At 41.6% G+C, this 144179-nt stretch overlaps 6 protein-coding genes across 9 annotated transcripts in view; 5 read left to right on the top strand and 1 right to left on the bottom strand.

Annotated features, from left to right (window-relative positions):
* The first annotated feature begins 7921 nt into the window (after positions 1-7921).
* Positions 7922-26890, top strand: tm4sf18 (transmembrane 4 L six family member 18). Its single transcript, XM_082139765.1, has 4 exons — positions 7922-8198; positions 9781-9852; positions 19600-19742; positions 26343-26890. Exons 1-4 carry the CDS (start codon positions 8022-8024, stop codon positions 26539-26541), a joined length of 591 nt encoding a protein of 196 aa, XP_081995891.1. The 5' UTR covers positions 7922-8021; the 3' UTR covers positions 26542-26890.
* An 8289-nt stretch (positions 26891-35179) lies between these two features.
* On the top strand, positions 35180-47718 carry cp (ceruloplasmin). Its single transcript, XM_082139712.1, has 20 exons — positions 35180-35371; positions 36231-36475; positions 36570-36782; positions 37713-37886; positions 38099-38353; positions 38443-38608; positions 38700-38839; positions 39020-39160; positions 39239-39283; positions 40174-40388; positions 40573-40723; positions 40830-41042; positions 42072-42279; positions 43739-43878; positions 43984-44112; positions 44215-44321; positions 45370-45589; positions 45874-46013; positions 47086-47248; positions 47481-47718. Exons 1-20 carry the CDS (start codon positions 35214-35216, stop codon positions 47516-47518), a joined length of 3261 nt encoding a protein of 1086 aa, XP_081995838.1. The 5' UTR covers positions 35180-35213; the 3' UTR covers positions 47519-47718.
* Positions 47719-47968: 250 nt separating this feature from the next.
* On the bottom strand, positions 47969-79152 carry hps3 (HPS3 biogenesis of lysosomal organelles complex 2 subunit 1). 2 transcript variants are annotated; one of them, XM_082139715.1, is made up of 19 exons: positions 78828-79152; positions 71878-72099; positions 67772-68065; positions 66024-66201; positions 65852-65934; positions 65373-65559; positions 64292-64373; positions 62476-62630; positions 62211-62312; positions 60495-60603; positions 57655-57851; positions 57410-57587; positions 55888-56121; positions 54557-54742; positions 54289-54483; positions 51574-51681; positions 49714-49920; positions 48557-48647; positions 47969-48476 (listed from the first exon to the last, which is right to left on the bottom strand). In XM_082139715.1, the coding sequence occupies exons 1-19, from the start codon at positions 79054-79056 to the stop codon at positions 48364-48366; spliced, it is 3150 nt and encodes a 1049-aa protein (XP_081995841.1). In that variant the 5' UTR covers positions 79057-79152; the 3' UTR covers positions 47969-48363. The 2 variants fall into 2 exon arrangements, with proteins under 2 accessions (XP_081995841.1, XP_081995842.1); XM_082139716.1 differs by lacking the exon at positions 62211-62312 and having other exon boundaries at positions 78828-79151.
* Positions 79153-80568: 1416 nt separating this feature from the next.
* Positions 80569-83562, top strand: LOC309476613 (uncharacterized protein). The gene is made up of 2 exons (XM_082139729.1): positions 80569-83222; positions 83266-83562. Exons 1-2 carry the CDS (start codon positions 81573-81575, stop codon positions 83425-83427), a joined length of 1812 nt encoding a protein of 603 aa, XP_081995855.1. The 5' UTR covers positions 80569-81572; the 3' UTR covers positions 83428-83562.
* Positions 83563-95108: 11546 nt separating this feature from the next.
* Positions 95109-120502, top strand: LOC309476622 (serine/threonine-protein kinase pim-2-like). 2 transcript variants are annotated; one of them, XM_082139751.1, is made up of 7 exons: positions 95109-95716; positions 98912-99103; positions 99347-99441; positions 99542-99592; positions 101141-101522; positions 101600-101776; positions 120448-120502. In XM_082139751.1, exons 1-7 carry the CDS (start codon positions 95557-95559, stop codon positions 120450-120452), a joined length of 1062 nt encoding a protein of 353 aa, XP_081995877.1. In that variant the 5' UTR covers positions 95109-95556; the 3' UTR covers positions 120453-120502. The 2 variants fall into 2 exon arrangements, with proteins under 2 accessions (XP_081995877.1, XP_081995876.1); XM_082139750.1 differs by lacking the exon at positions 120448-120502 and having other exon boundaries at positions 101600-102361.
* Positions 120503-139264: 18762 nt separating this feature from the next.
* LOC309476631 (fetuin-B) overlaps positions 139265-144179 on the top strand; it is a 7999-nt gene continuing 3084 nt past the window's right edge. Inside the window, exons 1-6 of one of the 2 annotated variants that reach the window (XM_082139764.1) lie at positions 139265-139581; positions 141456-141569; positions 141723-141765; positions 142536-142702; positions 142785-142898; positions 143052-143147. In XM_082139764.1, the coding sequence (XP_081995890.1) occupies positions 139381-139581; positions 141456-141569; positions 141723-141765; positions 142536-142702; positions 142785-142898; positions 143052-143147 (735 nt within the window). In that variant the 5' untranslated portion in view covers positions 139265-139380. Of the gene's footprint in view, positions 139582-141455; positions 141570-141686; positions 141766-142535; positions 142703-142784; positions 142899-143051; positions 143148-144179 lie in introns of both variants that reach the window. The other variant, XM_082139763.1, reaches the window with a different exon arrangement.

Here is a 144179-nt window from a genome sequence, read left to right as displayed (position 1 = left end):
TCCATCGACTTCAGGATCTCACTGGAAGAAGTAGATCATCCGGAGACTTTTTGTCTACTGTGTATTCGGACATACTACTCTGTTGGCGTAGTGTTTTTCACCTACTGTAGATACTGTAGTAGGGAAGCACTCGATTTTCTACCTATCTTAGAAGAAGAAAAGGTTCTATATGGAACCTTAAAGGGTTCCGTCAGGCTCTTCATATATAGAACCTTTAGGGGTTCCATCAGGGGATAATTTTATGGAATATGGATGTAGTTTTAATTGATTAAAAATTAATTAATTTTTAATCTGAATTAAATGTTATGAATTAAACCGCTCGTACACTCGGGGGAAAAAACTGAAATAACCACTGAAAATGAACGTATTTTGCCATAATAAAGGCAAAGAGGTTATTTTTAAATTGAGTCAGCCCTAGGGTTTTATATATAACTGCACTGTACCTTTTTTTCCAAGAGTGCAGGAAAGATGGGCAGGAGAAATCTCATATAAACTGAACTCAGACTCAATCTGACTTGACCCTAAACTTTCAGCACAAGCCATATAGCTAAAGAGTAAACAGCGTGGAGTGGAAAAGTGTGCATTTGAGAAGAGAAGCGCTGTAAACCTCTGCTCACCCCAGATTTACTGTGTTTATAAACCTTCAGAAGGGCCTGAAAATAGTTAACCTCTTACCCAAACAAAACTCAGTCATATCTTGCAGTGCACGTTGCTTTAAAACTGCTAAAAATTAACCGTTAAGACTCTTATCGGGGGCTGATGTGCACACTTCAGAGTATATGACTGTATATTACCTGTATCTAATGATAGTACGCTCACGTCAGATATTACTCAACAAGCTAGTTAAGAATGAATTCCAGACGTGTGTTTGGACAGACGCAGTTATACTTCCAGTAACAGATATGAACACAGATATAGGGGGAGTCACTAAGTATGAATTGTGCGTCATTATAAAAAAAAGAAAAACAAAGAAAAAAAAAAGATAAGGTTATCAGACAATTGGACAAATATGAACACAAAATCTGCCCTTTTTGTACTTTTTACAGATCTATAAACAGTCAAGCAAACAGGGATTGTATTTAAATGTTTAATAGGTACGTAACTTTGTAACTTTTTTGCTCAAAATGAACAAAATTTTGTCAATACATCATCAATCCTTCTTCCAAAATGTGTTTTTGTCTTACCCTGATTCACAATAGCAGCCCTATTATAAGTGTTTATATTTTAAACCTAGTTTTCCCAGGAAATTGTGTTCATACGTCACTCACCTGTGCGTGTCTCGTCTGTTATACAGAAAAGTTGCTCCGGCTGCTTTGCCGCTTGTCTGGTGTGTGAGTGGCAGAGGTTAGTTGTCACAACGAGTGAGAAAGGTTGACATGGAGCCGCTAAATCTCCAAACTCCGGAGAATCACCCGTTTAAACCATAGACTGTAAACAAATATGGACGTAGTGTCAGTGACGTCTGCCGTAGTGTTTCTGAAGGGCATTTTTGAAGCCCAAAGTGGGCGGAGCCGGCCGTCGCCATCTTGGCAGCGTCACTCACGGATAAACGTAAATGTGCAGCGAGGAGGATTAGCTGAGGTGACGTGACGCTAACAGACAGCAGACAAACGGCTAGTAGTGAAGCAGCGGCAATCCACCTGTCACTCAAGTGGCCACACCCTTAATTATGCAGAACTTTAAGGCTTAATATAATTTAAACGCATGAGTTATAAAAATATTCACCCCCCTCACAGTCGTCATTAAGGGCAAAATTAGATATGTAGACCAAAACCACTTTTTGTACCAGGCTGTAAACATATATTTTTCTGCTGTAAAGTTGGCCATTTTAACATGGGAGTCTATGGGATTGACTCTCTTTTGCAGCCGGTCTCTAGTGGCCAGTCGATGAACTGCAGTTTAAGTCACTTCAGTGTTGGATTCAAGAGAGAGACGGTTGCCGCTTGGTTTAAACAAACGTCGAACAGAGGAGAGTCGGCTGGCAAAAAGAGAAAGCGATAGAGCTCGTAATAAAACAAGAATCAACATCGACTTGGCTTTAGGAGATAGCGAGAACTGAGGGATTTGAAATGTAAAAGCGACTCTGCCTTTTTATTTCTCAACAGGTCAAGCATTAAAAAGCATTATCTATTGTGAAGGCTCATCTCATTATGGTTGTTGCAGCGCTGAGCTTGAATCTATTTGTTATGAAGTAGCGTGTCTATTAATGGGTAAAGCTACAGTAACGTCTTCAGCTTTACTGGTTACAGTATATCTCTAAAGTCTAGCAGTGAATGTTTTATGAGCAGGAGGATAATCTCTCGTTTTGTAGATATGAGAAAGAACCATATTCATCCGCAGTCACGCTGGGCCGAAGCACAACCAAAACAATGTTCTTCTCCAAAATGCATGCAGTTTTGATTTTTAACCGCTAGAGGGCCAAAGGTTACACAGTGTACCTTTACAGCATGAATTACCCATAAACATGTTATCATAACACACAACATTCATTTTACTTTTATTATAACTTATTATTTTATGGCCCCTGTTGCAATTCTTCATTTATAATTTACTCACTTAAACAATCAATGGATTCCAATTTTATGGACAATATTTATTTTTTATATATTTAATGACAATATATTTTTTATAAAGTTTTTTTAAGGCATTATAAGATAAACATGTGTGCTCACATGAGAAAAATGTTTTCTATATACCAGGGCATGAATAGGAATAGAAATTCTAAATTAATGATTTTTTATTTATTTACATGGTCCCACTTTAATACGGTCTCTTTATCTACTTTGCAGTTACATTACAGAATTGCGAAAATTATTATTATTATTATTATTATTAAATTACAATTGTGTACACTCTTAGAAAAATGTTTTTCAATTGAGTTCTTTATAGAACCCAAGAGTTCTTAACTCAATTTGAAAGAACCCTTCATACCAAAAATATACTTTCATCTTTAACTGGTTATTAATTATTATTATTTTCTAGTGATACAGTGTTTCATTCATCAAAATGTTATCAAAATAAAAACAACATTAATTCAAACTAAATCCATAAAATGATCCCATGATGGAACCCTAAAATGAAGCGCCTGACGTTCCATATAGAATCTTTTCTTCTTAGAGTACACACATGTTGTTCTGCAAAACTCTTGCCAGATTCAGCATTTTGCCGCTCCGCAATGACAGCTGAATGTGTCGACTGGGAATGTCCTCTATAACACCAGTGGTGAACTGGCCAATACATGAGCAGGAATGCACAGCGCAGGCAGAAGGAGGGGCGGGCCGTGACTGTGAATGTGTGGTGGGACCGGCCGGCTGTAGGAGGGTCACACAGCAGGAGTGGTGTGTGTGTGTGTGTGTGTGTGTGTGTGTGTGTGTGTGTGTGTGTGTGTGTGTGTGTGTGTGTGTGTGTGTGTGTGTGTGTGTGTGTGTGTGTGTGTGTGTGTGTGTGTGTGTGTGTGTGTGTGTGTGTGTCGCAGTCTTCAGGCCAAGTGTGTCTTTAAATTAGGACTTTAGTGAACTCAGATGCTTCAATAACAATTTAGACTATGTCGGACATATGGATTAACTGCATGGCATGTCTTGCTGTGAAAGCAACTGCACTGCTGAGTTTAGTGTGCTACTATTTGCTGAGTTTTAATTTAAACTATTCAATGAATCAACAAAGTACAAAAGGTCATTGTATATGTGCTGTGCAGACACTTCATCTCTGAGATATTCAGCCCTGAGTGGCTTATTACTTCATTAATTTTTTTTTATTATTATTATTAAATGTTTTATTATATTTATTTTATTATTATTATATTTTTAATTATATATAATAGTGTAATATTATATTATATAATATATTTTTTATATTATTATAATAGTACTGCCAGCAACGGGTTGAATATAAACGGCTGGATCTGTTCGCAAGCAGTTTAAATGAAAACAAAACTCAGAAAATACTTCTCATGAAACAAAAACACGGTTAACAGAACAACTGCTATACTTTGACGAGATCTGAGAGAGAATACACAAACACAGGGCTATAATACAGAGGGACTAAACGAGATCATTAACAAGACACAGGTGGAGGGCAAATCAAAAACCATGGCAACCAATGAATTAGAGGCTGTTTACATGACACCGTTTTCAACAAAAAACGTAATACTTTTTAATGCGTTTTGGCCGTTCATCTACACGACAACAGTGTTTTGGGCGCCTGAAAACACAAACTTTTGAAAACGGGTCTCCGTATAAACAAGAAAAACGCGAATCTCTGAAGACGATGACGTCATGAACATACGTATTACGTGTTCAGTCTATAGTGTTATACTGGCCTGGCAGCAGAATACAGTGTTTTTAGTTGTTTCCGCGGATCCGTGTGAACTGGGATCGTTTTGACAACGGAGTCGTCTGTGCACGGAAAACTCAAAGGAAAAACTTCTCCATTTTAAGCATATCGTTGTCATGTAAACGTACAAGATCATTAACAAGACACAGGTGGGCAAATCAAAAACCATGGCAACTAATGAACTAAGACAAAGAAAACATGAGCAGGAAACCGTGTAAATTCACTCAAAAACTCAAACCCAGAACAGTCTTGACAAGTACACAGACGGAATCAAATGTTGGTTCAAATGTCGACATATCTTACTAAGATGTGATTTTATGGATAGCTTATTAAGTTCAAAAAGTGGACCACACCCTAACCCTAACTCATCTAGACAGGTTTTGAACCCTGCTTTGGTTTTGAGATAGTTGAATGTAACTTTCAACAAGAACAATCCTCCTTAGGCTAGACTGTCCCATTTAACAACGCTCAGTCTGGCCTTCACATCTTCCAAACCGATGAATAGATAGATAGTTCTAACTCAGTTTTTTCTGCTCTCTCATGTCAGTGGGCATTAAAGTCTAATAAGTTCACCGCTCACACTTGTCCAGTGGTCATGTGACGCCACAGCATACGGCTGATGTAAGGATGTATTAGTATGGGTGAGATCACAGCAGAAAAGCTCTCGACGTGTGTCAGGACGCTGGAATCTGCTCCCATTCATTCTCCACAGAGGAAATCAGGGCTGGAGGGTCTTCAGGAAACATGGCTGACAAACTATAAGAATAAACTCGCTACATTTATCAGGAAGTCAAGTCATTGCACTTCCGTTGTTTTCATCTCCATTAGTCTGATTAATATGCACTCATAAAAGGGAAGTTTATAAGGTCAAAAAATGTCCTGCCAGAGGACTGTGAGAAAGAAACATTTCAATCAGTTTTATTAAATGTAAAGTTAAGACTGGAAACTCTGAGTGAATGAGCCATGTTTGAAGGGAAGGCATTTATATGATCGATACGTTATGAAAGCATATGTTTTTACACTCTTCAAAATAAGTTTTTATGTCATACAAGATTTTGTTTCTCATTTTTTTAACTCATTTGAACTCGGTTTAATGTAATTTAAGTTGAAATGACTTAAACAATCCAAGTTGATTGTACTTAAAAATTTGAGGCAGTAACTTTTTTACAGTGATAATTTACTCAATTATTCATTAAATCAAGTAATACAGTTGTTGATTTAATGAATAATTGATTACTAGTAGTAAGCTTATGTATTAATTGAACATTGTTGTGTTTTGTTATGTCTCTGTTACCGCTGTTTAGCAATAGAGTTACAGTGATTTTCACACGCTTTTAAGCACTGCTTCACAACATATTCATAACAGATTGTTTTATTACAGAGGGTCATGCATCTCTGTGGTAAAAGAAAGAAGTGTGATTAATCATTTTGAACTTGCACTTGCAGTGTACTTCAAAAAAAGTAAGAAAGAAATAAAAGGTCATTTAAGTGCATGACTTTTATGACTGTTTCAACACACTTAAGTGCACTTAAAATGCAAATAAAAGGCTTTACTTTTGAAGTACATGTTAAATCATTGTTTTTTTTAATAAAGTTTTGCCATGCTTTAAAGAAGTAATTATTTTGGTGTGTTGACTAACATACTAAAGCACAGTAAAGTACTGAATTATAATTCGTTTTTCAACATTACATTAAAGTACATTTTAAATGAACTAAATTGCAACTTTATCATTACAAATGTGTAATTTTACGTTTAAAAACACTTTAGTTTAGGATCCAAATGTCACTATTTGCTTATTATAATGCACATTTTCTAGGATATTGGCTGTTTATTAGTACTTATAAAGCACATATTAATGCCTTATTCTGCATGATCATATTCTACATCCCTTAATCACCCGATACCTAAACTTAACAACAACTACCTTACTAACTATTAATAAGCAGTAATTAGGAGTTTATTGAGGAAACAGTCTTTGTTAATAGTTAGTTAATAGTGAGAATTAGACCCTAAAGTGTGACCAAAAACATGATATACAAGTTTAGAAATGACATAAAGGTATTTTAGTTTACCATAAATGCTTGTCAGTACATTCAGCAGTAACTTTAACCATATTTCAAAGACAAAAGAAGTCATTATAAAATTATATATAAAGTCTTAAGTTGTTCAAAAAGGCACTAAGTTCAGCTAATTGCATTTGATGGTAACACTTTAGTAGGGGAACAATTCTCACTTTTATAGTTATAGCACTTATAAAACACATATTAATGTCTTATTCTGCATGACCATATTCTACGTCCCTTAATCCACCCGATACCTAAACTTAACAACAATATTAATAAACAGTAAATTAGGATCTTATTGAGGCAGAAGTCATGGTTAATAGTGAATATGTGTTTCCCATACTAAAGTGTTACCCATTTAATTAGACTCGAATGCAATTTAGTGTCTAAAAACATTACATTCAGTTCACACTTAAGTATGTTCTTTTAAAGTATATTACATCTGCAATAAGTACTTATTACAGGGTTTAAAGTATGCTGTAGTTTACTTATTTTTGACAAAGAAGTTATGAGCAGAAGTTATTCACCTCTTATTAACACACATGCATAGAAATGAAAATGTTTTACTAATGGTTTTAATAAAGTTTTAATAAACCACCATGACATGAATGGTATACTAAACTTCTCAAGTATTAAATCTGTATTATTAGACCAGTATCAAAGGAACAAGAAGTTCATCAAGACGGTCTACAACATTCATTTTTGTCGCACTACAGATGCTTGAGAACAGTTTATTTTTGTTCTCAGAGCCCCTGGAAGCACAGCTCAACACAACACTGGGCGTCTGTATCCTCTGTGGAAAACTGATGAGTTACGTAATGCAGAGTAATACAGAGTTATAACAGGCTGCTTTATTCATAAAGCCTGATTACCAGCGTCTAATCCTGAATCACAAGAAAGACCTGTGTTACCTCATGTTGGTCTGGCTTAATAAAGATTTTACACCATTACCAAATGTGTAGCAGATGATCCCCATCTAAATATCAATGTTGTCTCAGACGTTCACAGGAGATTTCAGGTGTGAAACATAAAATATTTTTGATAAATGTAAAAAAATAAAAAAAAAATAAAAAGCTCTTACTTTTGAACAGTGGTGTACATTACAATTACAATGAATACCTTACACCAACTTTTACTATCTGTTAATAAAGACACTTTTTCACTTAGTCATCACTGAGAAACTTCAACTCTCCATCAATGTCGTGAGCCTTGTTGTAAGAAACTGATACTTGTAGAAATACATTAGATTCTCTTTCTAAGAAGTACCTTGTAGTTTCACGACCTTGAGCACAAGGTTAAACTTGCAAACCTAGATCTCAACATGATTTAAACCTTGTCAGTTTAGGTTGAGATGTGATAGAATCTCTGAATATCTACATAATCACAAGTCTTGTGGGAAAACAAAGTCCCCCACAGTATCCGGGTCATATGGTCTGTCAGAGAGTTTGCGGTCACACTGTATAATGTCAGGCTGTTTCCTGTCTCCTCCTCCTCCTCGGGACAGCGGCTCATGGGGGACGAGGAGGAGGAGGGTGGGGGGGTCTCTTAAAATCCCTCCACTCCTCCGTCCACCACCCCAGTTCCCTGTCCCGGATTACAGTCTCCTTCCCTCGCTGCGTGTGAAGATGTGTTCCCTGGGCTTTGCCAGGTCTCTGGGATTCGCCCTCATTCCTCTCGCCACTTGCTGCATCGTGGCAAACATCCTGCTCTTCTTTCCCGACGGAAAGATGATATACATTCAGGAGGATCATGTGACCAGATATGTCTGGTACTTTATGGGGATCGGAGGAGGTGGTTTTCTGGTGAGTGTCAGATTTGTGTTGGTGTAAATGTTGTCTTGTGTGGGAAAGTGTTGGTGGATTGAGGTGTCTGGAGACACACTCTCTTCCCATGAGCAAAAAAACTGAATAAACACTACATATTGTCTTAGTTAAAATATAAAAATGGTAAATGTTAGTGTGTGGTTGAGAGGTTAAGATCGAGTTAGGCTAATGAAAAATCACTGCAATGAGGCAATAAATATATAATAACTGTAAGGTTTGGTTTAGGGGTTAGGATGTAGTAAATTAGCATAATAATAAAACAGTAAAAGTCAAAGGGAATATTCTTGGTCAAAAGCGCTGCAGCTGAGTGTATGGGATGAGCAACACACTCTCAAGACAGTTTTAAAGTATTTTATGATTTGGCAAATTGGTGATGAATTCACACAATCACTTATTCATAATGAAATTCAGCTTTTCCTGCTCACACCCCCTTGCAGGACAGACTCAGAGTGGGTTTAGGGGTGGACCCGATGACCTGTTACCCATTTTTCATATTTTTCGCACGGGTCAGATTGTGTTAATTTGGGCGACTCATACAAAACGTACAAATTCTCCTAAGATTGGGTTGGAATGAATGTTATAAAGTAAGCTTCTGGGCATTTCTTGGTTGAAAACACCTTAAACGAGAAAATAATGAGTTAACACTTAAATAAATGGATAAAGCGCCCTTATTACTCAAGACATAAGCTACATCTGAGGAAACAATGAAACACCTAAGCAATAAGACCTTACTTGTAATGGAATTAAGCTTCAGATAACCGATATGTTTGTCAATATATCAATCGCATTAGGGGTGTAACGGTACCCTCATACCACGATTCGATACATATCACGATACTGAACTCACGATACGATATTATTTCGATACTCCAAGACATATGATAAAAAGTTAACAAAATGTTTTATGTTGATTGAAATTGCATTATTATACATAAAACTCTTACGACAAACATGTCTTCTAATATCTTCATTTGTTGCGTATACCGATCTGCAGCGGACACGTTATTGTTGCACTTTTGTATTGCGATATAATGTGACACGCTATATTGTTACAAACCAACCTGATCTCACAGCAATTCGTACGTATTTTACGAGGTGGCTAATTTGTAATTTACGAGGATTTTGTGATTTACGAGGCCAATCTAATTTGGTGGCAAAAGTACGAATTCATACTATTTTTAATAAATCGCACATATTTTTACGAGTTGACCAATTGGTATGAATTCGTACGAATGACCTAGCCCTGACCCCACCCTAATCCTACCCATCACTGGGGTTTAGACTAATCGTACAAATTTGTATGAATTTGTTCGTGGGATAGCGTTGTACAACCCTTGTTCCTTGTCGCCGATATCTTCATAATCTTTCATCAAAATGCCAGATTGCTCCACATCCAACACAATTTTCCTTTTTCCCTGACATTACCAAACCACTTTTCACAGTCCATGGATAAAATGTTCAATTTTTGTTGAATTGGTGTCAGAAGTAAAATGCAGTAATTGAGGTTCAATTACTCAAGTAGCCGTTTGAACTGTATTGAAAACTGCTTGTCCACATTCAGGTGCTGATCCCGGCCTGCGTGTTTCTGGGAATGGGGAAGTGTGTGGATTCCTGTGGGACAGAGAATTGTGCGGTGAGTGTTGGGAAGGGGGTCGTGGCCCTGATTTGAGCTGTAACTCAAGGACATAATGTACAGGGGTGTGTTTCCCGAAACCATCACTAGCCAACTATGGTCGGTGTTTCCTGAAGCCATCGTTCTAACGAACATTCGCAAACAGCATCGCATCTCGACCTGTGGTTAGAAGCAGAGTTTCTTGTTTGCATGACGTGTGGACTCAATAAATCCTTATCTTGAGCAATATAAGCAAGCTGACATTCAGTACAATCTATATCTTTTATTTAGAATACATACAAATGTAATTTATGTTTAAATCGTCATTTTTGAAGAGTGTGTGAACGTGCTCTAGTGTGTAAGAACGAGCCTATGACTGAATCTGGAAATAAAGCAAAATATCTGAGAAAAATGAGAATTAGTCGTCAGATGCCACATCTGTAATTTATAGTAAAACATCTAGGGCCCTATTTTAACGATCTGAAACGCAAGTGTCAAGCGCAAAGCGCAAGTATCTTTGTGGGTGGGTCTCGGCGCTGTTGCTATTTTCCCGGCGGGATAAATGACTCTTGCGCCAGGCGCAAATCTAAAATGGGTTGGTCTGAAGTAGCTTCATTATTCATAGGTGTGGTTTGGGTGTAACGTGAAATAAACCAATCAGAGCGTCATCTCACATTCCCTTTAAGAGCAGACGCGCTTTTTCCATAGCGGATTGCTATTGTAATGGCGGATTTGCCAGGCGCGCGCCAGGAGCGGTTCACAGCCAAGGAGAGCAACGCTCTCGTCACGGCCGTAAAAGAGAGAAGTTACATTGAAATGGAGAAACCCACCCAAATTAACTTCGGTTAAACAGGCGTATGATAATTTGGGTAAATGTGTAAGCTAGATGTATGCTTTTATAATAAATTGTCTATCTATCTATCTTTCTATCTATCTATCTATCTATCTATCTATCTATCTATCTATCTATCTATCTATCTATCTATCTATCGATCGTAATAATGTATGATTTGCAAAAATGAAAACTGCTGCTTCTGTGTAGATGAGAGAATCAAAGTGTATGCGTGTTGTGCACACGCTACATTGATTATTTATGGCCAAGCATGCACCCTTAAAATAGCATATGAATAACATGCGTAACGCGCCTTAGTGGCGCAATTGTTTTCTAAACCTGCAAAATAGCATGAAGGAACGTTTGCGCCGGAACACGCCTCTTCTTTGCGCTGTATTTCCTAACTTACCGACGTGCGTCTGTGGAGGGAAAAGTCCGCTTTGCGCGGGTGCAAAATAGGAATGATACATGCGTCGGTGTACAAAGTCACTTGCGCTGGGTGCAAGATAGGGCCCCTAGCGTTAATTCGATCTCAAACAGATTAATTAAAAGTACAGATTCGGGAAACAGTCGTGACGAACTAGTTGATTAAACAATCAATCTACAGTAGTGAAGCAGTACAGGAAACACACCTCTGGTCAGCCAGATTCATCAGTTTCACACTGTGTGTGTGTGTGTGTGTGTGTGTGTGTGTGTGTGTGTGTGTGTGTGTGTGTGTGTGTGTGTGTGTGTGTGTGTGTGTGTGTGTGTGTGTGTGTGTGTGTGTGTGTGTGTGTGTGTGTGTGTGTGTGTGTGTGTGTGTGTGTGTGTGTGTGTGTGTGTGTGTGTGTGAGATCTTTCAATCTGCTGTGTTTGCTGCAACATTCAATAAAGCTTCTCAACAAGTTCACTTTGTGTCTGACAACATCATTCAACTAACAGATGAAGATGCAGGTGCTTTTCAGAAGGTTGATGTAGCAGTAAATGTCAAATAAAGCTCTTGGGGTTTGAACATGGTCTCTGGAGACAGAGCTGCTCTATTCTGAGAGGATCACAATCACTCCACCCTGACAATGCAAATGGGGTTTTCAGTCTCACTCTTTGATTGGTTACATGATCTGGACTGGAACACTTTCACTTCTGCAAAAGAAGGTGATGGTATTTAAAATATACAAATATAATAAAAATCATTTTAAAAACATGATCATAAATCAAGAATCAGCCGTTGTGACAGTAATTGTGTAAGAATGTAAAAGTTTGTGTGTCTCAAATGGAAAGCATCACGTCCAGACAGCAGAAGTGACTGAATGCAGTCTGTTCAGTTTGATTGACAGGATAATATATTACACCTAAAACATGATGATCATATTGAAACACTGACTCATTCTCTTCATAAACACAAGAGTGATGTTGATTGTAATGATATAGTGTTATTAGTGTTTGGATCAGTGGCAGAGGTTTGACAGTTGATGCTGGAAGGCCAAGAGAGCATTACAATAGTCCAGTCTGGAGAGAACAAGAGTTGTGTAGCTCTGATAGGAAGGGCCTGATCCTCCTAATGTTGTATAAGGCAGATCTGCAGGACCGGGCAGTTCTAGAAATGTGCTCTGTGAAGTTTAACTGATCGTCAATCACAACTAATACTTACTATACTAATACTATACAGTCTACTAATACTTTAATGAGAGTTAGTGGACATTGTTGTATAGTCACGTAAATCAAGAGATCACATTCAGGTAACTCACATGTCTCTTTGCTAGCATTGCATGTACAAAAACAACTTTCTCTCCCTCTTACATGCATACCAGTTCCCCACATAATACAACAACTCAACAACTCAAGACTAAAGCCGGGCGCACACTGTGCCATTTATAATAGTCCTTTACGATTGTTGCTACGAACATGATCCTCGCTGTAAGCCATGTCACACTCTAAGATCTCAGTCGTCATTAATGTCAGACTGTACGACAGTCAAGACGCGTTAAAAGCGGACGCACGCTAGAAAACTTGTCCAGTCACCGTAGGTTTTCCACAGTCTGCTCGGGAACCGATGCTCTCGGGACAGATATAGTTATTTCAGTGAGTAAACGGCTCGACGGCAGGAAGGAATAAACCAAACAATTTTTTACGTTTTTTTCAATAATAAAAGGTAGTGTGTCGATTCAATTAAAAATCCACATATCACATATTTTAAAATATTACATAATTCATTGAAGCCTGTTTGTCATGTATAATACACCGACCAATCGTCATCTGGCACAACAAGTTAAAATTTCATTGGACAATGTGAAGTGGAGCGGTAATTTTCCAGTCATTCATAAATCGTTTGAAAATTAGATGGACAGACGAATTTACATTTATGAAGCGATCTGAATCTGCGTCGTTTAAACAATGGATGCTAATTGACTACAGAGCACTGCACAAAACCAGCAGCAAAAGTCGCATTAATGGTAAGAAGTATTAAAGTCACTTTTTATTTAGTCTATCTGATCAAACTATCATAGTTGGTTAAATGAAGCCCAGGCCTACAGAACTATTATGTGAAGTGTAGGCGGACAACAACACGCCAAATGGTGACGTGAAAGGACTTCAACATTTTTGATAATTATGCAACAATAGTATAATAGTACAGTACTACTGGTCAAACATTTGCACACATGACTATTTTTATGTTTTTAAAGAAGTCCCTTATTGCGCATCAAGCCTGCATTTATTTGATCAAAAATACAGAAAAATATCATCACAATTTAAAATAATGGTTCTCTTACGAGAGGTTCTCTCGTATTGCGTAAGTTGCTTACGCTATGGGTAAAGTTGTCTTTTCTCGAGATCTGAAGCCAAAAAATTATCCTTAATTTTGTATTTATTGTCAACGCAGTGCGGCAGACAGCAGACCATGGCAGGGTGTATGAGCGTGCTCATTGGCTGTCCTGCGGCAACTACAGCAGCCTACCAGTGAGCCCTGCGTGACGTCACGCCCAATGAGGGCGCTTCGCGCCCTCCACGCGCCTGGCCCGCCAGAATGGGTGTGGCTAGCGTGTTTAAAAGAGGGGCTCACAGGCTGGAATTCTGATTTTCATGTCTTCAGCGAAGCGCTTCGCATCTCTGGATCTTGAGAGCCGCCGCCGTTGAAACAAGCGACCAGCAAGCCAGGAAGCGTCTGAGGAAGCCGGCCGTCTTCGCCGCCTTCAGCCTCCGTGCCTGCTACGCCATCCGGCGACATATCCTTTCTATGCTGTGTGTGTTCGCCTTGCGTCACACACTTTCTCTCTCCTAAAAGAGCACGAGGCGTTTTTCTAAAATACCTCGTCTTTCCTGCGGCTCGTGCCGCTCAGCAACAGAGACCGCCATGTCATCTGCGCTCTCTGCCTGGGCCGCTAGCACGCCGCCACCGCACTCCCCGAGTGCGAAGAGCTCTCAATGTCGCAAGCTGTCACTCCGCCTGTCCCTGCGGAGCCGCGCAGAAATAAGCGCCGCCCCCAGAGACCACTGGAGGTCGTTGCGGCAACGAGAAGCTCGCCGTATCCGTTCCCTCGAGCTTCTCTCTCCCCCCCTCCCGGCCGCGCAGCCGCCGGCACTCGCCCGAGCCGCCGCCACTTCAGGGGATGAGGCAGAGGAGCTGGACGAGGACGCCGCCGCTGAAAGCTCCCCTCTGTTCGAGCCGCGCAAACGGCGCCGCTCACAAGGGATATGTCAGAAAGCAGGCGGTCATGGGATAGCTTCCTTTACGTTACAAGAAAGCTACTCCGCGTCCCGTTCGTGCGCGTCACTCTGGTAACATCAATATTGCAGTAAACGAGCCTGTTATAAATACATGCACGCCTGCAAACAAACGCCGTCACGACGAGCAATGTTCAGCACCCCGCGTGCCTCACTCACCGGCGAAAGGAGAAAGAGAGAGTGTTCTGAGTCCCGCTGAGGCCGGACCAACCTCCAATTCTCGCACATTTCTCAGTCTCCTCTAAGTTCAGGTTACTGGAAATACGAATATTGCAGTGAACGAGCCTGTTTTAATACACGCGTGCCTGCAAAACGAACGCCAACACAAATCGTGACGCTCTTTATGCTCACGCTTACCGAAAGTTTATTTGTTTTCCCCCTGTGGCACAGTGGTAGAACCCTAGGCTTTTGCGCCAGAGACCCGTGTTCGAATCCGGGCCTTGGCAGCTGATAAAAATTATGCTGTTCGCTCCGAGCTCGCGGCCAGCTTTCTTACTTCAGAAAGCGAACCCGCCTCTAAAATGCCTCACTCACCGGCGAAAGGAGTAAGAGAGAGTGTTTTGAGTCCCGCTGAGGCTGGACCAACCTCCAATCCTCACACATTTCTCAGCCCCCTCTAAGTTCAGGTGGCTGGAAATACTAATATTGCAGTAAACGAGCCTGTTTTGATACACGCACGCCTGCAAACGATCGCCGACACAAAACGTGACGCTCTTTTATATCGTCACGCTTACTGAAAGCCTATGTGTTCGCCTCGCCCCCTGTGGCACAGTGGTAGAACACTAGGTTTCCGTGCCAGAGACCTGTGTTCGAATCCGGGCTCTGACAGCAAATAAAAATTATGTTTTTGTGAAGCATGTGAGCCCCTAAAAGGCGACTGCAGATGCGTATTTTGCACATCTAATGCCCTGAGAGGTCAGGGTATGCGAATTTTGAACTATCTGGATGATTGGCTGATTCTAGCACAGTCAGAGGAAGAACTGATCTCCCACAGAACTGTGCTTCTCAGCCACCTGGAAAGCTTGGGTCTCACGGTCAACTGGACCAAGAGCTCATTACTGCCCAGTCAGTCAACCCCTTTTCTGGGCTTGGAACTGGACTCTGTGGCAATGACGGCCCGGCTGTCGATATAGCGCGCGCGCCGTATCTAGCGCCTGGCCGCGTCTTTCCAGCTGGACAGCGCCGCACCCCTGAAAACGTTTCAGAGGATGCTGGTTTATATGGCGTCAGCTGCAGCAGTGCTTCAGCTGGGTCTATTACATATGCGCCCCCTACAACGCTGGTTGAACGCCCGTATGCCTCGCCGAGCCTGGGCGGCCGGTGGCATACGAATTAGAGTGACTCAGAGCTGCGTTTCAGCGCTGAGACCCTGGTTAGCGGCCGATTGGTACCAGCAGGGAGTGATAATGGGAGCCGTTTCACGCCGCAAGTTATCTCGACGGATGCATCCAACTTAGGTTGGGGCGCTCTGTTCGAGGGCAAACCGGTCTTTGGCCTGTGGTCAGACCAGGAAAAATGCCTCCATATAAACTGTTTGGAGATGATAGCGGTCGAAAACGCGCTCAAGCATTTCCTCCCACATATACGGGATCCCCACGTACTAGTCCGTTCGGACAACATGTCTGTGGTGTCCTATGTGAACCGACAGGGCGGTCAGGGCGGTCAGATCCAGAAATCTCTGCAATCTGACGAAGCGCCTTCTAGTGTGGGCTCACCACTCGTTGCGCTCGCTGAGAGCCGCGCACGTGCCTGGCCACCTGAATGTCGGTCCAGACAGACTGTCCAGGTACAACATTCCCCCGGGAGAATGGTCCCTGCACCCTCAGACAGTCCAGCTGCTGTGGCACCTGTTCGGCAGGGCGGAAGTCGACCTATTTGCGTCAAAAGACAACGCTCATTGCCCGAGGTTTTTCTCAAAAAGCGAGGATGCGTTGGCCCAAACCTGGCCCAGCCGCCCGCTGTATGCTTTCCCTCCGATCTCTCTGTTACCACAGGTAATAAAGAGGGTCAGGGAAAACACGCCACTCAGTGCTCCTCATAGCCCCGCGATGGGGGAACCAAATTGGTACCCAGAGCTAGTGAGGCTGTCGCACTCACCCCCCTGGCCGATCCCGGTCAAGAGAGATCTCCTCTCTCAAGCCGGTGGATCGATATGGCATCCCCACCCAGAGCGCTGGTCTCTGCAAGCGTGGGTAATCAACGGATACCCGTTGAATTGTCAGAAGGGGTCATAAACACGATCACGCAGTCTAGAGCCCCTTCCACAAGAAGACTCTTCGCGTCGAAATGGTCAGTGTTCACTAAATGGTGCGCCACTAGGAGCCTGGATCCACGCACATGCGGGGTTTCGCGGGTGCTCTCCTTCCTACAAGAGCTGTTGGACAAGGGCAGGTCCCCCTCCACGCTCAAAGTATATGTTGCGGCTATCGCAGCGTTCGCTGAGACGACGCGCAGCCATGCAATAGGAAGAAATTAGCTCATTATCCGCTTCCTTAGGGGAGCCAGGAGGATGAACCCCCCGCGGGGTTAATATTTAATTTATAAAGGAGATTTAAAGACTCAGTTATCTTCTAAACAGAAAAAGGAAACAAACACACACAGTGATAGAGAACATAGAAATATTAACAGCCTTTAAATCTCCTTTATAAATGTTTTACAAGGCATAACTAGTCCTCACTTTAGATGAGCTCATAAAAACTCGTTTTCAAAAGCTTGCATTGTCAGGCCCCCAAAATGGCATTTTCGTTGAAATGAACGGCCAAAACGTTTTCAGTTTTCAGTTGAAAATGATGTCGTGTAAACAGACCCTAAAGCGTGTATTATTTATTATTTATTATTTATTGCCCCCGACTGAGCCTGGGTTCTCCCAAGGTTTTTTTTTTTCTCCATTAGGTCACCTGATGGAGTTTTAGGACACCATTAGGTCACTTGATGAAGTTTTTCGGTTCCTTGCCACTGTTGCCTTTGGCTTGCTCAGTTGGGGATATTTTGGGGATATTTAATTTAATTTTATCAATCAATAAATTCCTCTTGAAACAAACTTTGTTGTATTATTTTAATTTAATACTGTGAAGCTGCTTTGATACAATCTGTATTGTGAAAAGCGCTATACAAATAAACTTGACTTGACTTGACTTGACTTGCACAATTTTGTTAATTGTTCATTTCAGTTGGCCTATTTATTATATATACAGTAATATATACAGTTTTATTCTGGTTTACTGTGTTCACAGAAGCACTGCGGGTGCTTGATGTGTGAATCCTCATGTTCTGTTGTTTATGCTGCTATTTGCACATGTAAATCTACATTTTTGAAGTATTTGAATCGGTCACAGACTATTATCTATTCTAAGTCCATTTAATTCTAATCTAACCTTCAAATCATGTCAGTTAACTGATGATGACTGGTTAACAAGCATCAGCTTTCAGTCAGAAAACAAAATGTTAAATGAACATCCCTACTTCATATATTTCAACTGAACCAACTAAAAGTGTTCAGTGTAGCAAGTCGACATAACATTTTGAGATTGACCTCCAAAATCTTTACAGTGTGTTTGGGATGGCAAGAAATGTACAAAGCAGCCAAACACGTATCGTTCTTTACCATCCAACTGGGGACGCGAAGTTCATTTTGATTAATAAAATCATTATTCACTGTATAAAGTATGCTTTACGCTATACTAAATATAGGTCACTATATGACCTGAAATCATTACCTTAAAGAGCTATTTCTGTTTGATTATTCCCATAAACCCTAAAGGGACTGCATAACCAAGCATAGAAAGTATCAATGAAGAGAGAGCGTTAAATAAGAAAAATAATATTATGAATGATAAGAGGATCTTCTCGCCTCTGCTTTTGAACTGTTGCCGTCGGGCCGTCTGTATTTTTTACCCCATTGTAGATTTAAAATGGTCTTTCCTCAAGCAATTCAATTTTTGATAACTGATGATGTTCGTCATTCTTTTTGTTTCTTTTTTTTTTTTACTATGCATATCTCTGATGCCTAGGCCTATATATATATATATATATATATATATATATATATATATATATATATATATATATATATATATATATATATATATTATATATCACACACACACAGTTCCATTGCAGGCTATTGTGAGTCCCCACTTGTTGTATAGGTAGAGATCGTTCAGAGTTGAGATTCAATCTTGGCATGTTTAATTTTTTTTAATTTTTTTTTTTGCATATTTGAAGTTATATTATGAAAAAAGACCTTAAAAGAAAATTTTGTATTTCATTTTTGTTTCTTCAAAATGACCAGATGCAGCAAGTCAACTCAAAAGTTTTGAATTAGATCTTAAAGAAAGGTCCACTGTTGGATGGTAACGACCGACATATGTTTGGTTGCATTTAAATTGAGCAATATTTCAAACACTGACTTTCTCTGTACATCAACATCCTAGAAACAAAGGAAACAGAAAAAAAATGGCATGTCTATTGATTTTATTAGAGTAGAAATTATGTTTTAATTAATAGGCCACAACAGAGAATGAATTTCTTAAAGCAATAACTTTGCTGTAATGTCCACAACATAACGCTTCTGATGTTTTATAGTGCTTTCATTAAAAGTGTGAAAATGAAAGAAAATGAAAAATATCAAATAATATTCTGTATTATTTGTTGGTATGGAACTGCTACTGAGGTACAGACAAAATTATTAAGAAAAGTATTAACAATAAATTGTTAGGGACTGCATAACCAAGCATAGAAAGTATCTATGAAGAGAGAGCGTTAAACAAGAAAAATAATATTATGAATGATAAGAGGATATTCTCGCCTCTGCTTTTGAACTGTTGCCGTCGGGCCGTCTGTATTTTTTACCCCGTTGTAGATTTATATATATATATATATATATATATTTATATATATAGTTACATAATGAAGGCAGAATTCACTGCCAGTTAACTTCACTGTTCACACACACACAGCTCCATTGCAGGCTATCGAGTCCCCACTTGTATAGATAGAGATCGTTCAGAGTTTCAGGTCCCCACTTGGCATGTTTTTTTAAGAATAAAAAAATGCATATTTGAAGTTATATTATGAAAAAAGAGCTTAAAAGAAAATTTTGTATGTCATTTTTGTTTCTTCAAAATGTCAGAAACACTAGTCCCCTCTTGGCCAGTGTAGAGCGATAGTCCCCTGTTAGTAATATAGACGTGTATGTGTGTGTGTGTGTGTGTGTGTGTGTGTGTGTGTGTGTGTAGATGTGTGGTTCGGTGATAGCGGCTCTGGTGGGGCTCGCCGGATCTGGGTTCTGCTTCCTGATCTCCGCTGTGGCGCTCCTGAAGGGGCCGTACTGCTTCACTTCAATGGGATGGGAATCTCCTTTTGAGGCCGACAGGGGACAGTGAGCTCTTTTTCTCTTTCTTTTTAAAATGCATTGATGGTGACTTAATAACTACACAGGAACAAATGAGTAACGAGAGTAACAAGTAACAAGAAACTCTGATTAACACATTAGTAAGTACTAGTGCTGTTTTATGTGGTAGTTCACTATAAGCTAATCAGTAACTACTATTTCTGTCAGGACCACTATCGTCAAATACGATTGACAATTGGCACACAGTTAGGATTGGCCGTATGGTTCTGTTCTGGGCGAGAACTCCCATGAAGCCTAGCATGGCAGCTTAACAATAACCCCCCTCAGGGTAAACAGAACAGAACCAACATGAATGTGTTGCAGATATCATTAATTCAAGATTTTAAAGTACAACATAATTCGAGAATTTATTCTGATTCAAGGGCACTCAGAAGGCCAGATCCTGACTGACGACAGGTGGAGCTGGGGAGGGAGGAGGGTAATTCACTCCTGAGAAACGCGACAGCTCCTGATAATACTGAAGGAGCTTATATATGAATACAGGGATAGGCGTCGTATTCCTATTGGTAGACGTGGATCAGCTGAGAGTCACTGATGCCAGCTTGATTAACGTGACCGGCCAGAACTGACGCTACTCTTGATTTGTTTCATACCTCACTGAGAACTACTATATACAGGTTAATAATTAACATGAATAATGCATAATTTATAATAAAAGGTAACGGTAACCCACTAGTAATGACTCAAGTGTTACTACAGGAACTACTAATTATTTGGATCAGTATTCTAAAGTGAAAAACATGAAAACTACCTAAAATAGCGTTTGAGATTTTTTTAAGATTTTGAACAGTAATTCCTATCGATGGATTTGGCAACACTTTAGTCATTACTAGTGTGTTCCCATGATCTTCACTTTAGAATACTGATCCAAATAACCAGTAGTTCCTTTAACTAGTAACACTTGAGTCATTACTACTGGGTTACCATTATTACCTTTTATTATAAATTATTATAATAAAATTATAAAAATAATTATCCGCTGCACGTCGGACGGTTCATGCCTCGCCGTCGTTCATTAATACCTGACAATGGACACCTCGAAGGGCATTAACCCGCTTATACCATGGTCACTTGCCAAATAACACATTTTTAAAACATTAGTTTATATTTTAATTAGTTTTACAATCGAAATCTAAAGTTCCCTTTCGAAAGGGAACTCTACACTACGTCAGAATGACGCTATGGGGAACGCCTCAGGCGTGACAGGTGTCTGAAATCAAATATCAACTCACGTCAATCATGTTGACCGGCGACAGCCCGTGAATCATCAGCTTGATTGATTAACGCGCGAACTGATGTATAAAGGGGAGCCTTGCACACATGACAACATCTTTTCGTCTTCAGGGACTGTTTGTCTGTTTTGAGAATATCGCTGAAGCGCGCGGGAGGCTCTCTCGAGAGCCTCTTGTGCAAACTGTGAGCGTTTTTCATTTAAAGATGCTCCGCTCTCGTCGGACCCTTTTCTCGAGGGAGGAGGGTTCAGCATCTGAGCCCCTTGGTGCGCGCGATCTGTGAAACAATACTGTTTGGGTACGAGGCGTTCACAGTCAGTTCCTGAGGGTGCTGGCAGTGTTCATTAAGAAATATCTCGGCGCGCGTGAGAAAGAAAAAATCCGTGCGCTGTTGGATGTTTCAACCTCGCACCTGTTGACTTTCTTCTCGAGGGATGAAAGCCAAATATATTTTAACGGCTCGTTTCTCGCGCTTGCCGGGGCAGTGTGTAGATTACGAGAACGTATAAATGTTAAAACAGTATTGTCTGGTGATTATGGCTGCATTTAATTCTTTGAATTAAAATGATGGAATATTATCTGACTTTTAAGAAGTTAGATATTTAGTAATTCAGCCTATCATCCAGATCGCGTTATCCAGTGTTTTTGGCTGCATTTTAATTGAGGAATTAAAATGATGGGCAGTGAACAAAAAGAGCAGGTGTAATTCTGGTCTTTTTGTAAAATATGAAATTAACATATTTCTGTTTCTTTTCAGACCACGTCTCCTTTTTTGGAGTCTGGGGCAAAATGTTGTGGGTAAGAGAGTAAATCTAAAGATTTCTTCGATGGTCAGGTAGTAGGTCTTATCAGGCCTCCTTGACCAGACATTCCCCATTTTGCAACCGGACAGCGCTTGGGCCTCCCTGAGGTGAGCTCCCAGGAATTGACTGTCAAGGAGTAATGTGGTTATCAGGTTATAGGCCTCACTAGGCCTTCCTGAATATGAGCTTCCACATACTATGGTTGAATGAGCTCCCACATATTATGGTTATCAGGTCATAGGCCTCACTAGGCCTTCCTGAATATGAGCTCCCACATACTGTGGTTATCAAGTTATAGGCCTCTCCAGGCCTTCTTGAATATAGCTCCCATATAATGTGGTTATCAGGTCATAGGCCTCACTAGGCCTTCCTGAAAATGAGCTCCCACATACTGTGGTTGAATATGAGCTCCCACATTCTGTGGTTATCAAGTTATAGGCCTCACCAGGCCTTCTTGAATATGAGCTCCCACATACTGTGGTTATCAGGTCATAGGCCTCACTAGGCCTTCCTGAGTATGAGCTCCCACATACTGTGGTTATCAGGTCAGAGGCCTCACCAGGCCTTCCTGAATGTGAGCTTCCACATATTGTGGTTGAATATGAGCTCCCACATTCTGTGGTTATCAGGTCAGAGGCCTCACCAGGCCTTCCTGAATGTGAGCTTCCACATATTGTGGTTGAATATGAGCTCCCACATTCTGTGGTTATCAGGTCATAGGCCTCACTAGGCCTTCCTGAGTATGAGCTCCCACATACTGTGGTTGAATATGAGCTCCCACATACTGTAGTCGCCAGGGTATAGGCCTCACCAGACCTTCCTGGTTATGAGCTTCCACATGTCAGGTTACAGGCCTCACCGGCCTTCCTGAATGTGAGCTCCCACATACTGTGGTCATCAGGTTACAGGCCTCGCCAGGCCTTCCTGGTTATGAGCTCCCACATACTGTGGTCGCCAGGTTACAGGCCTCACCGGCCTTCCTGGTTGATGGGCTTCTACATGTCAGGTTACAGGCCTCACCTGGCCTTCCTGAATGTGAGCTTCCACATACTGTGGCCGCCAGGTTACAGGCCTCACCCGGCCTTCCTGAGTATGAGCTCCCACACACTGTGGTCGCAGGTCTTCCTAGTTATGAGCTTCCTCATGTCAGGTTATAGGCCTCATCCGGCCTTCTTGAATGTGAGTTCCCACTTACTGTGGTCACCAGGTTTCAGGCCTCATAGGCCTTCCTGAGTATGAGCTCCCACATACTGTGGTCGCCAGGTTACAGGCCTCACAGGCCTTCCCGAGTGTTAAGCTCCCACATTCAGTGGTCACCAGGCTTCAGGCTTCCTAAAGGCCTTCCTGGTTATGAGTTTTCACATGTCAGGTTACAGGCCTCTCCAGGCCTTCCTGAATGTGAACTCCCACGCACTGTGGTCGCTAGGGTTTAGGCCTCACTGGTTGTGAGCTTCCACATGTCAGGTTGCAGGCCTCATCAGGCCTTCCTGAATGTGAGCTCCCACGCATTGTGTCCATCAGGTTATAGGCCTCATCTGGCCTTCCTGATCATGGGTTCCCACATGCTGTGATCGCCAGGTTAGAGGCCTCACCAGGCCTTCCTGGATTCGGACTGGCATAAGTACACGCACTTTCGTTTCGTTTACTTTCTAAAAATCCATATTTATGGTAAGGGTTATGCGCTTCCGCTTCATTCCCTTTTTTACGTGGCTCAGACTCCGGTTCTTCACCTCGAGTCCCACTCTAAATGCGTCTTGTTGTCACTATGTTTTACGACAGACGCCTCCCTTTTAAGCTATCTCCCACATTCTGTGGTTACAGGCCTTGTTAGGCCTTTCTGAAGGTAGCCCCACATTGTGTGGCTGTCAGGTTACAGGCCTCTCCGGCCTTCCTGTAAACGAGCTCCCACTTACTGTGGTCGCCAGGTTTTAGGCCTCACAGGCCTTCCTGAGCATGAGCTCCCACATACTGTGGTCGCCAGGTTAGAGGCCTCACCAGGCCTTCCTGGATTCAGACTGGCATAAGTACACGCACTTTCGTTTCATGTACTTTCTTGAATCCATATTTATGGTAAGGGTAATGCGCTTCTGCTTCATTCCCTTTTTTACGTGGCTCAGACTCCGGTTCTTCACCTCGAGTCCCACTCTAAATGCGTCTTGTTGTCACTATGTTTTACGACAGACGCCTCCCTTTTAAGCTATCTCCCACATTCTGTGGTTACAGGCCTTGTTAGGCCTTTCTGAAGGTAGCCCCACGTTTTGTGGCTGTCAGGTTACAGGCCTCTCCGGCCTTCCTGAATACAAGCTCCCACTTACTGTGGTCGCCAGGTTTTAGGCCTCACAGGCCTTCCTGAGTATGAGCTCCCACATACTGTGGTCGCCAGGTTAGAGGCCTCACCAGGCCTTCCTGGATTCAAACTGGCATAAGTACACGCACTTTCGTTTCGTGTACTTTCTTGAATCCATATTTATGGTAAGGGTAATGCGCTTCTGCTTCATTCCCTTTTTTACGTGGCTCAGACTCCGGTTCTCCACCTTGGGTCCCACTCTAGATGCGTCTTACTGTCGAAATGTTTTACGACAGGCGCCTCCCTTTCAAGCTATCTCCCACATTTTGTGGTAACAGGCCTCGTTAGGCCTTTCTGAAGGTAGCCCCACATTGTGTGGCTGTCAGGTTACAGGCCTCTCCGGCCTTCCTGAGTATGAGCTCCCACATATTGTGGTCGCCAGGGTACAGGCCTCTCCCGGCCTTCCTGAGTATGAGCTCCCACATACTGTGGTCGCCAGGTTACAGGCCTCACCGGCCTTCCTGATATGAGCCCTCATGTACTGGAGCTCTCCATATGAGGAGGTCATCAGGTCTTAGGTCTCAGTAGACCTTCCTGGTTTGAACCCTCTCTTACTTCACCAGTGTTCGGAGCGAGCACTGGGTAGACCCGTGGATTGAGTGGACGACTTCCGTCGTTTCTTGAGGTTGAGTCACACTCTCCGGGAGATCCCGTCTCTGTGTTCCGGAACTGAATGGTTTCTGCCAGCTTCGCAGGCCTTTGGTTTCTGGATGCCTTATCCAAGGCAACTTCCAGAGGCTCTGTCTCGGACAGACAGGCTATGGCCAGACTGTGTGTCTTAGTATAGATCACCAGGCCAGCCTGGTGGTATTTCAGGTGGCACGCTCCCCTGAATAGTGACTGGCTGGGGGTCCCTTGGGTCCCCTAGCCACACTCCCTAGAAGTGACCCCTTCTATTGGAAGCTGTGGTCCTAAGCCTTTGAGCTGGCCCAGATATACCCCCCATTAACTGTGTTCTGGCGGTCTCTTGGGTCATTAGCTTGGGCTATGACCGGTAGGGAGTGCTGTCACTGACAGCCCGATGTGACCTAGGGGTGAGTGGTTCCAGTGTTTTCTGAATTACTGGTTCGGACAGTTGTCACTGCCTTTTGGCATGCACTCCCCTCAGCATGGTGGAGTTGGTATATCGTTCCCCATAGCGTCATTCTGACGTAGTGTAGAGTTCCCTTTCGAAAGGGAACGTCTCAGGTTACGACTGTAACCTATGTTCCCTGAGAACAGGGAACGAGACACTACGTCTCCCTGCCATGCCTCGGGGCCTGCCTGCAACAGTCCCTTCAGACGATAGGATGTTGTCATGTGTGCAAGGCTCCCCTTTATACATCAGGTCGCGCGTTAATCAATCAAGCTGATGATTCACGGGCTGTCGCCGGTCAACATGATTGACGTGAGTTGATATTTGATTTCAGACACCTGTCACGCCTGAGGCGTTCCCCATAGCGTCATTCTGACGTAGTGTCTCGTTCCCTGTTCTCAGGGAACATAGGTTACAGTCGTAACCTGAGACGTTTTTACAAACAATAACTTGGTTTCCCTGGTTACGCCTGACGGTTTATTTAGCAACCGGAGATATTGATAGTCCGCTCAGCTCGTAGAACCCTTCAGTTTACTGCCTGTTGCTATGGTTACTCACAGCTGATGTAGCCAGCGCATTTATTTATTCATTTCGAACGGTAAACAGTCAGTTTCACCAGAACTCCTTTACTAGGTGTCCTCTATCACTTTTTAATGGACACCCTGCAGCCAATCAGAATAGAGTATTCACCCAGGCCATGGTATAAGTAAGGGATAATGTAGAGCGAGGCGGGTGTTATAGCGAATACAACCCCGACAGGCTGATCGGGACCCCGACGCGAAGCGGAGCTTGAAGGGGTTGTATTCGCTATAACAACCGCCTCGCTCTACATTATCCCGCTTATTACATGGCTACCTACCAATTAAATCAATAATTTGCCACAAAATATTGATTTAAAAAGAAGTTTATTGATTTAAAAACGATTGTATTGCTTCCTCTAAAGAAAATAGTCTGTTCCGTCTCTACGGTTAGAATCCTGCGTCCATAGCAACGCTCTGTTTTTCATGGCAACGGTGTGTTATCCTTAGCGGCGTCCCTGTGTAGTTATTCATTAATGACGGAACGGTATTCTGAAGTGTTATCCTGAACTCGGTTCCTTGTTTTCTCCAGGTATCTGCTGGCTCGAGAGAGATGGTCAGTCTGCACTCAGCCGGCAAGCGTGGTGGAGTGGAACGTGACGCTGCTGTCGATCCTGCTGGGTCTCAGCGCGCTGGAGTTCCTCATCTGTGTCCTGCAGCTCATCAGCGGCCTGGTGAACGCCGTGTGCCGGCCCTGCTGCTACAAGCAGGAGTACAGCCTGAACGCCTGAGGACCGAGCGCTTCCCCGACCCCGGACTGAGGCAGAAACACAGATCTGACAATCACACACACTAACAGATGTGTTTCTGATGACCACACCACTGCAGTCGAGATTAGCAGCGCATGTTTTCTGTATAGAACAAACATTTGTATTGTATACTAGCTGCATTATGCATTTTTTGCTAAAATATAAAAGTATTTTTGTATGAGTTCTGGTCGTTTTGTACAGGAAGCTGTTTTGTAAATGATTTAAATACTGAGAGTAAAAGAAGAACAGTTGATGAATGTTGTTTTATATACTTATAAACGCTGTAATATGTTTTAAATATTCCCTTCAATAAATACATAGGTTTCGTTTCGTTTTAGAGTACTTTGGTCTGTTTTGTTAAATTTATGGATCATTTCACATTTTTGGGTGTCAGCATTTGCTACATTAATAATGCAAGAAATCCCCTGGGAAGTGTTTGCTGTAAGCCTCATTATCCCCGTTGCAGCAATAATCTCTCAAACTTAAAGCCGTGTCACACTGTACACTTGCACGAAGCATTGTTGGTATGTGTTGGTGTGGTATCCTCTTGGTATGTGTTTTATAGACATGCAGATTTCTCTCCAAACATAAGCAGGCCTGAGTACGTGAGCACGAACTCTTTAGTTTACAGATCTGTGAAAAGGTATTTAGCCCCCATCCTGATTTCATGTGTTTTTGTGTATAAATCATACTAAACAGTTTCAGATTTTCAATCCCACCTACAGTATAGTATTGCCCCATGATCTTAATAACTGGTTGTGCCAACTTTAGCAGCAAAAAGCCGAACCAAATGCGTCGGAGAACCGGAGCTCAGTCTTCCACATCGCTGAGGAGGCACTCTTCCTTTCAGACCAGCTTTAGTTTAGCCTCAATGGAGGTTTATTTCAGCATGAACTGTCTGTAAATCCTGCATCTCAATCAGGTTCAGTCTCGGACTAGATATTCAGAGGCATGTTTACTCCTATGCTTTGGATTATTGAAGTCTCCTGTGAAGACTTCAGATGAAGCAAGCTCTGAATCAGCATGCACCAATGCTAAATGTTTTCTATATATCCTAATCATTTGTTAACAGACATGTATTCATTACTTAAATGAGCTCATTCTTTCTGCCTTAAATTAATACATTGTTTAAATGAATGCATCATTACCTAACTGTGTGATTTGTATTATGTACATTTCTGAAATTCATAACTTGGACACAGTCACCTCTGATAACAGATCACTCTTAACACATGCATTTTCTGTAAAGCTGCTTTGAAACAACATGTATTGTGAAGCACTATACAAATAAATGTGAATTGATTTGGATGATTGCACTTGCGTTTTACAGACTGATGAAATTCTCCTTTTAGTATTTTCTGGTAGAGCGAAATTCATCCATTCATCTTCCAAACAACTTCTTCTATGTGGGGTCACGGGATCCTGGAGCACATCCCAGTGTTTCCCAGCCCTGTTCCTGGAGGAACACCAGCAACACACATTTTGGGATGTCTCCTTTATCTGATGCATTCATTCATGTCTTGGAGTCTCTTCCAATGAGCTGATGAGTTGAGTCAGGTGTGCTTGATTTGGAAGAGTTGTGCATTGCTGGTGTTCCTCCGCACTAACATGGGGAGAACATGCAAACTCCTCACAGAAAAAGCTATTGGCTAAACTTCTTTGAATGATGTCCAGTTTCCCTGGAGCAGTAAATCATCTCCATGCCATTACACTATCGCATGACTGTATGAATGATGTTCTTTTTGTGAAATCCTGGGTTTGTTAGCGCCAGATGTAAACAGATCCACTTTTGAATAGCAGAACATTCTCTCAGAAGTTTTGAAGATCATCAAGGTGTGTTTTTGGCAAGATTCAGACAAGCTTAAATGTTCCTCAGCATTACCACTCTTCCTTGTGTCTTTGTGTACGCTGACCTCTACTGATACGAGAGAATCCTGCAGTTCCTCGGATGCTGTCCTTGGCTCTTGAGACTTGCTGGATGAGTCCTTTATGTACTTTTAGAGGAATGTTGGAAGCTCAGCCAGTTCTGGTCCAAGTTAGGGTTCGGGTTAGGCTTATGGATGTCACTATGGTTAGGGTTAGGTTTAGGGTTAGGGTTGGGATGAGTTAGGGTTAGGATAATGGATGTCACTATGGTTCTGTGGTGTTCCAGAACCCTGGAGATAGCTTTGTAACCCATCCCTGATTGTCAATCATCATCTTCCTCATCAATATTTCTGTAATTTATTATGCCTTCAGCTGAGACCTCATGGAGACTTCATGTTGCTGAAACTGTTTGGTTTTCTAAGTCAAAATTTTTTTTTATTATAATTCTGTACAAAATTAAGGAATAACCCCCAAACGAAAATTCTGTCATTATTTACACACCCACCCTCATGTTATTACAATTTCCAAACCTGTGTGACTTTCTTACGTCTGTAAAGCACAAAAGATACACTTTTTTGATATAATGAGGGACTGTAGCAACTCATAATGTAATAACAAAGCATAATGTAATAATTGCACATAATTTAATAGGTATTACATTATTAATGTAAAACAATTTTTTTATAATGTAATAATTGTCGAAATGTAATAAAATCTTGAGCCCATAATGTAATAACGATTTTCCAATGTAATATTTTTCACATAATATAATAGGTTTTTGTATGAGAACTTTGTTGCATTATGAACTCACTGAAGCAACTTATAATGTAATCACAGTTCATAAGGCAATGCCAGCACATAATGTATGAGTGAAAAAATTATACGTTGGCATTACAATTACAATTATGGCATTGCATCAGATTTTTATTTATCTATCTTTCTTTATTTTTTACATTACAAAACCAAACATGCGTGTAGACTTTATAATAACCACTGCACATGATTGTAAGTTGTACTGTATTCTTCAACATGCCCTCTGATGTTTTGATGTAACTTGTATCAAAGTGAAGAAATGTTTACTTAACTTAGCTCACACACACACACACACACACACACACACACACACACAGAGAGAGAGAGAGAGAGAGGGAGAGAGATTTAACAGATTTAGATTTAACATAATTTAACAGAATGTATACTAGTAGTAGTAGTTAGTAGTAGTAGTAGTAGTAGTAGTAGTAGTAGTTAGTAGTAGTAGTAGTAGTTCCCTATCGTCCGGTCACTACGACGTACGTCGTGGTGAACGACAAATAGGAATCTCGCTAGAGAGGCCAATCTACTTCGAGTGAAACTAAAACAAGCCAATACACATTGGCGTGCAATCATTTGCATCAGCCTCGCAGCGCGGGTATTTAATGAGCAGCTGGTGCGATTGCACTTCAGTTTTCTGCTTCTGAGCCAAGCACTTCGATGCGTCTACACAGAGTGATCAAAGAACAAGCTTTTCTGGACCTCTCCTGGACCGCGGGTGTTACAACACAGCAGCGCGAGCAGTCTTTTTTTTTTTCTTTTTTTTTTCTCTTCTCTTTTTCTCTGTCTTTTTTGTTTTGGTATTGAGCAAACAAAAAAGCTGTTATAACAGCTGGTAAGGTGTGCCATCAGAACACTCAAAAGCTGTTTTTACAGCTGGTAAGACCTGCCAGCGAGAGAGAGAGAGACACATTCCTGTCTGTGTTCGCAGTGACTGTTCCCCTGCGTGTTTCAGCACCAGTGAGAGCAGTCCCTAAAAGAGCTTACACAGATAGAACGCATCTTTTTAAAGATAACTTTCTATCTGTGTGTTTCTGGATGCGGTCGTTACCTGGGTTCACGGAATGGTCACAATCACTGCCTCGTGTGTCTGGGCATTAAACACGCTGAGGCAGATTTTGTGGATGAGTCATGTACCCATTGTGGGAAGATGATCATCGCGGTGTGTACCGGTTGTCTCCTTTGGGGCTCCCCGTGAAGATCAGATGTCGATCGCTGCATCGGAGGGTGGGTCAGACTTCTTCGCGGATGACGACTCAGCACCACTACCTCCTTCGGGTGTGCCAGCGGTGCCTGAGACGGACCCGGAGATGATGGCCATGCTTTCCCGGGCCGCCAACGGGGTCGGGCTCGTGTGGAATCCTCCACCGTGTCCCGAACCCTCGAGGTTGGACGATTGGTATCTCGGGGTGGCACGCGCTGGTTCTCAGCAACCCATCCCAGTGCCTTTCTTCCCGGAAGTGCATGAGGAGCTTACGGGGACGTGGATGGCACCTTTTACTGCCAGAAACCGTTCCGGTGGCTCCTCCTCCCTCACCACCCTTGGTGGCGGGGCGGCTAAGGGATACATCACACCATGGCGTTGCTGCAGGTCCATCAGGCCAAGGCACTGAAGGACCTGCACGAGGGTGGTCACGATCCCCAAGTTCTACAGGAACTTCGCCGGTCCCTCCAGCCGATATGAGGTCAGGGCACCACAGTCCCTACTTCATTGTACCCAAGAAAGGCGGTGGGTTACGACCGATCTTGGACCTCAGAGTTTTGAATCGGAGCCTTCACAAGCTACCGTTCAAAATGCTCACGCAGAAACGCATTTTCGAATGCATCTGTCCCCAAGATTGGTTTGCAGTGATCGACCCGAAGGACGCGTACTTTCATGTCTCGATTCTTCCTCGACACAGGCCGTTTCTGCGCTTTGCATTTGAGGGTCGAACATATCAGTACAAGGTCCTGCCCTTCGGGCTGGCCCTGTCTCCCCGTGTCTTCACGAAAGTCACGGAGGGGGCCCTTGTTCCTATGAGAGAACATGGCGTTCGCATTCTCAACTATCTCGACGACTGGCTCATACTAGCACACTCTTGAGATCAGTTATGCGAACACAGGGACCTTGTGCTCAGGCACCTCAGCCAGCTGGGCCTTCAGGTCAACTGGGAAAAGAGCAAACTCACCCCTGTGTAGAGGATCTCTTTTCTCGGTATGGAGTTGGATTCGGTCCCACAGACAGCGCGCCTCACAGAGCTTCAGTTGGTGCTGAACTGCTTAAACACGTTCAAAGGCAGGACAGCGGTCCCACTGAAATTCTTTCAGAGGCTCCTGGGGCATATGGCAGCGGCAGCAGCGGTAACTCCGCTCGGGCTGCTCCATATGAGACCGCTTCAGCAATGGCTTCATGGCCGAGTCCCGAGATGGGCGTGGCATCATGGCACTCACCGGGTGGCAATCACACCGGAGTGCCGCCAGACCTTCAGTCCGTGGTCAGACCGTACAACGGGCATGCAGTCTCAGGGGTGTGGACGGGCCCCCAACTGAATTGGCACATCAACTGCCTAGAGCTGTTTGCAGTACATCTCGCTCTGAGCCGCTTATAAAGGCAGCTTCAGGGCAGAGACGTGCTGGTCCGTATGGACAACACTGCGACCGTTGCGTACATCAACCGTCAAGGTGGTCTACGCTCCCGTCGCATGTCGCAACTCGTCCGCCATCTCCTCCTCTGGAGTCAGAAGCATCTGAGGTCGCTTCGAGCCATGTATGTCCCCGGTCTGCTCAACCGTGTGGCCGAAGAGCTGTCACGAGCTGTGCTCCCGGGAGAATGGTGACTCCATCCCCAGGCGGTTCAACTGATCTGGAGAGAGTTCGGGGAGGCTCAGGTAGACCTGTTTGCGTCCTCAGAGACCTCCCACTGCCAGCTGTTTTACTACCTGACTGAGGGAACACTCGGCACGGACGCACTGGCACACAACTGGCCCCGGGGGCTTCCGCAAATATGCATTTCCCCCAGTGAGCCTACTTGCACAGACCCTGTGCAAAGTCAGGGAGGATGAGGAGCAGGTCCTTCTGGTGGCTCCCTATTGGCCCACCCGGACTTGGTTCCCAGAACTCATGCTCCTCGTGACAGTCCCTCCCTGGCCCATTCCTCTGAGGAAGGATCTTCTGATTCAGAGACGGGGCACCCTATGGCACCCGCGTCCGGACCTCTGGAAACTCCATGTCTGGTCCCTGGATGGGACGCGGAGGTTCTAGGTGACTTACCCCCAGAGGTACTTAACACCATCACTTCTGCGCGAGCGCCGTCTACGAGACGTTCGTACGCCTTGAAGTGGAACCTGTTCGTCGAGTGGTGTTCCTCTTGTAGAGAGGACCCTCGAAGATGTTCGATAGGGTCAGTGCTTTCCTTCCTGCAGCAAGGGTTGGAGCGAAGGCTGTCTCCCTCCACCCTCAAAGTACATGCTGCCGCTATTTCTGCATATCATGACCTGCATAGATTGCAAAACAGTAGGAAAGCACGACCTGGTCGTCAGGTTCCTTAGGGGGGCGAGACAATTAAATCCTCCTCGCCCCCCCTCCATAGCCTCTTGGGACCTTTCCCTGGTGCTTCAAGCACTTCAGGATGCTCCCTTTGAGCCTTTGCAGTCAGCAGACTTAAAGCTTCTCTCCTTGAAGACTTTGCTGCTGATTGCACTGGCCTCGATCAAGGCTTTGCTCTATCCCATTTGCGCTCTGCGTATGTACGTGGACAGAACTCAAAGCGTCAGGACCTCAGACCAGCTCTTTGTCTGTTACGGAGGCCAGCAGAAGGGAAAGGCTGTCTCCAAGCAGAGGATGGCCCACTGGATAGACATGCCATCGCCTTGGCTTACCAAGCTCAAGGCGTGCCCTGCCTGCTCAGGTTGCATGCAAACTCCACGAGAGGCGTTGCATCCTCCTGGGCGCTGGCACGTGGCTCCTTGCTAACAGATATCTGTAAAGCTGCAGGCTGGGCGACACCTAACGCGTTCGCTAGATTCTATAGACTACGTGTAGAGCTCGTGTCCTCCCGTGTTCTTACCCTAAACGGGTAGAAGCACTGTGAGTACCGGCTCTGTCGGCTTGCTGCATCCTACTGTGCACCCTTATTGCTCCAGAGTCAAAACCTGTTGAGTCCTCCAAACACCCTCAGCCCGGACATGGCGGAGCGTCCGGTGCCAGGCCTTTATCTGCTAAATCCTTGAGAACCGGGTCTAGGTTGGGTCCCATATGTGTATATTTTCCACGGCTGCTCCTAAACGGAAGCCTGTGTCTTTCCCTTGGGTTAAGTCACCCACTATTCATATGCAGTACAACCCTCGGGTTAGTCCATATGTCTATTCCCACATACTGTAACTCTCCTTAAGAATGTGGCTCCCACAGCGTTCCCCTCCCTCAGATCGGGCACGCTTCCCAGTGTTATCCAATAATCTCACTGTATGGGTTATCACAGAACAACAGTGACGGATACTCTCGGTGTAAGCCCTCTCCTATCGTCCTTCCAGGCAAGAAGGTGTGGAGGCTTACATAGGGCGCTGGATGGGGTGCAGCAGCTGTGGCGCTTTGGTAGGGTCGTAGTGCGTCGTAGTGACCGGACGATAGGGAACGTCTCGGTTACATATGATAACCCTCGCTCCCTGAGGGAGGGAACGGAGACGTACATCCCGTCGCCACATCTGCTGCTACCCGCCGGGGCAATGAATTGAAGTGCAATCGCACCAGCTGCTTGTTAAATACCTGCGCTGCGAGGCTGCACAGCTGATGCAAATGATTGCACGCCAATGTGTATTGGCTTGTTTTAGTTTCACTCGAAGTAGATTGGCCTCTCTAGCGAGATTCCTATTCATCGTTCACCACGACGTACGTCTCCGTTCCCTCCCTCAGGGAATGAGGGTTACCATATGTAACCGAGACGTTAGTAGTAGTAGCAGTAGTAGTAGTAGTAGTAGTAGTAGTAGTAGTAGTAGTAGGCAGGGACTGGATTTAGATTTTTTTTAAGGGAAAAAAACCCTTATTACTTTAAGGGAATACTAATATTTTTTATGTTTTAAAAGCTATTACAATTATGACTATATGACAATGTTTTTGGTGAGTTTATAATGTAATACATTTCTCAAGTAAAAATTGTTATTACATTATGAGCTCAAGATTTTATCACGTTTTGAGAAAACTATTATTTTAATAATGATGTATATCAATAATAATGTAATACGTATTACATGATGTGCAGTTTTTACATCATATGCAGTTATCACATTATGAGTATTCATTAAAATTCTTAACTTTTGCCTTATCTCTCCTTGACGGGTTCAGAAGTAGTTTGGTGTGATCTGTCAAATGGTTAGCCTAGTGTAGCATACATTAGCTTGCTTCATTATTTTGAAATGATCTCTCCCAGTGCATTGCAATTGGGTTTCAAGGCATTTTAACTTCTGAGCTGTCAGTTCCCAGCAGATAAACATTTCTTAACTCAACATGAGAAAAGTACCCAGAACCCTATTGATTTTTACGCAATGCAATCACAGTTGGGTTTTTTTGGTCAGCAGTGTCTACCATGCACAAACAAACTTAAGCATTGGGGTGACCACTTTTCTTTACAATTTTTACCCAGTCCATACACCTTCTGTGGTTGGTATGGTATGGAATAAATGGTCTAACCAAGACAACATAATTAATGTCTTAATTCAGAGCCAAATGGGAGATATTAACACACGATTCAGTCCCAACCTTTATCATGGTTGATGACTGCAAAGAAAACTTCTCTGATCGACAGGAGTTTCCTAGAGTCCATCGGGTCACATACTGCCAGTAAATTCCCGGGGTCATGCACAGCCAGACCGCCCAGCTGTGTGTGTGTTAGTCAACTTGCCCTCTTCACGGCTGTTGTGATTGGCTGACCGCGGTCACCTTCTATCATTAAAGAAGATAAGCGAAGCATCTGCTCCATTCTGATAGTCAAATCCCACTGATTCAACATGAAGGGGCTGCAGTGGACTCTGCTCGGGGTTTTGTGTTGTGCTGGAATCGTGTCTTCAATCACAAGGGAATATTTTTTTGCCATTAAGGAGATTCAGTGGGATTATGCTCCTAGTGGTAAAAATCTGATTCAGAACAAAACCATAAAAGAAGATGAGTGAGTACAAACACTTCTGAGTATGTACAGGAGTTATGAGTTCTGTACGCAAGAAATTCGATTTTGATTAACATTTGATTTAACATTTAAACATTAAAAATACACTCTAGTTGAAATTTAGAACATATGATTGTAAATCGTAGCCTTCTTTAGAACTTTAATGACAATTCCACTTGTATATTGCTTCTGCCTATTACTTATTCAACTGTGGTATCACTGTTTCCAATCGCACGACTCCCATTGGAAGTCACTGCACTGCTGCTCATTTGCATAAAGTTGAATTGGCGCTTCATACTGATTATGTTGCTAATTAATGATTTCAACTTTGGAACTGAAGATGATTGAGTTCTGGTAACTTTGTTTCTACAGATAGTTTTCAGTGTGAATGCAGCTTTAGAGTCTGGATCTTCAACAAACCGTTAACTCTAAATCTTATATGAGTTTAGACTTAATATTTTTTAATGGTGGACAATTAAATGAGCAGTAAGAGATAATTTAGCAATGCCCTATTCATGATCTATTAACCACCTAGCAACACTCTAGAAACCCCACAGATACAAGTGTTAAATGGCCTCGTTCTAAAATGTTTATGCGGTGGACATTTTGAGACATTTTGATGGAAATTCTGCACGGGAAAGAACCATTCACGTTTCCTTTAGAAGTTTATACAAAAATAAAATAGTACCTGGGTAGGGGTGTAGGTCACTACCTAGACAGCAACATAGTGTCGGCCCAGATCCGGCCCGGTACGCGTGGATGCCACATGTACTAGATGTGGGCTGGATCTGGGCCACTCGGATCTGAGTGGAGAGAGTGCATGTAAAAGCCACACAGAGAATGATGTGTTGGTGTTTGGCAGAGATGCACGGGTGTTTCTGGAGAGGGGAGAGCAGCGGATCGGGCGGGTGTATAAGAAGGCAGTGTATCAGCAATACACTGACGCCACCTACAGGCAAGAGATAGAGAAACCCAAGTGGCTGGGTTACCTCGGACCCCTCATCAGTGCAGAGGAAGATGACACAGTTGTTGTGCACCTGAAGAACATGGCCACTCGAGCGTACTCCATCCACGCACACGGCCTCAGCTACAACAAGAGCCATGAGGGTGCGTGCACAAATTATGACAAATATGACTCATTTCATCAGTTTAACTTTTTCGCATAAATTGCAAATACGGTGAATATTGGATTTCTCTCCAGGAGCACTATATCCTGATTCATCAGAAAAGGAGGAGAAAAAAGACGATTCAGTGGCCCCTGGGAAGTCGTTCTCCTATATTTGGACTCTACCGTCTTCCCATAGTCCTGGCAAAGACGACACTAGCTGCCTGACCAGAATATACCACTCCCATGTTAGCGCCCCCAAAGACATCGCCTCAGGTCTCATTGGACCTCTCATTATATGTAAAAAAGGTACAAATCTTTCTGTTCACTTCAGTGTTCACATGGTAGGACCCCTCTAATTACAGTAATGTTTTGGGTTCAAATACAAGCTACTTTAAAATGCAAGCAAAAGTAAAGCCACAGTTAGCATGAGGCTAGTTTGAGAGAATCGCTTATAGGCCCTTTTTACACCTATTATTAAAATGTGTTTTGGTCGTTCGGATCACAAGTAGACGAGGGAGACACATTCCCGTTTGTGTTTTAATCCTTTTAAGAGCTTTTGTCCACTTTCAACCACTTCTGTCCTGATTTCTTCAAGGGGAGGGTCTTTTTTTGTTTTTTTCCAACTCATCTCATGACAATGTAAACATGTGAATGCAGTGATTTTAATATGATACATATATAGAATTTAAATCAATGACAAATTCATCCACTTAAAAGTAGTCCCACCTCAAACATGATAATTTAGATATGTTTACAGCTTGAATAGAAACATCTTAAAAGAAGAATTAATGTGCAAAACACATAAAATAGCTATAATATGCGTATATTTACTGAGAGAGGAGTAAAAATGTTATCTGATTTTTGTCATTATAGGTCTGATATTTTATGCATATTAAGTAAAAAGCATTTTTAAACAGTCTTTTCACTCAGGGTTTCAGGAAGCACCCAGTTAGAATACAAGTTTGTTAGTGTATTTCTAAAACAGAGAGTAGATTTATAGATCACAAATAGCCTATGTAACAAATAACTATGTTTTGTTTAAAAAAGTTTCGAAGACAAGTTTGAACATCTGGCTAACTCAAAGTCAACAGATTATGACTATGTACTGAAAATTACAGACACAAATTCATATAAAAAGATGACCACCATAAAAGTCATTGTATAATTCTCACACTTCAAATTCTGATATAGTCCACTAATAATGAATTGTTCTTTTTGTGTGTGTGCAATTCTTAGGCACTCTCGATGTCCATGGCGACAAGTCAGCCGACTATCTTTACGCCCTCATGTTTACGGTGTCTGACGAGAACCTCAGCTGGTATCTGGATGATAATATCAAGACCTACTGCTCAGCAGCAGCCAAAGTCAGCAAGAGTGATGAAGGATTCGTGGAAAGCAACAAAATGCACTGTGAGTCCAGTAATAATGTCCTGCAATAATGACTAAAGATAACATGAACAATAAACAGGCTAACAGGTCAAACCCTGTTCTAGACACATCTATTAACTACCTATAATAGTAGCATACTGTACAGTATATAATATATACTGCCTACTATTTATTAAAAAATAGTATGAATAACTATCCAGGAATTTAAATTTCCCTTGTGAACTTTATTGTAGCTATAAATGGGTACGTCTACGGCAACTTGCCGGACCTCAGCATGTGCATGGGCAATAAGATCCACTGGCACCTGTTTGGGATGGGGAACGAGGTGGACATCCACTCAGCCTTCTTCCATGGACAGATCCTGACGGACAAACGGCACCATGTTGATACTGTCAGTCTGTTCCCGGCTACTTTTGTTAATGTAGAGATGGTTGCGGACAATCCCGGCCAATGGCTCCTCAGCTGTCAAGTCAATGATCATCTTGAAGGTACAGACAGGCCAGATCTGAGTGTAAATGTTGCATCGTTACACCTGTAATGTTGTGTTGAAATTAATTACATTTCTCCCCACTTTTAGCCGGCATGCAAGCCATTTTTGAGATAAAGAAGTGTTTCCCAAATGTGCATAAACCCAGACCGTTTGGAGAAGTGAGACAGTATTTCATTGCTGCTGAGGAAATCATCTGGGATTATGGGCCAACAGAGATAAATCAGTATACAGGGAAGAAACTTGTTGATGACAGGTAACAATGCTGTTTTAAGATCTTCACTGAGAGATATCTTGAAGTCAAAGGGAATATCCTTGAATTTAAGCTTGTCTCTGAATATCCACAGCGTATCTGACACTTTCTTTGATACCCGCAATGATCGCATCGGGGGCAAATACAAGAAGGTCCAATATGTGGAATACACTGATGACACATTCACCAAGCGCAAAGACAGGACCCCTGAGGAGCTGCACCTGGGAATTCTGGGTAGATGTTGTAGACAGAACATTGTATTTAACAAGGAATCTTCCTTTAACTGTGATATTACTATGAGGCTTTGCAGTGATTTGCTTTTAAGTGCAGATATTATTTGTCTTTAATTTATTTCAGTGTTTTGATTTTACTGAGATTAATAGCACAAATTAATGTCTTTGAGTTGTTTTTTAGGTCCAGTCATCAGAGCAGAGGAAGAGGACACAATTAAAGTGACGTTTAGAAATAAAGCAAGCAGGCCCTACAGTATTCAGCCTCACGGAGTGCAGTATAGTATAGAAATGGATGGAACACTCTACCACAACGTCCTGGAAGGTAAAGAAGGAACCTCATCAATTAAATGTATAAAATGTATGACAGTCTTCATTTGTTTCTTTTATTTTTTTTATGCAGAGTCATACACAGCCAAGAAGCTTCGTGAACTCAAAAAAGAAGCAAGTAAGAAAAAGATCTCAATGATATATATAAAAAGATCTGGAAATTAAGGGATAAGCAATCCCAGACTGTTGTCTATTAAGTCAAATGTCGAATCAAGGTCAGGGATCATTGCGCAAGTGTAATTTCCAGTCCTGGCTGGACTCAAACAAATCAGTCCAAATCTATGAGACCAAAGTTCCCTCTTTGAATTATCTGGGGGATTATGAGCGCATGACTGGCTTTTCTGAGAATGAACAGAAAGGAAAATCCAATCAAATTCACCCTATCATCTTCCTTAAGACTTGTTTCTGGTCTAATTGTGAACAATTCAGCAGTTCACATTACTCCATAGAAAAAAATCTGTCTTTATAATACATCCATCCATCCATCTATTCATCCATCCATTTTACCAAGTCGTATGTCCTACATAGAGTTGCAGGGATGCTAGAGCCTTTCCCGTCTTGCTTTCAAAGGTAAACTTGACCTTTAACCTCCCTATTCTAGTCAAAAAGTCCCTCAAAAAGTGGTGTTCTGGGATCCACTATGCCAGGGGTGTCCAAACCTGCTCATGGAGGGCTCCTATCATGCAAAGTGTAGCTCAAATCCTAATTAAACACACCTGAACCAGCTAATAATGGTCTTCAGGATCACTAGAGTCTTCCAGTCAAGTGTGTTGGAGTTAAACTCTGCAGGACATTGACGCTCCAGGGGCAGCACTGGCCAAACTCTTCAACTGCAAACTCATATTCAGCTCTGATTTCATCTTGGTATAGAACACCCACTTTTAACAATTCAATCAATTCCTAATGGATAAAATCAGTTCCCATCTGATATCCCATCTGTGATATTACTTATAAGGCAAGAAAACAATTATGGAATGTAAAAAGTTGTATGTTGTTCATCTCTTTCAGGGGTGATTGAGCCACTTCCTGCTGCACTGGTCCGTCCTGACACCACTTACCAATATGATTGGGTGGTACCTAAGGGTGGAGGACCCACCGAAAAAGATCCAGACTGCATCACCTACTTGTACTACTCAGCGGTAGATCCCATCCGAGACACCAACTCTGGGCTGGTTGGACCTCTTCTGATCTGCAAGCCAAGAACCCTGAAATCAGGAAAGCAGGTGGGAGAGACGGGCGCCGAATGAGCTATGCAGAATTTTTCTTATTTGCTAAATGTTGAGATGAGATTATTACCTGATTGGTGGCTGAAAACAGGGGCAGAGAACTTTGTAATTTCTGAGTTCCAACAATATTGTGTAACAGTTATTTGCTCACAGCTTTGCCAATATTTATTTTCCATTCCAGAAAAACATGGATAAAGAGTTTCACCTTCTTGCGACAGTGTTTGACGAGAACCTGAGCTGGTATTTGGATGACAACATCAAAAGAAGTGTGAAAGATCCCAAATCTATAAAGAAAGATGATGAAGACTTTCAAGAGTCCAATAAAATGCACTGTGAGTGCAAGTCACATTCCTTGATAAAACGTTTATGAATTTCTGTAGCACACAAACCGTATTGCTTGCTCTTTCATCCAAACTAATATTTGTTCACCATTCACAGCGCTCAATGGATTCATGTATGGGAATCTCAAAGGTTTGAGTATGTGTAAAGGTGATAAGGTGTCCTGGCATCTGTCCGGGCTAGGATCAGAGACAGACATCCATGGACTTTACTTTGAGGGCAACAGGTTCCTCTACAAAGACACCAGGAGAGACACCATCAATGTGTTTCCTCATATCTCTCACACCGTCATCATGGAGCCTGACAGCATGGGTACAGTCCATTCTCTTCTTTCTTTGACCTCACTATGTCGAAGAACAATTATGTGCTATATTGAAACTCTTGACAAGTATCCAACCAATGTTGTACCAACCTGCATCCATTTCCTTCTCCTGCAGAACACAAAAGAAGACAATCAATTATAACACAACATAAGAACAACTTAAATAAATTAAATATCCTTACCGAAGATAAAGGAAAAGCACAAAACAAATAACAAATTAAATTAAGGCTTCAAATCTAAGTGCAAGCTTGGTAGCCAAACCAGAAAAGAAAAACAAATAACACTAAACAAAAGAAGCAAAAGGAGACAATTACAAAAATATGAATAAATCAAAAAGAATTCTGAAAAGAATAACAAGTTAAACTAAATAAATCACAAACACCATGATATGAGCTGACGAACAACAAAGCAACAAGAAAACAAAAATAATCAGAAGCCATCAAATACCAAAGCAAAACAGCAGCATCGAGATTAAACCATGTCGCGATCAAACGCCCAATTTACAGACCTAAAATTCACAAGAAACAAAGTTAGATGACATAGTTTTTCTTTATTGTGACCTTTGGAACATGAGTGGGTTTGCATACCGACAAGCGGGACTTCCCGAAAAGTTAATGAACAAATAATATAGATGTCCAACCGTAGCCATGCCAAACAAGCACCTACCTCAAACACAGAGCAGTGGAATACCGGCAACCATCGCGCAATAATGACGCAATAATGACACAATATCTCAATAATCTGGGGATGCCCTTTATATACTCTTTCTAAATACCGCTGAGCTATCTGTGAACAGCACTTCACCACAATCGTTTGGACAAAAACATTTTAAACATTCTTTAAAATAAAGTGTTCTACAGAGGAAAGAAAGCCAAACAGGTTTGGAGTTTCACTGAATGTAGATGTATGTGTATAAGAAGAAAAACAATCATTTATTCCTTACATAATCACATAAATATGCATTTATGATAGTATTACACATTGTGCTGTTCTGATGATTTAACACGCTGCGTCTGCAGGACAATTTGAGGTGAGCTGTAAAACCACAGATCATTATCATGGAGGCATGAGAGCCAACTACACTGTGGAGAAGTGCCACTTCTGGAACCGTCAGTCTGAGACGATGCTACACCAGAAGAAGTATTACATCGCTGCAGTTGAGATGGATTGGGACTATTCACCCACCCGCACCTGGGAGGAACAAATGCTCCATGGTCTGAAAGAAAGGTATTCCACATCCTTTACCAGAACTCCCATTTGCTAACAGTACTTGGCAAATTTCATTTAAAGAGTTTGCCAGCCCATCCAGTCTTAATAGGTAATGGTAAACGATATTGGATTGCTGTCAAGTCCAGACAAGTCAAGTCACAAAAGTTTGTTTCCAGAAGAAAATAGCATCACAGTCCAGCTCAAGTAAGTTCAGTGATGTTATGTTCAGTTCAGCTCAGTTAAGTTCTTGTATAATAGTGTCAGTGCAGGCAGATCAATATTATTGTTGAATTTTAAATTAAATGTTAAATTTAATGTCCCCAACTAAGCAAGCCAAGCCAATGGGCAACAAAGGTGGAAAAAGGCGACAGTGGCAAGAAACCAAAACTCCATCAGGAGGCAGAATGGAGAAAAAAAAAAAACCTTGGGAGAACCCAGACTCAGTCGGGGGCCAGTTCTCCTCTGGCCAATGAATGAACAGTGTATGATTATGATTCAGGCAGCATTACGTCAGAAGTCAGATTGGTTTGGAACTATCAGAATATTATCCAGTTCCATCTGGTTTAAGATCAGAGTCACGCCGGTATGGAGACGGGTTTGTTGAGAATCAGTGCTGATGGCTGTCGTGTCGATGAGGCCTTCGATGAGAGTCTAGTTGACACAATCTCTGCTGACACTTCAGGGATGCGATGTGGTTGTGTCTAGGTGCAGGTCCTCCATCTGATCTGGATACGGCCCAGATCCGGCTGACTTCAGTTAACCTCGGAACCTCGGAGTACATCGGGTGTTATAGGAAGTGTTCCCGGTTCCGGCTGACCTAATCTATGCAGCCTAATAACCATTTAACTGATTTGAATAATAGGAATATATCATTTTCTATGTGTATGCTAGGTTAAAGAGATGTGTTTTTAGTCTAGATTTAAAACTGAGTGTGTCTGCTTCCCGGACAATGTTAGGGAGACTGTTCCAGAGTTTAGGTGCTAAATAGGGAAAGGATCTACCGCCAGCAGTCGATTTTGATATTCTAGGTATTATCAAATGGCCAGAGTTTTGAGGTCGCAATAGACGTGAAGGACTATAATGCGTTAAGAGCTCGCTCAAGTACTGCAGAGCTAAACCATTTAGTGCTTTGGACGCTTGGAACTTTATTTAAGGTATTGAAGAACACCAAAGGTGTTTAGCGTGATTGAAGCCAAACTTGGTTATATACCAAGTTTCAGAAAAAGATAATCAGCAAAAAAACACATCAGTGACAACAAAGCAAATCATTGGTTCTTGAGTAAATTGTGACAGACTGTGATCAACTAAGGTTTAAGTTTTTCATTTTCAATTTTCATTTTCACACGTTTTGGACTAAATTGAATTTACAAAGACTGTTCAGACTATATATTTTTTTAAAAGGAACATGTTTTTAGACTGTACTGTCATTAAAGCATGAATGCAAGTTCTGAATCATATCTATTTTTGATATATTCAGTCCAGGCAACGTGTTCCTCAAGAAAGAAGGGAAATTCATTGGTTCAAAATATAAGAAGGTGTTGTACAGAGAGTACACTGATGAAACCTTCACCAAACCCAAGGCCAGACCTGCAGATATGGAACATTTGGGAATTATGGGTAAGTACTGACAGAATTTGATGTATATTGATGGTTGACTCATTATTTGGTGTAAATGTTTGTAAACATTCAGAATATGCTCAGCTGTGGTATTGCTCACCTCAGGACCCATGATCCATGGTAAAGTAGGAGAAAAAGTGAAGATTGTGTTTAAGAACATGGCTAAGAGACCGTACTCCATACATGCCCATGGAGTTAAAACTGACAGTCCCCATGTAGCCCTGACACGTCCAGGTAAAGGACACGATGATCTGACAGTTATAAATTAGACAAATTTCAAAGTTTATATTGTTCATTAAGTCTAAAGCTCACTCATGCTCATGTTGCTCACTCAAGGAGAAACTCAGACCTATACCTGGTACCTCCCAAAGACTTCTGGGCCGACAGAGGAGCAGGAGGAATGCAGCGTCGGAGCATATTACTCCACCGTAGATGTTATTAAGGTACCTTTCTCAGTTTGGATCTAATCTTTTGTGAAAGTCCAGAATATCTCCTGTCTATCCAAGAAAACAGTTGTGCTATTTCTTAAACCTTAATGAACTTGCTGTTTGCTAACACAGTCTCATGGCAATTCGTTGTCACATAACTTGGTAGAAACTTGCACGACGAGGAATAATTCCAGGAAACAGTCTTTAAATCACAAACACTCAGGAACCAGGAGAAGAAGAAAACAAACAAATACTAACGAGAACAGATGGAGACTAAGGGAGAATGGAGGGTTTAAGTATACAGAGCAAACAAAGGAACTTAATTAGTAAATTAACAGGGCACAGGTGAATGACATAACTAATTAAACAGACTGGGAAAAACTAGGTCACAGGACTAAACCAAAAACACAATGAAACATATGAGACAGACCATACATGTTATAGTCCGCTCCCTCCCAAAAAAGGGGTGCCCTCGCGCCGTAAATAGTCCAACTGAGGAGGCAAGGCCAGATGGAGCCGAAGGTGCAGGCAGGTCGACGGCAGACCAAGGCGTAGCCGGCGGAACGATATGACCGATGGTTTCTGGTGGAGCCGAGGAGCCAGGGTTGAGCCGATGTGTCGACAGGCCGAGATGAAGCGATGGGCACAAAGGCTGGAGGCAGAGACAGGGGATCATCTGTGCTGGATGGAGCTGGTGGCCTAAAGACACTGGGCAGATCTTCACAGCATGTGGGAGCTGAAGAGGGACTTCAGCGGGGCTGAGGAACTGGCTGATTGAGGAGGTGGAGAGGGAGGCTGAGCGGGTATTCTGGAGAGACAGGGGTTGCTGGAGATACAGGGAGACTGGGAATAATCTCTCTTAAAAAAGGACGAACGGCGAATGTGCAGACTTTTATCGCAAACACTCAGGAACCAGGAGAAAACCACACAAACATTAACACTATCACACTCACAGTTGTTTCTGAAAATATTCATTATACTTTTTATATCTATAGAACAATATTATGACCCATGGTGTCTAAAACGTTTTTAATCTATGTAAATCTGATTTCTTCCCGCGCAGGACATGTACAGTGGTTTGATCGGGCCGCTGGTCATCTGCAAGAAGAGCCTGGCACGTTCACTGGGGCTGAAGAAAGAGATTGAGGAGTTTGCTCTGCTCTTCATGGTCTTTGATGAGAATGAATCTTGGTATCTGGATGACAACATCAAAGCTCACGTTAAATCCCCTCCAAAAGAACTGAAGGAGGATGAGGAGTTTATCGAAAGCAACAAAATGCATGGTGAGTTTAATGTGTTCTGGGTTCCATAGATTTGGTCATGGAGGACATGTTACTTCGTAAGGACTTATTAATTCTAAAATAATTGAGTTCTTCTCATGAAATGGTTTAGCATGCTAAAATATAAAGTAACTGTTAGCTCTGTTAGACTCTCCGTGAGAAATCTCTCTTTTAATTAATTTCCTTTAAAGCATCATTGCCTCAGCATTAAAAATCAATGAATGTTCCTGTTATTATTATTAAAAGCTCTAATGTAAAACTAATGGTTATTCCTTTGTTTATTACAGGAATCAATGGTTTAGTCTACGGCAACCTTAAAGGCCTGACCATGAAGGTCGGAGAGAAAGTGTACTGGTATCTGATGGGAATGGGAAACGAGGTGGACATGCACACTGCACACTTCCACGGCCATAGCTTTGACTACAAGGTAAAGCATCCCTCCCTCCCTACCTCCCTACCTCCCTCACTCCACCACTGACTCACTCACTCACACACACACACACACACACACACACACACACACACACACACACACACACACACACACACACACACACACACACACACACACACACACACACACACACACACACACACACAAACTCACCCACCCATCCATCCACTCACTTGCTCGCTCGCTCGCTCACACACACACACACACACACACACACACACACACACACACACACACACACACACACACTCACCCACCCATCCACTCACCCACTCACTCACCCAACCACTCACTCACTCACCCAACCACTCACTCAATTACTCACTCACCCCTCACTCACTCGCTCACTCACCCACTCACCCAAACTCGCTCACTCACCCAACCAACCACTCACTCACTCACTCACTCACTCACTCACTCACTCAACCACTCACTCACCCAATCACTCACTCAACCCACCCACACTCACCCAACCACTCACTCCACCCACCCACACTCACCCAACCACTCACTCACTCTCTCACCCAACCCACCCACACTCACCCAACCACTCACTCACTCTCTCACCCAACCCACCCACACTCACCCAACCACTCACTCACTCACTTCCTCACTCACACTCATTCACTCACTCACTTCCTCACTCATTCACACTCGCACTCATTCACTCACTCCAACCACTCCAACCACTCACTCACTCAACCCACCCACCCTCACTCACTCACTCTCTCTCTCACCCAACCCACCCACACTCACCCAACCACTCTCACTCACTCACTTCCTCACTCACACTCACACTTATTCACTCACTCATTTCCTCACTCATTCATTCACACTCGCACTCATTCACTCACTCACTCCAACCACTCACTCACTCGCTCACTCACTCACTCAACCCACCCACACTCACCCAACCACTCACTCACTCACTCACTTCCTCACTCACACTCGCACTCACACTCATTCACTCACTCACTCACTCTTCAGAAACAGTAAAACTCTTCCAGAGCAGCAGTGTGATGATGACTGTCGTCTTTTACTGCAGATCAGTGGGACACATCGAACAGACGTGTTTGATTTATTCCCCGGGACGTTCCAGACAGTGACCATGCGTCCGCAGTATTCTGGCACATGGCTGCTGCACTGTCACGTCACCGACCACATCCAGGCCGGAATGGAGACCACATACACCGTACTCGAAAAAGACGGTGAGTTTGCATGACATGTGCAGCATGTACAAGTCTGAGATCAGTTTTACAAATTTAGGACAAGAAAGAAACATATTTTACTACCCTGTTATGCAAAGCTAAAGGGCAGAGCGGGTTGTTGACACAAGAACTCAAGAAAAGTCTAATTACACAAATGTTTGTTTTATGATTAAATTGAGCACATTTTAACAGCAACACAAACTGAATGATATAAATTTCTTTCTTTTTTTAGGGAAGAAGAGGTTCCTGGGTTTGTTTGGTAGCGGTTAAAATGTGCTTCTAACAGGAAGTTTGTTTTAATACTTCCCCATGATTTTTCTAAATAAACACTTGTAGTTCTTCATAACTATTTTGTTGTGATTGCAAAAGAGCAGAAAAACATGACATTAAACACTTATTTTACGTAAATGTGACAAATATCTTGTCAGCATTACAATACAATAAAAAATTAGACGGAATTGGAATTAAAACGGGAATAATTGGATGGTAAAAAAAATTCTCTCTAAATAGGCTGTATAAAAGGGGTCAGAGGTCATTATTTTGTCTAAAGGTTATATCGAAAGGGTCGATTTTGTAGGGTCGAAAATATGATTCTGTAAAGGGAAGTCTGGAAGTAGAGTTGTTAGCATTTGAATAATGTTACTGAAGCTTTAAAATATGATTTTGTACATGGAAGAGAATGTTCAAGAGAATGTTTACAAAATGATCTGCACATGAGACTGCATTTGAACAATTTAATAAACAAAAAAGCACACTTTAAAATGTTCATTCTGAAAATCTGATGAAATGAGATGATAGATGCATTGTGGGTAATGTGCACACAAATATTTCAGATACATTAAAAAAAAATCAGTGCAAGCCTAACAAATCATAAAAAAATTAATTAATAAGGGAGAACTTGTTTTGTTTTTTTAAGTAAACTTGTAACATTCCAGACTTTATGAATGATTGTGACGTGTAGTTGACAGCAGTCATAGATCTGAGAGTGGACACATGACAGTTTTTGGTAATCAGCATTCAAAGCAGCAGGACGACCGTAAATCCAGATCCTGTCTTTAAACAGGTTTAGTGTTGATTCACCGATTGTCTAAAATAAATGGCAATGTCATGAGATTTCATTGGCAGCATTCAAGCAGATGTGGCAGGAAAAAATGTGCCGTTCCATCATCCGGCAGCAACTCCAGGAACTCTAACGGGTTCAACTCTCGGGCCGCCACGAGCAGAGTTTCTGTGAAAGAGAAGAGCAGCAGAATTCACTTCAGTTCAGTCGGTTGTGTTGGACATCTAGTGGCTTCAAGCGGCTGCTACCTTTGAGTGCTGAGAGGAGGACGGCGTTGTCGATTCCTGTTTTCCTCATCCGCTCACACACCTCAGGGAAAAGCTTCTGCCACCACAGAGGCTGGAGGGAGAGAGGAGATGAGAGAAGGAGAACTCATAAATAAACAGAAAAACTGACTGACATGAAAGTCACACCTTTTATCGCATCACATCCCTTTGAATATCGTTTTTTTAAAATAGAATTATCATTGGCAGTGTTGCATGAGGGTGAAAGATTTCCCAAGATTTCGCATTATGTTCAAGTTCAGGCGAATTGGAAACAAGCTGTGCTTCATACACACCTATGCTAGTAATGGACAATGGGCACCCTTTTTTTGCCCTGGCAAATCCTGACAAAACTTAGCTGATGTGGCCGTACCTTTAAGGCCTGTTCACATGAAGAACAATAACTATAAAGATAACGCTAACTCTTTACAATAAGGTTCATTAGTTAGCATTAGTTAATGTATCAACTAGCATGATCTAACCATGAGCAATACATTTGTTACTGTATTTGTTAATCTTTGTTAATGTAAGATAATAAAAATACAGATGTTCATTGTTTGCTCATGTTAGTTCACAGTGCATTAACTAATGTTAACAAGATTTTAATAAAGTATTAGTAAATGTTGAAATTAATATTAACAAACATTAATAAATGCTGTTAACTAATGTTGTTAACTAATGTTAACTAATGAACCTTATTGTAAAGTGTTACCAAGATAACTATAACAGTATTAGCATCCACAAGCTTTTTATGCTCGAGCTCTTTAAAGTCAGGTGGATTCTGATTGGCTGTCTATGGTTTTATCGTTCATCAGCTGAAAGTGAATCCTACGATACGTTCCTTTGTGCTGTTGTGGTTGTGGACTTCTGTTCTTTTACATTTAGAAGGATTTTTAAAATGGCATGTTTGTCGTTATCATTTAAGTCTTCGTCCTTCATGTGAACATGCCTTGAAACATGATTTGAATCGATTTCAGTGAAGTTTGGACAGACATTTTAGGAAAGTAGCAGTGAAAAACAGTTTGTGAATCCATTCAAAATGGCAATTTTCATCCATTTTTATGAGAACGCAATGTTCAGTTACGACAAATCAAGACAAGCATGTGTCGAAGTCTTCTCGCTCGAGCTGTTGAGCTTGTTACCAGTTTGTCGTTCTGCAGCTCGTGGTTGGCGTAGGGGATGATGGCTCGTGGGCATCGGTCCAGAAGCTTGTCGATGGAGCTGTGGTGCTGGCCCAGTCTGGTGGCGCAGAGCACATGAACGCTGAGGCCGGTGGCGTCAGACTCCGACAGCTGCTCCAGCAGAGGCAGAATGGAGGACACCTCCAGCGTCGGCCCGCACAGCAGAGACTGAAGGGGAACACATGAGCTAATGCTTTATTTGGGCCCAACTTTATACATTTATCATGAGAGAGAGAGAGAGAGAGAGAGAGAGAGAAAATTCCACAACACTTTAACATTAACACTATAACACTCTCTTTGGTTTTCAATTGCGATGACTAATATGCTCACTGTTGCTTTTTTACACAACGCATTTCCCATAATGAATTATGATACAGCTTGGTTCATTGATCCGTTGGGTTGGATTGCTTTTTCATCACATCTAGAGTTAATTTTCCAATCGGATGAGACCATCTCGTTCAGGTGATCTCGGAACGATGGTGTTTGGTGTGAATCTGAGCGTGATTGCCGTGTTCATACATACCTAAACAAACTGAACTAAGGGAGAAAACATGCCAGAATCTGAAACAAATCTCTGAAACTTGTAGTTTTTGGGTGAATCGTCCCCAAAAATGTAAGAAATTATGGTAACACTTAGTTATTAGTTTTACCTAGAACCTGGAATAAGTTTCATTAGTTAACTACATTAATTAGCATGAACTAATAATGAACTGCACTTATACAGCATTTATTAATCTTTGTTAATGTTAATTTCAACATTTACTAATACATTAATACATACATATCTGACTTCTGACCTGTAATGCTCCTGAATCATAATCATACACTGTTCGCTTGTTGGCCAGAGGAGAACTGAGTGACTGAGTCTGGGTTCTCCCAAGGTTTATTTCTCCATTCTGTCACTGATGGAGTTTTGGTTCCTTGTCATTGTCGCCTTTTTCACCTTTGTTGCCATTGCCATTTTGGCTTGCTTAGTTGGGGACATTACATTTAATATTTAATTTAATATTTAACAATAATATTGATCTGCCTGCATTGACACTACTATATGATGTATATACTGTATATATGAACTAAATTAATAACTTTCACACCAAAATGAACCATCACTGAACTTACTTAAGCTGGACTGTGACGCTATTTTCTTCTGGAAACAAACTTTGTTGTATTATTTTCCTGTTATCTCTGTAAAGCTGCTTTGAAACACTCTGTATTGTTTAAAGCGCTGTATAAATAAATGTGACTTGACTTGACATTATTAAAATTTTGTTAACATTAGTTAATGCACTACTAATGAACTAACATGAACAAACAATGAACAGCTGTATTTGTATAAACTAACATTATCAAAGATGAACTAATACTGTAACAAATGTATTGCTCATGGTTAGATCATGTTAGTTAACACATTAATAACTAAAGTTAACTAATGAACCTTATTGTAAAGTGTTACTGAAATTATTTGTCGAGCTGAGGTTCGTGTACACTGTAAAAAAGATTTTTCAAAGTTGTAAATAAAGATTACTGGATTGTTTTACAAGAAAATACCATTTCTATTTTCTACTTCAAATCCCATTTCTTTCTATACCATGTCTTTATACTTCAAAATTTCCTATTCAATTCAGTGTTACTTATTTCTTTGTAATTATTTGTTAAATTGATTGTTTCAAAGTGAATCCTATAGTAATTTTTTCCAGTGTACACAAGGCCAAACTCCTTTCCTTCAGCTCTTCTGGCTGCACTTCATAGAGCTCCTGGATGTTAATGTGTGTTATTTAATGGTGTTGCTTGCCAAAAAGAGAGACATACATGAGTACACACCTGAAGTTTGTGCAGGTCCTCCTGGTGGTCATGGGTGATGTTGAACTGGACAGGTGTCAGGATGCTCACCCACGGATACAACATCCCATAATGAGAACAGGAGTTTATCTGGATATGAAGAAACATTTGATGAGGAAAATTAAAGTCTTTAAGCTACAGTAATCGTCATTTACGCAGGCTTTTTTAAAGACACATCTGACAGTCTCTTGAGACCTAATGTCACTAATTAGGGGTGTTTGCCAAGCCAACATTTTCTGCACCATTATGCACAATAAAACAAAGAAAATCATCAAAAGAAAGTATAACATACACTATCGGTCAAAGGAATAATTAATTGTTTTAATATTTTTTTAATGAAGTCTATTCAACTCACCAAGGCTGCATTTATTCGATCAAAATACAGTAAAAACTGAAATGTTGTGAATTATTATAATTTAAAAGATCATTTTATTTTATTTTTATATATTGTAAACTGTAATATATTCCTGTGAACAAAGCTGAATTTTCTGCATCATTACTCCAGTCTTCAGTGTCACAAGAAATCATTCTAATATGATGATTTTCTGCTCAATTATTGCTGTTGCTTGACATTACCTTTTTTGCTCACCAGTCACTGTGCTTTTCCAAAATTACTAGGTCACTGGTCACAGTTTTGTTGTTGGGAAATTATGTTTTATTAGGGGTGTGACGATACATGAGACACGAGACGACACGATATTGAGTTCACGAGAACGAGATGAGATTTTAACACTATTGAAAAAAAAATCTTCAATAATGAAATACATGACTGGAAAAATTTTCTTTTATTTGCCTGAAAGTCACAAAATGCAAAACAATGAAGGTGCATTTTGAAATGTTTTAACTAATCAAATCAAGGGCTGTCAGTAACAATTATTTTTGTAATTGAGTAATTTGTCGATTATTTTGACGATTAATTAAGTAATCAGATAAAAAAAAAAAATAATGGTGGTGATAAAAATTGACCTAAGTGCACTTTAAAATGCTTTAAAATGACTTAAAATACATACATAATAATAATAATATTAATAATAATAATAATAATAATAATGCCTGGTGATTGTTGTTGTTACACTACAGCATGATCAAATCCTTGTTTAATATTGGCCAAACAACATTGAATTCAAACGTCCAATTAATCTTTAATATTTTAAAGGCCAATAAATATATTGGCCACTTCTGTACGATAGAAATGCTACAGCCACTGTCATTTCTTGAACAAGAACACATGCACATCAAAACATGCAAACTCAGAACTTTTATTTTGAAATCACAATGAACAGTTTGCATATTTAGAAACATACTGGTGTATTCTCATGTGTTGGTGTAAGTTTATAAATGATTTACCTCACAAATCTGGTGAAATGGCGCACATTGCATAACCAGATGAACATTATAAGCTACCCAAACTACCCAACACCGCGCTGCTGAGACGCTCCACGCATGTACATGATAAACGGAGCCACACTTCGCTATGAAACACAAAGCGTGTCAGACTTTATACGAGTTCCCAAATGCACGCTATTGGAAACCCAAACAAACAGCACATGCAGCACATGTGGGTGTTAATGTCAAGATCTGGTTCTTATTATTACCATTATTGTAAACAGTTTTTTACGGCTCAATATTATTCGGGCGACCGTTATACATTTGTTTCAGAATTTTTTGATGAATAGAAAGTTCAAAGAGTTGGATTGGGCTCATAGATCTGGGAAGCCAAAGGCCCCGATCACACAGAACGCATTTTTTGCAGTGAGATGTGCCCTTTTTAAATAGTTTTCTATTGGCAGTGAGCGTTTTGCGCACGGTTTATGCGCCCCGGGTTTTAACCGGCTGCTGCGCCTCGCGTTTTTGTATGAACACCCTGAGCGCCTGAAGTTTAAAGTCCCCGTGAACCGGAAGTTGCAAACGACTTTTCTCCAGTGTTGTGACGTATTTCCAAGTGAAAGGGAATATTGAACAGAGGGCAGGGTTTAACTTTAGCGCTCCTCCTCTCCATCTCTGCTCATAGCAGACTGACGGTTTGACGGGAGTGGTTAAGCGTTTTCAACCCAAGCCGTCAAACTGACGTCATCAGAGAAGGAACGCCATTCCAGACCGGAAGTAACTTTTCAGATTTTGATTAAAGATTACCACAGCAAAAAAAAAATTTCTGTGTATTAACACAGATTATTTGTTCACCACAATACTAGTAATATGCGCTAACAAAGTAAATAGGGCCAATTTTGATTTCAGATGGACAAAAAAATTAAAAAAAATAAACTCTGAGCAGAAAAGCTTTTTTTTCAATGTCCAATCGAATTTTTCTGAAACCGTACGACAAAGGAAAGAAGGAACTACTCAGCTAGAGAGGGAGGTGGTGCTGGAAAAGCTGTATAAATATGGTTTTCATGATACTAAATACAAATTAAGTTTCCAATAGAAGACAGTTTGTTTGTGTTAAGGGTGTCTATTCTAATAAAGCTAGATTACTCTGTGGTGTTCCCCAGGGGTCTATTCTCGGACCCTTATTATTCCTTATATCTTATGTTTTATTATCTATTTATATGTATGTTTGTAACACTGGTTTTCTCTAAACACTCTTTTGGCCCACTGCGGATCCTTGGACCCCAGTCTGAGCACTCTATTAATAACCTAGAAACGTGTAAACAAAACACCTGCTGTGTTACATTTTGATAGGCAAGTTATCTTGCTCACCAGATCCTCTGCCGTTTTGAGGGCTTTGACGCCGGAGCGATCTCTGCACGTGATGCGGTCGATATAGACAGACGTGAGACGGAAGAGCAGCTCTTGGATGATGGATTCATGAGAGGACGCTACTAACAGAGCCTCCCAGAAGTCCACCAGTAACTGAGGACCGCTCTCAACCTCAACGCCATCCTTACACAGCTCCTGAGAGAGAGATTAACACACACGGCTATGAGAATGACACGGACAGAAACACTCTCTGACTCTCTGTATGTACCTGGAAGAAGAGATCGGCCTCCTCCAGTCGCATCTTGCTGTTCTCGTGCAGCGCTACGACCGCCGCCACCAGCAGCCCCTTGTGTGTGTCGCGCAGGTGCCGGGCCAATGTGGTGGGCATCACCTCCTTCCCTCTGCCGTGGAGCAGTAGTTTGGGCGCTTCGATGAAGCCGTACACCTGTAGCATCTACAGACAGCAGAGAATTAACACGTAAAGTCAGGAAAAACAAACGGAACACCATGGGGTGGGCGATTTGACCAAAATCTTATTTCACGATAAAGGTTTATATGGCGATATAGCCATTTTTGTTATTTAGGGATTTTTTACAATTCAAAATAACAAAGCAGAATTTATTTAACCTGTAGTAAGAAATACTTTAGAAATGTAATATAATCAAGTGTAGAAATAAAACTTAAAGTTAAAAGCAGAGAGTGAGTTTTCTCTGTCTTTTAGAGTGACAAAGGCTTCAATTACAATTACATAAACTATGTGAGATTAACATTTCATTCAACATTTATATTTAACACAATTTAAAATCTAGAAATATGAAATGATGGGAAAACTGTGTTTTTAAACATGAAACTAAAACTGCCGCTAGGTGTCGGCAAGAGTGAGTCATTTAATCATTTGATTTGTTCAAAAGGACTGATTTATTCAAGAACAAAGCCTGTTATTTTATGAATGGGTAATTGAATCATTCGCTCAACTAATTTGTTCAAACGTGGATTCATTCAGGAACCAAACACCACTATTGATGAATTCGGAACAAAGTGTTGTAGTCAAGACCACCTAAACTGAGACCAAGTCAAGACCAAGACCAGAGAGTATTGAGAATGAGACGAGACTTTCAAAAAATGGTCTCGAGACCAGTCTCAAGTACTACACCACTCTCAGAACTGCATACTAGGATACTACTCGAGTACTCCTACTACTTTTAACATGTCTTTCTATGGAAAAAATGTTTGATAAAGTCGTATCGTATGCAGTTCTGAATTTAGCAAACTTGTTCTGATGTGTTTTTTGCGCCCATATCTTGATTTTTGGTGGCAAATTAACCATAAAACCAGACATTTCCAACCTGCTTTCCATTATTGTGAAGTGACAGTAAAGATCCACTCTGCCAGCGTCGCTGTCTGTTTATTCCTTCAGAAAAAAGTGTGCTGTACTTGAGTGTGTTTAGTTTTCAGAGGGATTACGTACAGATTTGGGACAAATAACTAACAATGCTGCATAGTGTCAGCACAATAATTTTAATATAAAAGTTTAGTTTTATGTTTATAGTAAGCTAGTTTTAATGAAACATTATGGGGACGGAATTCCTGCTGAAATACCTCAGCGTGGCGGTCCATCTGCTGGCTGTAAGTGTGCAGGTCCCCCTCCCGCAGGGCCAGGGAGGCGATACACAGGGACAGGGTGATGGACGGGGCCCCGGGGGCCTCCAGCTGTCTCAGGAGGGCAATGGCCCCGTCAGGGTCAGCCTTCAGCATGGACGGGCTGCTCACAACATGAGGAAGCTGAGCAGGTTCAGCCACACTAAAGATCTCCAGGACTTTATCAGCCATGTCCTGCAACACACACAGGATGACTGTTACAACAATGTCATCATTTGATATAACCGTTACATAATAATAATTATACTTAGTTTTAAATGAGGATTTTAAAGTTGTCACAAAGATTTTGTGTAATTTCATTATTCTTAACCAATAAATAAATTCATGAAACTGAATTAAAAGGTAAATAAATACATTCTAATAATAATAATTGCAAAACTGCAAACAATACAGCGGTTAAATTTGTGTGTTCTGTGAGTTCAACCAAGAGGTCAATCTGTGCATTTTAGATCCACTATTGGTCAAATGTGTTTGTGCTATGCAAATCTGCAGGTCATAATGGAGCGGGAAGTTTAATGTGACCGTAAATTATCCCCTAAATTAAATAATTAATTAAATAAATATTCCAGGTGCAGTACAAGTTGAGCAGCATTTGAGGCAGTATTTTGATAACCACAAAACATCTTTCTGACTCATCCCTCTTTTCTTTTATATCAGACTTTTTCAAACGTTTTGATACCCAGAATCCCCAACATGTTGATCCTTTTGTGAGGGACTCACTTATTAAATATAACTGCAGCTGTCCATTTTGTGTATAAAGATATTTATACTATTAGAAAAATCCAAAGTTTGATATTATAAAGACAATTTATTTACTTACTTTTTTAAACAATTATATACACCATTTGTAAAGAAATTTTCCCCCAAATTAAATAATTTTATTCTATATTGTCATTATACTAAAGATAATTAAATGTATCCGTAACCTTTGTATTTAGCTGAAAGTTTATGTTTTTCTACCTTTTGTTAGAATAATGATAGTTGTATATATCGTTATAGTTGTATAAACCTTTAAAATAAAATAAAATAAAATAATAAAATAATGTTTTTAAATGACTGTAAAAAACTTGGTTATAGTTGTATAAACCTTTAAAATAAAATAAAATAAAAATAAAATAATGTTTTTATATGACTGTTAAAAACTTGTTTATCAATAGAATAGAATAAAATGATTGATTTCAGTCCCAGCAGAATAAAACTGTAATCATATCAAATTATATCAAATTCAAACTTTAACAGCCCTAAACATTATATTTTTGAAAACAAAAATTAAAATAAAAAAAAAATGCTTCTCCCTGTTTGAAAGCCCCCATATCAGATGATCTTTAGGCCATTTTTAGATGATTAAATTTCTACATATGCATTTGCGTAACATTGAACAGTGAATTGCGTTTTAGCAAATATTTGATGACCACTATATCAAAAAAGTCCATGTGTGAGACACAGGTGTTTCCTTCAGTACCTTGCTAAGCTCCTCCATGTTCTCCTCGTAGATCGAATGCTTCAGGAAGAAGAGAAATCCTCTACCGTACCCGTTCGAGGAGCCGCTCATGGACATATTCCTCTTAATGACATCAGTCACAGTGAGGCCTGACATCTTATAGTACGGAAGAGCCAGATGATAGTCCTTCTTATCAAACCTGCGAATGAAACATGAGATCAGAGTGTGACACAGATAATGCCTGATCCCATGAGAGCGCAGCTGACCTGCTGAAGCAGTCTCCTAAGTGAGCGCAGCTCTCCTGGAAGGCCTGCTGCAGCTGCGCTCTTGTCTCCGCAGGCTCGGGGTCGGGGTCAGGGTCCAGGAGCAGGGCTGTGCGCAGGAGCAGGTGACCTTCACTCAGCAGGTGAATGCAGCTCTGAGACGACGGGCTCGACTGCTCATATCTCCTGCTGTATTCCACCTGATGGAAACAATGAGGAACGTTTACATGCGGCATGTGGGAAACATGGGCCGTATGAAATTTAGATTCTGGATTCAGTTTTATTTAATAAATACAATTTTACAGATAAAAAGCATATCATGAAACTCATACAATTTAACACCAATTTATTAAAGTACTAAAAATGACATTTTTAGGGCCCTTTGAAATCCGTTTTTTTTTTTTTTTATTCAGCTTATTTCCCCCAAATTTCCTATGTTTTCATTTTTGGGGGGTTTCTGTTTTAATTGTTTAATTAAGTTGGCTTGGAAAAGCCAACATACTGATATTGTACTTAAGCTTATTATTATTATTCTTAGCCAAAATTTCTCCACGCTACTCCTCCGAAACTGTTCAAGCTACAACCACTGAACTCAGACTAAACCTTCAAACTGTTCTGACTCGCGTTGCCTTATCTATTTAGACTGATCTGACTTACTGTTTTCCTAAAATTGCTGAAACAAACTGGGACAAATCCCATAGACTTTCATTGTGGAATGTTCAAATTGAGCCAAGACTATTCAAACTTCAACTGCCTAAATTATAATTTTGACAGTTGGAGAGGCTCATTCGACTCTAATATTTCTAAACTGAAATTGAAAACCTTCAAACTTCATGCTTTTAAAACTTCTCCAAACTTTGGTACAAACTATCTTTCTTTCTGTCTTTCACTCTTTCTTTCTTTCTAACTTATCTATGTATCTATCTATCTATATCTGCCTGTCTGTCTTTTTAAATAATCATTCTCTTTCTTTCTTTCTTTTTAAATTATCTTCCTTTCTAACTTATCTATGTATCTATCTATACAATACTTTAAACCATGGGCGTCGGAAGAAGGAAAAAAGTGGGTGGGTCTGTGTTAAATGTTACTGGATTAAATACCATTTCATGTATTCTGGTGCCTTTTAATTAAAACAAGTAAACTAAACTCCACTTCACGTCGGGCGGTTCTTTGCCTCCACGTCATGCATTAAATGCACAGCTATCCGTGGATTATCCCGCGAATACCATGGTCATTTGCCAGCAATGACAACTTAAAGCTGTTATTGATGTTTGCAACGCAATATTTGACTGGAAGGGTACAACGGGCGGTTACTTTCGTCAGCTGCGGCTCGTTGAGAAATATAATGTAGCGATTCAGCGGAAATGGAGTTTAATTTATCAGGGCATTCCTCAAGTGGAATGGATTTGACTGACGGCGGCTCTGAAAAGTGAACAGACAAATGCGCTGAATTAGAGACGGTAAAAGTAAGTGGGTCCAATAGCATTGGTCTTAAAAAGTGGGTGGGTCTTGTCCCACCCATATACAATGGTTCCGACGCCCATGCTTTAAACTTCAAGATTTTAAAACTTTCTTTCTTTCTTTCTCTCTTTCTTTAATCCATCCAAACTAATTTTCCATTCTATCTAATATTTCTAATTTATCTCTCTCATAACAACCACCCAGAACACAATTGCAACCACCTAGCAACCACCCAGAACAATTATATGATAATTTGATCGTTTTTCATGTGACGGCAACACAATATTTTTTTGTTATAAAAGGGTAGAGAAAGATCAAATCAAGTAATAATGTAATACTTCAAACTACTTTAAACTTCTCGCTCAAACTTTTCCAAGCCAACTTAAAGTTTGTCTCGACGCACTTTCGCATCTAGTTTAATGTTAATAATCAAAAAACATGTCTAATGTATGGAATTCATAAAACTTTAACAATTTAGTAAAAATTTTACAATAATAGGGCCCTTAATTGTTTTCAGAAATTCTGTCGTCTTTTAAACATTTTCTGGATTTAACATAAACCATAAAATATTAACACTTTAATCTTTTAAAATATAAACCAAATGAACATTTAACGATTTCTTTTATTTTTTGGCAAACACAGTTGATGCCCAACATTTACTGTTAGAATATGAAATTACTTAAATTATTATGAGTCTTATTATTATTATTTACTTATTTAATTATTTATTTAATCAGCAGTGGGGGCCTGTCCACTCATGATGGGGGAGGAGAGAGAGTAACCCAATCAGCAGTATTGGCTGATGTGTTTGTTTGGGTTGATTTCAAATATCAAGTGTTCAGCAACGATTTAAAAAAAAATTATCACATACTGCACCTTTAATTTGGTTTGATGTAAGCAAATTAGCCTTAATAAAGGATTTTCTGCATGTGAGTGAAGTGAAGTGAAGTATGGTAACCCACACTCAGAATTTGTCCTCTGCATTTAACCCATCCAAGTTAGTGCACACACATTAGGAGTAGAGTAGTGAGTAGTGAACACACACACACTGCAAACCGTGACACACACACCCGGAGCAGCCTTTAAGCTGTGGCGCCCGGGGAGAGATTGGGGGTTAGGTGCCTTGCTCAAGGGTAAACCTCTGGGTTACCAGTCCGACTCGCAAACCTTTAGCCCACGACTGACACATGTGCCCATGTGTAATTTCTGTGCCATTAGTGGCAGTAAACGATTAGCATAATCGATTTCAGATATGCCCATTCATAACTGTTGTTGGACGCTTTACACGTCAATCAGAATAAGAATAAGATATAAACATCTCAACAATAGCCTGGCTCTAAAAGAGTTAGTGATAATCGAATCAATATGTGAAGCTCCAGTACTATTTCTCTGTAGAGCTGCAGTGTGGACACAGAAGTGATGACATAGAGGTTCCAGCCATGACCGCTGTCCGTCGGCTCTGTGGGTTTGGAGATGGAGATCTTCCTGGATCTGAGGAACATAGAAGACAATGATAGCAGTCAAAGGTCCTAACTGCACAGTTGCATTTACTGCTTGCGTTTTCTTAAGTTAAGGTGCCGCCACATTCACTGTTGTTTTTGGTCAATAGGAATCAACAACCATCTGGAATTATGTGTAAGGACTACAGATTTTTCTCTGCTCATTTCGCAGTTGGTCATGCAAATGTGACGCATTGACCAACAGAAAGCCGCTTGGTTTAAAAGTGATTTCTGGTAAACTGTGCTTCATACTTTACTAATGACAATAGACAATTGACCAGTTTTGCCCCCAAAAAGTTTAATGAATTTCAATGAAATTTCACTAATGTGACTGCACCTTCTGTCAGTATTCTAGGTCATTAAACAAATAATACCAATAAAACACACTTAAAGGGGTCATGATGCATTTTATTTTATTTATATATATATATATACAGTAACATGTTCCTCAAGCTTCACTTATAATGTTTATACATATATATGCGGAAAAACAATTCTTTTCAATCTTCATTCTGAGCCTCTGTCTGAAATGATCAGTTTTTAAGGCGCGGCTCCTTTAAGGCTAGTCAGTAAACGGCCACTGTTATAATTGGCTAACGTCACACTGCATAGGAAACAGTCTCAGCACTCACTGGCTATTGCACGCGAGTAAGTGTTTTGAGAACATTATCCATATAAAACCCTCATTTGCATTATGAAATCATTGAATTATGGTTTGTAATGCAGCTGCTGTCAGATCCAATATAGTCGCTGCTTTCTTTGCGAACTCTCCATTACACTGTGCCTCGATTACAAAACAAAATGCTCCGAACAAACATATAATCCTCTGATGTGAACCGGGACACCATTAAAATAAACCAAGTCTGTACAGAGACGCAAACACACTGTTTAAACTGAGCGCGCATCTGTATACAGTATCAGTGTAGACAGCGTCAGTGATTATAATAGGTTTTATTTGCTTTTGACTTTTTAGGGTTAGGGTTATATGGTCTCACATCCAGTGTAGACACATCAGTCAGCCGTTAAGTGACGCCAGTGGGCGGAGTCTATGCTGAGATGGTGTATCACTATTCGTCGATGTCTTGCTCTGGAGGAAATCATATGCAAATGTATTTTCGTGTGTTGCGCCACAGATCCCGCAATATCAAAACAAGCCGTTTTTGGAGCTTTATTAAATAAATTCTTTGTTTATAATGAGGAGGATGTTTTAAGCTATATAAATCTTGCAGGGTGTTTTAATAGTATAAAGACCCCCTCTATATCAAAAGATCAAGGCACATTTGATTTCTAATGTCATGACCCCTTTAAATGGAGGGACAACGAATTACTTGTTAATTTTCCAGACTGAAAGGGGTTGTAGGATTAGTACAGCTGTGGTTGGTTAAATTCAGCTATATAGTGTTAAAGTGTTCTCTACATAAGAGGAAGTCATGAACCATACTGAGAGGTTCTTGTCTCATTTATGATGAAGTCACGTCTGAACAAAACTGAGATGTTATGAAGGACTGCATGCAGGGAACACTCACAGTGGGTTAGGAGGAGTTTTAGGGCTTGTTTCAGAGCGGCCCACTGTTAGGATCATGCTACTCGCTAACTTACAGGAAGGACCTGGACAGAAGGCTTTCCAGAGTCGGCGTTGAGGACGGCTCTAGACCTACAGCTACTAAAATGCCTGTCAGGGCCCTGAGTTCCCTCGATTCACTACAATAAGAGTTACAGGCCGTGTTTACTCAGTGCACTACCATTCACCTACAAACCAAACAAGCAACGTCATACTGAAAGAATCAAGCAGTCAAAACGTAAGTTCATGCACTCTGAAATGTGTACTCAGGATATAAACGTGATCGTGAACAAGCACACGTACGTGTTTTTGCGGGCTGATCTCTCGATGTCCTCTTTGCTGTCCACGTCTGCTGCTGTCAGGAGAACAACATGATTCCCATCCTGACAGAGAACCTTGAGTCCGATGAAGAGCTGGATCCTCAGAGCGCACACCTCCATCGTGGAGGGTGGACAGGCCTGATGGGACAGCGCTCACATATTCAGACAACTAGTTCTGAAGTCAATATGAGTGGTTTGCATGGCCTTGATTCGAGAGTCGCTTTACCACAGTTGGTTCTAAGAACGGTGAGGAACTCTTACAGTTATACTTTAACTTGAGCTTGTTTCGGCACGATTACAAACCGTTCTCGCTCCTCAGTTGCCTCTATGTGTTCTGGTAGAATGCGTGCACATGTCTATTCCCTGCCTACCAGTTTCTCTCTGTATCTGGCCAAGCGCACTATTTGAGCGGCGTAAACACAAGTTAATAGAGGGTATGCGCGTGACATCACGGTCAGCCGGAGTGACTGCAGTCACACACACTGAGAGGCAGAAACACTGAGCGACAGTGTTTTTCAGCGTGAATGCCGTGAAAAACACACTAAACACATCTAAAACAGGAAAGAGCTTTGAGAACTAGATTTGACAAGGAATCTGAGGTATATTTTTACAGACTGCTTAAAACTACAGAACACAGAAGAAAATGGATCACTGTAATTCACGGAAACAACAGGATCCAGGCAGTGAAAGGTGAATTTGCAGTTATCATTTTGTCTCGATATGTTGAATTTTGGAGTAAGATTATACCCTATATTGTATTGTTATATATTGTATTGAAAACTCCTCAATTCAATATTTACCATCTTCTATTCTGCATAATTGGACATTTTTAAATAAACACAGACAAAAAAACTAAGTTTTAGGGCTGGATGATATATACAGTATAACATTGATATAAGTGATCACACAGATTTAGACCTATATTGTGTTTATATAAAGCGTTCACAGGCAAATTTGCTTTATTTATTTCCCCGGCGTCGAAATAAGGCACATATAAATGTCAGGAAACACGACTGTCAATATCACTGGATCACTGGATCTTTGGTAAGTTGTGAGGAACACTATATTCGAGTCCAACCTTTAATTTAAACTGATAATCGTTTGTTTTACTGGTGTTTTCACAGTTTCCCCTGTTAACTCCAGTCACACAGCAGCTCTTCTGCCACTCAGTCCGGCTGAGGGAGCGTGATCCGGCGGGAAAGTGACATCAATGCAAAACCTCTATAGAAGTTAGAAATATCTGATCATTCTCCATTTGGCCGCTATTTACATCTCATACCGTCTGTAAACTTTTGTATTACAATGCAAAGAGCGCCATTATCAGTCCCACAGCAGAAAAAGAAACCGTATCCGTACTGGCTGGGTCGGATCGGCACAGAATCAAATAATTATACAATGAGAATGGTTTGGCCCGACGGTGGAAAAGTGGCTTTGGCGTCTTGCTAAAGATGCAGTCACATTACCAGATTCGGATTAAAGGCGAAATCCAGTCATTTCAATAGGAATCCGTGCAATTGGGAATTTTAAGTAATGTGACCACACTGTCGAGATATGACTTAAGTCCCTCCTTCTGATTAGGTTTACGGGACATTTTCAGCCATTTTGTCTGATCTGGCAGTTGAAAATCTGACGTAAAGTAATAGCACACAAGCCACATGATGTATCATTCAAGTTCGAAGCACAAACGGTGCAAGACTTCCACTGAGGGGTTTTAATAGTAGCACTGAGTTTGAAGACCGTCAGGGAAAAAAAAAGAGAAAATATACAAAAACAGGGAAACCCATGATGACTTGTGTTACCTTCATGGTGGTGTCGATGTATGGGTCATCGACCCGAGCCGCTACCGCACTGCACCTGACGGTGAAACACTGGAGAGCATTCCTACAGTAAACATAACCACAAACGATTAAGACCAACTTCTTTGTTTTATGCTAAAAGTCGGCATGAAATGGAAATTCACCTCATCTATTTTCTAGATGCATGATATTATGAACGACTCATTTTTTTGGGCCTTATAATTTTACATTTAAAATGTCATAACTTCATCTTTCGGTGACAGGACAGACTTCTCTATTAACATATGCCGGACTTCTCAAATTTTTTTTGTCTGCATAAACTCTCCTCATTTTTACAATCAACTGAAAGCTTGTATTAAAGTCTTCATGAGATTTAAGTTGCGCTGGTCTTTGCTTCTCTATCTGTATATCTGAGTGAAACACTTCAGGAACAAAAACAAATGTGGGCGGGTTCCTGAAGTGAAAAAATGTTGATTTTGTCCGTGTGGAGTTGATTGGATGGTTGTGGTTTGCTTTTGGCTGATCTCATGTGATTGACAGGTTATAGCCCCGCCCTCATCATCAGAGAAGAGATGCTGCAAGAGGAAGTTATTCTCATCCAAGATTACCAGGAACATGTATTTAAAACAATAATGATGTGCACAGATAAATCATTTATAATAAATACTGCAATATCCCATTAATAACGTAATGACATAATGACTTTAAGATTTGCCTTCATCCAATCAACAACAGATAAATTGAACCAAGTCCCAATCCTACATGCTTTTCTTTTTTGATAATCTGTTTTGCTCAGATGTATATCACAACATGGTAGAAAAGATCTGTCATTACTTCCATTACACTGAGAAATGAATGCTGTGTATACTGCTCTTTAGTACAAATATATAAATATAAATGCCAACATTTGACCAATCACAGTGAGCTATGGAACAATACATAAGACAAAATAAGAGCGTGAAAAACCTGTTCATCTCACTATGTACTGTATCACAACAGACAAAGACAGGAATCATTAACCTTAGTTTATCAGTCAAGAAGAGCCGTATGTGTACAGTGAACAGCGGGAATGTATCCGCCCTACCTGGTGATGATGTAGAGGAACTGGTCACTAAGCACAGCCTGGTGGGTCTTTTCTGGGTACTGGTAGGTAGACACGAGCTCCACGGCGTTCTTCACGCTGTACATGTAGCCGGTGTTCGGCAACGAGAAGAAAACAAACATACAAGTAGGTTCCCCAACTGTGGAGATGGAGGCTTCTTCCCGTTTACCTGTGTACCAGAGAGAGGTGTGAGTGAACGAAGCTCACTATGGGCACTAATTTAAGGATCTAAGCACATGGTCTAAAGCGCAGGGCGCAAGGGCACTTAGTACGTGTCCAAATCCACTTTTGCTAGTTTTAAGATGGGAAAAATGGTCTGCGCTCCCGGTGCAAGGTCTAAAAGTGTTGTCACTATTCTCTTAATGAGTAATGGGTGTGTTTTGGGCGTAACGTGGAATAAACCAATCAGATTCTCATCTTCTACTCCCTTTAAAAGCCAGTTGCGCTCGCCAACGACTTACCAGTAAACATGGGGTGGAGCTGTAGGGAATGCAAATGTGTCTCCTCAACACTGCAACCTTGGAAGAAATCAGGCGCAAACCTCCTAGACAGGGCAAACTAGAGAGGTGACGTCTGACAAACACACACACCACATTCAGAAAGCAGCTCATTTTCTTAAGCTCTTCATTATACCTGAATAAGATGTAAACCACGCTCATGTCTCCTCGGCTCTCCGCCTCCATACCAGTCCACTCCAGAACCAGAGAGAGGCCACACTCCTGGGCTTCATTACCCAACATCTCCTGATGCTTCGGGAACAGAAAGAAGTCCTCTTGCTCATGGAGGGGGCTGAATCCATCTTTTTTCATCTCTAGAAAAAAAAATATATAAAAAGGTAGGAAATAACACTGTTGCAACTCGTTTCGCAAAAGCATTGCAAGTCAAAGTAGATCGTAGAGATCTTCAGTGTCAGGGGTTTCTACTGTCAAGATAAGACCAAAGTATATTTCCTTTTTTGTTTTTTTTTAAATGCAAAACATACTTTGGGCTTTAACTCATCCTTCCTTCGGGTCATTTTGACCCAGAAAATATTTGTGATAAAATTGGTGATCGGAGGGGTCCAAGACCCCAGGACTTTTGTCGCACTTCAACCACGAATACACAAAAAGAAAACGTATGGATTCGAGGAGTTTTGTGGTTTAAATGTAAGAAAGTAACAAATCCTTCCCTCGCGGGTCAATTTGCCCCCCATTGTAATGAATGGAATGCAAGGAATGCTTCAGTTCACATAGAAAAACCAAAAATGCTCAAAATTCAAACAAAAAATGCTAAAACTTTACCAAAAAATTATTTTATAATGTCTACATGTGTATCTGAACGCATACTGAATGAAGTGGCTTTAGGACCCAGCGGAACAGCTAATTTTCTCCATATAGAGCTATAAGGCCATCTAGTGGCAAGAGTCATGAAATATCATGTTATTTTCTTTTTCTTTCACAAGAGGTCGGCAAAGACACCCAATGTAAGATATTTTGAGCTGAATTAAAGGAGAACTCCGGTCAATTTTAACATTGAGCTCATTTTTTTGTAAATTTGGAGTGCTATCAGTACAGAGAACAACGACAAAAATCGGTGTTGCCTACACCGTGTTATCCTCTTTTTAAAATTTGCACCCTGTTGACTTCAATGGGGCAAGTTTTAAACCTGCTTTTAGCCTCTTAACATCCTTGATGTGTCATTACAAGTGCCCAGCCATTGTGAGTGATTCCTTCAGAGTGAACACGGTGAATCTGACTGCAGTAGATGTGAAAGGTATGAATAAAAATGATGTTAATTCAGCCAGCGCACATACCTGTATTTTCTTCCTGTTTTCGGTCGAAGTCCACAGTAGTCGATTGTCGAGTTCACGCACGTGATAACCTATGCCGTTGTTCTCTGTACTGACAGCACTCCAAATGTACAAAAAAATTAGCTCAATGTTAAAATTGACCGGAGTTCTCCTTTAAAAGGTTTAGGCATGAAATTGTGAGTTATTTTGAATTTAACTTGAAATAATGTGAGGAATGTGCTTAAATTACTAATTTACTATTTATTTATTATTTATTGATCAAATTAATAAAAGGTAAATAAAATGAAAAATAACAAATAAATCTCCCAAAAAATTCCATTAAAAAAAAATGATCTAAAAGAAATAAAAAAAAGCTTTCTGGATAAAAGAAAAAAAGTATAATTTTAGAACTTCGGGTCATTTTGACCCGCGAGGGAAACGTGTTACAGAGCGCGAGGGAAGGATGAGGGTTAGGTTTATGATGCATATGAGAAGTACATTTAATTTAAGTTGTTTTTTGCCATTTTTCTTAAGACTTTATTAGATAGTACAGTGAAGAGGAAAGGAATGGGAGAGGAGAGAGGGGAACTGTTCATACTAGCTCTGATAATACCTGCATCTTCATCTAAGCTGGTTTCAGTCATGATATCTTCTGGCAGCAGTGAGTGTTGCTCTGCTGTGTTGTCCAGGCTGCTCTTCTGCTGCGGGGTGAGCTTCACCACCAGGACCTCCAGCTCTGTTTGAAGGGCCACGTATCCAGCACAGAAGGCCACCTGAGATGGGCTCCAGCCCTGGATGTGAAGGATGAGGACCCTCTCGAAGTCCAGCACAGAGAACTGCTCGCTCAGCGTCTGCCGCTTCAGACTGAAGACCACCAAACTCTTGGCACAGCCCACTAGAAGATCACCTAAAGCAACAGAGGACTCAGTTACAGTACATGCATCTCAGGTAAATGTGCAGAGTGAACTGTGAGTAAACCATTGGTAGGTCAACTCCCTTGTGTATGTGAACATAAGCTGAGTCCCGATCCTCCGAAGGCCGAATGCATCACAACGGCGTGGCAAACGTCCCAATTCTAAGCCTTCTTCGAATGTGGCCTAAAAATGCAACCTTCTTTTCCTGGGAGGATTGAACGAATGGATCCTTCACAGCCTAGCCCATCCCAAGAGTCATTGGGCACCGGTGATGATTGAATTATTTTTTTTATTTTTTGAGAAAATGCCAGATTACACTCCTTATTGTAAGTATTGTTGGGTCAGGGCTCGACAATAAAGACTGCACAAAGGGGAACCAGCAAAAACGACACTTGGGACATGTGATTGAACTGTCACGTGCCCAATCGGGCCAGTACTGCATCGTCACAAAAGTTTATCATTTGCACACGTTTTTAAGCCTTGCCAATTAAAATATTGCGCAAGAAGACGTGAAAGAGAACTCAATTCAGTACTCACACACATCCGGAGCGTGCGCCTAGAAAGCCCCTCTCAGACAGCGCGCGAATGCTGAATTGAGTTCTCTTTCAAGTCTTCGTACACTTAGAAATATTTACACAAAATTGTCACAATGCCTGTTTGTTTCAGTGTATCCTCGTAAACATAGTCTGTTATGTCTTACGTGAACGTAAACAGCAGAGAAATAAAGTGCATGTGTATCAGTATATTGGATCTGTGCAGCTCTTAAAGTGACAGCAGCCTAATAACCCAGCTGCTGTTTTTAATGTTAATCAAACAACAAAGGACAAAAAAAAAAAAAAAACAAAAAAAAAAAAATCACTCACTACTTTTGACTGAATAACTTTTATAACTTTTTAAATTTATGCAGAGAAGACTATACAGTGTTATTTTACATTTGATTATTCAACTTCTGTACCTGAAAACTACTGTTACACCCTGAAGAGCATGAAAAGCAATGCTTATTTAATTTCTATGTTTTGTTTTACTGTATTTATTTGTGCTATTGCTATCGTAATTTTATTATTTGATCTTATTTTATTACTGACAGGCCCGTTCACACCAAGAATGATTACTATAAAGATAACGATAATGAAACGGTGTCACTCAGCAGTTGGCTGGTAACATTATTATGAATTCTAACAATGCATGAATGTGAACGATGCTCGGTAGTTGACAGGCCGGCGCTTCAATCGTAACGAAAGTTTAAGCTTTGACAAGACGATGCGATAGGGTAATTTCATTACTCTTGCTGTGAGGAAAGTTGTGTGTGCGCACACATCTGAAGCATGCTTCATTAGCCCAGTAAACATAGTCGGTTATGTCTTATATTGGATCCGTGCATTCCCTCTTAAAGAGACAGCAGCCTAATAAACCTGTGCTGTGTTTTTAATGTTCATCGAAAAACAAAGGAAAATAAAAAATAAAAAAAATTCTCTCACTGCTCTTGACTGAATAACTTTTGTAACTTTATTAAGAATTAATTAATAAGGATGTTTAATTTTTACTGCGAAGACTATGCAGTGTCAATTTACATTCGCTTGCTTTATTAAATTCCAGTAACTGAAAACTACTCAGAACTAGGCTACCAGAAAAACCTGAAAAGCTTATTTCAAATTATAATTATTTATTTCATTTGTATCTTTGTTATATTGTATTTATTTGTGCTCTTGCTTGTAATTTGATTATTTGTTCTTGTTTACTGCTTACTTGTCTTTTACAATGTGTTGAATGTATATTAGTATGTAGTAGTATATATTAGTATTAGTAGAATTGTGCATTTTCACCGGTATCAAAAATTTTGGTGTCATTATTGCCTGTTTTTGCAAAAACAGTTTCATAGCCGCTAAAAAACATTTATGGTCGGTAAATTTTCTTAAGTCACCAGCCATTGGCAGGTGTAGCAAAAAGTTAGTTTTAGACCCTGGTTATCTGTATAGTTATCGTTCTTGATGGGAACGGGCCTTTAGGCTAGTAGTTTTTGGAGTCATAGCCTTATTTATTAAGGTTATGGGCCAAAAACAATGAAAGCAATAACTAGGCCTGTTTTATTTGAATTATTTATTACTTTTTTGTTGTGGGGCCAGTCAAAATGTTAACCACTGGCCCAACTGGGACAGTAAAAAAAATCCTTAGCGTTGATCTAATATCTAACCATACAAATGTTGTTGTTTTTTTTTGTTTTTTTAAATGGTTCAATTTCTTTTAAAAGCTGTTCAAATATTGATACCTTATCGTATAAATATCCATCACATATTGATATCTTATAAATATGTGATTTTATATATAATTTATACTCTTTATTATATACAGAAATGGACCATGGTGAACATATTTAGGCGGGTTGTGAATCCTGTTTAGTTTTCAGACAGTTGAATATAACTTTCATAAAAGTCCAGTACACACGTTACTAAGCTCAGTCCGTCCGACCTTGGAAGGACGCAGCCTCTGAATTGGGACACAGCTTGAGAGTCCATAAGCAGCCTGACATGTTGACTTCTGGCTTAACCAATGGTGTGAGTTTGGGGGACGTCCCATTTGTCTGAACTTCTTCAATGTATTTGTAATGTTATACTTGTCTGAAGTGTTAAACGCAGGTGTTTAGACTATGGATATATAGTAGGGCTGGGTAAAAAAAATTTGATTTCTCGATTTTAATCGATTCTCATTTTAACGAAACGATATCAATTCTTAAGTCCCAAGAATCGATTAGTCATCCTGTTTTCAGTTGATGAATGAATGGAACATTGTTGCGCGCATCCCATCCAATTAATCACAATAATCTTTGTGCTTTGCTATTATTGATATGAAACAAAGTCTCAGATTTCAAATTACGTCCATTTTCTTGCGAAATTCAAGAACATAATTACCGTTTTGGCGTGAGATCGCTCTGACTCAGCTCTAGAGAAGCAGCACATGATCTTCTCTTCCGCCTTAATAATACCAGTTACCGCGCGAAATAAACATGAATGAGCATCTGAAAGTGTGTTAAAAGATAGAGTACAACTTATCGAAGTCCGTATCATGTCACATGGAATCGCTCAGTGTTTCAACCGTGGAAAGACGTTAGTAAACAATGTCATGTAACGTCACATTTACCTCAGAAAAACCATATCCAGTGACCAAAACTCGTCAGTCAGCGAGAAGAATTAACTCTAGAGAGGAGCATTTTGTTAAATATATGCACCATATTAATTATAATTTTTAATGTTCTTCAATATTTAAAGGTATAGCGGAGGATCTTTCCAAATTTTAGATAAGACCCGCCCTCTCCACTTTTTGAAAAGTTTGATTGATTCACCAGAATGATTGACAATTAGGAGGACCAATAGTTTAGACTACCCACCAGGAAGTAAAACATCCTCCGCTATACCTTTAATGCATGTTTGAATAAATCTGGAAAGTTTTTTATGACCATTTAAATTTTTATATAATTTCATATAACTTTATTATTATAAAAATAAGTAAAAGTGTATTTTAAGTGTTTGTATACAAATCAGTAAATTTTTTACCTTAACAATATTATAGTTGGCTAATGAAGCCTATAGGCCACAACTGACTCCCATAGTTTACAATAATAGTTAAGGGATTTGTTTTCCTTGAGAAAATTTGCAATGTATTGTACCTGATATCCAAAATAATCAATATTGAATCGAATCGAATTGTAAAATTTGTGTCAATACCCAGCCCTAATATATAGAGCATCGTAGTTTGAAACACCATGCTAAAGCGAGTTGATTGTGTTTGTTTTCCGTGCACGTGTTCTCACCGGTAACACTGCAGCATGCCATACAGAGCGGCGGCTCAAACAGAGGGATTTCGATGATCTCCATCTGCTCTTTGGGAGCTCCGCGGAAGGACGAGCCCCGCAGGAGGTGACCCAACAGACGCACCCCGACGCGAGTCTTCTCGACAGCCTGGTACCTCCAGTTAGTGTAGGCCCTGAGATAAGTGGCCTTGTTCTTCTCTTCAATAGTGACTAGATAGTCCCCTGAGAACAAAAACAGACAAACACCACTGACTCAAAAAACATACATGACTGCACACTTACTGTGGAAAAGAGTACTATAAAGAACCACCTTTTTTGGACATTAGAAGTTTTTAATATTGTAATGTGATGGTTTTCGGACATGGTGCCATATTATACACAGCTACAATTTTGCACGGTTTTCCAATGGTATTATTTTAAATGAACACAAATCGCATGATAAACGAATAATCAGTAACATCTATTCCCATCATGGCGCCCCTTGTGAAAAAGAAGTGCACTTTTATTTATTGTGCAACTGCATTGAACTTCAAATCTTAAAGTTTAAACAACTGCACTTAGAGGCAATGCAATGTTAATAAAATAAAATGCATCTTAACACACTTAAGTACACTTTTAAAAAGTGCACTTTGTAATAATGTCACATTAAGCTTTTACTTGAAATCATGTTTCAGTAACTGTTTGTCCCGTGGTAAAGATGAACACTTATTTTGATGTGTTGACTAACATGCTAAAGCACATGCAAAGAACTTGTTTATAATTATGTAGAGTGTGTTTTTTGTATTACATTTAAAGTGAACATATTTTAAATGTACTAAACTACAACTTCATCATGACAAATGTGTGTATACATTTAAATCATGAAATACAACTTTCAATAAAAATTACATTTTGATTTGCACCCATATGAACATTTTGGCCGACACCGATAACCGATAATTCTTAATATTTAAAAAGCTGATAACCAATATATTGGCAGATAAATCTAAATCCAAAGTTTTATATAATTTTTGAGAGCCTGATTACAAAAACAAAAGTCTCATCATTAAAAGCCACATCCCAAGCACACAATTACAGTGTTCTCATAATTTTACGTAGCTTAGGCTAGACTTGCACTGAACACTTAGGTAAAGTTGGTTTTATATTCGATATTCGCACATTCGCGGACTTCCGCGTTCAATAACTCGTGAACTAAACGTTGTTGCTACAGAAAACACCTATCACATATAACTACAAATAAAACACCAGAAGCTACAACATAATTTTCCTCAAAACGATCTTTCCTTCGCACTGGACAAAATACATTATCTCTATGCGCAGGCTGCTAAGAAGGGACCATCTGCAAAGTGCAAACCCGAAGGAAAGCTCGTTATGAGGAAGATTTAAATATTAAAACAATGTTATTTGTGTAGTAACAATATTCAGCTCACGAGATATGGAACCAACTTTACCCAAGTTGCAGACTTGATCATGTAGGACCTCAGTGCCACATACGTGGACAGCACCATGAACATAGTCAAGTAAAAAAAAAAAAAGTTGCCAACCAGGGTAAAAATAGTTTCAGGTTTGATATTTGCTGCGTATTCACCTAGACTGCTTTAGTGTACTTTTGTGTAGGCTACTGTACATACAGTACACAAATATGTTTTATGTAAAAGTTACAGTAATTCACCAAAGGGATTTCTTTCATGTTCCAAAGGTAGTGCTTTCCTATTGACCAGACTGACTTACTACAGGTGAAATTTTGACAATACCTCCTTTACTGTACGTACAATAAACAAATAAGTTTAAGAAAAAATTACTTTAATTCACCTAAAGTATTTTTTCATGTTCCAAAGCAGGGCTCTCCAACCTTTTTTCATTTGAGAGCTACTTTTTAAAAATGAAAGTGGCCGAGAGCTACTCACGTAATACAATACTTAAATCTCTTAAATAATGTCTCATAACTCTCATATTTACAACTATCCAAACTGTTTTAGACCTAAAATAGTTTTTGTAGGCCTATATATGTCACCCTTAAATGTCAGAGATAAAAGAAAAATTTATAGAAAATTGTACTTTGCATATTATACCCTAAAAACACATAATTATTGTTGATTTTATAGTGCATGATAACTAGAGATGAAATGGCATGAAAATTTCATTTCATGATTATAGTGACCAAAATGATCACGGTTATCACAGAGTCCTGTTTAAAAAGTACTAATACTACACAATAAAATCAATTCACCAAGTTTAATGTCGAAAACCAGCAAATAACAAATAAAATCAGCATCAATATGCACTTTTTGTTTACATAAACATTAAAATAATAACATAAAAAATGATGGCCAGATTTTAAAGGAGAGTCTTGCATCTACTAACATGTACAAGTTCAAATAAAGTTTTGACAAAAAAGGTTTTATAAAAAGATAAACCTCGCTTATTTCAGCCTTTAAATCATTTTTATAAAAAGAATGAGTCAAAAAAGATAAATACTGACATTTACACTGCACATTAGCTTATCTTTTATTATTAAAAGTAAAATTTGGTCCGATTTTCCCGTGGCGTCTTAAAATAAGTTTTAATAGCTAATGGATTTCCACCACCGAGAAACGCTTGCTGTAGCTCTACTACAAGATTTATTTACGGAGAAGAAAAAAACACCCGTAGTGTTTGGGTGCACTCCCATCCTTCATGTTGACTCGCTGCGCCTGGAAAAAATTTGCGCGTCGCTTCAATTATTTGAAATAACGAACTTGAGCGCGCAAAACACGTGCTCGGCCCTGCATGTGAACGGCCCTTGGCGAGCTACCTCCAATCAGGACACGAGCTACTGGTAGCTCGCGAGCGACGTGTTGGAGACCCCTGTTCCAAAGGGTGTAGTGCTTTCCTAGTGACCACACTGACTTACTACAGGTGAAATTTTGACAATACCTCCCTTACTGTAAGTATAGTACAAACATATTATTATTATTAAAAATACTGTAATTTCTCCTTTTTTCATGTTCCAATGGTTATAGTATGTTCCTAGTGATCACTCAATTAACTTTGATAAATGTATTAGGTAAAAGTATGTATTAGAACTGCTGTTCCTTGTACAACACAATTCTTTCATTGATTAAAAAAATTCAGATATTTTAGGTTATTCATATTTTCAACGTTATAAATAAGCAACACCCTTATTGTAATGATTCAAGTTAAGTTTTTGTTATGAAGTCCTGAAGAAGTGGATTCTGGAACACACTGCTGCTTCAATGTATATCTAATGAGTGATTATAATCAAGGTATTAATCAATAGTTTTCCTTCTATATATCAAATGAGTTGAATGACTTCTCTAGGCTTATGAGATTTTACTTTGTTATAGAAATTATCAGTGTGATTATCGAAAATGTTATTTCATGTATCCTTTAAATGTCTGTATTTGATATCTGAGGTGTAACGTAAGGGTCTGGCCCATGCCAGGAATGCAGTAACAGTGCTTGCTCATTTATCCTGGCTTCCAGAGATGAAATGATGAAGATGACTTCTTTAACAGGTGTCACTACATCCATCTGCTTTTCTAGGCTACCCTGATAGCAATGGTCTCAGGAGTCATTGAAACCTATAGCTGAGAGACCATTTCTTAGTTAAAGTCTTTACTTTACAGTTAGATTTAAAGTATCCTCTCCTTGAGAGAAAGAACATGTTATCTTAATGTTTTGAGAAGACTCTCCTCCTCACCAAATCCAATCTTGAAGAAACTGTGTCTGTGTGTGTTAGTATTCTTGGTTACAGGTTAAGGAACAAGTGGAAATATAGCTGCAAGCAGTGATACGGGGCCAAGCCCCTGAAGCAGCAGCAAGAGCAGGAATAGTAAAAACAGCAGAAATTGAAGAAAAAAGAGCTGGTTTAGAAGTATAGGTGAAAATGAACTCAAAATGAACAGAAGTTCAGATGAGAATGAAAATAGAATGAACAAGACATACATTAATCCAAGAGGAAGAAAGATTAGTACAACGTTGAATAATAAAGGAATCGACATGACACAACATTACACACAATTTTTTTAAATCATGCCACGTGGGGCTCGAACCCATTATCTCTGGGTCAGATACCCGTCACTCATATCATTGCACCACTGGGAACTTGTGTTTTTGGCAAGATGAAGAAGGTCCAATAGTTCAAGTGAGAAGCAATTCAAAATGAATAATTTTTGTATAAATTTGCTGCATGTTGTATTTATCGAGTTCGTTCACATATAGGCACCATGTCTGGAACAGAAGCAACTTTTCCACCACTTAAGGCCACAATACCTCTTGCGATCTGGGAATGTGCCACACAGCATTCAAACCCACAACCGGAATGGTTCATGGTTCATGCTAACCAATTAGCATGCTAAGCTAACTACCATAAGGCAACAAATACAGGTCAAATTTGGAGAAAAATATCGGGAACGGTAGCAAAAATCTGTTCAGTCACTTCTGTGTGGCTCGGCCCAAAGATCAACTGAGACAATTTTCCAAAAAATTTAACAAAATTTGAATGAGGAGTAGCACAAAAAATTGAACACTGTACTTTTCAAAATGGCCACTAATGTAATGGGCAGAGTCTTATTGTAAGATATTGATTGTGATTACCATAATGAGTGGAATCAGATGTACTAAGTTTCATTTTACATCTATTTACATTCACATATACATCAAAGGGTTCAAAAGCTATAACCCTTTTAATGTTGCATTTTTGAACTGGTGGTGGCGCTACAGAGTTGGTCCTACAGACTCAAAAACTGGTCCAATTACTATTCATTACAATCACTACAAGTGTGGAAGGTCACGACGTGCCTAAATTCAGGGTCCGAATGTCAGAACAACTTAAACCAAGAGAGGATCAACAACAGCAACATTTTGAAGAGGTTAAATTGAAATATTACTCTAACCACAAGGAATTAATTACAACTTTTATGTATAATCCCAGTGGTATTCCATGAACAATTAGAAAGATAATAGAAATAAAACAGTGCACTGTACAGTATCTTGAATGCCTCCATGATCTTGCTGTTCATTATCTGTCAGATTTGCTGAACCAATGCGTACAGGTTCAGTCACTACTGTTAATAATAATGTAGCCCCTATTAATGTACTACAACCTTAAAAAAAAAAATTAAAAAAAATTAAAAATTAAAGTATTATATTCAGTCTGGTCACTAGGAAAGCACTACAGCCTTTGGAACACGAAAAAATACTTAGGGTGAATTACAGTAATTTTTTTTAAAACATATTTGTCAACTGTACGTACAGTAAAGGAGTTTTAGTCAAAATGTCACCTGTAGTAAGTCAGTGTGGTAACTAGGAACATGCTACAACCTTCGGAAAGTAAAAAATCCCTTTGGTGAATTAATGTAATTTTATTCTAAAAATATTTATGTACATTATGTACAGTGAGGCAGGTTTCCTAAATACAATCATTATAATGCACTTTTTATTGTTGCTAAAGTACAATCAATAGCATTAGAACACATAATGTGAGAGAGATCTGCTGGTACATCTGTACTTTGCAAAAATGTAGTTGTCTGTTTGCACAAATTGGAAAAAAAATATAACTTTTTAGACGGTCCCTATCTTCTTTACCACACACATTGAATGTTCAACTAAATTTGTATGCCATTAAAACAATATTTGCCCATTTTGATCGATTGTGGAGAGTGTTGTAGTTCACCATCTTTGTCCTAAAGATCATGTAGCTGCTTTTATTTAGCAAAAATGTGCTTTATTGCGCTTGTTATTGAGACAGTTTTTAAGCAAAAAAGTGCAAATGTGCGAGTATAAAACATGTTGCACTGAACTGTTTTTTCCTTTTTGAAGTGATTCCAATCATATTTCAAGCAGTTCATAACCATCATGGTGATCTGAAATGTCTCAGCTGAAGGAAATAATACTTTAGGGGTAGGGGTAGGGGTAGGGGTAGGGGTAGGGGTAGGGTTAGGGTTAGGGGTAGGGTTAGGGTTAGGGTTAGGGTTAGGGGTAGGGGTAGGGGTGGTGGCGCAATGGATAAGACACATGCCTTCGGTGTGAGAGACCTGGGTTCGAATCCACTGTGAGACACCAATGTGTCCCTGAGCAAGACACTTAACCCCTAGTTGCTCCAGAGGCGTGCGACCTCTGACATATATAGCAATTGTAAGTCGCTTTGGATAAAAGCGTCAGCTAAATGAATAAATGTAAATGTAAATGTTTATTTATCGGCTGTAATATATCGGCCAAATCTTCTCATGAAAGTATATTTTAGTGTATCATAAATTCTTGTCAGTACATTTAGCAGTTAGGGTTAGGGTTAGAGTGGGTTAGGGTTAGGGTTAAAAAGAATGGCTTTAATTAACCATTCTTCTACTTAAGTGGCTCACAAAAGCACCCTTAAGTTCAGCTAAAGTCAAGTCACCTTTATTTATACAGCGCTTTTTACAATACAGAGTGTTTCAAAGAAGCTTTACAGAGATAACAGGAAAATAATGCAACAAAGTTTGTTTCTAGAAGAAAATAGCATCATAGTCCAGCTTAAGTAAGTTCAGTGATGGTTCATTTTTGTTGTAAAAAAAGTTATTAATTTAGTTAATTTTGTTGTAAACAACAACAAAAAAAAAGTTATTAATTTAGTTCATTTATATATAAAGTCGCTCTGGAGAAAACCGTGATGTTATCGTCCAGCTCAGTTCAGTTCTCATATAATGGTGTCAATGCAGGCAGATCAATAATATTATTGAATATTAAATGTTAAGCCAAAAGCTAAATATAAACAAATAATTTCCCACTAAATCGCAAATAACATGCAATGTTTATTAAGAGTCCCAAAACATTGGTCAGTTTCCAGTGTGTTCTGTAATGAGTACTCTCTCTTTTTAAAATCATGTACTTTTTTTTCACAGGGGACCACGGTACTGTAAAAAGACTAGAGATAACACACTAATGATGTTGTAGTGCAGTGAGTGACTGACCCACAGTGCTGTGTCGGATGCTGAGCACCGAGCCCACGCTGCTGAAGCGGCAGATGAGCGGACACCCCCCCTCCTCCTCCCGGTCCCGGAGACTGTACGCCTCGATCCTGCAGCCTCCGGCGCTCACCACGAACAGCGCCCCACCGCCGCAGCACACAAGCCCGGGCTCCTGCTCCGCCGGCACGATGCGCTGCGACGCGAACGGGTGGCAGTTATAAACGTGAACCATTTCTGCGGCGCGGACTGTGCTCTACTACATGTCTGTGGATCACGGAAGAGTGGTGTAAACATTGACGATTCGCATGACACGGGATTGAAAGTGGGCGTGGTTTAGCGGCCCGAAAGCTGTCTCTAATTGGTCCGGTACGATGGGTCTAAATAATTATTCTGCTATTTTAACTACTTAATGAGTATTTTCAATTCATATACGATTTATGTTTCTCTGTCCTTATTTCGGTAATAATAAATTGTTTACGCCCCTGCTGAAGCAACATATAGACGTTAGCGTGGTCACGGGAAAGCTGTTACTTTTCTCATCGCTGTTTAGAGCGGACCAATCACAGTAGAGCACTGTGTACCAAACTAGAGTTTTTAAAGATCCTTTTATAGAGATTGATGCGGCGGATTTTAATTTGTGTGCCAGAAACCAATAACTAATGTTACAAGATTTAAACAATTATATGTGGTCATGGTCAAATGTTTTAAGCAGGACAAAAAAATCCTACAGAGATTTGAATGCGTCACAATGGAGGACTCGGCTTCCTGAGCCGCTAAGCGCCTCCTGTGGAGGAACAACAAATATGACACAAAACATTACATTGAACATTCACCGCACAATGCTGGATGGGTTTAATAGTCTGATCAATATCACATGCCTCACAGTCTTGTGACGGTCAGCACAAAATCATTAACAACGTGAGCTGTCAGTTCACTTGCCCGCCGAAAATCAGTTTATGAATTGATATATTTTGTCAAAACAAACAGTCGAGGAAAACTGGTGTGTGAATCTGTAAAGAATTGTAAAATCTACTGACTTCCTGGAAAATAAAAAAACAGCAATATAATGGCATGGGGTTGCTGACCATATATTGGTTTTCATATCTGTCTATCAAAGAACTTGGGTTCCCTTTCGTGGTCACTCCGAGTTACGTCGGATGACGACGATTGGGGTTTCGCTTAGAAGCCTATCACCTTCGAGTATATAAAACGAGCCAATGGCAATGAAATGCCATGGGTCTGCGGAATTTGCCTAGCGTAACTCCGCCCGCCGCAGGGGGTATAAAAGGAAGTACGCTGGCACAATGCAGATATGTTTTCGCTTCGGAGCCAAGAGTTTTCTTCACTCCTACAAGCTATTCTGTATCATCTTCACTCTACGAGACGAGCGGCTCTTCAGTGTGTTGGTGTGACGGCGTGTTCCAGCGAGATCGCATTGCCTGCTGCTGATCTGGGCAGTGATCTGCCGACAGTGTGTGTGTTTCTCCCTGGGCGCTTCAGCACTCTGCTGAGCTTTTCCTCTCTCTAAAAGAGCTGCACGAGGCACGTCTTTTTCAAGACGGCTCGCCCGTGTATTTACTGGATGTGGGCGCGTGATTCATCTGCCTAACGGTCACGAGCGCTGTTTCGCGTGTTGGGCTGATTCACGCTCGGCAGCGCTCGTGGGTGAGTCACGTTTTCTCTGCGGGAATGTGACCATCGCGATGTTTATAGATCGAGACTCAATGATCCCCGTGTGGGTAGAGTCCCCTCTGCCACACCCCAATCTATCTCTTCCTCGAGAGGGGATACTTTGGCTGGTGGCCAGGGTGATCTGAGGGTTACAGTGTGGCATAATACCGACGAGCATTCCTCGGGCCACGCCCCCCTCCACATCGCAAACCGTGGGGCTTCCGTGTGTACCTGGTTCTTCTTAGGGACCCAGTGTTTTCATTCGGGGCTCCAGCAGGTGGTGTCATGTCACTCACAGCATCACAAGGCGGGCTTGATTCCTCTGGAAATGAGGATTCGACTGCGTTGCCTCCCTCTGGAGTGTCAGCGTTAGTCGAGTCAGATCTAGAGCTGATGGCCATGCTTTCCCGGGCAGCTGAAAGCATCGGCTGGAGTGGCGCCGCCCTCCCCCTGAGCGCTGTAGGCTTCCCGGATGTGCATCAGGACGCTTCCGGCCCGCGGGCGTCCTCCGCCTTCGCTGCACTCGATCGCGTGGCGATCATGGGCTGTATGTTCTCTGTCACTATCGTGGCACAGGCATGCAGTGCTGTGTGTCGCCTTCGCCTTCGAGGCAGTGCTGACTCGGGAGTTCTGTCGGAACCGGCCGCAGTGGAACGCTAGTCCTTCCCTGGCCAACACTGACAGAACGCGGAAACTCGACCACGCCCCCTTGCTGGGACGCTATGCCTCCCATGCCCGGCTTGGTCGTTCCGCCGCGCACACTACTGACCTCGCTCTCGGGCGACATCGGTACCTGCGTGATCCTGGGTCAGGTGGTGTCCACTAGAGTGGTCCAGACATGGGCTCAGCCAGGTTGATGTGAGGGGGTCTGAGAATTCATTTTCTCAGCTCCCTCATGTCCCAGGCTGGGCTCCTCGGCGGTGTGGTTGAGGACTGTACCCTACAGTTTTTGACCCCCCCCCCCAGAAGCAGACTGAGGCCTTCTGCACCGACGGTCATCCGTCCGTGCGGTCTCCTTAGTCTGCTTCCCGCCGAGGCCACCTCCATGCGGCTCCTCCCCTCGGGCCTTCACTGGCCATGAGCAGGAGGAGGTCGCAGGAGGGCGGCGCTGCCCGTCTCCGCCCCTTAGACTGCCACGCCAGCCTAAGCAGCACTCTTGAAAAGCCCCGCGGCCCGCTAAACGCCAGGCTAAGCGGCGCTCCTGAGACGGGCAGCTCAGGATTGGCTTTCTTTTCTCTACAGGAGGTGGTAGCAGGGCCACTCCTTCCCCCGGTGGAGGGCCGGGGGAGAATCTTTTGTTCTCCACTCCCCGCTGCTCGTCCCACGACGGGCAGCACCCTAATGTGGTTAAAGAAAGAATCGAAATTCCCAATCCTGAGCCTACAGAGTCAGAGGGCCGCAGTGCGCGCCACCCTCGGGTCCCGCCACTGCCGCCCTCCTCTGTCCCAGAGGTCTGGGATGACAGCACGCGCCGCCCACGGGCCACGCTCCTCTCATCCCCCTCTGTCGCCAGACCCCTGCCAGAGCACGCCCCCGTGGGACGCGCGCCCTCCCCTGGCCTCCTCTGGCAGGACGCGGTTAATGACCGTGCCCCCGCACAGGGCCGCGATGCCACCCTCGCCGGTGCCGGTCATTCCGCCTCGCTGCCCCACCGACGGTACGTCTGTGGTTCGTATGACCCCGCTGGTGCACTTTCTGGAGGCCTGGCTAGAGCTTCCCAGACTGTCCCGCTGGGTCGCGAGAACCATCAGGCTCGGCTACGCGATTCAGTTCGCGCGATCTCCTCCCCGCTTCAGCGGAGTCCGCTTCACTATGGTCGGTGGCAATGCCCCTGTCATGAGAGCGGAGGTCGTCACCCTGCTGGCGAAGGGTGCGATCGAGATTGTCCCTCCAGCCGAAATGAAGTCCGGCTTCTACAGCCCTTACTTCATTGTACCCAAGAAGTCCGGTGGGTTACGGCCAATCCTCGACCTGCGCGTCTTGAACCGCTCCCTTCACAGGCTGCCGTTCAAGATGCTAACGGCCAAACACATCCTCCAGTGTGTGCGGCCGCAGGATTGGTTTGCAGCGATCGACCTGAAGGACGCTTACTTCCATGTCTCCATTTTACCTCGACACAGACCGTTTCTACGGTTTGCTTTCGAGGGGCAGGCATACCAGTACGCGGTTCTCCCTTTCGGGCTAGCCCTGTCTCCTCGCGTCTTTACGAAGGTCGTCGAGGCAGCCCTTGTTCCCCTTCGGGAACACGGGGTTCGCATCCTGAACTATCTCGACGACTGGCTTATCCTAGCTCACTCTCGAGACCAGGTTTGCGAACACAGGGACCTAGTGCTCCGGCACCTAGTCCGTCTGGGCCTTCGGGTCAACTGGGAGAAGAGCAAACTCTGCCCCGTGCACAGGATCTCTTTTCTCGGTATGGAGATCGACTCGGTCGCCATGTGCGCGCAGCTTACGAGCGAGCGCGCGCAGTCACTGCTGACTTGTCTTCGTCAGTTCGAGGACAAGAGTGCGGTTCCACTGAAACTTTTTCAGAGGCTCCTGGGGCATATGGCATCCGCAGCCGCAGTAACGCCGCTGGGATTGCTTCATATGAGACCGCTTCAGCTTTGGCTTCGCGATCGAGTCCCGAGGTGGGCATGGCAACACGGCACGCTCCGAGTCCCAGTGACTCCAGCCTGCCGTCAGACCTTCACCCCGTGGGCGAACCTCAATTTTCTACGGGCCGGAGTGCCCTTAGAACGAGTTTCCCGGCATGTTGTTGTGTCAACAGATGCCTCCAACACGGGCTGGGGCGCCATGTGCAATGGTCATGCTGCCGCGGGCTTCTGGACAGGACCCCAGCGCCTTTGGCATGTCAATTGCCTCGAGTTGCTGGCTGTACGTCTCGCCCTGCACCGCTTCCATGCGCTGCTCAGGGGCCAGCACGTACTAGTCCGATCAGACAATACCGCAACAGTAGCGTACATCAACCACCAGGGTGGTCTACGCTCCCGCCGTATGTCGCAACTCGCTCGCCACCTCCTCATATGGAGTCAGAAGCATCTGAGGTCGCTTCGAGCCATTTATATCCCGGGACACCTGAACCAGGCGGCCGACGAGCTGTCTCGAGTTCGGCCTCTCGCAGGAGAATGGCGACTCCATCCCCAGACGGCCCAGCTGATTTGGGGTCAGTTCGGCGACGCACAGGTAGACCTGTTTGCCTCCCACGACTCGTCCCATTGCGACCTGTTTTACTCCCTGACCGAGGGCACGCTCGGCACGGATGCACTGGCGCACAGCTGGCCGCGGGGCCTACGCAAGTATGCGTTTCCCCCAGTGAGCCTTCTTGCGCAGACCTTGCGCAAGATCAGGGAGGACGAGGAGCAGGTCATTTTGGTTGCCCCGTATTGGCCCAACCGGACCTGGTTCTCCGAACTAGTACTCCTCGCGACAGCACCTCCCTGGCCAATTCCTCTGAGGAAGGACCTCCTTTCTCAGGGACGGGGCACCTTATGGCACCCTCGTCCCGATCTTTGGAACCTCCACGTGTGGCTCCTGGACGGGACGAGGCAGGTTTGAGTACCCTACCACCTGCGGTGGTGGCTACCATCACTTCCGCTAGAGCATCGTCCACGAGACATGCCTATGCGTTGAAGTGGAACCTCTTCGTCAACTGGTGTTCTTCTAAACATCAAGAACCCACGAAATGCCCGATCAGTGTCGTGCTTTCCTTCCTGCAAGAAGGGTTGGAGCGAAGGCTGTCTCCCTCCACCCTGAAAGTGTATGTTGCCGCCATTGCCGCACATCACGAAGCAGTTGATGGTAAGTCTCTGGGAAGGCACGACCTGATCGTCAGGTTCCTGAGGGGAGCGAGGAGACTAAATCCTCCTCGTCCTCCCTTCGTACCCTCTTGGGACCTCTCAGTGGTTCTAACTGCCCTGCAGAGTGCTCCATTTGAGCCTTTACAGTCAGTGGAGCTTAAGTTCCTGTCTATGAAGACAGCGCTCCTGGTTGCATTGGCCTCCATCAAGAGGGTAGGGGACCTGCAGGCATTTTCGGTTGACGAAGCGTGCCTGGAATTCGGGCCGGCTAACTCTCACGTGATCCTGAGACCCCGGCTTGGATACGTGCCCAAGGTTCCTACCACACCCTTTCGAGACCAGGTAGTGAACCTGCAAGCGCTGCCCTTGGAGGAGGCAGACCCAGCCTTGGCACTGCTCTGTCCAGTACGCGCCCTCCGTGCTTACGTGGACAGAACGCGGTGTTTCAGGACCTCAGACCAGCTCTTTGTCTGTCATGGTGGGAAGCTGAAGGGAAAGGCTCTCTCAAAGCAAAGGTTATCCCACTGGATAGTGGATACCATTGCTTTGGCATACCAGCAGCAAGGTCGTCCGTGCCCCCTTGGTGTGAAAGCCCACTCCACACGTAGTGTGGCTTCCTCTTGGGCTCTAGCGCATGGCGCCTCGCTAACAGACATTTGTAGAGCTGCAGGCTGGGCGACACCCAACACATTCGCGAGATTCTATAATCTCCGAGTAGAGCCAGTTTCTTCTCATGTACTCGCTTCAACCAGCCGGTGCTAGATTCTGCTCAGGTGTCTTCGCTTGCTCGCCATTCCTCTCCACGGACGGGATACGTGCGATATTTCTCTCAGGTGAGTCTGATAAGCTCTGAGTTTCCTCCAGCACTGGTTACGTCAACGCCTGAGTTATGCCAATCTGCCATAACGCAGCTTTTGCGCTTGACTAGGTGCCTCCATGTGCATGGTTCCCCCTCTGGGCGACCCCCACATGTGTATTCCACTGTAAGTCTCCTTGTGAGCGTGTGTCTTTCCCTTGGCAAGCCACCTTGCCACCCCTGGGGTTTAAAATTCCACCTGCGGCTGGACACCCCAGTGATTTTCCATATGCAGCCCTCTGGGTCATATGTGTATTCTAAGTCCCCCCCATCAATGGCTGGGCATAACTGCATATTTCTCTCTGGAGATATGCTTCCCAGTGTACCTTGGTATCCCTGTGTTAAGTAGGACTCCTTCGTTCGTGCTAGTCTCACAACAGGGAGCTCAGACTTACGCAGGGCACTGGAAGACAGCCGAGGTGGCGTGATTAGACTGGAACCCCAATCGTCGTCATCCGACGTAACTCGGAGTGACCACGAAAGGGAACGTCTCGGTTACGGATGTAACCCTCGTTCCCTGAGTGGGAACGGAGACGTTACGTCTTCCTGCCACTTCCGCTGTACCGCTGAAAAACGCCTGGGGCTAGTCTCGGCTCCTCAGCGAAGACATATCTGCATTGTGCCAGCGTACTTCCTTTTATACCCCCTGCGGCGGGCGGAGTTACGCTAGGCAAATTCCGCAGACCCATGGCATTTCATTGCCATTGGCTCGTTTTATATACTCGAAGGTGATAGGCTTCTAAGCGAAACCCCAATCGTCGTCATCCGACGTAACGTCTCCGTTCCCACTCAGGGAACGAGGGTTACATCCGTAACCGAGACGTTATGATTGGTTTCTTTCATTGTTTATTATTTTTCTGATTAGGCCTATATTACTTTTATTGCATCATTTTGTTATATTCAGGACAGTTTTACTCTCAACTCTCGTACCTGCAAACTTATCTGTGTGCAAATGTACTAATTGTGCACACCACATTTAATTTGATTTGGTTAATACAATTGAATTGATAAAAACTGTTCATTGCATTATATTTGAACATTTTAATGTTCAATTTATGTTCTAAAAAATCTGAAGGCCGTCCATCATTTTGACAGATTACATTGAGGGTGATCTATTGTGCTGGTAACTAGTAACTGTAATTCCCACCCCTGTCCAGTGTGGCAGCAGAGCAGGAGTTCAGGCTCCAGAATAAAATTAAAACTGACACATGAACCCAGTTTAAGTCCATTTTATAATAATAAAGTTATAATACTTATACTTACATAATTAATTTTCTAATCCAGTTAATTTGTTTTAAATGGTGGCTGTCATCAAAACTTGACGGATTCACTCAAAAATACATTCAATATTAAAGAACAATAAATATATATATTTACAGGGACGGATTATGAAACGTCTATGAAAAGGCCCTGGGGCCAATTATCTCCAAAGGTAAGTTTATGAATAAAGATTAAAATGTTGTGAGGTAAACAGGTCAATTTAGCTATGAATTAATTTAATTAATTGGTGCAATGTCATTTGAACGGGCCGTAACGATCAGCTCTGCAGCAGATTAATATCCAAACTATAATGAAGACACGATTTATTAGCACGGTAACAGATTAGCAGTTTAAGACATTAAATTCGAAAGCACAAAACACAAGAACACTTCTCTCTGAATACAAACGAGACTTAACTGATTATTCTAACACATAAAACTAATATCTAACACAAACCACACATTCATACGAGTTGCAGAAATAAAGAAAGTGAGGAAATAATGATTTTTAAGAGTGAGATGATGAAATCCCAAGTTTCTAGCAATATATGCACTTATAAGACATGACCTGAACGAACCATCAATCATTCATTTAACTATTCTATCATTTCTTAGGCAGGGTTATTACATTTTATATCAATGCACCAGTTCAGCTAAGAGTCTGGAGGCTACTTGCGTTTGCATTCCTTTGGTGATTTCGGAAGATGTGGTTGGCTGGAAATAGAGTCATCAGTGTCCCAATGTGTAGAAAGCCAGGGTCCTTAATTCATGAACACAATATACTGGTTCACGACCTAGGTGTTCCATATTCCCTGGTTCTGCGTTTCTTGGTTTTGTCACATGGGCTTTTATTTTGAAGTGCATTTTCTGTTCCCCTTGTTCCAGTGTTTCCCTTTTCATTTTTAGTTCCTGTTTGCCTATAGTAATTAATCAGTCTCACCTGTGCCTTGTTAAACCATTTTAGTACGCCTCCTCCTCCTCACCCAGGATGATTGGCCGTTTCTCAATATGCGTTCTTGTCTGTACTTGTGTTCTTGTGAAACGTCATCAGTCGCTGCCCAAGTACTGTTCCAATTCAAAGTTCACATCTAGCCAAGTCCAGTTCAAATCCCCGGATGTGTTCTTGATCCGCCCCTTTTACCGAGGATGCATCGAGAGGTGACTTGTGCAGACTTGAGACAGCCAGGTATCCCAGAATGCATCTCACACCAACCAGCAAGCGTCAATAGCAGAGGAGAAACCCCGCGTAATTTAAAAATACTGCTGTTATTGTGTCACGAAATGTAGTTTTAAGAGTTTTTTCAGGCGAGAATGTAGTTGTTTAAAGCTCAAATCTTTGGTTTATTTATAAAGATAGCGCCTATTTAAAAATTGTATCTGACGTTTTCGGAGTTGTGAGATCCAGGCAATCGGACGCTCGGCGCTCATGTACCCTGCCGAGAACAGCCTTTCCTTGCTAGTGCTGCTGACATTTGCCGCTGGCTCGGATGTCTCTAGTCTAGTGGTTTAACATGAGATATAAATCGTCTTGTGTATATCTAACGGGCTATTTATTTATTTTATTTGTCATAGCTTTATATATTTAGTCTATTTAACTTTAACGTTGTAGCCCAGAGTGCTGACTTATGTTTGACTGAATCGTTTGCTTTATTATTGAATAGCTTCTTATACCTTTTAGGCTACTTATACTTTTATAATGGCTATTATTGATCATTAAAACTGACATTTAACAAAAAAGGTTATGTCATTTTATTTTATATATTTAAAACATATAAAATATTTTATTATACATGTTGCACACATTCTCTTCACTGTATGTACATACATAATAAAATAAAATGACACAACCCTGTCTCTTTTTGCTAAATGTCAGTTTTAATGATCAATATTATATATTTTTTATGTCTCATATTTTTTAAATGGAAACAAAAAGAGTCAGGGTTGTGTTTTATATTTCGTGTTGTTATAAATATATGCAGTGAAGATAATCAATTGCGTTGCCTGAACCACGTTTGTGTGGCCATTAATATGTTTAAGATTTTTTTAGATGAAAATGAAAAGAGGCAGAGTGGTGGTTTATAACATATTTTGTTTTATTGTAGCCTAAATATACATAAAGAGATAGCCGGTGTAGCCAGAGCGAGCTGAGTGACGCTATCAAGTACGCCGCTGTTCCATTTGCAGAATTATCGGACTTGCGTCCTCTCGTCCTCGGGAGTTCGTTCTCCTGAGTCGAACTTGTCAAGTCCGAACTACCAAGGACTCAAGTCCGAAGTTTGCGTACTTGGTATTAAGAAACGGCTATTGTTTCCTTGAGGACCATACCATTGAGTTTTTGGATGGAGGGGTCCTCGAGAGGTTTGTTGATTCTGTCAATGAGTGTTTCCTCCTTCACTGTGGTCCTTGGACCCAGCACATGATCTCACTACCACGCCAAAGCCTTCTCATATCATGGCCGCCATGCCAGAGTTTCCCTGTGTTCCCCCTGTCCCGGCCAAGGAGGCTATCACTGAACTTTCTGTTCTCCCTGTTGTGGCCATGGAGGTCGTTCCTGAACTTTTCCTCTTCTCCGCTGTGGTGGTCTCCAGCTCCACCTGCTCCATCTTGGTGGTCACCTTTTAAAAATATTGTTTCGTTTTGCCTCGTCCGTTGGTTATCATTGTAAAACATTGCAGTTTCTGGGCTAAGACACACAGAATTCAGTGAGCTTGCGCTTTAGAGATTGACAGCCTTAAGTCAAGTCAAGTCATCTTCATTTATATAGCGCTTTTAACAATGTAGATTGTTCCAAAGCAGCTTTACATTGATAATAGGAAAGTAAAGTAAAGTGTTTTGGCTTTATAGCAGCTCTAGAATAAAGTTATTGTCCATCTAAAGGTAGTTTTGATTGATTCACTTCCGTCGCAGCGATCATTAGTTATGAACTTAGGGGCCGCTAACACGACACCGTTTTAACAGAAAACTCTGAAGTTCTTTCTGCGCAAACTTCAAAAACGTGAACCAGTGAGAACGCTGATGGCGTGCACATGCGCATTACGAGTTCAGTCTATAGGTGTGTGCGTATGAATATATGTGCGCAGGCGTGTAGTCCTTCCCTACAAACCAACCCTCAACAAACTACTTGTCTGGCCTTAAAATTAATAATACAGAATTTGTATCGCTTCCGCGTAGCCACGTGAACCGGAATTATCCCGACAGCGCTTTATCTGTAGAGAGGTAAAGGGAGGGGAGGGAGGCCTTCACAGGGGAGAGACTAGTTGACACTTATGGACTGTGTTGTCGTCACGTCCAGGCGCAGGTCCTTCATCAGATCTGGATACGGCCTGGATCCGGCGGACTGCGGTAAACCTCGGGATAAACAGAGTGACTAATATTAGCGTAGACGCCATTCTTCTTATGAATCAAATTTGTCCTTAGGGAGACTACAATGCACTGCCTGATGCGATACTGTAGTAGACAGTTGTATAGTTATAATTTTCTTCCTGATATTATCAATCTTGTAGGTGAAGAAGTTCATAAAGTCATTACTGCTGTGCTGCTTGGAAACTTCTGGGCTTGAAGCTTTATATTTCGTTAGTTTAGTCACTGTTTCAAATAAATACCTAGGGTTTTGTTTATTTTCTTCTAATAGGGTTGAAAAATAAGCAGATCTAGCAGCTTTTAAGGCCTCTCTGTATGCAATCATGCTCTCTCTCCATGAAATGCAAAATACCTCTAGTTTTGTTTTCTTCCAGTTGCGCTCCATTTTTCTGGCTGCTCTCTTAAGGACCTGAGTGTGCTCGTTGTACCACGGCGTTGGACTATTTTCTTTAATCTTTAAACGCAAAAGAGCAACTGTGTCTTAAGTGCTGGAAAAGAGAGAGTTAAAAGTTTCTGTCGCAATATTGAGTTCTTCTAAGCTATCTGGGATGCTGAGATGATGAAACTGATCAGGAAGATTATTAATAAAGCAATCTTTAGTGGCAGAAGTGATAGGTCTAACATATTTGTAACACAGAGTCAGCTTTGCAGCCTTGGCTAAATGAAGTTTACACCAGACTAGATAATGATCTGAGATGTCATCGCTCTGCTGCAGAATTTCAACAGCATCAACATTGATTCCATGTGATAATATTAGATCTAGAGTATGATTACGACAATGAGTAGGTCCTGACACGTGTTGTCTAACTCCAATAGAGTTAAGAATGTCTTTAAATGTCAATCCCAATGCATCTTTTTCGTTATCTACATGTATATTAAAATCACCAACAATTAGGACTTTATCTGCTGCCAGTACTAACTCCAGGGACGGACTGACAATCTGTGCGTTCTGGAAAAGTCCAGAACGGCCGTCCAACCAAGGGCCGTCGGCACAAAAAAAGTGTAATATAGCAATATGAACAGCCAACAGCAGGGACACTAATACGATCACTTATATGCTACGTGTAAAAAAAAAAACTGAGGAAGAAGAGTAGGCCTACTAGCCACTGACAGAAAGTTAGTTTTATAAGGCTTAGGCTACAGCCTATACTGCACTTTTAAATTTGCTTACATTATATTTGAATAGTTAAGTTAGTTATAGTAGGCTATATAGCAGTGGTCTCCAACGTGGTGTCTGTGAGTTGCCCGCTAAACACATTCTATAAATAGCCCCAACTTGCCAATAGCGATCCACTGTAAATCGGGGCTCCAGACCTCGACTAAATGGTATCATTTTGCGACCTTTTTTCGTGCCGGTGCAACTAAACATTTGCACTTTTGCCTCTACAAAATTACCCAACTCTCTTTAAAGCAATACTATGTAGCTTTTCAACCTTCATAATATATTTCCAAGACCCTTGTGATGGTACATCGACTTACAATAGGTTGAATGACACGTCTGCCATAGCCTGACGGGGTCTGTATCGCTTTTACTGGCACTACATAACTTCGGGGTTCGGGTAGTAACCCGAGCACAAAAAGAACAAAAGAATTCGACTGCTTTACGGCATACGTCACTTCCCCCACCACTTCCTCAAATTTGGACGTGAGAGGCCAACCAGCGTTTGTTTTTCGGCTTTCGTGCGTATGTTTTTGTCATGGCCAAAGCAGCAACGGACAAAAAAAAAAGTCAGAAGTAAGCCTATGTCTAAACGGCGTGTACAAGTTTGGTAGGAGCTACATTCTTGCATGTAAATAATACATGATTAGACGGACAAAATTATCTTTTAGGCTTACTATCCTAATGACTGCAGGCTGATAGTCATGTTTGTTTATTTATTTTTCTGGTGAAAGTATCTTGCCTCAGGCTATAGTGCAAATCGCTTTTTCAACTTTGCAGATTCAGCTATGGTAGCTTGATATTATAATATTGACGATATATGGCTATTACCTACCACACAAACATTGAATTGAATTAGCATTCTTTAAAACAGTAGCCAATAGGCTACTATAATGACGCTGGCTTGCAAACGTGAGCTACACGATCTTTTGGCGTTTGAAAAAAATAAAACCCATGAAATTATATTCATATGACATGCTGAAATATATGCCACTGTACCTGTGATGAAGACATTTCACACGCAACGCAGGCAGTCTGCCCAAGACGTGAGAACTCCTTCTGCAGAGTTCGGGGGTATCGGCTTGTCAACAAATGCACATGTATCCCCTGGTGTAACCATGACAGATTTTACGACAGTAGTAGAAGACAATACTGTTTCCCAACTGTAGGGGGACCCAGAGAGCAAAACTTACATGGTGTTGCTTTAATTATATGCTGTCATTTGCGTTGAGTATAAGAAACATCAAATGGCAAATGCTCAAAAAGCGGAACAAAACTTGTTTGATTTGAGCAGCGCAGAGCATTATCAGCTCGGCCCAAAAAACAGCGATCGCGGCCAAAGCAGCTGTGCGGGCTGATCTCGATCACACGAACATTATTACACAGAGCTGCACGATCCACTGAGAAGCAGTTCAATTCAGTGCAGAATTCTCTATCTCTATTATAAACCCACAGATGACATTGTGATTTAAGCTTGTTAAAAGCCAGATGAAACAGCGCTGATATTCTCAACATATTGATGCAAAAAACAGGCGAGACATTGTTCCAAGAACAAACCAGTTAGAAGACATTTCACTCCATAACTTATGAATTAACTGTAGTAAAACAAACTTTTTTGGCAGAAATGTGCCTGTATATATTCATATTAAAAATGCTGTTATATTAATATAGAATAAATGTATTAAATGTTATGAAGTAATGTTTTTGTTTAGAAGTTATGGCAGTTTATTTATTTATTTTTGCATTTATATTTATACTAAATATTTGGGCTACTGTTTTTGATTACACATACAATAGGTTTATAGAAATTCAACAAAAAAATCAATAAATACTTTAATAATTTTTCAGGAATTGTTGATTTTTTTGAACCAGAATATCAAGATATTTTATTATTTCGCATATGATGGTGAATAGTAAAAAAGCACAACCATGTTATATGTGTATAATAAATATTTTTGAGTATAACAAACAAAAATCCCTTCTAGATTATTTTATCCCTTGAGGTAGCCCTCGCACACAAAAAGGTTGGACCCTGGTATATAGTAACTATATGTTTTATAATTACAAGTTTGTGTAATTTGGGGTTTCTGTAGCCAGTGACATTTCATTATTTGTATTTTATGGCATTGTAAATGTTTTGTTTTTATTTGAAGGCTGAGGCTTCATTAATAAACACAACCCCAATTATCATCATTGTTTTGAGATGTTACTTGCTGTCTGATAGGCTACAGTATTGTGGCATAGTATCAGGACATCCTGGCTATAGTGTCTGTTGCACACGGCTAGAGGCGAATGGCCGGATGATGGGCCTATTTGGGAGAAAGTCCAGGGCTGTTTTTTAGCCCCAGTCCGTCCCTGACTAACTCTGATAGAAATTCAGCAAATTCTTTGATAAAGTCTGTATGGTGCCCTGGTGGCTACAGTAGCCAGCACAAATCTCAAGCGCGATTTATCATTTACACTATATATTGCTATATTAAGCACCAACACTTCAAAAGAATTATATTTGAAACTAGACATCTTAGTAATTCTGAAGATATTACTTTAGATTACAGCAACACCTCCCGCATTGCCTTTCAGACGAGGCTCATGTTTATAACAGTAATCTTGCGGGGTGGACTCATTTAAAGTAATGTAATCGTTTGGTTTTAGCCAGGTTTCTGTCAAACACAGCACATCTAGATTATAGTCTGTAATCATATCATTAACAATAAGTGCTTTTGAAGTAAGGGATCTAATATTCAGCAACCCAAGCTTTATCATTTGCTCATTTGTATTATATCTGTTTTTCATTTGTTGAACATCAATTAAATTTTAACCCTTAGATGGGTTTGGAAGTTTTTTGTATGTCCTAATTTGGGGAACAGACAGTCTCTATATGATGATATCTAGGTGAAAGAGTCTCTATGTGATGGGATTTATCTAACCTCAGTGACGTGAGACAGCTAGCAGACGGTTGGTTAAGCCAGTCTGTCTGCTTCCTGACCTGAGCCCCAGATTGTCATGTTTGAGCTCTAAGCTCAAAGTGATTATACATTGAGGCTCTTTTCTAGCTTTCTGTTTATAACCCATTCACAAGCTGAATAGAAGTTTAGTTTTTCATGCTGCTCTGAGTACACTGCTGTGTTTCTGGATTGACAGCTGTATGTATTTAAATGCGCTATTGAATAAGTGTCCATCGCAAGGCAGAGGTATTTCGTGAACGATTTTTGTTTCCCAGGCCAACAACACTGAGCGCAGGCTGGATGACAACAGAATTATTTCTGCTGCAGCCGCTCTAAATCCATCAAATTGGCCATCCGATGAAGATGAGCGCATCCTGGGGATGAAAAACTTCTCACAATACACAAGACTCTCTGTGTTGAGGGCGCAACCAGTTCATTAAAGGATTCCATGAATTATTTGATAATAAGTCCTCACAACTAGATGGAATCACAATTAGTACAGCGGTGTGAAATGCCCAGTAGATGGCAAGTTGAAAGTTGTTGTAAAGCAGGGTCCCAAATTTTGGGTCAGCTGAACTACTTTGACTTAAATTATTTTGCCTTGAGATTTTCAATTAATATTTCAATAATTCATCAACACATGTTCTTAATTCTCTCATCTCAGTTACTCATCACATGACACAAACAAAATATTTAATATTTTTAGTAAGAGGTCTAATATTGATTGCTTTCACTTTAAAATTATTACATTTTACATATTTATAATTTTCATAAATGCACAAACCCCAGTTTGGGAAATGGCCATTTTAAAGTGTAACTCATTTAAGTGATCAACATGGATTAAAAAAGACTTTAGAAAACCATTAAATTAATTTATTAAAATTGTGAAAACAATACAATTTCAGCATAATAAAATGTATGTGTGTGGTCATACATAAAACATGATAATTGTATTTACAGGAAAAGCACCACATTCAAAACTATGCTGTGCTGAGCAGTGCTAATCTTATTGAGTTTATTTCTGAAGATGACAGACACAGCGGAGCAACAATTGACCTTTAAATGAGTAAGAGTTGTTCATTTACATTTATGTTTTGTAATTAGTTTTACCTTCACATTGTAGAGCTGCAGATCCACGGAGACAAAATGGCGATTGCAGCGGACTTTTTCCCTCGCAAAGTGTATTTTCAGGGGGCGGAGTTTCCAGAGAAAACATTTACTTTATTTAGCTTCAACATGACTCATTTTATATGGTTAAACATCCTTAAACAATAAATAAATTGTGCAGGATTACATTTAGATTACTTAATAATGTAGGAAATACAAAACTTATATTTTCAGTTTGCTACAGGGAGACTTTAGACATAAAAACGCTGACAGCAAATCCAGTTCAAGATCATCGCACTGCCTCCCATGGTGTCCAAGAAAAATCAACTCAACTTTTAAAATGCGCACTTTTAAAATAGGCTTCTACACCCCACTTTCGAACGCGCTTGTGTTACTGTGACGTCACACAGCAGTGTAAAGAGAGAGTGTGTGAATACACTCCCACAGCGAGTTTGCTTTGAGATACGAACGTCTGCGGACAGAAACACACCGTAAAACCAGTCTTCTCAAACATATTTCCACATCTGGCAGCAAGATATCCACAGCACCAGTACCCGTGCCCGAGGGCAGTGCAGATGACGCAGGAGATGTCACTGCATGGGGAAACTACGAGCAGCAACTGGGTCGAAAACGAGTGTAGAATCGGTTCACTGACAGCTGACAGTGACACACAACTACAGCCTGTCGAGTCAACAACAGCTTCTCCTAAAGATAGTGAGAAGAAAAGCCCAGCAGGTGCGAGTTTAATTACAGTTTTTCTCGATTGTTTACACACATTTTCTGAAAGCATGCCTCATATTCTCAGAATTCTACACACAAATACTAGAAAAACACACACACAATGGGCAAAACCCCTCAATTTCCCTGTAAAATTACACTTTACATTCAAAACAATGTTATTTCTTCTCAAAATGGTATTTTGTTTTCAAATGACACACACAAACCATCATATATAAGAACCAGTTGAACACTGAAGTGCTCAATGTAAAACACTATGATGAATGGAAAACACTTCTTCTCCATTCATCATAATGACTTAGGCCTTTTTTTTTTTGGTTCAGTGTTACACTTACTACAGACAGTACATACATAAGTGTGTTGTAAAATATTTTAGAATATTGTTTTTATACTCAGAACACACAAATACACGGTAACACATATATTTAATTTTTCCCACAAAAACAATGTATACAGTGTACATCCCAACCAACACAAAGTTGCACATACAGTGGTCTACATACAAAACAACAGAAGAATTGAATTGGCTGTATACAGTTACAGTAAAAAATTTTAAAAAAAAATCCAATGTTGGCATCCATTGCACCATTGAAGAGCTCACCTGTTGCCCTTTTATGCTAAAGCTCTGATTGCTAATTGTAAAACTGTGTGACGGGTGTTTGCCCATGTGATGAGCAGTGTTGTGTGTAACGCGTAACGCGTTACAGTAGCGTAACTACTTTTTTGGGTAAAAAGTAGTGTAACGCGCTACTACTAAAAATTTGGTAACGAAACCTAGTTCCTTTTTCAATTCGGCGCAACGTTACTTTTCCCATGGATATATTTGACAGCGACACTGCCTCAGCTGCGCGCTTGAGAGAAGAGAACTGTTGAGAACTGAAGAAAACGATTTAGTTTCATATTTATGTTTAAATTAAATAAAATAAAAAATTTGCGCAATATATCGGGAGACAAATGGAGTGTGGAGACATGATTTTGACCACTTTATTAAGTTTGTTTTTGTAGAAAACCTGTATTTAAAGTGAATTTCGTATTGTATTAATTGTATCTTAATTTTAATCAATGTTTTATCAACCAATTGCCTGAATTTAATAAGAAGTAAATTAAAGAAAACTATTTAGTTTCATATTTATGTTTAAATAAAAAAAAAATATATATTTTTTTTCTATGTTGATTATATGAAAAGTGAAAAGCATGAGTAAGATCATAATTTTGTGCAATATATCGGGAGATAAATGGAGTGGGCAGACATGATTTAGACCACTTTATTAAGTTTGTTTTTGTAGAAAGACTTTCTTTAAAACGAATTTCGTTTTGTAATTGTATCTTAATTTTAATCAATGTTTTACCAACCAATTAATTGCCTGAATTTAATAAATAAGTAAATATGGCATGCAAAATAATCATGACGGCACCAGCGCGTGAACTGGAGCTCCTCTCCATACTGTAAATGAACCGAAACTCATAAGCTACTTGTCTCACAGACCTGAGAAATATATAGAAAGCTTGAATATGTGTACTTTTAAACAAAATATTTTTTTTTCTCTCAAAATATTTTTTTTCTCCTACTCCCTTGATAGAGTGAGTCGTAGTCTGAAAACTAAGCTTATGTCTTCTATATCATTTTGTCCTATGCTATCAAGACGCGATTCGCACCGGTGTTAGAGAGCAGGGAAGCTTTATTGGCTGTTGCCGAAATTTAAAGTTCGGTGGATAGGGGAAGCGGAGCGGAGAGAAGTGGCGCGAGCACGCGGCTCATCGCGGAGTGTCGCACTCTACCCCATGATGCAGAGCCGGCTAAGAATAAAAGTTGCCGCACACAGCAGCGCCAATGAGAAGGACTTTTTTTCTTTTGAAATTGATACTATTTTTTATAATAAAGAGCACAAAATAATTACCTGTTATGTCCTCCATTGTATAACTTTATGTCTACATATTTAGGAACAGATATTGGGTTCTGCCCAAAGTCAAGCAACATAAAAGTAACGTAAAAGTAACGAGTAACGTAAAAAGTTACTTTCCAAACGGGGTAACTAAGTAAAGTAACGGATTACTTTTTTAAAAAGTAACGAGTAACGAGCAAACTCTACTTTTTAAAAGTAACTTCCCCAACACTGGTGATGAGTCAGTGTGCATATTTGAATGGCAGTGTGTTCCTTGTGAAAACAAGAGATTTTCTGCATGAAAATTGTGCCAAAAGCAGATAATTGTGTGTGGTGTTTTGAAAAAGGTGTGTTTTAGAACTGCAATTGTAGTGTAAAGCAGGAATTGTGCTTGTAGTTTAGCAGAACTGGTTCAGGGGGGTGATGAATGAGTTACATGTTGTGGTCATTGTGTCTCACGTACCAGTATTTGTGTGTAAACAATTGAGAAAAACTGTAGCAAAATTAACTTTAGAAATTTTTAAAACAATAAAATGTTGGGAAATACTTGAATTACTTTTTGCAACGAAGAAACGAAGTGGTGCAGCTGTGTTTCTATGTAAACATGCTTTAGTGCTTGACAGACAATCATTGACCTTTAACATATGCATGAAATGTACGTTTATTTTCTTCCCTTTTTAATGTGTATGCGAGTGAAACAGCTTATCAGACAAGAACAACTGTAGGGTGGGACTTTTTGGGGGATTTCTTTTAAATACAGACTTCTAAAGTATGAAATTGAATTAATTTCTCAAAATGTCCCAAGAGTCTCCCTGGCAATTACTGCCTACTTGGTTTTTATAATCTATTTACCTGTACGAGCTGGATATCAACAGTTTTGTTTGTGCTGAGATCCATCATGGAGTATGAGCCATACTTTGCGCAATGGCCTGGACTGTCAGCTCTCATGTCACCACCTAGATACAGTTTCGCTCTGTTTTAGTCCCTCGAGCAGGTCGGTCAGGTGTGATCGCCATTTATGCAGTATTTAGGCAGAATGTAGTTGTGCACATGATTTCGATGTGTCATTCTGCTGAAGTTTCTCACATGCATTGTATTGGTGCACACCTGCACCACTCTATTTAAACTCTATTCACTCTAATTAAAGGTTATTTACAAAAAATAAATAATAATGGATAAATCGTTAATAATAAACAATGCAATATTCCATAAAAAAAAAAAAAGAATTGTCAATTTTGATTTAATGGTGACTTTAATCTGTGGTCAGACATGTTTCTAATATTTTCCGCTTTGTTTTTCTACAATTAAGAAGTTCATACACGAGGCAGAAGGAGGAGCACAATCCATGCGTTCTCCAGGAGAGCATGGAAGCTCATAAAGCAAACTTTCCCCCGCTTCAGACGGACAAGAATGATGACTCCTACACCACAGTCGACTCCACATCAGTCTGATCCCGAGCCGTCATCTGTCCCTGGTCCCTCCGAGTGTGAGCCAAATAATGGTGAGTCTGCTGTCAGTTCTGCCCTGTTTCTTATCATCTGTTTTATTTTTTTTAAGTACTATTACTTTGTAATTCTGATGACACCTAATATAACTTAACAGAACTGCAAACATTAACCCTGCGTATATAGTTTACTTGTTGCAATGTTTTATGAGTTTGATAAGAGACACATTCGTTGAATTGATTTTATATTGGATGTTATTATGAGACAAGAAGGAACCAGCAACCTCTTCTGTTTTTCAGGATCTTTGAACACTTTCTACGAGGTGAAAAATATCCTGGGATCGGGAAGCTACAGCACGGTGTTCAAGGGAATCCGTAAATCCGATGAGCAAGAGGTAACGCACTCTTACTGAAAATTTTGCTCTCCATGTCCAATTGATCCAAACTTGAATTTGAGAAAAAATTTATAATGTTTTTCTTTTCTTTTTTTTGTAGGTTGCCATTAAAATTATTCACAAAAGAGATGCTGAGCGTCATCTTTTAATTGTAAGTATCAAAACTTACTTAGTTATTTTATATTTACTCTGTTAAATAGTGTTGGCAAAAATATTGATATTTCGAAATTTATCTGTTGATTCTGAAATGGTTCCAATGCTGCTTTTCTGCAGTATCGATACACCGATACCAGCTGGGCTTTCTCGCTCTTTTCTCTCCGACAGACACACACCCGCCTCCTGTCACTCGCTCGTCTCAATCGCTCCGGTTGAATAGTGCTTGAATTGTACATAATTTCACTCATTCCCACAGGTTTCGCGCTCACAGCCTCACACCAAAAGCACACGCACCACTGATCTATATAAGTGATGCTCTCATAAAGCTGCCTCTCAAACAGATCGCGAGTACCAAATTGACTTCTTTTTCATGGCTTATTGCACTTAAAGGAATAGTTCGCTTCACCAAACGGTTGATGGGCCCCATTATAGTATTTATTTGTCTACTATGGAAGTCAATGGGGTCTATCAACTGTCTGGTTACCAACATTCTTCAAAATATCTTCTTAATTTTTGTTCAGCAGAAGAAAGAAACTCATACAACCTGTATGAGTTTCTTTCTTCTGCTGAACAAGTGAGAAACAACGTGAGGGAGAGTAAATGATGACAGAATTTTCATTTTGAAGTGAACTATTCCTTTAAAGGCACACTATGTAAGATTTTTTGATTAAAATGTACAAAAACCAATTGAACAATGTTATATATTTTGTTGATTTGTGTACTTGCATCATCCCAAATGATTCTAAGAATGTTTAAATCCAGAGAAATAAGCAGTTTTAACCAGGACACGGACAGTGCCTATGGGTCGTCTGTCAATGCCATCATACCCGCGTTTCCTTCGATTTCCGGTTTTATTCCCACGGAAACACCAAAGACGCTTTAATATATATAATGTGTTTTATTAGTCAGGTGAGCAGCTGTTTGTATATATTCATCGACAGAAAACTAATCATTGTTATACAGCTCTACACAGTCTTTTTGTTTAAATCTCGTTTTCTTGAATTACTGCAAGTAGCATATTTACCATTTTAGTCCCGTCGTATTCTCCACCGGCTGTAGAGGTGAAGACAACAACCCCCATGATTCTGCGAAATCAAGGCGTCATCAAGCTACGCCTTTGTTTTGAATGAGCGACCTCTAGCGGCGAAAAATTACATAGTGTGCCTTTAAACTGTTAGTTCACCCAAAAATGATCCCATAATTTACTCACCCTCAAGTATTCCTAGGTGTTTATGACTTTCCTCTTTCAGCCAAACACAATCGGAGTTATATAAAAAAATATTATGGGAGTGAATGGTACCATTTTTTAGTTTGAAGCCCAAAAAATCCATCCATCATAAAAGTGCTCCATACTGCTCCAGGAGGTTAATAAAGGCCTTCTGAAGCGAAGCCATGCGCTTTTCCATTTTTTTATGGAAAAATATCCATATAAAAAAAAATAAAAAAAAATAAAAGTAATGTAAAGTAATTTAAATACAACTACATGTGTTCTTTAAATCTATAGCCAACTAACCTTTTGCTGTCTTGTTCTCTTTTTCTGTAGCGTGATTGTTCCAGACCTCTGGCTACAGAAGTGGCGATGATGCTATTGTTGAGGCGTCCTCCAGTAAGCCCCTACGTAATAGAAATGTATGAGTGGTTTGATCGGCCCGATTTCATCTCACTCGTTTTGGAGTTCCCTCAACCGTGCAAAGTCTTGCGATACGTCATCACTGACTGTTTCAGACTGAATGAAGAGATCGCACGTGGCTTAATGCGCCAGTTAGTCCTGGCAGTGCAACACTGCATAGACCACGGCGTGTTTCATAATGACATCCATGTAGACAATATCCTGGTGAACACACACAGTATGGAGCTCAAGTTGATTGACTTTGGCCTCGCTCACCTAGTGGATGGAAATAGCTACAACAGTGCTGCATATTTAGGTGAGTTGGCATTTTGTATTATGTTTTTTAATTTTTTATTGTGGAAATGTATTGGTAATAAAATGTCTTGCTTACAGGAGCAAAAGACTACTGCCCACCAGAGGTCTTCACACAGCTCAAATACCACGCCGTCCCAACAAACGTCTGGGCTCTAGGCATTGTGCTGAATTCGATGGTGAAAGGAAGATTGCCATGTTTTAATCCAAGGGACATAGTAAACGCCTGTCCTGATTGGAATCCTGACTTATCCAACGGTGAGAGAATAGACATTCATAAATTCACAAACAAAGCCTCTGACAAAATGTTGTTAAACAGAAAAAAAGACATGGAATACAATTTTTACGCTAATGTCTCCATATACCTTACATTTACATATAGCTTATATTCATCACATATTTCAGAAGACATTTTCCCACATGTCAGCTTTGGTGTGTAACAAGGTCTTGACTAACCTTCTCTCTCTTCCAAACTTGAACAGCATGCGAAGATCTGATTAGCCAGTGTCTGAATCTCCGTCCATCGAAACGGCCGACGTTAGAGCACATCTTACAGCATGAGTGGTTCAGTTATCAGTGCTAGAATGAAGGCAGGCAGGAGATCCCATCTATTATTGAGGTCAGACGTAGAGTAGCACAACAGAGCCAGAAACTATTCATTCCAGTCCATTAGGGCAGTCGTGGGCTAATGGTTAGAGAGTCAGTGTCCATGGGTATGGGGGTGTGGGTTACCGTATTTGGCCTTCACATGTCATTTTAATTTATTTTAAAGTACTGTCATATTTTTCTTATTGTGAATTATGTTTAGGCTAACAATGCAGCTATTGAACAGTACTAAACTGACTGGAGGCCACTTTAAAGGAGAACTCCGGTCAATTTTAACATTGAGCTAATTTTTTTGTAAATTTGGAGTGCTGTCAGTACAGAGAACAACGACAAAAATCGGTGTTGCCTACACCATGTTATCCTCTTTTTAAAATTTGTACCCTGTTGACTTAAATGGGGCAAGTTTTAAACCTGCTTTTAGCCTCTAACATCCTTCCTCAACACAGACCATTCCTACGGTTTGCTTTCGAGGGGCAGGCATATCAGTACGCAGTTCTCCCATTCGGTCTAGCCCTGTCTCCTCGCGTCTTCACGAAGGTCGTCGAGGCAGCCCTCTTTCCGCTACGGCAACATGGGGTTCGCATCCTGATTTATCTCGACGACTGGCTGATCCTAGCTCACTCTCGAGACCAGGTTTGCGAACACAGGGACCTAGTGCTCCGGCACCTAGCCCGTCTGGGCCTTCGGGTCAACCAGGAGAAGAGCAAACTTTGCCCCCTGCAGAGGATCTCTTTTCTCTATATAAAAATCGACTCGGTCGCCATGTGCGCGCAGCTTATAAGCGAGCGCGCGCGCGCACGCAGTCACTGCTGACTTGCCTGAGACAGTTCAAGGGCAAGAGTGCGGTTCTACTGAAGTTATTTCAGAGGCTCCTGTGGCATATGGCATCTGCAGCCGCAGTAAGGCCGCTCGGACTGCTTCATAGAGACCGCTTCAGCTTTGGCTTCGCGATCGAGTCCAGGCATGTTGTTGTCTCAACAGATGCCTCCACTACGGGCTGGGGTGCCATGTGCAATGGACATGCTGCCGCGGGCTCCTGGACAGGACCCCAGCGCCTTTGGCATGTCAATTGCCTTGAGTTGCTGGCAGTACGTCTCGCTCTGCACCGCTTCCATACGTTGCTCAAGAACCAGCACGTACTAGTCCGATCAGACAATACCGCGACAGTAGCGTACATCAACCGACAAGGTGGCCTACGTTCCCGCCGTATGTCGCAACTCGCTCGCCACCTCCTCCTATGGAGTCAGAAGCATCTGAGGTGGCTTCGAGCCATTTATATCCCAGGAGAGCTGAACTGTGCAGCCGACGAGCTCTCATGGCTTCAGCCTCTCCCTGGAGAATGGAGACTCCATCCCCAGATGGTTCAGCTGATATGGGATCAATTCTGGGACGTGCAGGTAGACCTGTTTGCCTCCCATGACTCGTCCCATTGCGACCTGTTTTACTTCCTGACCAAGGGCACGCTCGGCACGGACGCACTGGTGCCGCAAGTATGCGTTTCCCCCACATGCGTTGAGCCTTTCTTGCACAGACCCTGTGCAAGATCAGGGAGGACGAAGAGCAGGTCATTTTGGTTGCCCCTCATTGGCACAACCGGACCTGGTTCTCCGAATTTGTACTCCTCGCAACAGCACCTCCCTGGCCAATTCCTCTGAGGAAGGACCTCCTTTCTCAGAGACGGGGCACCCTATGGCACCCTCATCCCGATCTTTGGAACCTCCACGTGTGGCACCTGGATGGGACGAGGCAGGTTTGAGTACCCTACCACCAGCGGTGGTGGCTACCATCACTTCCGCTAGAGCATCGTCCACGAGACATGCCTACGCGTTGAAGTGGAACCTCTTCGTCACCTGGTGCTCTTCTCGCCGAGAAGACCCCAGAAAATGCCCGATCAGTGTCATGCTTTCCTTCCTGCAAGAAGGGTTGGAGCTAAGGCTGTCTCCCTCCACCCTGAAAGTGTATGTTGCCGCTATCGCCGCACATCACGACCCAGTCGAGGGTAAGTCCGTGGGAAAGCACGACCTGGTCATCAGGTTCTTGAGAGGCATTTTCGGTTGACGAAGCGTGCCTGGAATTCGGACCGGCCTGCTCTTTCATGATCCTGTGAGAGTTAGCCGGCCCGAATTCCAGGCACGCTTCGTCAACCGAAAATGCCTGCAGGTCCCCTACCCTCTTGATGGAGGCCAATGCAACCAGGAGCGCTGTCTTAATTGACAGGAACTTAAGCTCCACTGATTGCAGAGGCTCAAAGGGAGCACTCTGCAGGGCAGTTAAAACCACTGAGGGGTCCCAAGAGGGAATGAGAGGAGGGCGAGTAGGATTCAGTCTCCTCGCTCCTCTCAAGAACCTGATGACCAGGTCGTGCATTCCCACAGACTTACCCTCGACTGGGTCGTGATTTGCGGCGATAGCGGTAACATACACTTTCAGGGTGGAGGGAGACAGCCTTAGCACCAACCCTTCTTGCAGGAAGGAAAGCACGACACTGATCGGGCATTTCGTGGGGTCTTCACGTCTGGAAAACCACCAGTTGACGAAGAGGTTCCACTTCAACGCATAGGCATGTCTCGTGGATGATGCTCTAGCGGAAGTGATGGTAGCCACCACCGCTGATGGTAGGGTACTCAAACCTGCCTCGTCCCGTCCAGGAGCCACACGTGGAGGTTCCAAAGATCGGGACGAGGGTGCCATAGGGTGCCCCGTCCCTGAGAAAGGAGGTCCTTCCTCAGAGGGATTGGCCAGGGAGGTTCTGTCGCGAGGAGTACTAGTTCGGGGAACCAGGTCCGGTTGTCCCAATACGGGGCAACCAAAATGACCTGCTCCTCGTCCTCCCTGATCTTGCGCAGGGTCTGGGAAACGCATACTTGCGGAGGCCCCGCGGCCAGCTGTGCGCCAGTGCATCCGTGCCGAGCGTGCACTTGGTCAGGGAATAAAACAGTTTGCAGTGGGACGAGTCGTGGGAGGCAAACAGATCTACCTGTGCGTCCCCGAACTGATCCCAAATCAGCTGAACCGACTGGGGATGGAGTCTCCATTCTCCAGGGAGAGGCCGAAGCCGAGACAGCTTGTCGGCCGCACGGTTCAGGTCTCCTGGGATATAAATGGCTCGAAGCGACCTCAGATGCTTCTGACTCCATATGAGGAGGTGGTGGGCGAGTTGCGACATACGGTGGGAGCGTAGACCACCTTGTCGGTTGATGTACGCTACTGTTGCGGTATTGTCTGATCAGACTAGTACGTGCTGACCCCTGAGCAGCGCACGGAAGCGGTGCAGGGCGAGACGTACAGCCAGCAACTCGAGGCAATTGACATGCCAAAGGCGCTGGGGTCCTGTCCAGGAGCCCGCGGCAGCATGTCCATTGCACATGGCGCCCCAGCCCGTGGTGGAGGCATCTGTTGGTACAACAACATGCCGAGAAACTCGTTCTAAGGGCACCCCGGCCTGTAGAAAACTGAGGTTCGTCGGAGTCACTTGAACTCGGAGCATGCCGTGTTGCCATGCCCACCTCAGGACTCGATCGCGAAGCCAAAGCTGAAGCGGTCTCATATGAAGCAATCCGAGCGGCGTTACTGCGGCTGCGGATGCCATATGCCCTCGAATTGACGGAGGCAAGTCAGCAGTGACTGTTGCGCGCACATGGCGACCGAGTCGATTTCCATACCAAGAAAAGAAATCCTCTGCACGGAGCAGAGTTTGCTCTTCTCCCAGTTGACCCGAAGGTCTGTGTCGAGGTAGAATAGAGACATGAAAGTAGGCATCCTTCAGGTCAATCGCTGCAAACCAATCTAGAGTGGGTGTAAGAGTGTTCCCTTTCGTGGTCACTACGAGTTACGTCAGTGACGACGAACGGGGTTTCGCTTAGAAAGCCTATCACCTTCGAGTATATTAAATGAGCCAATGGCAATGAAATGCCATGGGTCTGCGGAATTTGCATAGCGTAACTCCGGCCCACTTCGTGGGTATATAACGAAGTATGCTGGCAACATCCAGATATATTTTCGCTTCGAAGCCAAGTATTCACAGGTCAAGAGCATCGTCCACGAGACATGCCTACGCGTTGAAGTGGAACCTCTTCGTCACCTGGTGCTCTTCTCGCCGAGAAGACCCCAGAAAATGCCCGATCAGTGTCATGCTTTCCTTCCTGCAAGAAGGGTTGGAGCTAAGGCTGTCTCCCTCCACCCTGAAAGTGTATGTTGCCGCTATCGCCGCACATCACGACCCAGTCGAGGGTAAGTCCGTGGGAAAGCACGACCTGGTCATCAGGTTCTTGAGAGGCATTTTCGGTTGACGAAGCGTGCCTGGAATTCGGACCGGCCTGCTCTTTCATGATCCTGTGAGAGTTAGCCGGCCCGAATTCCAGGCACGCTTCGTCAACCGAAAATGCCTGCAGGTCCCCTACCCTCTTGATGGAGGCCAATGCAACCAGGAGCGCTGTCTTAATTGACAGGAACTTAAGCTCCACTGATTGCAGAGGCTCAAAGGGAGCACTCTGCAGGGCAGTTAAAACCACTGAGGGGTCCCAAGAGGGAATGAGAGGAGGGCGAGTAGGATTCAGTCTCCTCGCTCCTCTCAAGAACCTGATGACCAGGTCGTGCATTCCCACAGACTTACCCTCGACTGGGTCGTGATTTGCGGCGATAGCGGTAACATACACTTTCAGGGTGGAGGGAGACAGCCTTAGCACCAACCCTTCTTGCAGGAAGGAAAGCACGACACTGATCGGGCATTTCGTGGGGTCTTCACGTCTGGAAAACCACCAGTTGACGAAGAGGTTCCACTTCAACGCATAGGCATGTCTCGTGGATGATGCTCTAGCGGAAGTGATGGTAGCCACCACCGCTGATGGTAGGGTACTCAAACCTGCCTCGTCCCGTCCAGGAGCCACACGTGGAGGTTCCAAAGATCGGGACGAGGGTGCCATAGGGTGCCCCGTCCCTGAGAAAGGAGGTCCTTCCTCAGAGGGATTGGCCAGGGAGGTTCTGTCGCGAGGAGTACTAGTTCGGGGAACCAGGTCCGGTTGTCCCAATACGGGGCAACCAAAATGACCTGCTCCTCGTCCTCCCTGATCTTGCGCAGGGTCTGGGAAACGCATACTTGCGGAGGCCCCGCGGCCAGCTGTGCGCCAGTGCATCCGTGCCGAGCGTGCACTTGGTCAGGGAATAAAACAGTTTGCAGTGGGACGAGTCGTGGGAGGCAAACAGATCTACCTGTGCGTCCCCGAACTGATCCCAAATCAGCTGAACCGACTGGGGATGGAGTCTCCATTCTCCAGGGAGAGGCCGAAGCCGAGACAGCTTGTCGGCCGCACGGTTCAGGTCTCCTGGGATATAAATGGCTCGAAGCGACCTCAGATGCTTCTGACTCCATATGAGGAGGTGGTGGGCGAGTTGCGACATACGGTGGGAGCGTAGACCACCTTGTCGGTTGATGTACGCTACTGTTGCGGTATTGTCTGATCAGACTAGTACGTGCTGACCCCTGAGCAGCGCACGGAAGCGGTGCAGGGCGAGACGTACAGCCAGCAACTCGAGGCAATTGACATGCCAAAGGCGCTGGGGTCCTGTCCAGGAGCCCGCGGCAGCATGTCCATTGCACATGGCGCCCCAGCCCGTGGTGGAGGCATCTGTTGGTACAACAACATGCCGAGAAACTCGTTCTAAGGGCACCCCGGCCTGTAGAAAACTGAGGTTCGTCGGAGTCACTTGAACTCGGAGCATGCCGTGTTGCCATGCCCACCTCAGGACTCGATCGCGAAGCCAAAGCTGAAGCGGTCTCATATGAAGCAATCCGAGCGGCGTTACTGCGGCTGCGGATGCCATATGCCCTCGAATTGACGGAGGCAAGTCAGCAGTGACTGTTGCGCGCACATGGCGACCGAGTCGATTTCCATACCAAGAAAAGAAATCCTCTGCACGGAGCAGAGTTTGCTCTTCTCCCAGTTGACCCGAAGGTCTGTGTCGAGGTAGAATAGAGACATGAAAGTAGGCATCCTTCAGGTCAATCGCTGCAAACCAATCTAGAGTGGGTGTAAGAGTGTTCCCTTTCGTGGTCACTACGAGTTACGTCAGTGACGACGAACGGGGTTTCGCTTAGAAAGCCTATCACCTTCGAGTATATTAAATGAGCCAATGGCAATGAAATGCCATGGGTCTGCGGAATTTGCATAGCGTAACTCCGGCCCACTTCGTGGGTATATAACGAAGTATGCTGGCAACATCCAGATATATTTTCGCTTCGAAGCCAAGTATTCACTTCACTCCACAAGACAAACACACTCTAACGGTCGGATAAGTATGATTTAAACCATGCTAATGCAATTCCACTACTGCCAACATAATTTTCGAGTCTATTTAAAAGAATGTTGTGGTCAATAGTATCAAATGCAGCACTGAGATCGAGTAACACTAATAGAGAGATACAACCACGATCGGATGATAAGAGCAAATCATTTATAACTCTAATGAGAGCTGTCTCAGTACTATGGTACGGTCTAAATCCTGACTGAAAATCCTCGCAGATTTCATTTATTTCTTTTTAAAAGGAACATAGTTGTGAGGATACCGCCTTTTCTAGTATCTTTGACAGAAAAGGTAGATTCGAGATCGGCCTGTAATTGACTAATTCTGTACGATCAAGTTGCATTTTTTTTAACAAGCGGTTTAATCATAGCCAGCTTAAAAGTTTTTGGTACGTATCCTAATGACAAAGATGAATTAATGATATTAAGAAGAGGATCTATGGCCTCTGGATCATATCTTTCAGTACCTTAGTCGGTATAGGGTCTAACATACAGTACATGTTGTCGATTTAGATGATTTAACGAGTTTAGCAAATTCTTCCTCTTCTATAGCAATGAATGAATCAACTTTTTCCTTATGGAGACTACAGTGCACTGCCTGATGCGATATTGTAGTAGACAGTTGCATAGTTATTATTTTCTCCCTGATGTTATCAATCTTATAAGTGAAGAAGTTCATAAAGGCATTACTGCTGTGCTGCTTGGAAACTTCTGGGCTTGAAGCTTTATATTTCGTTAGTTTAGCCACTGTTTCAAATAAATTCCTAGGGTTTTGTTTATTTTCTTCTAATGGGGTTGAAAAATAAGCAGATCTAGCAGCTTTTAAGGCCTCTCTGTATGCAATCGAACTCTCTCTCCATGAAATGCGAAATACCTCTAGTTTTGTTTTCTGCCAGTTGCGCTCCATTTTTCTGGCTGCTCTCTTAAGGGCCTGAGTGTGCTCGTTGTACCACGGCGTTGGACTATTTTCTTTAATCTTCTTTAAACGCAAAAGAGCAACTGTGTCTTAAGTGCTGGAAAAGAGAGAGTTAAAAGTTCACACAGAGTTCTCGGATGACAGTGCGCGCCGCTCACGAATCTCGCCCATCTCGTCTTCCTCTGTCGCCAGACCCCTGGCAGAGCATGCCCCGTGGAACGCTGGTCCTTCCCTGGCCTCCTCTGTCAGGATGCAGCAAATGACGTGCCCCCACACCGGGTCGCTACGCCGCCCACGTACGGGCCGGTCATTCCGCTTCGCTGCCCCACCGAGGGTACGTCTGTGGTTCCCATGACCCTGGTTCAGTTCTTGGGAGCCTGGCTAGAGCTTCCCAACTTGTCCCGCTGGGTCGAGAAAACCATCAGGCTCGGATATGTGATTCAGTTCGCACGATCTCCTCCCCTCTTCCGGGGAGTCCGTTACACTATGGTGGGGTGGCAATACCCCTGTCATGTGTGCAGAAATCGACTCGGTCGCCATGTGCGCGCAGCTTATGAGCGAGCGAGCGCGCGCACGCAATCACTGCTGACTTGCCTGAGACAGTTCAAGGGCAAGAGTGCGGTTCTACTGAAGTTATTTCAGAGGCTCTTGGGGCATATGGCATGTGCAGCCGCAGTAACGCTGCTCGGACTGCTTCATATGAGACCGCTTCAGCTTTGGCTTCGCGATCGAGTCCAGGCATGTTGTTGTCTCAACAGATGCCTCCACTACGGGCTGGGGTGCCATGTGCAATGGACATGCTGCCGCGGGCTCCTGGACAGGACCCCAGCGCCTTTGGCATGTCAATTGCCTCGAGTTGCTGGCAGTACGTCTCGCTCTGCACCGCTTCCATGCGTTGCTCAAGAACCAGCACGTACTAGTCCGATCAGACAATACTGCGACAGTAGCGTACATCAACCGACAAGGTGGTCTACGTTCCCGCCGTATGTCGCAACTCGCTCGCCACCTCCTCCTATGGAGTCAGAAGCATCTGAGGTGGCTTCGAGCCATTTATATCCCAGGAGACCTGAACTGTGCAGCCGACGAGCTCTCATGGCTTCAGCCTCTCCCTGGAGAATGGAGACTCCATCCCCAGATGGTTTAGCTGATATGGGATCAATTCTGGGACGTGCAGGTAGACCTGTTTGCCTCCCACGACTCATCCCATTGCGACCTGTTTTACTTCCTGACCAAGGGCACGCTCGGCACGGACGCACTGGTGCCGCAAGTATGCGTTTCCCCCACATGCGTTGAGCCTTCTTGCACAGACCCTGTGCAAGATCAGGGAGGACGAAGAGCAGGTCATTTTGGTTGCCCCTCATTGGCACAACCGGACCTGGTTCTCCGAATTTGTACTCCTCACGACAGCACCTCCCTGGCCAATTCCTGTGAGGAAGGACCTCCTTTCTCAGAGACGGGGCACCCTATGGCACCCTCATCCCGATCTTTGGAACCTCCACGTGTGGCACCTGGACGGGACGAGGCAGGTTTGAGTACCCTACCACCAGCGGTGGTGGCTACCATCACTTCCGCTAGAGCATCGTCCACGAGACATGCCTACGCGTTGAAGTGGAACCTCTTCGTCACCTGGTGCTCTTCTTGCCGAGAAGACCCCAGAAAATGCCCGATCAGTGTCATGCTTTCCTTCCTGCAAGAAGGGTTGGAGCTAAGGCTGTCTCCCTCCACCCTGAAAGTGTATGTTGCCGCTATCGCCGCACATCACGACCCAGTCGAGGGTAAGTCCGTGGGAAAGCACGACCTGGTCATCAGGTTCTTGAGAGGCATTTTCGGTTGACAAAGCGTGCCTGGAATTCGGACCGGCCTGCTCTTTCATGATCCTGGGAGAGTTAGCCGGCCCGAATTCCAGGCACGCTTCGTCAACCGAAAATGCCTGCAGGTCCCCTACCCTCTTGATGGAGGCCAATGCAACCAGGAGCGCTGTCTTAATTGACAGGAACTTAAGCTCCACTGATTGCAGAGGCTCAAAGGGAGCACTCTGCAGGGCAGTTAAAACCACTGAGGGGTCCCAAGAGGGAACGAGAGGAGGGCGAGGAGGATTCAGTCTCCTCGCTCCTCTCAAGAACCTGATGACCAGGTCGTGCTTTCCCACGGACTGACCCTCGACTGGGTCGTGATGTGCGGCGATAGCGGCAACATACACTTTCAGGGTGGAGGGAGACAGCCTTAGCTCCAACCCTTCTTGCAGGAAGGAAAGCACGACACTGATCGGGCATTTCGTGGGGTCTTCACGTCTGGAAAACCACCAGTTGACGAAGAGGTTCCACTTCAACGCATAGGCATGTCTCGTGGATGATGCTCTAGCGGAAGTGATGGTAGCCACCACCGCTGATGGTAGGGAACTCAAACCTGCCTCGTCCCGTCCAGGAGCCACCCGTGGAGGTTCCAAAGATCGGGACGAGGGTGCCATAGGGTGCCCCGTCCCTGAGAAAGGAGGTCCTTCCTCAGAGGGATTGGCCAGGGAGGTTCTGTCGCGAGGAGTACTAGTTCGGGGAACCAGGTCCGGTTGTCCCAATACGGGGCAACCAAAATTACCTGCTCCTCGTCCTCCCTGATCTTGCGCAGGGTCTGGGAAACGCATACTTGCGGAGGCCCCGCGGCCAGCTGTGCGCCAGTGCATCCGTGCCGAGCGTGCCCTTGGTCAGGGAATAAAACAGTTCGCAGTGGGACGAGTCGTGGGAGGCAAACAGATCTACCTGTGCGTCCCCGAACTGATCCCAAATCAGCTGAACCGACTGGGGATGGAGTCTCCATTCTCCAGGGAGAGGCCGAAGCCGAGACAGCTCGTCGGCCGCACGGTTCAGGTCTCCTGGGATATAAATGGCTCGAAGCGACCTCAGATGCTTCTGACTCCAAATGAGGAGGTGGTGGGCGAGTTGCGACATACGGCGGGAGCGTAGACCACCTTGTCGGTAGCTGTACACTACTGTCGCGGTATTGTCTGATCAGACTAGTACGTGCTGACCCCTGAGCAGCGCACGGAAGCGGTGCAGGGCGAGACGTACAGCCAGCAACTCGAGGCAATTGACATGCCAAAGGCGCTGGGGTCCTGTCCAGGAGCCCGCGGCAGCATGTCCATTGCACATGGCGCCCCAGCCAGTGGTGGAGGCATCTGTTGATACAACAACATGCCGAGAAACTTGTTCTAAGGGCACCCCGGCCTGTAGAAAACTGAGGTTCGTCCACGGGGTGAAGGTCTGACGGCAGGTCGGTGTCACTTTAACTCGGAGCATGCCGTGTTGCCATGCCCACCTCAGGACTCGATCGCGAAGCCAAAGCTGAAGCTGTCTCATATGAAGCAATCCGAGCGGCGTTACTGCGGCTGCGGATGCCATATGCCCTCGAATTGACGGAGGCAAGTCAGCAGTGACTGCTGCGCGCACATGGCGACCGAGTCGATTTCCATACCAAGAAAAGAAATCCTCTGCATGGAGCAGAGTTTGCTCTTCTCCCAGTTGACCAGAAGGTCTGTGTCGAGGTAGAATAGAGACATGAAAGTAGGCATCCTTCAGGTCGATCGCTGCAAACCAATCCGGCGGCGCACACATTCGAAGATGCGTCTGGCCGTGAGCATCTTGAACGGCAGCATGTGAAGGGAGCAGTTCAAGACGTGCAGGTCCAGGATTGGAGAGACAATCTCGATCGCACCCTTCGCCAGTAGGGTGGCGACCACCGCTCTCATGACAGGAGCATTGCCACCGACCATAGTGGACTCGCCTGAAGAGGGGAAGAGACCGCGCAAACTGAATCGCGTAGCCGAGCCTGATGGTTCTCGCGACCCAGTCTGGGAAGCTCTAGCCAGGCTCCCAAGAACTGAACCAAGGTCATGGGAACCACAGACGTACCCTCGGTGGGGCAGCGAAGCGGAATGACCGGCCCGGACGTGGGCGGCGTAGCGACCCGGTGTGGGGGCACGTCATTTGCTGCATCCTGACAGAGGAGGCCAGGGAAGGACCAGCGTTCCACGGGGCATGCTCTGCCAGGGGTCTGGTGACAGAGGAAGACAAGAGTGGCGAGACTCGTGAGCGGCGCGGCCTGTCATCCGAGAACTCTGTGTGAACTTTTAACTCTCTCTTTTCCAGCACTTAAGACACAGTTGCTCTTTTGCGTTTAAAGAAGATTAAAGAAAATAGTCCAACGCCGTGGTACAACAAGCACACTTAAGAGAGCAGCCAGAAAAATGGAGCGCAACTGGAAGAAAACAAAACTAGAGGTATTTCGCATTTCATGGAGAGAGAGCTCGATTGCATACAGAGAGGCCTTAAAAGCTGTTAGATCTGCTTATTTTTCAACCCTATTAGAAGAAAATAAACAAAACCCTAGGAATTTATTTGAAACAGTGGCTAAACTAACGAAATATAAAGCTTCAAGCCCAGAAGTTTCCAAGCAGAGAGAAAATAATAACTATGCAACTGTCTACTACAGTATCGCATCAGGCAGTGCATTGTAGTCTCCATAAGAAAAAAGTTGATTCATTCATTGCTATAGAAGAGGAAGAATTTACTAAACTCTTTAAATCATCTAAATTGACAACATGTATGTTAGACCTTATACCGACTAAGCTACTGAAAGAGATGCTTCCAGAGGCCATAGATCCTCTTCTTAATATCATTAATTCATCTTTGTCATTAGGATACGTACCAAAAACTTTTAAGCTGGCTATGATTAAACCGCTTGTTAAAAAAAAATGCAACTTGATCGTACAGAATTAGTCAATTACAGGCCGATCTCGAATCTACCTTTTCTGTCAAAGATACTAGAAAAGGCGGTATCCTCACAACTATGTTCCTTTTTAAAAGAAAGAAATGAAATCTGCGAGGATTTTCAGTCAGGATTTAGACCGTACCATAGTACTGAGACAGCTCTCATTAGAGTTACAAATGATTTGCTCTTATCATCCGATCGTGGTTGTATCTCTCTATTAGTGTTACTCGATCTTAGTGCGGCATTTGATACTATTGACCACAACTCGAAAATTATGTTGGCAGTAGTGGAATTGCATTAGCATGGTTTAAATCATACTTATCCGACCGTTAGAGTGTGTTTGGCTTGTGGCTTGGCTTGGAGTGAAGTGAATACTTGGCTTCGAAGCGAAAACATATCTGCATGTTGCCAGCATACTTCGTTATATACCCACGAAGTGGGCCGGAGTTACGCTATGCAAATTCCGCAGACCCATGGCATTTCATTGCCATTTGCTCGTTTAATATACTCAAAGGTGATAGGCTTTCTAAGCGAAACCCCATTCGTCATCACTGACGTAACTCGTAGTGACCACGAAAGGGAACACTCTTACACCCAACACATGGCTGCTGATATACACATGGGGTGCAAAGAAAAGAAACAAATATACACATGGGGTGCAAGGAATGTCTACTTACTTTTTGTTTTCTTCTTTTTGGCAAGGGTGGAGGGTAGGGCTTCTCTGCTGGATTGTGTGGCTCCTGTGCCTGCGGCTGACGCTTAGGGTGCAAGGGGAAAAGATTAAGTCAAGTCAAGTCATCCTCATTTATATAGTGCTTTTAACAATGTAGATTGTTTTAAAGCAGCTTTACAGAGATAAACGTATAATTTATGGTAACAGAGATTGTTTTAGCTTTATAGCAGTTCTTTAATAAAGTTATTTTTCAGCTAAAGTTAGTTTTGATTGATTCGCTTCCGTCGCAACGATCATTTGTTATTAAATTAGGGGCCACTAAGATGACACCATTCTCTCTACACAGACTTTAAACGCGAACCTGTGAGAAACGCTGATGGCGTTCACATGCGCATTAAGAATTGGTTCTATAGTTATGTGAGTTCGAATATATCTGTGCAGGTTTGTAATTCCCTACAAACCAAGCCTAAACAAAGTACTGGGCCCGTATTCATAAAGATCCTAAGAATCCTCTAAGAAAACTCTTAATTTAGCTTAAAAACTTTTACGTAGGAGTCTTAGCTGAAAAGCGATTCGGGACCGATCTGAGAGCAACTCTGAGTAAGGAAAAGACAAAAACTTTCATCTTAGTAAGGAGGCGGGGATGACCCCGTTGCTATGTATGACACAATCTTTTGAAGACTGTGATTGGTTGGTTGTCCAAGAAGGGAAAAAAAAAGTGATTTTAAGTATAGGGTCTATTCTAAGCCTTCACTTTGAAATTATATGCGTAATTTTTCCTATTTGACCGTTCTCACACACACACACACACACACACACACATTATATGTGTATATAAATCCTTTTTTTTTTTTTTACCATGCTGTTAATTTCCTATAAGGTATTTGATTGGCTTAGAATGATAAAAATTGTTCCACTCTTTCCAATTACACTGATTGCTGGCATGTCTATTTAAGTGGTGGTTAAATGTTGGTTTTAATGTATCAAACATGGAATTTTCCCATTTGCCAAATATCGTAATGTAGTGATTACTTTCATTTCTGGCGCTGTGGCATGATCCCTGCACGATCTAATCTATAGCGTCTTATTAATCATTGTCTGCAACACATTTCTTCTCCCTCTTCGTCTTTCTGCCATTTTCTCCTCTGTTAAAGAAACTCTTAAGCCTCTTAAAAGTCCTCGTCCGTGCTCCTACCAATTTTGACCTTAAGACCTCTTTTAAGGGTTAAGATGCTTTCTGAATTACTTTTTTCTTTACTAGGATTTTTTCTTTAATTTTAAGAGTAAACGCCCACATTTCTAAGAATTTTCTTAGAATTTTGTCACTAGGAGCTACTCTTTGCATTAAGATTCTTTATGAATACGGGCTCTGGGCCCGTATTCATAAAGATTCTAAGAATCCTCTAAGAAAACTCTTAATTTAGCTTAAAAACTTTTACGTAGGAGTCTTAGCTTAAAAGCGATTCGGGACCGATCTGAGAGCAACTCTGAGTAAGGAAAAGCCAAAAACTTTCATCTTAGTAAGGAGGCGTGGTTGACCCCGTTGCTATGTATGACACAATCTTTTGAAGACTGTGATTGGTTGGTTGTCCAAGAAGGAAAAAAAAAAGTGATTTTAAGTATAGGGTCTATTCTAAGCCTTCACTTTGAAATTACATGCGTAATTTTTCCTATTTGACCGTTCTCACACACACACACACATTATATATGTGTATATAAATCCTTGTTATTTTATTTACCATGCTGTTAATTTCCTATAAGGTATTTGATTGGCTTAGAATGATAAAAATTGTTCCACTCTTTCCAATTACACTGATTGCTGGCATGTCTATTTAAGTGGTGGTTTGAATGTTGGTTTTAATGTATCAAACATGGAATTTTCCCAGTTGCCAAATATCGTAATGTAGTGATTACTTTCATTTCTGGCGCTATGGCATTTCTGTGCTGTGTCGGAGATGTTAGCGCGTCTCTCATAAGATCTGTCACAAACATGATCCCTGCACGATCTAATCTATAGCGTCTTATTAACTCACTGTTATTCATTGTCTGCAACACATTTCTTCTCCCTCTTCGTCTTTCTGCCATTTTTCTCCTCTGCTAAAGAAACTCTTAAGCCTCTTAAAAGTCCTCGTCCGTGCTCCTAACAATTTTGACCTTAAGACCTCTTTTAAGGGTTAAGATGCTTTCTGAATTACTTTTTTCTTTACTAGGATTTTTTCTTTAAATTTAAGAGTAAACGCCCACATTTCTAAGAATATTCTTAGAATTTTGTCACTAGGAGCTACTCTTTGCATTAAGATTCTTTATGAATACGGGCCCTGGTCTTTCTCATCCATAGGGAGAGACTAGTTAGCACTTCAGCACTGCGTTGTCATCGGGTCCAGGCGAAGGTCCTTCGTCAGATCTGGATTCGGCCTGGATCTGGCAGGCTGCAGGAAAACCTCGGGATAAACAAAGACACTAAAATTTGCGTAGATGCCATTCTTCTTATGATGTAACGAGTATATCAGGATTTATGGGAAGTGTTCCCGGTTCCGGCTGATCTAATCTATGCAGCCTAACATTGAATTATAGAATTCTATAATGTATTATGTGAATGCTAGGTCAAAGAGATGTGTCTTTTATCTAGCTTTGAACTGACAGAGTGTGTCTGCTTCCCGGACATTGGTAGGAAGACTGTTCCAAAGTTTTGGTGCTAAATAGGAAAAGGACAGAGAGAGAGAGTTTATGGATAAGACTTTAATGCTCACATCTTATACTGTGTTTATTCAGCTCTTACTGTGATTCTCTGGAGTAAAACTAACGCTTCATCTTTTGTGTGATGTACAATAAACTTCATTGAACTCATCAGTATATTTTGGTCATCATTCGGACGAGGTCTGCTACAGCAGGCTTGTATTAGTAGTGGATAAAAGCAGATGACAAATAAGTTCTAACCATAATTAAGCTAAACTATACCTGTTTAATCTCCATACAGTATATATTCTCTGGCGCTGTGGGCATTATTGTCCGACTCCGAGTCAAAATGAACACGCTACTGAGAGTTTCTGTTTTGATATTATCAGACGAGATTGTCCTGACTGAAGCGCGAGCTCGTGAGGCTCCGCCCCCTGGGCCGGCAGCAGCAGTTAATTTGCATTTAAAGGGATACACACTAAAACAGCGCGTTTTTCTGAGCCCCAAAAAATGACAATTTAAACATGCTGTAAAAAAATATCTGTTGGACGATATAAAATATTTAAAATACAGAGTATGTATGTAAATATCACATACATACTCTGGGGACATCAGAGACTTATTTTACATCTTGTGAAATGGGTCATAATAGGTGCCCTTTAAGCAATATAAACATTTCTGCAGTAGGCTATTTAATTCATAATCAGTATTAAGATGAAAGATCTATAAAAGTAGACCATTCTTTTCTTCTGGACCAGACAATACAGAATTCTAAGACAGAGTCCTGGTGTTGTTTACCCATAGCGACGGTTGCTATGTGTCGCTGGTTGAAATGGATGAGAGACACACCCAAGTTAAAAAAAAAAAGCAAAGTAGTAGGCTCACTATTAGCCATTGTAAATTGAAACATATTGGGTGGTTGCCCTGCACGCTTAATAAACAAAGTCCAGTTGGTCCTAAACTTTGGAACAGTCTTCCTAACATTGTCTGGGAAGCAGACACACTCTGTCAGTTTAAATCTAGATCTCTTTTACCTGGCATTCATATAGAACATTACATTTCTATTACTCAAATCAGTTAATTGATTATTAGGCTGCATAGATTAGGTCAGCCGGAATCGGGGACACTTCTCATAACACCTGATGTACTCGTTACATCATAAGAAGAATAGCATCTACGCTAATGTTAGTCTTTCCGTTTATTCCGAGGTTTACTGAAGTCAGCCGGATCCAGGCCGTATCCAGATCAGATAGTGGACCTGCGCCTGGACCCATCCATGACGCATCCCTGAAGTGCCAGCCTCATCAGCCCTGTGAAGGCCTCATCGACACGACAGCCATCAGCACTGATCCTCAACAAATTCCGACTTCCAACCAGATGGAACTGGATAATATTCTGAATGTTCTGATCAAATCTAACTTCTGACCTGTATTGCTGCCTGAATCATAATCATACACTGTTCACTCATTGGCCAGAGGAGAACTGAGCGACTGAGTCTGGGTTCTCCCAAGGTTTATTTCTCCATTCTGTCACTGATGGAGTTTTGGTTCCTTGCCACTGCCACTGTTGCCTTGGCTTTTGGCTATAAATTTATATAGCGCTTTTTACAATACAGATTGTATCAAAGCAGCTTTACAGTGATAACATGAAAATAATGCAACAGAGTTTGTTTCTAGAAGAAAATAGCGTCATTGTCCACCTGAAGTAAGGCAGATCAATAATATTGTTGAATATTAAATGTCCTCAACTAAGCAAGGCAACAAGAGGTGAAGGAAGAAGAGGAGGAGGAGGAGGAGGAAGGTGAAGGGCAAGGAGACAAGTCTCGGATGAAATTCGTGCCACTCTAGTTGCCCATGTCTTTGTCCATGGTATGACTATGAGGGAGTCTGGGCTACGAGTAAGGCCAAACTTAAGTCGCTTCACCGTCACCTCGATCATAAGAACCTTTCGGGAGAAAAACAGGTAGATGTACTTAAGATGGCTCTCTACTGTAACTTTTGAGAGCTGTACTATGTGCTGTAGCTGTTGCCCTATACCACTGTTATAAAAAGAAATGCATCAAATTGCCTAACATACAGGTAGAGTTTTCTGAATTCTTCCATTTTGTAAAAAGGATGTGTTACAGTTACAGTAATCAGCAGGACACAGAGACGATGAAATGGACGAAGCCTGCCTAGATATTTCAGTTGATGCGTGCCAGCGGGGATCAGGCACACTAGAGGCATGTGGTATGGATAAGATATCTGCTGAACTCTTGTTAGTGCCAATTATTAAAGACAAAGCTGGCTAAATAAATAGCATGGATACTTTCCGGCCTATTGTACTGGCCAGCATTCTATCCAAGGAGAGGACCTCACTGAACAAGTTGGAACAGTTTGTCCTAACCATTGACAACCAGTTTGGTTTTAAACCTAAACATGGCACAGATATGTGTACTTTTGCTTTAAAGGAGATTCTAGATTTGTATAACAGGCATAATTCCACAATTTGTATGTGTTTTATTGATGCCTCTAAATGGTGCCTTTGATGGTGTAAATCATGAAAAATTATTTTATAAGTAACACAACAGAGGAGTTCCCAAATTTCTAGTGAGAATGCTGGCTTGTTGGTATGCTCATCATCAGTCAATGCATGTGAACTGGGGTAACTGTGTCTGCTCCAGTCAGAGTATGCGCTGGAGTTAGACAGGGAAAGCATTTTGTCCCCCTTTCTTTTTAATGTTTATATAAATACTATGAAGTGTAAAGATATCTTGTTTTAAATGGCATTAAAAATAATTAAGAAATTTACATCAATGAGTTCCATCAATTAATTGAATGAAATGCAATTATCAGTAATTATCAGTATTATTAAAATTAACAAGACACTAAACTTGTTCTCAAACAGTTTTAATACATTTGCTATCACAGTGAAGGAGAAAATACATAATGCAAAGTGTATATAGTATTTGATTAATTGATCAACTTGATTCCCCACATCCATTTTGTTTTACATTTAGCGTGAAAAGGTGGGCGTGGCTTTAGAGCGCACGTGCGCGTCAATCAAATAGCGGGAAGGAGACTGGCGGTACACGATCCGTTCCACCTGCACGATTCGTTCCACCTGCACGATCCGTTTCACGCGTGCGCGTAATTAAGTAGTAGAAAACGTCACGGTTTTCCTACACTATCGGAACCACGCATGCGATGGCACAACTTGCGGCATATTTGTGTAACGTTATCCCCCATTTAGCATGTTATGTTTTGAGGTTAATTTTTAATTAGTCAGATGTTAGATAATTATAGCCTATACTTTTTTTAAATATTGTGTATCCTTATTAAAGTAAATTAGAAACAAAACACCTGCAAGTGTACACTTAGAAGAGTAAAAATGGCAGAAGGCTAACGTTACGTTAATTCAACTTTATTAAAACTGCATATGGCAATCAATTTGCACTTCCAAAAGTCATACATTTGTGGAAAAAAACGAAATAAACGAATGTACAAATTTATTTTAAGTATAATAAAATAAAACATAAAAAGCAAAGGCAGATCAGAACAAAACCGGGTTCTGTACATGGCAGACAGTGGAGCGAAAGCCGGGCGATAATGGTCGGTAAATGGAATCAGTCAGGATACATCCACAAATCCAGAGGAGCAAAGAAACTAAATAGCAGAAAAATCTAAGGAAAAACTAAACAGGTGTGCAAGTGGTTACCAAAAAAAATTTTTCTCAGTGAGTTTCCAAAAAAGTAAAAAACATTAACGTACAACAAGTCTATGCACTTAAGTCGCTGTCTGTTTGGTTTCCATGGTGACGCGTCATTGCTTGTTACGTGACACACCGCAGCCACAACAGCGCCGAATGAATGATGAGCTGCTTTTATGTCATTTTTCCTTTTTTACATTTGTTAGCTATGGCATGAAATATCTGGTATTCCGATTGTCAAATATATGCAACGCAATATATACTGTATATAGCAAAAAGTATTGCAAGAAAAAGGCAAAATGAATGCGATCTTAAGACGATTTTTTAAATACTCGACGGGCCGGATTAAACAGCCCAACGTCAATGTTGTTTACAGAAGACAATAAGGAACATAATATGCATTTCTTTTTTTTAAATAATATGCATGGAACAGATCGTGCAGTGTCGTAAATCGTCGCAAAACAGAATTATCATTTGCGCATGTGCGTTTTCTACTGCGTCTACTACGCATGCGTGAAACGGATCGTGCAGGTGGAACGGCACACTCACTGGCACATGCACCTGTCAGGTAAGTTGAGTCGGTTAAATTAATAAAATACTTTTATTATCACAATGATGATGAGCTTAGATATGCAGAAGATGCTATTATTTTGATACATTTAGATGATCGGTTGCATGAACTTGCAATATTTCTGTAGTAGAGCAGCAGTTACAATAGCACACAAATGAGTAAAACAGAGGAATAAAGGGAAAAATACATTGATAGAAGTCTTAACACTTACTGTTTCTTAGTATCCTCTAGTTCGCTCTATTTTCATTAGACTGATTTTCATTCTCCCCATGTAAATTGGCTAGCAAGATAGCATTAGCACGTGCATTTTCCCCTCCAGTTTTCCATTTCATAAAAGAAAAGAAAATGTTTTATTGAACATCTATAACAGCAAATACATACAGTTACGACTCAAAACAGAATTAAACAACAATAATAGAATTATAAACAGTTGACAGAAAGCCAGTAAAATAAACAGTCACAAAAACCAAAACCATTGAGCCAGGGGTAGGGGATGAGCGCGGGCCACAATGTAACGCGGGGCTAGTTGTAACACACTTGTTTTAAATACTTTAACACACATAGCATGACGAAACTTGGTGTATTTACTGGTTGTCATATAAACACTATATAGAGAAAAAATTGCGGCAAATTTTTTTTACATTTTTTGGAAGATATCCATAGACATTTATTAAACCATAGCAAAAGTAAATTTCTTACTTAAGTTAATTTATCTTACTAAAGTTTATTTAAAATTAGACAAATCTGATATTATTTTAATCTCCAATATGTTATTTAACAGTTGAGATAGTTCTTTAATGCTTCGCTAACTAGCAGAAGACACTAGCCTGGTTTAAATCCCAGTTGTGCAGGCGGGGCATGTTGTAACACTGCGTTACAATGTGCCCCTATTAGAAATATGCTATTATATTCTATACTTTTATTAATTCTTTTGAGAACACATGAGAAAAACGTGAATTAAGACTTAGAGTCAATTGAGAACACATGAGAAAAACGTGAATAAAGACTGAGAGTCAATGTTCAGAAATGACTAATTATTTATTTGTTTTGAACTATGTTGTATAGCTGTGTTTTCCTGTGTTCGTATATAGTCAAAACTCAAAAATGAGTTTAAATATTTAAAAAGTCCATTATTTTCTATGAAAAAGTTAATAATTGTATTTTATTTAGAAAATATTTTAGTTTGTCTTGTATAATTCTTTTTTATTAGATCAGATAACATTTTAAGCTGTCATATGGTCATGTTACAATGTTCCCCTCACATGTTACAATGTACCCCACCTATGGGGCATGTTGTCACATTTCACTTCCATTCTTTTGGGGTATGTCAAGAAAAAAGTATATACTGTATTAATAAAACAAAACCACATAATTGAACTAGACATGTGGGAAATTAATGTGGGAAAAAATAAATACTCTGAACCATAAGTAGATTTACACAAACTAAGAAAGTCAAAAAGCGTTACTTTGTGCCCCGCTCTCCCCTAACATATAATTTAAAATAAGTTAAATTCAAGCAAGAGAGAGACAGACATGCCTTGAGTCCCTTTTTATTTTTGTTTGTTTTGTTTCCATTATAAAAAAAAGCATAAATATTATACTTTTTACTCAAAGTAACAAACTTTAAAGCTTTGACGTTACTGGAAAAAGAGATAGTACCCAAATAACATCAGGTCTTTGCGAAAAATAATAAAGAGGTTTGACAAAGTTTTAGAAAGCGATATTCCAATGCACCCAGAAAATTTTTTTTTTTTTTTTTTTTGCTTGCTGGTTTCCCCTCAGATCAGTTCAGTAAATCCCACTTATTTGTATTGCATATATTGTTAATGGCAGCTAGGAAGATAATCAGTGTGAACTGGATGAAGGTGTGTGAACACACTGTGACAGAATGGACACATAGACTGAAACAGATGTACATGTTTGAAAAGATGACAGCAGACTTGCAGTTAAAATCGGACATGTTTCGACAGAAGTGGGCGTTAATTGAAAATTTGCTTGAAATAAATAGATTTAATATATGTTAATGTTTGAACAATGCAGATAATGTACTGGTATGTGGTGTATTCTCTGAAGTGCTGTCAAGGATTAGTGTATTTATTTTAACTTTATTTGTTGTTGTTTTCTTTGTTGTTGTTTTTTATTGCTAATTTATTTACATGAATAATATTATATGTAAATGATATGTAACAGTGCTCTGTTTATAAGAAAAGTTCAATAAAAACACAGTAAAAACAAAAAAAAAGAGGTTTGACAGACAAAAAATGTACACCTGTGTACAAAAAACTTGGCTAGAAAATCGAATAGATTTATAAGAAAACTTGTCTTTTAGATTCTTGTCAGAGTTATAAAATCCAAAAAAGGCGTCCTTTAACACCAAAGAATAACAAAGTAGCGCGTACAAACAGACAAAATTTCTTCCAAAAAGAAGCTACATGAACACACACAATCCCAAAAAAGGTGAGGTACAGACTTTTCTTCCACTCCACAAAGATAGCATAGGGGATCCATCTCAGAAAACATTATTTTGTTATAAAGATTGACTGGGTAAAATCGATGTAACAATATGAATGATACCTCTTTAACCTTATTAGTGATTGGCTAAATATCTGTTGGATAGAGACCACACTTTCTTCCAAGGAATTTCATTAAAACAATTACTCCAATAAGATGTTACAGAAGGGGAAGTAATATGATTTTTTTTTTTTAATTGTCTAATCTTTCTATTTCTGAGAGAGGGACTAGATAAAAAGCAAATCTTCCCTATTGCTGTCTAGCAAGGATGCATCCAAGAGGTCAAAGAGAGTAAAGAATCAGCTGAGTTTTTTTAGGCAAGTCTCGTGGGGTGACAGGAATACAATATTTAGTTAAGAATTCAGAATAAGAAAACAAATGACCATTTGAGTTTACAAGTTGAGAAACCAAAAGAATATTATTATTAAACCAATCTGAAAAGAAAAGTGATTTATTTTTTTATCGGATATAATGGTTATTCCTAATAAAATACCTGTGAGAACTAAAATTATGTTTGTAAATCAAGTGCCAGACCAAAAGAAATCTGACAATTTGATGGTCAATTTAGAGATATTATAATTACATACTAACAGAAAGGGGAGACCACCAACTTCAGAAAAAATATAATTGGGAATAGCAATATTTATTATTGTCATTATCCTTGGAATAGGCAATCGTGTCGACAAGATCGGCCTGGAACTGCGTATCGACCCTGTACACAACCACTCTATTTCGTTTGTATTTTATAGGCGCTGTTTTGTGTAATGTGTAAGCATCCTCACCAGCCAGCCATTCTGAAACTTGTTTATTGCTTAGACGGACCCCGCTATCTTTTAAGACGGCGTCTTTTAATCGTTTTTTACCCCCTAAAGAACCGGGGTTGGACGGTGTATAATAAGCCTTTTTCATGAGCTCTGACATGCTGTCTGTCGTTTCAACCGCTGCAAAAGAATAACGCATACAAGTGGTTTGAATCAATCTTTTATTCTCCAAGTAAAATGGATATAATGGTTAGTAAAAAAAATTATCGATAAACATTCCGACAATTTTGTCAACCATTTCGCCAATTTTGACAACGTCGTCCTCATCATCAGAGTCATATTGTTTTGAACTCAAGGCCAACTCCGTACATACATCCGCTACATACGTACACGTACACAACACGTCTGTGATTCCGATCTCACCGCGTGATTCACACATCATATCTAGAACCTCTTTTATCATTACACATGGTGGATCGGTCCCATTAACACATTTGTCCGTCAAATCATCCCATGAATGAGCCAGTCCTCTTATTAACACCATATGTTTCTTGAGATTTGCCTCACGCGTAGTGTCATCATTACATCGGGGCTGGCTGCGTCCGCAATAATCGTATTCATCAGAGGGGTCATCTGCTGTCTGTAATGATCTTTAAACATGAATTCCATACAGCTCTTTAGGCTACAGGCTGCACCCATGCTGGAGGGGTCTTGGTCACTCGCCATTCACAATTGAGAGACCTTGCCAGAGATCGACGACATCGTAGACGATTTCCTTGCAGGGTTTGTCCAGAAGTTTCACCCTGATTTCTTCTAGCTTAGCAGCGATAAATGGTTTGTCTCTTAATTCATGCAGAATAGTCCTGACTGCTCCTTGAATCCGATGTGGATGAGATTTTAACCCACACCGGTTTAGGACAATACCGATGATGGAATGAAAATTGGTTTTAAACAGCTTGCTTGACAGCTCGTCAAAGTACGTGTCGAAGAAGTAGGTAGGGGGGGTCAAACAGGCAGGAATGTTGCAGCTGGCTAGGATGGTTAATCGCACAACCCTCACAATCGTCCTTCAGCTTGTCGCCGATGAGATGTTGCAGCAACACCACGGTCGTGGCTTTTATGATTTTGAATCCAACGTCGCTGAAACATCTGTCTGTAGCGTCGAAACCGGGTTTAGCAACGGATTCGTTACCGCTACACACATCAGACAGGTGAGCCAGGTTGCGAGATCCAAGGCCTGTGCCGAATTTATTCAGCCAGTCTTTGTGGGGGTCCGATGGTCCAGGGGTGGCAGTCAGAATATGATCAGTTGCGTTGTTGTCAGGAGGGTCGAGAATGTAGTCGAAAGAGCTGCACACATGAGCGTGTTCTGAAGCATCGTCTTCAGCCATGGTTTATAAATGAGGCTTGGGAGGGTCTGGCCTCCGAGCTTTATGATGACTGTAGTAAATGGGCGGGGATGGGAAAGAGCATGTACTGCTGCGCGCGCATCAGCTGTACTTTAATTTTGTTGTATCCGTCATGCATGTCGCACCACTTGAACATTTTGTTTATGATTGAAAAAACGCTACTCAGCAGACCCACATCGCACCACTTGAACAAAAATTGCATTTCATACAGATCATGATGCTCATTATGCAGGACAACCCCTGACCGAGTGCTGAGCTTTGTCTTGTCTTTACAGCAGAATATGTAAACACAATCATTTGGCTTCTTTTTAGTATGGTCACCTACCACTCGGTACCGGACATTCGGCGTTACCCCGTCCCACTCCGCAATGTACAAAGGTTCTTCGCCACCGTCATTCAGATCCTTCCAGACACGTTTGTAAAATAAAGACCAGTCTTTATCAGGAAATACCACTCAGGTGTCTTCTCCCGGTATATACTCGCCGGAACCGTCAACGGTGTAGAGCGTAACAACTCGAGATGGTTTATGAAATTTGTACCCGAATACACGGTTACCACACATCAGAAATTCACCTTTAGTCCAGTCCGAATGTTCATGGTGAAACTTTGTCAAACGGACGTGTCCATACGGTTTTCTCAGAGCCATAGTCAGACTTTCCATCATCTCTCCGCTCAGCACAGATTTAGGGGAGTATAAACCAGCCATGTTAATGTATCTCATTACTCTTTTCTGATTTTGTAGAATACACTGGACCCATTTATATAATCCCAACACTCAGGAATGCGAGCGGGTGGGAGGGAGCAGCATGTGACACACATCCTGATGTCAGAGCTCAAAAATAACCCTTCATAACTACCATTATATCAAAGCTCAAATATTAAACAATGAACCCCCTTATACTCTGACTTTATAACCAGGCCAAAGTTCAAATATTAAACAGTGAATTCCCTTATACTCACGAGGTCATACACATATTATCCAATTATCCTATTATTCAATTATCTTATTATTCAATTACACACAAGGTCACCGCTAGGTCAAGGGCAGGTCAAGGTCAACCCAAGTGCGGGGGGGAGGGGCAAGGTCAAAGGGTCAAACCCATCAATCATAATTAATTAAAAAGCCATCAATCATTTTGACAGAAGGTGGGTCATAATTCTACTAACCCCCATGTTCAAAGCTATTTATGACAACAGATTTTTTTATGTTTATTTTTTTTTTATTTTTTTTTTTATTTTTTTTTTTTTAATGACCACACAGCCAAGCTGGTGGAATTTGTTTTCAGTAGTGGGTGATATCAGAAATTATCTTGTGGGCTCTGCGTAGTGTCCGTTTGTGGAAGAGTGATTCAAGTGAACCAATGACTTTGGATGCTCTGTTGATGATGCGCTGTAATTTCTTCCGGGAAAGTGTGTCAAGACTGCCAAACCAGACTGTGATGGATGCTTTCAATGATGGCCGTGTAGAAGCGGAGCAGGAGATGAGACCTTACTCTGAACTTCTTGAGCTGTCGGAGATGGAAAAGTCTTTGCTGGGCTTTTTTGAAGATATGATCTGTGTTGATTTTCCATTTGAGGTTGTTGCTGATGTGGATCCCAAGGAATTTGAATGTATAAGTGATGGATATGGGTTCACCTTCAATGAGCACAGGAGTTTTGGGGGATGGCTGACGTCTTAGGTCGACGATGAGTTCTTTTGTTTTTGATGTGTTGAGTAGGAGATCATGGTCTGTACACCAGGGGCCTGTACCATGAAGGTAGCTGAACAAACTCGGGGTTACAGGATTGGTTTTGAGTTGACAAAACCAAACCGATGCAATCAGGCTTTATTGGTACCATGATGCAGCTCATCAACTTTCTCTGTCAACTCAGGCTTTGATCCTAAAGCTATGATTACTCCACGCGCGCGTGCACATAAAAGAGTGACGTCGACGCTGAACAACCAATCGCGGGTAGAGCGAGAGCGATATATTTTTCCGCGGAGGAGCAAGAGATAATCATTCATAATTACGATGAATTTAAATATGTATTCAAGCTCAAACCAATACGGTCTCTGCTGCCAAAGCAAGAGAAGACTGTTGTAGAAAGATTGCTGATTTGTTAATGTGTAAGTTAAACAAATACGTTCTATATTTATGTAAAATTATGTATGTATGTATATGTATATGTATATATATATGTATATATATATATATATATATATGTATATATATGTGTGTGTGTGTAGCCTATGTGTAATATAGCCTATAGCCTATTTTTATAATATATATAAAAAATGTGCATGTATGTAAGAAAGATTAATATTCATTGATTTTTAGATTTTTAGATGCAACCCCAAATCCAAATGTTATTGGCAGCAGATAAAGACAAAATATAAAAATATAATTCAAAGTGGGGATATTTACAACAACCTTTTATTACTTTTGTGAACATTTTATCACAAACACTTGTTTGCAGCAAACAAAAATAAAGAGTTAAATTCAGTAAACCAGAATACACTGGCGGAGGAGTTGGCTCTGAGTAGGTAATAAGGGACGGCTGATTATAGATGTGATTACAGGTGCTGTACAATCTGACCCTGGTGCTGGCTCCTCTAAGCAAGTAAGTATGTGCAATACATTACTACTATTTTAAAGTTTTAAATATGGCTGACTGTATGTTCTGCAGTAGAGGGAAATACAGTGTCCCTGTTGAAGCCAGCACACATACACACAGTCTATTATTTATTAGGGTGGAGGAAATGATGAAGACACTCTGTGTGTGTGTTCTCAGACAGTTGCTGATGTGAATGCACTGGGCTTTTTATTATGGCAAACATTTGAATGTGTGGCATAAAAAAGGGACTGGCCCTTACACATCTCTTTTATTGTAGGATTTTTCACAACCTGCCCCAGAAACTGAGGCCTCTACCTCAATGTGCTTCAGAAGAAATGTGTAAGGATTTAAAACCCTTGACATAAATTACAGTCAGTCCTGTGTTTGTAGGAAGTCAAGGAACTTTTTGTGATTTGATGAGCCTCCAGAAAACTTGTAATGATCATGTTTGTGGTGGAATTATGTTTCAGGTGGAAACAGACTCAGTCAGGGCCCTGTACAAAAGGAGTCTTGAACTAGACTGCACACTAAAGGAGACTTGAACTAGACTGTTCACTAAAGGAGCTGGACTGAGCTGAGGAGGCTCCAAAAAAAAAAGAAAAGAAAAGGAGATCAAACAGCTGGATAAAACTGATCTCAGTATGTGAACTTATTTAACCAAGTAACACTCTAGTATGAATATTTATTAATGCAACTTTGTCTTGCTCTCTTTCTCCCTCCCATCCCACAAAACCAATAAAACAGTTTGAGACCTATCTGCAGTTTCAATGTGCTTTTTTTAAGTGTAATATTGTATGGTGATTGCATCTACATCTGCACCAGCTGAGTGGTCCGCTCTGGTGACTCTGAAGCGCCGAACAGTTGAAATGTGTCTTTAGGATGTCAAAGGTCATCTCTATCTTCACTCTGGTTTTACTGAGGGCCACATTGAAGCTGTGCTGTGGCCCTGTCTGAGGGTCATGATAGGGGGTTATTGTGCAGGTTTTTCTATCTCAGTTCAAATTAAGTGTTTTGTACTGTACCAAATTTAACTTGCTTTCCTCAAAGCGCTGACACAACAAAGACTCACGGAAAACTGAGTCAAGCACTGGAGCCAGGCCATTTGGCATCCAAACTTGTGATCATACGTTCATGACCACAAGTCGTCTGCAGATGAAATGTTTAGTAGATCATTGTTAAATCTGTTATGTTACTATTAATTTAAAGATTCATATCACAGAAAATAATCATCTCACATATTCACATCATCTCTACCTGAACATTAAGGCTGTGATAGGACTTCCTATTAACATAATCTGCCTCATGTTCCCCTAGAGCAGTGGAGATTGGAGCAATAGACTGCATACATGTTGCAATGACTCTAGGGAATCCTAACATAAGATTAACAGAATAATAATAAAAAAAGATTTAAAATAATTCTTAATATACATATTACTTAATACATATAATACATATATATTGTGTTGTATACAATACATGTATTGTATAGTACATTTGTGAAATTTGCTTTTTGAAAGGAAAAAAAAATGTGTTCATGTGATGTCACCCTATCAATATATCTTACCGGCAATTTTATAAAAGCCCTCTTTTATGGACATGGTCGATAAATGTCCGGGGAACACTATTAATGAAACTATTCATGTACTCCTGCAGAGCGACCTTGCGAATGGTTCGACAAACCGTGTTTTCCCCGAGCTTCTGTGCGTCACCCACCGTGCAAGAATGTACCACTTGCAAAAAAAAAAAAAAAACGCAACGCAATATTTGCGATACAGTAAGTGCATGAATCCGACGTGTTAAATTATTTATGTGCGGCTCAAGAAGTTCGCAAAGATAAGACATTGCTTCCGCGGAAAATCTGTATCTTTCATACAAATAACTATCAGGAAAGGCAAGGGGATTTTGTCATGCTAAAAACTATTTCTCTACGAAGTGCTCGTCTAACAATTTGCGCTGAGATGTCACAGAATTTGGAAGAAAAGGTGAAGTCATTGCAACAGACACTGGGAATAAGTTACGTCACCTATATGTTTCTTTGCTCTCAGCTGATTGGTCAAACTTCAGTCTGAGATCTTGAATCCAGAACATAACCTGCCCCGGAGCAGGTTAGCCGTGCAGCGTAAGATACCATGGCAACGAACTCCGATTAAATCCAAGCTACTTTCATAGTACCTAAAACCCAGGGTTGGCGGAAACTAAACTGAAACATAGCTGGCTAGCCACCTAAACCGGCTTCATGGTACAGGCCCCAGGTCACTGCTTGGTTGATCTGTGCACAGTATTCGGTTTCTTGGTTGTTGTTGATGAGTCCTATGATGGTTGTATCGTCCGCATATAGGCTGACAGAACTGTGGTGTGATGTGAGCTGGTTTGTGTAGAGAGAGAATAGCCAGGGTGAGAGAACACAGCCTTGGGGTGCGCCTGTGCTGAGGAACAGAGGGGAGGATGTGTTATTGTTAATCTTTACCTTCTGTTGCCTGTTCCAGAGAAAACTGTGAATCCAGTGACAGATGCATGGGTCGATATTCATGTCCAGTATTATATCGAACAGTTTGGCCGGGTTTATTGTATTGAATGAAGAACAATTTTTGTGTTTTAACAGAATTGTGTTTCCATAAAAAAATCAAAAAGCATTCTATCAACCTCTACACAAATTTTCTTGTCCACATACAAAGAAAGAGCAGGGTAGGTCAATCTAGAAACACTCTCCGCTTTGGCGAGGAGAGCCCTTCCTCGTAAAGACAAGTCTCTTTGGAGCCAGGAATTTAACTTTTTCTTAGCTTTAGTAATTACTGGATCAAAGTTTAATTTTCCTCTCGCATCGACATCTTTACAAATTGTAACACCAGAATAATTCAATTGAGACTTAACAGGAATTTGTGCAGGAATGGAGCAGAACAAGACTTCACATTTATCTAAATTCAAAGATAGACCAGAAGCTTTTGAGAACACTTTAATAAGATCAAGAGCAATAGGGATCTGCAAGTCGTTTAAAAAAAAAAGAGTGTGGTATCATCTTAGGACTTTATCTGTAGCCAGTACTAACTCTGACAGAAAATCAGCAAATTCTTTGATAAAGTCTGTATGATGCCCTGGTGGCCTGTATACAGTAGCCAGCACAAATCTCAAACGTGATTTATCATTTACACTATATATTGTTACATTAAGCACCAACACTTCAAAAGAATTATATTTGAAACTAGACTTAGTAATTCTGAAAATATTACTATAGATTACAGCAACACCTCCCCCTTTGCCTTTCAGACAAGGTTCATGTTTATAACAGTAATATTGCGGAGTGGACTCATTTAAAGTAATGTAATCATCTGGTTTTAGCCAGGTTTCGGTCAAACACAGCACATCTAGGTTATAATCTGTAATCATATCATTAACAATAAGTGCTTTTGAAGAAAGGGATCGAATATTCAGCAACCCAAGCTTTATCATTTGTCCATCCGTATTATATCTGTTTTTTATTTGTTGAACATTAAGTAAATTTTTACCCTTAAATGAGTTTGAGTTTTTTGTATTTCCTAATTCGGGGAACAGACACAGTCTCTATATGATGATATCTAGGTGAAAGAGGCTCTATGTGATGGGATTTATCTGACCTTGGTAACGTGAGACAGCTAGCAGACGGTCGGTTTAGCCAGTCTGTCTGCTTCCTGACCTGAGCCCCAGATTGTCATGTTTGAGCTCTAAGACTATGTGCCATATTACTAGAGAGAAGAGCAGCACCATCCCAGTAGGGATGAATACCATCTCTTTTCAACAGGTCAGGTCTGCCCCAAAAACTTTTCCAATTGTCTATGAACCCTATATTATTTTGCGGACACCACATAGGCTACGTTCACACTGCAGGCTGAAACGACCCAATTCCGATTTTTTTGCCCCTATGCGACCTGTATCTGATCTTTTCATGACAGTCTGAACGACACAGATCCGATCTTTTCAAATGCGACCCAGGCCACTTGGGTATGTGGTCCCAAATCCGATACATATCCGATCTTTTCAAATGCGACTTCAGTCTGAACGGCCAGGTCGCATGTATCCGACCCGCACGTCACTGATACGCGAAAAACGTCATAATCCTGCGTTGAAGTAGTCGTCGGTTTGAAAACGGACTGCATATTCGTCGAGCTGAGGTAAATCTGCCGAACGGGTCGACCTCGACGAGCCCGTTAATAAAAAATAAAAAAATAAAAAAAGCCCACGGCCATTATATATACGTTATGTTAACTTATTTGTGCTGAATCTGATATTAGATAGGTCAGCGGCTGCTGTCTGGCTCTTGTGTAACGGTCGCTGCGCGCGCGCGCTCGTGTGTGTGTATGTGTGTGTGTGAGAGAATCACAGTTAAAGTTTAGCTACTTCCGCAAACAACAAGTGACGTCGTTGACCGTTGAGTACTCTTCTGCGCATGCGGGTCACTTCTGGGTCATTTCACGTTCACACAGGAGATCACAAAAGGTCGCATTTAATTGGAAATGTGAACGGCCTTGCAAAAAAATCGAATTTTTTCAAAAAATCGGAATTGAGCATTAAGCCCTGCAGTGTGAACGTAGCCTTAGACAGCCAGCCATTGAGTGAGGACAATCTACTAAGTATCTCATCACTCCTGCGGACAGGAAGGGGGCCAGAGCAAATTACAGTGCTTGACATCGTACTTGTGAGTTCACACACCTCTTTAACGTTAATTTTAGTGATCTCCGACTGGCGAAGTCGAACATCAGTAGTGCTGACATGAATAATAATATTATAGAATTTACGATTAGCATTAGCCAGAACTTTTAAATTTGCTTTGATATCAGGCACTCTGGCTCCCGGCAAACATGTGACTATGGTGGCTGGTGTCTCTATTTTCACGTTCCGTGTAATAGAATTGCCAATAACTAGGGCACATTCAACAGGATTCTCAGTGGGTGTTTCACTGAGTGGGGAGAACCTGTTTAATGTTATAATCAGAACGTAAGAGCAGTGTTTTGTCCCGCGACTACAGCGTCTCACGGTCACCCAGTTGCCCTGCTGCACGGGCTCTACTACAGCCGGAACCGAACAATGTATAGAGTTCACTAAGCTAGTCGCATCCAAAGCAGTATTTAATGCCCTTTCACTCTTAAGCCCCTTTCACACAGCGCTTTGAACCCGGGAAATTGCCGGCAAATTGCCAGAGTGCCTTCTGTGTGAACACAAACACGACCCGGGATTGATGGCGGGTTGGGGACCTAGAAACATTGCCGTGTTCAGTCCCGGAACGCGCGCTGTGTGAACAAAAGCCGTAATATTGCTGTGTCGTAGTGATGACGCTGAAGCCGGGATCGTTCGCCAGCTGTGAAACAGTACGTAATGTGCGAGTTTATGATCGAATCAGAGAAAAAAATGCACAAGCATGGTAGCAAAATCGCAGCTCATAAGCAAACTTAATGGCACTTTTCCACTACACAGTACCAGCTCGCCTCGACTCGACTCGACTCGACTCGGCTTTGTTTGGTTTTCCACTGTGTAAAAGTTGTACCTGTACCTGCTTCCAGGTACTTTTTGTCATTTCACCTCCGGCGAGGTTCTGAGCGAGCTGAGGCGATACTAAAATGTGACGTGAAAACACGGCAGACTGCTGATTGGTCAGAGAGAATCGTCACTATTCACTGTGTCATCATTGCACGCGCCAGACGGTGTATCCTGAATAAAAAACAGCAAAAACAAAAACAGCATACACTCGATTTCCTCCATTGTCCTGTGTGTGTGGGTAGCGGGTGTGTGTCGCGTAGAAGATTAAGTCACGGAAGTTTCCTGCGGCGTCGCTATGACGACCAGGTACTATTGTGAAGGTACTATCTGCAATGGAAAACGGAGCGAAAAGCGAGCCGAGCCGAGCCGAGTCGAGTTGAGCTGGTACTGGTAATGGAAAAGCGCCATAAGACGCTGCTGAGACATTACAAGTCACATCGATGTCACGTGTCTTTACAGGATTTTTACGGGTTGTGTGAACGCACTCTCTGATTCCGGAAAATCACTGGCAGTGTGAATGAACCAAAATCAAACGAACCCGGGTCAAATCCCGGGTCACTTTATCGGTGTATTTTCCGGAATCTCTGTGTGAAAGGGGCTTTACTGTCCTCGATTAAAGTTTGGATGTGTGTAGTTCTGAAATCTTCACCGTCAGCCTGACAATCTCCGTAAATTTTTCACATGTAAAGCCCTCACTGCTGACAGAGAATGCTATACTATACATGTGACACGAATTGCAAGTGTCAATAACAGAAGACATTACTCACCGTATTTTTTGACTGATCCTACTTACCACAGTAGTTTGATAGACTCGTAAAAGGTGTGAGAGGGAAAAAAGACGGCAAGCATGGATGGCAGGTTAACAGGCTAGCGAAATACTAGCGTGTTGTGCTAGCAATAACAATTTAGATAAAAGCTAGCGATGTCAGATTAATGTGATAGGTAATATTAGACAATATCTAATATATGTTGATGAGTCAGTTATATTTAGCAATATAAACAACAAGGAATGATAGTAATTAGAGATTCAAAACAGAAAGCTTTGTGGAGCTTACAGACGCAAACCAGCAGCAAGGCAGACAGGAGCAATCGATCCAAATGACCGTCTCCTCTTCATGGCTTTGACGTTTAGCTAGAAGGCTGCCAAAACTCCTAGCACACTTGCTAATTTCATGTTTAAGAAGTTCCCAATTGAGGCCGCATTTATTTTCCTTTTGTGCTTTGATTCAGTAAAATTCAATCAAAAATAAAATGTTTTTCCTTAATTGATCATGCTTAAGCAAAGAAGAGTTAAGCTTCCAATAAGAAGCTCTCGGTCTTGAAAAAGAGAGAACTGAAGATAGAGGGGATTGGATAAGAGTTGCTTTATGATCAGTCATGGGTGAAGGTAGAATGCTAACAGAAACATTAAAATCCCTAACAGATTGTGAAACAAGCCAGTAGTCTATACGGGACTGTCTAGAACAATTTTTGTTACTCCTTTTGTTACTATTATAGGATTTACTATTCAGAAATTTCTCCCTCCATATATCAATAATCTAAAATGTATCCATTATTATCTTTAATTTAGAATTAGCAGAGGCAGACTGTTTAGGTGGCAGTCTATCGAGATTATTATCAGGCACAATATTAAAGTCCCCACCAATGAAAACTATGGCATTTGGGTATGCATTAAGCCTTCATTTTAGTAATGTCTCTTAGACCCCTGGCATTGAGAGAAATAGCTCTTTTAACAATGAACGGCAAATAACCGAACTTACTGAGGTTGACAAAGCAGAAGCAGCTGACGACAAGGCCAAGTCAAGTACGCTTACAGCCATCAATAGTGTCCTGCACCATAACGAAAAGGTAGGGCTCAAAAAAGCTCTCTTGGAATGAGATGAACAGTTTGAACTGGCTTACATAGGGTTAATTTCAGAGCTTTCAATGAATGCACGGTGTCTAATAATGAATGCACGGTGCCTTTTCCCCTTCTTGCGGGCCCTTTCAACAGCCAGCCATAGCAACTGTCTTCCCAGTCAAAAGCAGTGAGATCCTCAGTAAATTGAAGACCGTTCCCCGCAGGAATGATCGCGCGTGACCTTGAAGTATTCGGAAGTCTCTTCCCAATGCGGTGGACAGAGTCAATCTTATCTGAAAGAGTTTTGCTCTACTCTGGAAAGGTTGCCACACAAATGCGGATAGATTTGGTTCTGGCAATTTCTTTTTCAGGAACTCCATGCAAACACAGGTTCCAGCGGCGAGAGAATCTATCCAAGGCTGCAATTCTTATTTCGCAGAGCTCCATCTTCTTTTCTTTAGTATTAAGACTTTATACCTTTATTCACTCTAATGGCTGTGCAGCAGCCAAAGGTTTTCCAATCTTCTGGCATTTATTGCATTCCAAGACCTTTAAGAAAATGGCTGTTTTCAAAACTCAAAGACAAAGTTGTCAATATCAATGCACATGCCAAGCCAGTAAAATCTGGAGCTCACTGCCGTGTGTGTTTTCAGGACGCCCAATGCCCCCAATTGGAGAGGAGTGAAATTCCTTGAAGAGCTTTCTAGCATCTTTTTTATTTATTTAATGGCTCTTCTACTTCCAAAGAAGGAAAAGATCTCCTTCTGCAGTGAATATTGAATAAAGAACTACAATATAAAACGCTGTCATACCAAGACACTTGCTACATTTGCATGTACTGTATTTCAGAAACTCAACTCTTTAGTGTGAATTTGGAAGCGCACCTCCTAAGGTTTAATTTCTGGTTCTTATTACACCCAGACGGGAATGTTCCCAGAGACTCAGAGGAGTTAAACACGTCTTCCCACCTTTTCTCCACAGCTATAGAGACAAGGTATAATTTTACAACACATTATTATTTAATATTGTTATAACACAAAATATACTGTATGTCAATATTATAATACAAGAAGTTAACATTTTGGTAAAGGCAACATTTGAAGTGTTCAATAACATCAAATTCACTTTTATGATGACACTGGCAACCAAATATGTGCACATTATGTCAGTAAGATAATGCAAAGCAAATTTTGTGATCAGTCCCCGTTAGTCATAATTGAAATAAAAAATGGATTTAAAGGGAGAAATATTTCCACACTGAAGTGGGCTTAATAGGAAAACACTGGTCTTAAATCATGCAACAGCAATTTAAATGGTAAATGGTCCACTTATACATGGTTTTATCCAAAGTTCTTTACATATGTTTCTCATTCACACACACACACACACACATTCACAGATCAATGCACAGCCCTCTGTACCACCTGAGCCACAACCCCATTTCCAATTTTTAGGTCAAATCTTAGTCTGGCTAATATCACCTGACCATGCTCGATCTTTTAAGATTGAACATTGGTCTGGGGAGTCTGCTCTGTATTTTCTACAGCACAAGAGGCGTGATCAGCGGGCAGAGTTCAAATGACTCAATTGTGCGCAATTGGATAGTCCTTCAACCAATCAGACCAACGATCCAGGTGACATACTTTGCAGAGCGACGCAAAAACTCCAGGCAGGAAATGTGTAACCAAACGTGTTGATCAGCGGTTTGCAGAAGCAGTGATGGAATCGAGAGAGTTTTGCAGGTTGTGCAAAAAAAACATGAAAGTCAGTGGTACTTTCACCCACTTGAGCGATTTGTTTGCCAAAAAGAAGCCATTGAGCATCGTCGAGAGGTTAAAAGGAATTGGATTGGATTAAACCCGCCAATAGCGTCCCAGATGGATAAGCCAGTTTGTGATTGGTTCCCGCAAATGTCTAAAGGAAGCAGGATAGAAGAATGTACAGGTGTCCAGCCTGAGCTGCAGGGAGAAATCAAATCGCCGGTTTACCCAGTCTAGTCAAATCTACCAAAACAGTGATTCTCATTCCAAGTTCATGCAGTTTGCTTCTTTTCGCACAGTACCAGTGGTGGAATGTAACAAAGTATTTACCGAAGAACTGTACAAATTGGAGATACTCTCTGGCCCCCGTGTCAAAGTTGCTTGTCCAATTGAGCGCATTATTTCAACAAATCAGTGCTCTGATTGGCCATTATAAGTTAAAAACAAGTAAAGGGTTATTTCTTTGTACAACAACTTGGAAAACAAATAAAACAAAAAAAAGGTATGAAGCATTATTTGAGAGCTGATACAGTCGTGCAAAAGAAAGTACACCCTCATTAAAGTAATCGTTTTCTGTATGACTGTCTCTCACATCGTTGTGGAGGAATTTTGTCCCCCTCTTCTTTATGACGTTGCTTCAGTTCATTGAGGTTTGTGGGCATCTGTTTATGCACAGTAGGCGATAGTCTGTGTTACAAGTGTTCAGCCGCAATACTGGTTAAAGTATTCGTAGTATCTAAACGATTCAAATCCCCTGCATTATACTAGTACTATTTGAATTATTAGTCTGTTCTACTCTTATTTTGGAAAGTGTTTCAAAACTTTTTCCCATATTTTCTTCACTTCTATCCTATTCTCATGTGTTGCAGACAGAATGTTCATAAAGAAGAGCAATGCAGTAGAACATTTTTCTTTTATTAAGGAAGGAAAATGTTTTGGTCAACACAGTTGCTAATGTAATTGGTGTGTTGTTTGTTGTTGTTGGTTTTTAGGTAAGTGGATCACTGTTAGATCACTATGAAGAAGATCCAAAATCCCCAAACTCTCCGGATAGGAAGCGCTTGTCATTGCCTGGTGTAAAGAGGACCGCAGTGTCTCCAGTTCTGTAGTTTCGACCTGTATTGCATCACAGGAGCATATAGAGCAGGAGCATATAGAGCAGGAGCAGATAAAGACTGTTTGCTGATCGCTGCAGGTGAAAGTTCAGTGTTTTGTGTAAGAGTTGAACTGTGTTCTCATCGGCCATGTCTTTGACTTCTCTCTAGCACAAGGGTGTGAGGAATCTGGAGATGAGGATGCAGTCTTTCCTCCTGGTCTTGTTCGTGTGTGTGTTCTGGCAGCATGGCAGCACCTCCTCAGTGCCAGCCGAATGCCACGACACAGCTGTGGTGAAGGCAGCGGAGGAGGCCTTAGAGCAGATCAATGCAGACAGACAGGAAGGGTATATCCTCACACTCAACAGACTTTATGATGTCAAACAAGACATAAAGGTGAGTGCGTTGATACTAGCATCATTTTCATCTATATGGATGCATTTGAATAGGTTCTTATATGAAAAAGGCTAATGGATCAGTGGTGAACAAGGATCTAGGATGAAATCTCTGAGAGAAAAATAGGAGAAGTAAAAAAGTACATAAAGTTGACACTTTATTCTGATGGTCCACTTTAGACATTCTAACTATAAGTAAAATTCACATTTATTTGTATAGCTCTTTTCACAATACATAGCATTTTCTGTAAAGCTGCTTTGATGCGATGTGTGTCTAAATTACAACACGTCAACTAACTCCCATTAGAGTATTAGTAGACTGTTAGGGTTTGGGTTAGTAGATTAAGTTGACATGTAGTTGCAAAGATACTTATAGTTAATAGAACGTCTGTTGGGAGCATCAAAATAAAGAGTTACCAAAATGAGTATAACATATTAATATTTACACCTTGTGTCTTCTATATCTCATTTTCAATTTGTTTTTCAGTATATCTATTTTTAACTGGTCCTCTTCTCATGTTCACACATGCTGGTATATTAAATATATGTTATGTTATGTGGACTACAGTGAGGTTTATTGGTGCCCGAGGTGGAGGCACTTTCATGCTATAGCAGCATAATTAACTTTAAAACAAGGTTAAATGTTACAATTATAGTCAGTGTATAGCAATTACAGAAGACTCCAACACAATACTAACCAATACATCCCCAAAACAGTCTAAATAAACAGATAGCTGTCAGAGTCCAAGTCCATTCCAAGTTGACTCAGTCAGTGAGGGGAAGAATTGTTGACAGATGGTGAGAAGCCCCAGTATTGTGCCATGTTTATTTTCTATTTTTCAAAAGTTATGGAATGAATGGAAGATACACACATTGTGAATATATGAGTGTGCTCGATTTTTGAAACTTTACAAATTCGAATTTATTTTTCAAGATATGTTTTTTTCACAAATATTATGACATTTGGAATCTGAATTAACCTTTCCGCGTCCAATTTAATAAGTAAATAAATTATCAGATATTTTAAAAAATACAAACAAAAAAACATTTATATTGTTTACCAAAAATATTTATTTTTGAAACTTAAATCTGAAAAGACAAACTATATTAATCTAGCCTTGTCCAAAAAATACTTAAAATAAAAATAAATTATCAGATATAATATTAAAATAATATTATAATTATAATATAAAAAATATTAAAAGGTGTACATTTACATTTTTCAACAAATGCAACTTAAATTTGAAAAGACATCAAGAAAGATAACATTTACTAACCACTGACTGAATTTTCCGGCTATCCATGTCTTCACTGTTCTCTACTCTCATACAGTAGACACATCTTCAGAAATGGTACAGAATCTCAGGATAAAAACAGCAAGTGAAGAAGCTGAAACAAGTGATAGCAGATTGCTTACGCAAATGTAAAATAACACGATAATCAAACATAAAACAGCATATTAATCAAAACTGCCTAATGTTACTGACTGAAATGTCGTCCCAGGAAGTTTTAACAACTGTGATGCTTTGGGGGTATTGATGGACTCAAAATGGTGTTTTGATCATCGTTTTGAATATAATCTGGATGTAGTCTTTGACAAAAAGGTAATTTTCTCAGCTTTTTGCTCAAAATGTTGCTGTTTTATGAAACTTACCCACATTCAAGTGTTGTTTAAAAAAAGAATGCATGTTTGTTTGTTTAAAAGCAGAGGCTCTGTTCTTTCATTTGATTTATTGTATGTTCAGATATTCATGCAATAAAATATTCTGGGGGCAAAAAAAAAAAAAAAAAACGCTAGCAGGAAAAGTTAAAAAGCTTGGGTTTTAGAAATGTTATTTCATGCTGGTTTGATTATCTCGTTTGCTTGTAACAAAGGCAGAAGGTGTGAGCCATTTACACCTGACGATAGATGTTCTGGAAACACAATGTCATGCGATCAGCAGGAGAAAATGGAAATCCTGTGCAATTAAGGGGATTGGTAGTCTACCGGTACGTATTTTACTCTAGATAGAACTATCAGTTACTTTAATATTTGCTATATTATACTTGGGTATATATTTGTATCCTGTTTGACCAAAGAGTTTACTGTTATCTAAACTATATTAGGTGTTCGGAACATGTGATGCATCTGTTTCCCTTCAGAGCACCGTCAAAGTTCAGAATTACAACTGCACCATCCAACAAGGTCTGCTGTGACTGCATTGAAACCACGCTTACTGAAATGTTCTGTCCATTACCACAAAAATAATTATGTCACATCACAAATGACTTGCAGAGAGTTGCAGAACTTTACTGTTCATATTTTTGTCAAAGGGTTTATATTAATTATTGTGCCATTTTGCCTTTTAAAATGACCTAAAATGTCCTTGGTGTGAGACTGCTTTCCCATAAGGTCATGGTAAAGGAGTTGTCATATTAGTAAATTTGAGGGGTTGAGCTGAAATTATTTCTGTGGTAATCGACAACTTGCCTCTCAAAGTTGTAATGGAACATTTATAATGGTACACATTTTGTTACCCTAAAGAATACTTTATTCTGATTGGTCAATCTCAGCATTAGGTTATATAGATATTTTTAGATAATGACCACTAAATTGTATATTTCACTGATGATGCTGCTACTGACTGTACTAAAAATGGCCCTGGAAGACTTCAGCATTCATTTTAACATGTATGTTGAGCAAAAAACAACCCTTTGTTTAGATATCTGTAAGTCTCCAGATTAAATTAGAAAATGAAAACTTTACACAGTAGACGACACAAAGACCTGAATGAGAGAGAGCATGTTATATGTGTTATTTAATTAGTCCACAGAAGAAATAACTTGGATTACAGATTTTTTTTTAAGAATAGCAACATAATGACTGACTGGCTTTAAATAATGCTTTTGTCCAGGGATATAATAATATAGAGCATGTTCTTCGTGAAATGTTGACTTGTCCTCACTGTTTTACAGTGGCAGCTCGAGCTGTAATAAACACTTGCCCCGACTGTCCAACTGCAGAACGGTTAGATGATCCAGTTATATCTGAGACCACAAAGCTGGCCCTGCAGAAATTTAACAGAGAGCACACTTTCCCACATTTCTATGCTCTTCTGAATGTAACAGCAGCCAGCATGCAGGTATGTCAACACCAATAAATCAATGGATTGAGTGGCTCTGTCCTGCACACGTGGCAGGAGATGTGTATTGTGTGTTTTGCAGTGGGTTGTGGGTCCGTCTTACTTTGTGGAGTTCACTATTCAAGAGACTGACTGCAAGAAAAACACTACTGACACTGACCTCACGCAATGCCTACTGAAGGATTCAGAGTCAGCTGTAAGCACTCATTCAGTTCAACAAATGACAAGCCAATAATTCAAGATTAAACCAATTTTTAAACCAAATATAAAGAACACTCTTTAAACTTGCTTTATATTGTCGTTGCCATTAAAAGTGTAAGTGTAGTAACCTTTTTTCTGTTTGCTAAAGCACAAGGGGTTCTGCACTGGTTCACACACCACTGTTGACGACGGACTGGAGATCAAAGTTCCTGTAGAGGTCAAATGTGAAATCTTTCAACCAATGGTGGGTGGTTTGCACTGTTGGAGAGTGACTAAAAGTTACAATGTTACTAACTCAGCTACATTATTCAGTAGGGTAACAGTCCTGGTTTTTTTTTCCCCCTTCAAAATCCTGCAGCAGTGTAGCAATCCAAATATCCACATAAAACCACCTGACGTATTTCCTTTTGAAACAGGAAGTTGGGTGGGACATAAAAAAAACAAAAAACGCAGCTGTAAATTGCATACACAATTAAAAAATGTGGAAATGAAGATGGTGCTGAGCTTCCCATTGTAATGGTGTGTTCATGCTGAATCAGATTCAGAGTTGACAGCCATGCTTTCCTGGGCTGCTGCGTGCTCGATCTCATTCTGAGCTTTGTGGCTGTTGTCTGGGGGTACATGCGTAAATCGCCTTGCCCCGCCCCCATGACTGACCGTGATCAAGTTGCAGCGCAGGCCCTCGGTGGTCCAAAAGTGTCCCCTGGCTAAACCTTGTAGGGGTGCGAGATGTCAACACAGCACGCTTTCTCGAAGCTCCCATCTCACAAGGTGGCCTTTTCGGCAATGCTTTTGAGGAGTGTGCCCAGCAGTTCTCGGCAGTCCAGAAGAAGGCTGATCAGTCAAGAGCCTGCTCTGAAGTGCTACCAGGCCTTTGTGAGCTGCCCCTCAGTCTGCACATCGCCAAGGTAGTCCATTCCCCTGCGGTTCCTCTATCTCTGAGTCCCAAGAGGGTGCAAATGGCAGTATGCTATGCTATGCCTTCTGGGTCAAGGCCCTGTGCTCCACCTCGCTGCCCCACTGCAGGTGTGTGGTCCCTCTGACCCCGCTTGCATGGTCTCTTGAGGCCTAGCTAGTACTTCCCAGCCCAGGCCCTTGTTCCCCTGAAAAAATACAGCGTGAGCTTTCTAAACTGTCAACGACTGACTCATACTGGCCCAGTCGCAAGAGCAGTTGTGTGAACTCAGGGGCGTGGTGCTCAGACACCTCAGCCAGCTGGGGCTTCAGGTCAACTGGGAAAAGGGCAAGCTCCCCCACGCAGAGAATTTCTATTCTC

The sequence above is a fragment of the Leuciscus leuciscus genome (assembly GCF_965113295.1).
Source record: "Leuciscus leuciscus genome assembly, chromosome: 15".
NCBI lineage: Eukaryota > Metazoa > Chordata > Actinopteri > Cypriniformes > Leuciscidae > Leuciscus > Leuciscus leuciscus.
This window is presented reverse-complemented; position numbering and strand designations above follow the sequence as displayed.

Bases quoted from the DNA above. Each gene is read 5' to 3' on its own strand.
- tm4sf18 (XM_082139765.1), top strand. From the start codon at position 8,022: ATGTGTTCCCTGGGCTTTGCCAGGTCTCTGGGATTCGCCCTCATTCCT. The intron at 8,199-9,780 runs GTGAGTGTCAGA...GTCCACATTCAG, and splicing joins TCGGAGGAGGTGGTTTTCTG to GTGCTGATCCCGGCCTGCGT. The intron at 19,743-26,342 runs GTGAGCTCTTTT...TGTTTTCTCCAG, and splicing joins TTTGAGGCCGACAGGGGACA to GTATCTGCTGGCTCGAGAGA.
- cp (XM_082139712.1), top strand. From the start codon at position 35,214: ATGAAGGGGCTGCAGTGGACTCTGCTCGGGGTTTTGTGTTGTGCTGGA. The intron at 38,354-38,442 runs GTACAGACAGGC...CCCCACTTTTAG, and splicing joins AGTCAATGATCATCTTGAAG to CCGGCATGCAAGCCATTTTT. The intron at 44,113-44,214 runs GTAAAGGACACG...TGCTCACTCAAG, and splicing joins TGTAGCCCTGACACGTCCAG to GAGAAACTCAGACCTATACC.
- hps3 (XM_082139715.1), bottom strand. From the start codon at position 79,056: ATGGTTCACGTTTATAACTGCCACCCGTTCGCGTCGCAGCGCATCGTG. The intron at 66,202-67,771 runs GTATTATCAGAG...TTTTTTTTCTAG, and splicing joins CAGCTTAGATGAAGATGCAG to AGATGAAAAAAGATGGATTC. The intron at 54,743-55,887 runs GTATTTCAGCAG...TGCTGTCTGTAG, and splicing joins AGATGGACCGCCACGCTGAG to ATGCTACAGGTGTACGGCTT.
- LOC309476613 (XM_082139729.1), top strand. From the start codon at position 81,573: ATGAGCAGGAGGAGGTCGCAGGAGGGCGGCGCTGCCCGTCTCCGCCCC. The intron at 83,223-83,265 runs GTGCCCTTAGAA...TTGTGTCAACAG, and splicing joins TCAATTTTCTACGGGCCGGA to ATGCCTCCAACACGGGCTGG.
- LOC309476622 (XM_082139750.1), top strand. From the start codon at position 95,557: ATGACGCAGGAGATGTCACTGCATGGGGAAACTACGAGCAGCAACTGG. The intron at 99,593-101,140 runs GTAAGTATCAAA...CTTTTTCTGTAG, and splicing joins CTGAGCGTCATCTTTTAATT to CGTGATTGTTCCAGACCTCT. The intron at 101,523-101,599 runs GTGAGTTGGCAT...TCTTGCTTACAG, and splicing joins CAACAGTGCTGCATATTTAG to GAGCAAAAGACTACTGCCCA.